The sequence below is a fragment of the Dendropsophus ebraccatus genome, chromosome 10 (assembly GCF_027789765.1).
Source record: "Dendropsophus ebraccatus isolate aDenEbr1 chromosome 10, aDenEbr1.pat, whole genome shotgun sequence".
Classification (NCBI taxonomy): Eukaryota; Metazoa; Chordata; class Amphibia; order Anura; family Hylidae; genus Dendropsophus; species Dendropsophus ebraccatus.
Genome location: NC_091463.1, coordinates 76,677,746 through 76,804,605, shown reverse-complemented (window position 1 = coordinate 76,804,605; position 126,860 = coordinate 76,677,746). Strand labels below are relative to the sequence as shown.

Here is a 126,860-nt window from a genome sequence, read left to right as displayed (position 1 = left end):
ACCGCGATTTAACCAGCACACTGTGGTGACCGGCTGCTGGCAGAAAGGGGACATTAGGTGTTGCATACACACCCCTAAGAAGTGTTCAGTGTACTCCTTCGATTTTGAGGCTGGTGGTCCTGGTGTACTGCACTGTATTGCTGGGATTTGTAGTGCATCCTGCATAGAACTTCACTGCTCATTGTATTGGGGTGACAAAGCGTGTGTACAGTTGTTGCCCATACCAGATAGCACCACCTATCTAGTGTGTATTGCACTGTATAGCTGGGAGTTGTAGTGCATAGAACTTACTTCACTGCTCATTGTATTGGGGGTGACAAAGTGTATACAGTTGTTGCCCATACCAGATAGCACCGTCAAGCCCCCCCTAAACTAGTATGTACTGCACTGTATAGCTGGGATATGTAGTGCATCCTGCATAGAACTTTCTTCACTGCTCATTGTATTGGGGTGACAAAATGTGTACAGTTGTTGCCCATACCAGATAGCATCGTCAAGCCCCCCCTAAACTAGTATGTACTGCACTGTATAGCTGGCATATGTAGTGCACCCTGCATAGAACTTACTTTACTGCGCATTGTATTGGGGTGACAAAGTGTGTACAGTTGTTGCCCATACCAGATAGCACCGTCAAGCCCCACCCTAAACTGGGCCTCAACTGGCACCCATGTAGCCCACTGGTGTGCCTGCCCTTGCCTCATTGTTGCTGGGCCTTAACTGGCACTCCTGTAGCCTACTGGTGTGCCTGCCCTTGCCTCGTTGTTGCTGGGCCTTAACTGGCACCCATGTAGCCTACTGGTGTGCCTGCCCTTGCCTCGTTGTTGCTGGGCCTTAACTGGCACCCATGTAGACTACTGGTGTGCCTGCCCTTGCCGGTAATGGCTACTTTATGTTTTTTTATTTTCTAACCTTCAATTTAAATTTTAAAATCAAATTGACTTCAATTCAAGTGCAATTTTCACTGTTCAAAGGAACAGACAGTGATAATGGTGGATCCTAATTTAGCATCCTTGTGTTATCCATTTCAAACCATATGACCTGTGGATGTGAACTTGCGGGGGTTCTCTGCTGTCCTTTCATTTTTTAGCTTGGGGCCTCTTAAGAAGACTGTATTGTTATTCTTCGTCCCTACCTCCAAAGAGATGCCTATCACACACAACTGCATGAGGGTGTGAGGCTAAATCTAGCCACAATACGGCTACTTTAGTTTTAGGCGCAGCAGCACTTCCGTGGGTAAGCGCCAACAGGCGGTGCTCAAACTGCTGAACCTTCTACCTTCCTTAAATGTTTTAGCCGTTTTGAAGGCAGGATTGACCAGGCCTTTTACCAGTAGCTTCTTTCCTTCCTTGGATGTTGTAGTAGCCTTTTTGAAGGCAGGATTGACCAGGTCTTTTTAATACACAGGCTACCGCACTTGCCATCTCTTAGAGACTCTTTAAAGGATTGAAAGTGTATTTGATTAAATTCCGTGGCCTCTTAAGCAGACTGTATTGTTCTTTGTGTCCTCACTGCCATGCTCTGACGTCACACTACGCCTGCGGAGGAGCGGGACTGGTTGCCGGGGGCCCGCTTATCGCGCCTCGCCAACCAGCCAGCTGTTTTATTTTCGTTTTTTTGGTCTAGCTGTGATCAGGGCCTCACAACCCCCGGTCGAGAGGCATCAGGTGCACCCTTGATGGTCACTGACAGCTGGCCTAGCCAGTTAGCTGTCAGCACCCGGGTTCGTGTGTAATTAGCAGTGAGCTTGGTTGCGTGTGACAAGGGGCGGAACCTGGTGGTGGCTCTGCAACTCAGCAGCCTCACACATGTACCATGTCTGGCCCACGTCTTCAACCTTATGTTGCTGCGGTTCCTTAAAGCTTACCCCAATGTGGCTGACTTGCTCAACAAGGTGCTCCGCATGTGTGCGCATTTCCGCAAGTCAACTGGCATCCATGTTGACTATTGGTGTGCCTGCCCTTGCATCCTTGTTGCTGGGCCTTAACTGGCATCCATTTTGACTACTGCTGGGCCTTAACTGGCATCCATGTGGACTACTACTGGGCCTTAACTGGCATCCATGTTGACTACTGGTGTGCCTGCCCTTGCAACCTTGTTTCTGGTCCTTAACTGGCATCCATGTAGACTACTGCTGGGCCTTAACTGGCATCCATGTGGACTACTGCTGGGCCTGCCCTTGCATCCTTGTTGCTGGTCCTTAACTGGTATCCATGTGGACTATTGCTGGGCCTTAACTGGCATCCATGTTGACTACTGCTGGGCCTGCCCTTGCATCCTTGTTGCTGGTCCTTAACTGGCATCCATGTGGACTACTGCTGGGCCTTAACTGTCATCCATGTTGACTACTGGTGTGCCTGCCCTTGCATCATTGTTGCTGGTCCTTAACTGGCATCCATGTAGACTACTGCTGGTCCTTAACTGGCATCCATGTTGACTACTGGTTTTGGACAACACAGATTACTGGGTGTTCACTCTCCTGGACCCTTGGTAGAAACCGAACTTTTGCACTGTCATTCCTGCCAAGGAACGCAGTATGAGAGTGAATCAATATCAACAGGCCCTGGTGCAGAAGCTAAAAATGTACTTCCCATCTGACACCACTAGCGCCAGAGGACGAAGTGCTGTGGGCCAAAAAACGGGGGAGAGGAGCGGTTGAGCAGGCAGCTTGTCAAGGGGCAGGGGAACACTGTCCAAGGCCTTTGACAGTTTCATGGCACCCCAGCAAGACTATGTCAACCGTCCCCAGTCTAGACAGAGTAGGGGGGAAGCCTTCAGGAAGATCGTGAGGGAATACCTTGCTGACCATACCACCGTCCTTCCCGATCACCCTGCTACCTACAACAACTGGGTTTAAAAGCTGGATACGTGGCCCCAACTGGCCTTGAAGGTGCTGGCCTGCCCTGCCGCTAGCGTGTTGTCAGAGCGGGTCTTCAGTGCAGCTCGTGCCATCATCACTGATAAGCGCACCCGCATGTCCACTGACAGCGCTGACAGGCTGACGTTTATAAAAATGAACAAAGCCTGGATTTCACCTGAATCCAACTGTCCACCCGGGGAAAGCAGCTGAACATGAAGATTCTTGGTATCTCCTCTCCTCCTCCTCCTCTTCCTACAATTGTCAGCCAACTGACAAGTCTTCTTCCGCCATGCAGGGTCTGGCCTAATTATTGGGAGGCTCAATTGCTTCCTCACTCCTAATGGTTCTCTGTGTCCTCACTGCCATGCTCTGACGTCACACTACGTCTGGGGAGGAGCGGGACTAGTTGACAGGGGCCCGCCGATCGCCAACCAGCCTGCTGTTTTATTTTTATTTTTTTGTGTAGCCGTGGCCGGGGCCTCACCACCCCCGGTCGAGAGGAGTCAAGTGTACCCTCGATGGTGAGTGCTGACTGACAACTGGCCTAGCCAGTTAGCTGTCAGCACCCGGGTTCATGACCACTACATATCCCAGCCCCTGGACTCACTCCAATTTTTGGGTGGACTCACTTGTAATGGCTCTCTTTGTCTGGCATGCTTTGTCTGACCTAGTTTTGGGGAGCCTCACTAGCTTCCTCACTCACTTGAAATGGCTCTCTGTGTGTTTAAGGCCCTGCAGTGTCTGGCCTAGTTTTAGGGAGCCTCACTAGGTGTGCCTGCCCTTGCCTCCTTAACTGGCATCCATGTTGACTACTGCTGGGCCTTTGCTGGCATCCATGTTGACTACTGCTGGGCCTGCCCTTGCCTCCTTTTTGCTGGGCCTTAACTGGCATCCATGTTGACTATTGCTGGGCCTTAACTGGCATCCATGTTGACTGCTGCTGGGCCTTAACTGGCATCCATGTTGACTACTGCTCTGCCTGCCCTTGTTTTTTTGTTTTGTTTTTTTTTTAATTATTTGCACACAGATTCCGCAGCGATTCACCTATCTGTATGTTTTTGGGTTTTGGAGGAAACCGGAGTACCCGGAGGAAACCCACGCAAACACAGAGAACATACAAATTTTTTGCAGATGTTGTCCTTGGTCATCTTTGAACCCAGGACTCCAGCGCTGCAAGGCCACAGTGCTAACCACTGAGCCACCGTGCTGCCCTTGCCTCCATGTTGGCTACTGCTGGGCCTTTACTGGCATCCATGTTGACTACTGCTGACTACTGTGGTGCCTACCCTTGCCTCCATGTTGGCTACTGCTGGGCCTTAACTGGCATCCATGTTGACTACTACTGACTACTGGTGTGCCTGCCCTTGCCTCCATGTTGGCTACTGCTGGGCCTTAACTGGCATCCATGTAGACTACTGCTGGGCCTTTACTGGCATCCATGTTGACTACTGCTGACTACTGTGGTGCCTGCCCTTGCCTCCATGTTGGCTACCGCTGGGTCTTAACTGGCATCCATGTTGACTACTGCTGACTTCTGATGTGCCTGCCCTTGCCTCCATGTTGGCTAATGCTGGGCCTTAACTGGCATCCATGTAGACTACTGCTGGGCCTTTACTGGCATCCATGTTGACTACTGCTGACTACTGAGGTGCCTGCCCTTGCCTCCATGTTGGCTACTGCTGGGCCTTAAAGGGGTAGTGCGGCGCTCAGCAATTATTCACAGAATAACACACATTACAAAGTTATACAACTTTGTAATGTATGTTATGTCTGTGAATCGCCCCCTTCCCGTGCCCCCCCCCCCCCGCACGTGTACCAGGAAGTGTGGTGCGCTATACATACCTGATCAGTGTCCGTCCGCCATCTTCTTCAAAGACGTCATCTTCGGGAGGCCAGCCGACCTGCTCCTGCCGGCCCCCCTCTGCCGCGCCACAACTGTGCTCAGCCGCCATTGGCTAAGTACAGTTATTCTCAGCCAATCGCGGCTGAGCAGCTGATGACGCGACAAGTGTCATCAGCTGCTCGGCTGCGATTGGCTGAGCACAGTTATGCTCAGCCAATCGCGGCTGAGCAGCTGATGACGCTGCAGAGGGGGGCTGGCATGCGGGACGGCTGCAGCGAGTCAGACGGCCTCCCGAAGATTGCATCGACAGAAGACGGGGGTCGACACGCGTCAGGTATGTATATCGCACCACACTTTCGGGTACACTTGCGGGGGGGGGGGGGAGATCACGGTAAGGGGGCGATTCACTAACATAACATACATTACAAAGTTGTATAACTTTGTAATGTGTGTTATTCTGTGAATAATTGCTGAGCGCTGCACTACCCCTTTAACTGGCATCCATGTTGACTACTGGTGTGCCTGCCCTTGCCTCCATGTTGGCTACTGCTGATCCTGCCTGGCCTCCATGCCATGCAGTGTTTGGCCTAATTTTGGGGAGGCTCACTTTCTTCCTCACTCACTTTTAATGGTTCTCTGTGAGCTCACTGCCATGCTAGGTCTGGTATAATTTTTGGAAGGCTGACTGGCTACCGCTTCTACCTTGTTCACTCTGTCCTCACCGGTATGCTGTGTCAGGCTGAATTTTTGGGTGGTTCATGATAAGCTAGCTCTGTTTTAATGGTTCTCTTTGTTCTCAATGTCATGCTGTGTCAGGCTGAGTTTTTAGGTGGTCCCTATGCCTACCTCTGTTTTAACCAGGCTGTTGCACAGAATTAGGCATAATGGTGCCATTAGGCAGCCTCAGAGGCATGCATACATGCTGCCCCTGCTGTTTCCTTTCCATTTTTTGTTGTGTTTCCATCAATTTCTGAGGTTGACAGATTTTCACACGACCTTCTCTACCAAACTTGAGTCCCCTCAAAAAATGCTCAAGTCACCCATTGACTTCAATGGGGTTCGTTACTCGAAACGAGCACTCGAGTATCGGGAAATACTCGGCTCGAGTAACAAGCACCCGAGCATTTTAGTACTCACTCATCACTAATCAGGATGTTAACCCTGAAGTGACCAGGCATCCTCTGTGAGAAAAAAACTTAAGAACTCAACAGTTCTTTTTAGGGCTAATTCATATTCGCCCATAACTATGCACGAGGTATACAGTACTTATCCCATTCTGTTAAACAATCTATCATGACTAGTGATGAGCGAGCATGCTCGTCCGAGCTTGGTACTTGATTGAGTATTAGGGTACTCGTTACTCGGACGAGCATCTCGCGATACTCGAGAAAATCTCATCATCCGTTTCCTGTAAGTTTGGGCGCTATTTCTCAGCCAATAAACATGCAGGAGACTCTTTGGTACATCCTGCGATCACGTGGGACTAGAGATGAGGGAACCTGGAGCATGCTTGAGTCGGTCCGAACCCGAACTTTCGGCATTTGATTAGCGGTGGCTGCTGAACTTGGATAAAGCCCTAAGGCTATGTGGAAATCATGGATATAGTCATTGGCTGTATCCATGTTTTCCAGACAACCTTAGAGCTTTATCCAAGTTCAGCAGCCACGGCTAATCAAATAACGAACGTTCGGGTTCGGATCGACTCGAACCCGAACCTGGTTCGCTCATCTCTACGTGAGACCCATACATGTCAATAGCAGCGATTGGTTGGCCAGATCAGATGACCCTGCCATATAAAACACGCAGCCGGCAGTGCTCGCTTCAGACGCATGCTGTGAGAGATTAGGGACAGAGCTGCTACTTTTCAGGGAGAGTGTCAGTGTAGGATTTAGCAATCCAGTAGGCAGGGTATATACTAGCAATACAAACAAACAGCCCTTTTTAGGGCTTAAAAGCGTTTTTTAATAGTAGTACTACAGACTGCTGGCTGGGAGTTGCAGTGCTACTACCACGATTTCAGCAGCACACTGTGGTGATCGGCTGCTGGCAGAAAGGGGGCATTATGTGTTGCATACAGACTCCTAAAAAGTGCTCAGTGTACTCTTTTTTGATTTGGGGGCTGGTGGTGCTGCTGTACTACATTGGATTGCTGGGATTTGTAGTACACCTGCATAGAACTTCACTGCTCATTGGACGGGGGTGTCAGAGAGTGTGTATCTAGGTTCAGCCACTACCAGATTGTATCGTACAGCCCCCACCTAAACTAGTGGGTACTACACTGTATTGCTGGGATTTGTAGTACACCTTTATAAAACTTCACTGCTCATTGTGAGGGGGTGTCACAGTGTGTATCTGGGTCCAGCCACTACCAGATAGTACCGTACAGCCCCCCCTAAACTAGTGCGTACTACAATGTAATGCTGGGATTTGTAGTACACCTTTATAAAACTTCACTGCTCATTGTGAGGGGGTGTCAGAAAGTGTGTATCTAGGTCCAGCCACTACCAGATTGTACCATACAGCCCCCCGTAAACTAGTGGGTACTACACTGTATTGCTGGGATTGGTAGTACACCTTTATAAAACTTCACTGCTCATTGTAAGGGAGTATCACAGTGTGTATCTAGGTCCAGCCACTACCAGATTGTACCGTACAGCCCCCCCCAAAAAAGTATTTTTCCTGATTTCTGTATTTCATACGCAAGGCCTATCTAAGTTCCATACTGAGCAGTGTCCATAAAATGGTGAACCCCAGGAGGCCGTGGTTCAGGGCAGGGTGAGGAGGTAGCAGTGGCACACCGCAGACGTCCACTCCCTAGCTTCTTTGCCCAACTTACGGGGTCTCATGGTAGACCAATATTGAAACCGCAGCAGTGTGAACAGGTGATCACGTGGATAGTGGATAATGTGTCCAGTAACTTATCCACCACCCAGTCTTCCACGCAGTCCGCCCACGCTACCCAAGGGACTGGAACCCTTGCTCCATTATCTCAGCCTCCTTCCCCACAGCCTGGCCCCTCCAGGGAAAGAAGGGATCCACCACCACCACCACCACCATGCTCCCAGGAACTCTTTTCTGGACCCTTCCCTGAGTCTGAGCAACCAGAGCAGTCGATCTGCCCTGATGCCCAAACTATGCAGCTCACGCAGTCATTGGGTGATGAGAGTGGGGACTTCCAAGCGGGGTTGGAAGAGGTGTCTGATGATGACGATGAGACCCGGTTGTCAGACAGTGAGGTTGTTGTCATGGATGTAACTCAAAGTAAGGAGGAGAGTGAGGAAATGGAGTTGACAAAAATGACGTTTAGGATATACACCGCCAAAGTTAATAGTTTGTTAATGCTGTTTGTGCCTTAAAGAGGAGGGTAACTATCACTTCATAGAACGATTGGCGTGACTATAACTTTCATATTGACATGTCAGCCTCCTTACACCCAACAGTTGCCAAAATAGGGCAGAGGTGGTCAGGTCGTCACCTTTTTGTTTCTGTTTGTCTATCCGGGAAGTGATCATCAGAAAGGAACAGATGCCGCACTCTGCTGAGGGCCCTCTGCCCCTTCCATTAAGCAAGTAGGGTTAGGGTCAGCACTTGGACCCTAACAAGTTTGGTGACATGTCAGAAATTTGGAAATGATGGTTACCCTTCAGATTAATTTGTTGAGACATATACATATTGTAAGTTTGCACAGTAATGAGAGAGAAATCTATCTAGCTACGCTCATGCTTGTTTGTTAGCACTTAAACCAGTTGGCACTTAGAATTGTCACATTAGTCAACTAGGGAATGGGATGTCACTATTGATGGGTTTATAGTTCACATTGTAAAAGTTTAAAGTTCTGCACTTATCTCACTTTTCATTGGTTGTTGTTGTTTGATTGCACAGTATGTGTTCACTTTTACCACTTTGATAGTTTAGAAGGATGTGTGCTTTCCCCCCCCAAACATTTGCACTTTAATGTACCACACCACCCCTTACTAAGACACCATGTATCGATATATTGTACTTTTTTCTTAATTTAATATTTTCTTATTTTTTCTTAAAGGGGAACTCCGGATCGAGGCAAGAAAAAAAGAAACTTCTGCAGAAGCAAATACCATTATTTATTACCTATCTATCCCAGTTTTGAAACTACCAAAAATCCATTTGTTTTGTGTTTTTTTGTTCTGTTATGTGTTTCTGTATTTCCTGGTTGAGCAGATGTACTCAGTACTACAGGTTCCAGAATGCATTGCTGTCCCTCTGTCCAGGCTGTTGCCCAGAATTAGGCATAATGGTGCCATTAGGCAGCCTCAAAATGCTCAAGTCACCCATTGACTTCAATGGGGTTCGTTACTCGAAACGAGCACTTGAGATATTCGTTTTGAGTAATGAGCACCCGAGCATTTTAGTACTTGCTCATTACTTATCATTACTGTTGTATGCAGTGAAATATGCCAACTTATTTGTATATGGGAAACATTAGCTAATGTAACCCTGACATGCTGAATTCTTTGCAAACAACAGTAACAATTCCTTCATCTTGGCAGAACATTCTGTTTGTTTTGGAGAGCTTTTTCTCTTAAGTAGTCTGTGGTAAAATGAAAAGCTTGAACTGATTATATACAGAGCGCTGGTCTTTTGGAAGGGAGGTCTTCTCAAAAAAGTTGGCAATATAGAATGATGAAACGGAAAACCCTACACAGGAAACCACATCTGTGTAAAGGGTTGGTCTCCTGATAGAGATGGTCTTTTAAAGAAGTTTTAGTGTATATTGACCATACCCTAATCTTTAATTACATTGAAATTAGGGATGGCCCGAACCCGCCGAGGTTCGGGTTCGGCTGAACCCGAACGCTCGGCTTTGAATTCCCGCTGTCTGCCCGCTCCATGCAGCGGGCGGATACAGCGGGAGGACCGCCTGGAAAACTGGGATACAGCCTATGGCTATGACTGTATCCCAGTTTTCCAGGCGTTCCTCCCGCTGGATCCACCCGCTGCACGGAGCGGGCAGACAGTGGTAATCATTGCAGATGGTTCGGGTTCGTCCGAACCCCGTCCGAACCAGGTTCGGACCATCCCTAATTGGGATCTTTACTGTTCTCCCAGAACATATGAAAAAGATCTAATGGATTAACGACGCAAAGCATTTAGTTAGCTCAGCAATCGACTTAACAGTCGACTGTCTTTGAAGTCTGTGCCGCTGCGCTCTGGGTGACTGGGAAGGCTGGATCCAGTCAGTTATTTATCCCATAAGAAATAGTCCACAAGGGACTGGCTCCAGAAGCACCTCTGAATGCAATTATCTCCTATAGATATTTGGGCTTTTTTATTATATTTTTATCTGCTTGAACTTATAGTTATTGTTGTTATCTTTGCACCCAATAAGATCTAACTAGTTGTTTGTGACTCCATAAGGCAAAGACCCTAGGGGTACTCATTTGGCTCCTAAGTCACCTCCACAAAAAAAGAAGAAAATCTTGTAGATACAGCATGCATGCCTAGAATCTTTAGAGTTATATCATTGAGGTTGTAGAGCAAAAATCTCACTCATCTGAGGCACGATGTGTGATGTCTCTGGAGTTCAGGCGCAGAGCGGCTTTGCCATGGGTTGTAGTCCGATGGATGGAAGGAGTCATAGTGTAAAAATTATATACACCATTATTGGAATGACGTAAAAACAATACGTTTTGAGGCATGTCAGATATTTATGTCAGAGGGTGTGGAAACACCCAGATTGGAATTTTCCAGGAACAGTTGTCATTGAGTGCATAATCAGCAGTGCTTGGTATCTCTTTTTCTCATTAAACTATCAGAACCAATTGTTCTATATCCGTATATTACAACATTAATGCAGTATCACTAAGATCTTGTTGAATTGAAATGATAAAATGATATGAAATGCGTCCATAGTTACATTTTATTTTAATGTTTTTTCTTTACAGAAGCTATATCAAGGTCAATTCCCAACCTACTTATGTAGAAAGTGCCTATGGCCCAACCAGTAGGTGCTTTTTTTTAAACAATTATACTTGGAATTGTTAAAATTATTATTTTTTTATAAATACATTCTTGTGACACTCTCTATTGGGAGGGGAATAGTGGTAAAAGTGTAATAACAATGGTATTATGGTATTACTCCTAAAAAATGTGATGGGACAATAAAATTGGAATTAAAATGTACACTAATTGTATTGTAAAAATAAAAGTAAAGAAATAAAAATAGTTTAAGATTCACAATTACAAACTGCACATCATATCTCTCCCTTGGGAACTACTTCTCAGTCAATTTCCTCTTGGTAAAACAGAGCAAGGCTGTAGTGCAAAGGTAAGTATACAACCCATAATCTGTGTCACATGGGTTCAAGTCCTACCTAATACCAAACCGATCTTTAATGAAAACCTTTACCATATTCTGAATGTAGGTGTAGCTTCTGCCCTGTGTGAATTCATAGTGCATAGTTGACTCTATTAGATGTCAATTCATAGAAAGTACTGCTGATTATGCACTCAATGACAGCTGTTCCCGGGAAATTCCAATCTGGGTGTTTCCACACCCTCTGACATAAATATCTGACATGCCTCGAAACGTATCGTTTTTTTACGTCATTCCAATAACGGTGTATATAATTTTTACACTATGACTCCTTCCATCCATCGGACTACAACCCATGGCAAAGCCGCTCTGCGCCTGAACTCCGGAGACATCACACATCGTGCCTCAGATGAGTGAGATTTTTGCTCTATTTTCTCCACCGAATTCTTCGGACCTCCGGACGGGCAGCGGGCAAATAGTTGTAAAAATCAAGCTTCAGGCGGTGTCGTGCTCGCAGCGCGGCCGCAAAAGATGAGCAACACCGAATCTTAGCTACTTTATTATACAATCTGCTGCAGCATTACGCTATGAGCGCCGGGGCGCTGTCTCTTTCTTCTTCTATAATTGAGGTTATGAAATTTTCAATGAACTACAACTATTTTTGTTTTTTTTCTAGAACAACATGGTGCAATGTTCACAGCGTATGGAATTGGGAAGTTGATTTTTCTCTCAACTCAATTGCATGTAACTGTCAGGCTATATGGGAGCAATAAGGCAAAGGACAGGTGCAGCCCTAACACTGGCACCTGCCCTGCTGTCCCTGCCTAATTGCCACAAGAGTCCTAAATGACAGCGGACAACTGGTTGACGGTCCTTATTCTATATAGTGTGAACACGAAACAAAACAAGACAGACACAACACAATAAATCTAAATCAGGGTTCCGAGTCAATAACAAGAGGGCGGCACAGTACAGAAATCAAATCCGAGAGAGTAGTCAAAGTCCAGAAAGACAAAAGTCAGATTACCAGATATACAATGCAGAAAACGCTAGGTCAAAATACTCAATTGCAGGCAAGGAGGGAGGAGACTGGACAGGCTTATATAGGAGGTGAAGTCCCAGCCCCAGAACTGACTCCGGAATCTGACAAAAGCTAACTGGCAGGTGCACATGCCAGTTAGCATAACCAGGATTCCTCTCAGCTTAGCGCCTGCCCGGGAAGTGGTGCGGCCCCAGTTGTGGTGCAGAGCTAAGGACGCTGCTGACACGTCCTTAGCAATGTATTTTCAAGAGACTGTTCAATAAAGCTGTTTTATTTTTCTATCACCGGGACTCAGTGATCCTTTCCTCAGCACCCGCACCTTTACACACTAGCCACACACCTTGGGTTAATTTTCCCCATTCTGTGGGTGGCGGTAACGATAGTCCGGGTGGGTCAATTGCCCCTCAGGACTACCGTGATAACAGCCCAAGGGACCCATCACAACCCAGAAGGTCTCCAACCATTTTGGGGAACAGTACAAACTGGCCATACACAAAGCAGGTGCCAACATCACAGCTGTGCGCTGGACTAGCGTTACAACAACCACCATCACTGGCCGTGTACTACTACCGATTCACCACATGAGAACTGAACATTACACATATAGCTTGTGAACTCTGCTAAAAATACCATATATAAGACATGTAATTTCAGATATAGTGCTGCTCCTCATGTACACATAAATGGCAGCTAAAGATGAGCGAACCGAACTTCCCGAACTGAGATTCATTCCTAACTTTTTGTGAAGTGTGGAACAGGTTTGGAAAGGTGGAAAAATAATGGCTGCACATCTATAAAAAAAAAGTGTTTGTCCACGCTCCCCTAATGTCCTCCTTTTGGTCACCGATGCTACAGCACCCTCCCCTCTCATATCTCAGTCAGCCAGTGATTGACTGAGTGGCCTGTGACTCTCCCACTCAGTCAATCACTGACTGACAGGACAGGCTACTCAGCCAATCAGTGGCCACTGCACTATCCCATCTCAGTCAGTGATTGGCAAAACATAATTTTGGTGGCTGTGAGGGTGTGAGGGACACTGGGCACTGGAGAAGAAGGACACTGGGGAAGCAAGGACAGGTAAGTATACATAGGCAATTTTTTTGAACCACAATAAAACAGCTAAATGCCTGCAATCGTTTAACTATTTTAGTGCGGTTCGCTTAAGTCTTGGTTCAGATAAACCCAAACTTTACATTAAAATTCAACAAACCTGCCAAACCAAACTTTTGAAAACTTTGCAAATCTCTAATGGCAGCTTATCTCGATGGAAAAGTCACCTGAAATTACAGGTACACTTCAAGTTAAAATATAAAAAACGAAATAATGTTGGATTGATTTTATACTACACTCGCTGACCTGATAATTTGTTAATTGGAATTTTATATCCCTGCAGAAGATCACAGGTCCTGCTGGAGTGTATGGTTACATATTTTTGGCTTATTATTACAACAGAGCGTGATCCCAGCAAAGAATCCTGTAATACTGTTTGTGCCAGTCCAACTTTGGGATCATTTACTTACTTCACCTGTATAACTTTCCCTCGTTAAGCAGTGAGTCTTCTTTCTTTATTGTGATATCATTAAGTTCTTTAATGTGATATAATAAGAATTTGAGAGCGAATCACTCAGAAATTTATTTCATGAAGTTTGTGAATATTTGCGAATCACATAGAAACTAATTTTTAATATAAAACAGGCAAACTGTAGTAGCTACAATAGTGGGACTATTACAGAATAGCAATTTTCACAATTGGAAAATGTAAATTTTTGAAAATGTCAATCAGCCTGTCAATCATCCAATTTCCTCCATGGACAGTAGTGGTTGGTGGATCAGTGGCGTAATATCTATTTTCTCCCAGAACAGCAGTGGACATTGGTAAACGGCCTCCCAGTAAGTTATTAAGATGGACACTGTGTTCACTGTGACTTCCTATAATGAACAACAGTCACCCAGTTACTTGGTATACTGGACAATGGCTTCACTGGTCTTACATAAAAAACCACCCACAATCCACCCTCTTCTCCTCTCCGCCTCCAGGAAGCCAATCACCTTATATAGAGGGGGAGGTGCTGACATCACAGTGGGGTTTGCAGCTTATTGGACGGAGCGCACGGGATTGTGGATAATCCCTTGCTGACACCAAAAGACAGTTCTGTAAGCTAACATATGTGGCTGCCATTGCAGCTGGCATGTTTAGTGAATTTGCAAAGTGAATCTGGCGAATTTGCCAATTGATACAAAGCAAATTTAATGCCCAATTTGCGGCAAATCAGAATTCGTCAGATTCGCTTCGCTCATCTCTAATTGTAATGTATATTATAAGGCTATGTTCACACTACGTTAAATAACGGCCGTTGTTTTTACCGGGCGGACTTTTTCTAGCAAAACTGCGGCCGTAGAATTACGATCGTACAGGCTAGTCGTGAAACAACGGCCGTTGTTTAATTTTGATTCCTAGCATGTTTATAAACGGGATGAAAGAGGTCATTTACTTTAAATACTGCACCCAGCCCGAGAAACCATTCAGAATTTTTTTTTACATCAAAATCAAGTTTAATTTGACAGATATAAGTTTTACGTTCACGGCCGCATTGAAATCCACAGCCGTTGTTGCAGTATTACCGGACGGAAATAATTGACATGTTCATTTTTCGCGGGGCCGTATAAACAACGGCCGTTATCTGATACGTAGTGTGAATTTAAAGGCCATAGTTACATTGCATTGCAGTCATTATAGGGAACCTCAAAACAACGGCCGTAGTTTTGCGGCGCGGACAACGGCCGTTATTTTACGTAGTGTGAACATAGCCCAAATATAAAATGTAACCATCATTACTTCATATAATTTATTTCTTTAACTTGATTGATACCTGAAAGCTAAACTCCAAGCAGAGTCAGAAATGGGAGGGGGAGCAAGGAGGTGTTCCAGCTTGCTGCATTTATGAGCTTGAGAATGCCTCTTTGACCTCTCAACACATAAAAATTTTTTATTTGCTTATTTTTTTTCTCATATGCAAATTTCCATTTAGGACTACAGGCCCTGAAAACCATATATATAGTTATGGTATACATACATCAGTCTGACCAAAGCATTTAGAGCAAAGTGGTGGTCGGTAAGACAAAGAGCTGTAAACAATGGGAGCAAAAAAAAAGAGCGGCATATAAGGAGAAGAAGGCAAATTTGCTAAATCAGGGGTGGGGAACCTCCGGCCCGCGGGCCGCATCCGGCCCCTGAGACCTCCCGATGCGGCCCGCGGCCCGCGGCTCCCCTGTGACACGCGCTGCTTTGGAGGAGGAAGGAGCCGGCGCACACAGCATCCTCTGTGACAGCTGCCGTGCTGTCTGTGTCGGCTCCTTCCTCCTCCAAAGCGGCGCGTGTCTTCAGTCTCCTGCGGGCCGTGCGCGATGACGTCATTTCATCGCGCGCCGCCTGCAGGAGAAGACCGGCACATAGGACCTGGGAGAGAAGAGGACCTGGACAGCGTGGGAACGGAGGAAAGGTGAGAGGGATGTTTATTTTTTTTATTTGGGGGTTAAATAGGCTACCAGGGACATGCCTGATGGGGGGGGATAACTAGGCTACCAGGGACATGACTGATGTGGGGGGGGATAACTAGGCTACCAGGGACATGACTGATGGGGGGGGGGGGAATAACTAGGCTACCAGGGACATGACTGATGGGGGGGGATAACTAGGCTACCAGGGACATGACTGATGGGGGGGGGGATAACTAGGCAACCAGGGACATGACTGATGGGGGGGGGGATAACTAGGCTACTAGGGACATGACTGATGGGGGGGGGGGATAACTAGGCTACTAGGGACAAGACTGTTGGGGGTTAACTGGTCCACCAGGGACATGACTGTTGGGGGTTAACTGGTCCACCAGGCATATGACTGTTGGGGGTTAACTGGTCCACCAGGGACATGACTGTTGGGGGTTAACTAGGCTACCAGGGACATGACTGTTGGGGGTTAACTAGGCTACCAGGGACATGACTGTTGGGGGTTAACTAGGCCACCAGGGACATGACTGTTGGGGGTTAACTAGGCCACCAGGGACATGACTAATGGGGGTTAACTAGGCCACCAGGGACAGGCCTGATGGGGGGTTAACTAGGCTACCAGGGACATGCCTGATGGGGGGTTAACTAGGCTACCAGGGACATGACTGAGGGATTAACTAGGCTACCAGGGACATGACTGATGTGGGTTAACTAGGCTATCAGGGATATGCCTGATGGGGGTTAAATAGGCCACCAGGGACATGCCTGATGAGGGTTAACTAGGCTACCAGGGACATGACTGATGTGGGTTAACTAGGCTACCAGGGACATGCCTGATGGGGGTTAACTGGTCCACCAGGGACAGGCCTGATGGGGGTTAGCTAGGCCACCAGGGACATGACTGTTGGGGGTTAACTAGGCCACCAGGGACATGACTAATGGGGGTTAACTAGGCTACCAGGGACAGGCCTGATGGGGGGTTAACTAGGCTACCAGGGACATGACTGATGTGGGTTAATTAGGCTACCAGGGACATGCCTGATGGGGGTTAACTAGGCCACCAGGGACATGCCTGATGGGGGTTAACTAGGCTACCAGGGACATGCCTGATGGGGGGTAACTAGGCTACCAGGGACAAGACTGATGGGGGTTTACTAGGCTACCAGGGACATGACTGATGGGGGTTAACTAGTCCACCAGGGACATGACTGATGGGGGTTAACTAGGCTACCAGGGGCATGACTGATGGGGGTTAACTAGGCTACCAGGGACATGCCTGATGGGGGTTAACTAGGCTACCAGGGACATGCCTGATGGGGGTTAACTAGGCTACCAGGGACATGGCTGGGGGGGTTAACTAGGCTACCAGGGACATGGCTGGGGGTTAACTACAATAGCAGGGGCACTAGGCGAACAATACCTTGCCTTGCCCTGGGTGCTGCAAACCCACGCTACTAACTGCCGCGCACGGTATGCGGCCCTCGAATGATTTTATAAATGCCCGACTGGCCCTCGACATGGAAAAGGTTCCCCACCCCTGTGCTAAATGAACATATTTACTAAAATATTTAACTTGAAGAGTCCTAAGAATATAACTATATTAGTTTCAATGGGAATACCTCTTTAAAGAAAGAATAGCAAATTAGCAATGCATGTAAACTTTGTTCTGTAGTTCACTAGAATCGTAGACAGATGGCGCTGCTGCTCTTATACTGGGTCTCAACTCCAAAGGTTTGATTTTACTACACGGAATGACGAAATACTAAAGGCAGAAATGCTTTTTTTATTTATTTATTGGGGAGGGGTATAATGAAAATGTTAGATTTTTGTCTGTATTTTTTACATCTTAACCCCTTCAAGACAGAGCCGTTTTGATGCACAAAAGTCCGGGTCAAATTAATGCAATGTTCCTCCCCGCCTTCTAAGAGCCATTGCACTTTTATTCTTCCACCTACAGGGCTGGTTGGGGTGTCATTTTTTGCGCCAAGATCTCTAGTTTTTATTAATATCATATTGGTGTAACAGAAAACATTTTGATTCGTTTTTCATTAATTTTTTGTGATATATAATTTAATAAAATCAGCAATCCTGGTGCGTTTTTTTTTTAAAGATCGGACAATTCCTCAGGCTACGATATGTAATATGTTTATTTATTTTTATTTTTATAATGAGCAAGGGGGTCTCTAAAACTTTTATTGGGGGGGGGGGTATAAGGGTTTTTTAAATACTTTTATAAAAAACAATTTATTACACTTTTTTTTTTTTACACTTTTCTTTACTGTAAAAGATGCAATCATTAGATTGCATATACTGATGTATGCTATGCCATAGCATAGCATAGATCAGTGTTATCGGCGATCTATGTATAGCGCCTGCCTGAGAGAAGACTCTACACATAGATCGCGAATCCGACAGGACGCAGGTAAGGAGCCTACCCCTGCCTGTCGGCACATGCGATCAGGACCCCCGCAACTGCGGCACCTTAAACGCTGCGATCGTTGTAGATCACGGCGTTTAAGGGGTTAATGAGAGTTAGCTGCGGGATCACAGCTGACTCTCATTACCTGCGGCCCCGGACACTGATGTGAGTGGGATCACTCTCACTGCAGCGCTCCCGCTCAAATCAGAAACCCCATCAGTACAGGGAAAGTATATATACATTCCTACTGCATGGGGTATGTGCAGTAGGAATGTATATATACATGTTACTGAAGGGAAGGGGTTAAATATACACTTTTTACCATGTAACATTATACTTTTATTCTCTGGTTCAGTACAATTACAGCGATATAAAATGTATGTAGTCTTTTTTAAGTTTTTCTAGTTTGACACAATGGAAACTTTTTTTTTTAATTAAACTTGTAACTTTATTTAAAAAAAAAATCTCTTTATGGAGCTGGGTGGGGACTTGCTTTTCACATAAAACAGTACAAAATATAGTACAAAATATAAATATTATTCTTCAATGTCCATTAACTCCCTTAACGACCCATGACGTATCTCATACGTCATGGCGCTGTTAGGGGAGTTCAGAGAGGGGCCGTGCCGTGACCACCCCCCCCCCCCCCGAACTGCCATGAACCCGGGTGCTTTCTGAAGCCCGGGACCGCGGCTAATAAGAGCATTTAAATGGGAGATCAGTACTGTGTATATACAATGGTTTGCAATAAATTTGAATATCAACAAAAAGGTTTTTTTTTTTCAGCAATTCAATTCAAAAAGTGACCTCATATATTTTATAGAGTCATTACATACAGAGTAAACTTTTTCAAGCGTTTATTTCTGTTAAAGTTAATGATTATGGATTACAGCCAAGAAAACCCCAAAAGTCAGTATTTCAGAAAATTACAATATTATATAAAACCTACTGGAAAAAAAAAGTTTTTAACACAGAAATGTCGACCAAATGAAAAGTCTGTACAGTAAACGCCCTCAATACTTGGTCAGGGCCCCTTTTGCATGAATAAGGGCATCAATGCGGCAATGTGGCATGGAGGCGATCAGCTGATGGCATTGCAGAGGGGTTATTGAAGCCCAGGTTGCTTTGATAGCGGCCTTCAGCTCGTCTGCATTGTTGGCTCTGGTGTCTTTCATCTTCCTCTTGACAATACCCCATAAATTCTCTTTGGGGTTAAGGTCTGGCAAGTTTGCTGGCCAATCAAGCTCAGTGATGCTGTGGTTAGTAAACCAGGTATTGGTACTTTTGACCGTGTGGACAGGTGCCAAATCCTGCTGGAAGATGAAAATTCCATCTCCAAAAATCTTTTCAGCACAGGGAAGCATAAATTTCCTGGTAGACGGCAACGTTGACTTTGGTGTTGATGAAAACTAACCTACATCAGCAGAACCTACACCTACACCTACCTCCACCAGCAGATGACATGGCTCCCCAAACCATCACTGATTGTGGAAACTTCCCACTAGACCTCAAGCAGCTTATATTGTGTACAGCTTCTCCACTCTTCTTCCAGACTCTGGGACCTTGATTTCCAAATGAAATGCAAAATTTACATTTTAATCGGAAATCAGCACCTTGGACCACTGATCAACAGTCCAGTTCTTCTTTTCCTTGGCCCAGATAAGACGCTTGTGGCGTTGTTTTTTGGTCAGGAGTAGAGATGAGTGAACCGGCCGAGGTTTGGGTTCGTATGAACCTGAACTCTTGGCTTCTGATTCCAGTCCTTGGCCGGTTCGCTCATCTCTAGTCAGGAGTGGCTTGACACATGGAATGCAATACTTGTAGCCCATGTCCTGCAGACGTCTGGATGTGGTGGCTTTTGAAGCACTGACTCCAGCAGCAGTCCACTCTTTGTGAATCTCTCCCAAATGTTTGAATGGCATTTTTTTTACAATCCTGTTAAGACTGCGGTTTTCCCGCTTGCTTGTGCACCTTTTTCTACCACACTTTTTTCCTTCCACTCAACTTTCCATTAATATGCTTTGATACAGCCAGCTTCTTTAGCAATGAACTTTTGTGGCTTACCCTCCTTGCGGAGTGTGTGAATGACTGCCTTCTGGACATCTGTCAAGTCAGCAGTCTTCCCCATGATTGTGTTGCATATTGAACCAGACTAAGGGACCTTTTATAAAGCTTAGGTAGCCACTGCAGGTGTTTTGGGTTAATTATTCTAATTTTCTGAAATACTGACTTTTGGGTTTTTCTGGCTATAATCCATTATCATCAAATTTAACAGAAATAAATGGTTGAAAAAGTTCACTCCGTATGTAATGACTGTAGAATACTGTATATGAGGTCACTTTTTGAATTAAATTACTAGGAAAAAAAATTACTTTTTGTTGACATTCTAATTTATTGCAAATCACTGTAGGAGTCCCCCAGGGGGCTTCTAATTAATGTGAATGTTTTTAAAAAAGTGTTTTGATAAAAAAAAATCCCCTCCCCTAATAAAAGTCCAAAACACCCCCCTTTTCCCATTTAATAAATAAAAATAAATAAACATATTTGGTATCGCCGCGGCCGTAATCTCCTGAAATAGTAAACTATCACATTCCTGATCTTGCACGGTAAACGGCGTAAGGGCAAAAACCCACCAAAGTGCAAAATTGTGGATTCTTGGTCGCTTAAAATCTAGGAAAATTGTAATAAAAAGTGATCAAAAAATCGCATATAAGCAATCAAGGTACCGATAGAAAATACAGATCATGGCGCAAAAAATGACACCTCACACAGCCCCATACACCAAAGGATAAAAGCGCTATAAGGATGGTAATAGAGCAATTTTTAAGGAACATTTAATTTTTTTTAAAAGACATTAATTTTTTAAAAGCTGTCAAATAAAATAAAAGTTATTAAAGTTACATATCATTGTAATCATACTGACATGAGGAACATATATAACGTGTCAGTTTTACCCTAGGGCAAATGGCGTAAACACAACCCCCCCCCCTCCCCAATCTAATAAAATTGTGTTTTATTTTCATTTTCACCACACATATAAATTTTTTCTGGTTTTGCAGCATATTTTATGCAACAATTAAGTCTGTCATTGCAAAGTACAATTAGTGACGCCAAACATAACGGCCCATGTGGGTCTGTAGGTGAAAAAATAAAAGCGCTATGGCCTTTTAAACACGAGGAGGAAAAAAACGAAAGTGCAAAAATGAAAATTGGCTCAGACCTTAAAGGGTTAAACACTATTTTGTTTACTTTAAAAAAGTTAAAAATTCTATGATGACTTTTTTCTTAGTATATTTTGGCAGCTGTTCTGTTTAAGAGTTAGGAGTCTCCCTCGGCCACCTCTAGAGAAAGCCAAGGAGCTTACTGAATACTGTTTATTCATTAATTACAATGCTCTTAAGCTCCCCCTAGTGGTGGCTGTAGGCAGACATCAATTTCTCATTCTTTGTCTATGCAGGGGATTTAGAGCTACGCACCGGGTAAACAAAGCTCTATCTACTATAAAGATTTATCAAGAAATAAATCAGGGCAAATTTTTGTGCTAAACTGTGAAGATTCACTATAAATTAAAGGGAAACTGTCAGCTGGAAAACGCATCTCAAACTGTTTACATAGTTAACTAGCTCTGCAAGCACAGTAGCAAATAAGACTTTCCAAAGTGTCATAGAGGCGTGGCCAGGGACCTTTAGTACTACATAACCATGTGAGGTGTTTGAGGTGTCTTTTAGCCAACAGTTTCCCAATAATGATCCCATTTAATATTGTGGAAATGCATAAGAAGCTTGTATATTGGTAGTATATTGGTGTTACCGTCATATTGGTAGTATATCGGTGCCGTAGTTTTAAAACTTTCCTTCTCTGATTCCAGTCTTCCTTTCCCAGAGCTGGCACAATGAAGTAGCTTAAGAACCTTTTGTTTTACACACCACTTGTGTTTGCAAAGCTTCTTATTGATGTGTATAGATGAAAGAATACATGAGGCCCTGTACTGGGGATCTATGGGAGTGTTCCTCTCAGCTTTTAAAGATTCCAAGAATTCCAAACTAAATAAGATATAGGAAATTGTGGTTAGAATATTAAAGTGGTGGTGTTACTACAGCATAATGTGTGACTGAGGCACACTGACTGCAGGGTAAAGGCCCTATTCCACGGAACGATTATCGTCCGTATTCGGCCGGTATCGGCCGCTACGGATGATAATCGTCCCGTGGAATAGAGTGCAACGATCAGCCGACATTGTTCATGTTGGCTGATCGTTGCAGTCGCTTGTTTTTCAACATGTTGAAAAACAAGCGACTGATATAGCAGCGATCTGCTGGCGTCGCTCCGTTGAATAGAAGCGTCGGCTGCAGACGCTGCTATATCCTATGGGCTGCCCGGACGATCAGCGATCACCCGGGCAGCCCCCCCGCAGGTCCACGCCGCCCCCTCCCGCACTCACCCGCTCGCTGCGGCCGCGTTGAATAGCGGCGGCAGCAAGCGGGGAACGAGGAGCAAAAGAGCGCTGAGAGCGCTCGTTTGCTCCTCTGACGACCCGTGTAATAGGCCCTTAAATGCCTACAGGCGGCACTAGAGAGGCACGTTTCCTACTTCCAGAGGGAAAATAGAAAAAGATATATCATTCTACGGGGAATCATTGTCATCAAAGTGCTTGTTCCATTGGAAACATACTTTATACAAGATTAAAGGGGTACTCCAGCGCTGATAAAAAAAACAAACAACCCCCCCCCCCCCCCAATCAATCATAAACATAGTTTTCCTACTTATCATCCCTCCTGAGTCTGTCTCCATTTGAATTTCCCGCTGTTTGCAGGTCCCTGAAGCTTCAGTTGGTGTCTTCATTTTTTCTTTATTTCCTGGTTTGGGATTTCTCATGATGCACTTTGTCTCCTGTGATGTCTAACTGACTCTGTAAAACTGTTAGATCTCACATCTTGCTCAGCCAATCAGAGCTGAGCAACCTGTGTCATCTGACAAAGTGAGTCGGGCTTAGACCCGCCTCGCTCTTGATTATGTCATTGTCACAAAATGGCTGCCACAGAGCAGCCTGGGGACAACAGTCATAAGGTAAGAATGAGTTTACTTCACTTCCTGGTGGGGGGTTGAGGGGGAAAAGATCGGGAAGGGGGGCAGATAGGTGATTGAAGCATATTACAAAGTTATATAACTTTGTAATGTGTTTCAATTACTGGGAAAAAGCTTTTCGCTGGAGCACCTCTTTAAGGCTGCATTCACACATGTAGTGTTTTTCCAGGTCCGCGAATGCAGTCCACTAGCTATCTCCTTAATCCATGCAAAACCGTTCGCGTTTACATTCGATTTGCATCCACAACTTCACGGAACGTGTAAATGCACTGGCTAATCTTTTGCATATAAACACACACACACACACACAGGAGGAAGAGTTATCAAACTGGTGTAAAGTAGAATTGTCTCAGTTGCCCCTAGCAACTAATCAGATTCTTTCCTCACAAACTCTTTGGAAAATGAAAGGTAACATCTTATTCGTTGCTAGGGGCAACTGAGCCAGTTCTACTTTACGCCAGTTTGTTAAATCTCCGCCATAGGTTTTTATTGTGCCTCTTCAATTTATTACTCAAAATCTCTTCAACTCTCATTTTTTATTTCCTTTTTACAAAAACAAAATGACTATTTGTGGTATATGTACAGTATATCAATATATTTCCGCCAAAATTTTTGTATAAAAAAACAACATATTTTCTCCCTTATTGCTTGCCAGGCGGGTGAGCGCCAACAAGTATAGTTGAGGAGGATGCCGATTTTCCTTGGCACAATGAAGCCTATCATTCTTTGAGGTTCAGGCGTCCTGAACTCAGGTGGGATCAGGGCAACATCTGTATTGAGCAGGGGCGTAGCTAGGATTCATGGGGCCCCATAGCAAAAAACTGTACGGAGCCCCATGAATCCTGTACGCTCCCCTAACCCCCCCCCCCCGCCAAACACAGACAATGACGCACATATATATATATACACACACACACACTGAGGCACCATTAACATATATACAGATACGCCACTGACATACACACATATATACGCTGTAATGTGATTACACTAGTGCTGATGTATACTCCATGAGTAGACTGTACACAGGGAAATCATCTCAGTGTAATAAGAAATACTCAACCAGAAATAAAAGAAAATGCAGCAGATATTAGTGGTGGGTTCTTTTATTAGAGCCCAGCATTAATAGAAGCTGCCGCAGAACATCTTTGGGAGCAAACCTGTCAATAACTTGAGACACTACTGACATACACACAGACACACATATACACCAGTGTTACAGACTATATATATATATATATATATATATATATATATATATATATATATAGCCACAGATACATACACATACTAACATATACATATATACCCATAGATACACACACTCACTGACACACATACACAGCACTTACAGCTCCCAGGCTTCCCCCCTCCTCCTCCTGTAGTCCGGGCTGATCTTCACATAGAAGTGTTGAGGACCTTTGTGTCATGTGATCATAAGGTCCTTTGTCCCTCTTCTGTGCCATGCAGGACCTGGCAGGTCCTGCTCTTCTGTTCCTCTCCTTTTGATGTTCAGCCCGCTCACCCGGCACTACAGTGAGGGGGCTGAACAGTGCAGTGGCGGGTCCCTCTTCCTCTCTGAACCCCTGGGAGAATGGGGTACAGTGGTTGGCTGTCAGTGGCATACAGTACCTACCATGAAGGCAGAGCAGGCTTCCTCGGGCCCCCTTCCTGCAGGGGCCCCATAGCAGTCGCTTTCCCTGCCTTCATAGTAGCTACGCCACTGGTATTGAGGTTTTATGTTCTCCCTGTGTTTGTGTCGGGTACCTCTGTGTACTCTTGTTTGCGCCACCACTTACTGAGGATAGACTGTGACACCTCCCAATGGAGGAAAGGGACCAACGTGATGACCTCTATACAGTGCTGTGGAATATGTCAGTGCTATATAAATGAACAAAACAATCATTTAATCTTACTATAACAGTTGACTTGGACAAGTGACAATGTAAGAGAGAAAACAGTCAGAACATTTAATTTGTTTTAAAGCCGGTATAAATTATGTTTCCAGCCAAGCTAGACGACTCTGAGGAAACATTTTCTAAGGACAAAATTGGAACCAGATATTATTAGTACATAGCAGGAATATTCAACCCTCTGTTCCCAAGTAAAATAAACCAGTCCCAATATGAAAAAAAAAAGCCACCTTACCATTATAACAAAGTGCCCTTATACTAGAGCCAGACTACAACACATCTAATAGGCTTAACAGGCTAATATCAGGAGACACGAATCCAAGTGAAATGGGGAAATCCAGCACTCCAGGAAAAACAGTTTTCAGCTAAAACGATACTTTATTTTCCATATTGGTTAAAAACTTTTTCTCTCCCAAGGAGAGACCCTTCACCAACCGGTTTCACGCTCGTGGCGCTTAATCATGGTATGTCCGGAAAATATGTGTGTCATTTTACTTTGTTTACATCCTAGAATCATGTGACCAGCGTCCACCCAGGATGTGATGTCACTGACCTCAGGTGGTAATCAATATGGTAATTCATGTGGTTTTAAATGGGGTAGATCTACTCGTCCGGACATACCATGATTAAGCGCCACGAGCGTGAAACCGGTTGGTGAAGGGTCTCTCCTTGGGAGAGAAAAAGTTTTTAACCAATATGGAAAATAAAGTATCGTTTTAGCTGAAAACTGTTTTTCCTGGAGTGCTGGATTTCCCCATTTCACTTGGATTCGTGTTACCTACCTGAACGGCTGGCCGCCGTTGAATCTTCCGTGCACCCTCCCATATCCATTGCGGGATCACAAGTCATCTAGTACCAAGTGGAGGTGAGCTGACCACATATTTTTTCACTTCATTGTGTTTTGCTATACATTGGCCATTTTTTTGTGGACGTGTCTCCCTCAAATTAATAAGGATATGCACTCAGACCAAATAGGAATGTGACATATATGCACATGAATGTGAAAGGACTTTAAAAATATATATACATATACAAAAAATGTTTTTTCCAAACGGATGTTCGTTCACATTGAGATGCATCTCCACCTTTTAAACCAGCGACTTGTACCCATGAATAAAATTCTACTAATAGGAAAAAGTGTAGGAATACTTTCCGGTTTTACTATTTACTTTTTTCTTTCTTCAACATAATACTAAAACGTTCCTCCAAAATACCAAGAATTCCTTGATAAAATCTTGTTTTTTACCTGACACACAGATATCGCCACAATGTCTCAGTTAACAGCCAACACACAGGAAACTACCCCGAACCAGGATCCAATTTGTAATTTTGACTTGAGTGACACACAAGAGGAAAGAAGATCTAAACTAACACACGTGTTTGAAACAGTGCTGAATGAAAATCCGGAGTGTAGAACGTTGTTCACACAATGGGAAAAGTTGCGCTCACAGGAACTGCGTTTATGGTGGGATTCTAATACTTTATCCACGTATTTGGAAAAAAGCATGATCCCACGCGGACTCCGTATATACAAAAACCCTTCAACAGTGTTATCTGATGAATTTGAAGCTGAATGGGAACAAGCCCTCACGGATTTTTCCTTCAAACTCATTAATCTAATCATTAAACATGAAAAAATAAAATTGGAGAAAATAAAACAGGAGTTAGAAGAAACCAAAAATTCCCTACAAGCTTATAACAACACACCGGAGTATAGTGAGTTGAGCAATAAAACACAACAAAAAATAAATGAATTAGAACAGCACATTATTTCTGTTAAAACCTCGAAGTTCAAAAGGGACAATACGGACTATTCTTTGGACCAAGTGTATACCTGGAAATATTCCCGACCTCGCACACCTCGCTCCATTCTAAAAAAAGACAAAACCGGCAAACGTAAGGACAAAAATCATGTCAGTTTCTCGGTGGTGGAAACTACAGATTCCTCAGAAGGAGAAGGAACTTCCACAAATTCACAACAAACTAAAGTATATAATAATAATAAAAAAACACAAAATAGAGGAAAAACCAACAAACAGGAGGGTGCACATGAAGAGGATACGGATCTAGACACGGATAATGAGTTACAACATAACACAACAACAACAAAAAACGCATCAGGCGTGCGGGGAAAAAGCACCAAAAACGCAACAAAACGCAACCCCGCACGCAACAAAATGTGAATACATCCAAAGATAACAAGAAAAACGCCTCAGAACAAAAGGAAACAGGAGAAGAAGGGTTAAACAACATCATAAATCTATCCTCTACTATACTCACGAAGGACCAAATTAGTGTATTATCAAGGGGCCTCACGTTTGTACCAACAGAACAATTTGATCTCTTTCAGACGCTTATGGACGTGAACCGATTCTCCAGGTTGTTAACCCTTAAGAGACATTTCTTTCACCAAAAAAGTAAACAACATGACATTGTGTCTTTCAATAGACAGGATAGCGATTTATATAATGAATTCAGTGAATTACTTTTTAGTGAACAAACTGACCTACTACAGATCATGGAGTTGGAATATGAAGGAAGCTCGTGCACAAGGGAAGATATACATTGCACGAATATTAACACTAAAAATGCTGCATACTATCCCTTAAAATCACGCGTTGAAGCCTTGGACAACTTCCAGTTCACCATGGAGAGGGAACTTATAAAATTGTACGAAACAACAAAACAACAAAACAAGAAACCCAACATCTCCTGGAAGGAAAAAATAGCCATACAAGAACTAAAAAACAATAAAAAAATTAATATACGGATGGCGGACAAGGGAGGTAAAATTGTCATATTAGATAGTAATGTCTATGAAGAAGGCATATTAAACATCTTGCACGATGCTAACACCTATAAAAAATTACAGGGAGATCCGACAGGAGCACTTAGGGGTAAATTAGGAGATCTGGTAAATGAAGGGGTGCATTTAGGTATTATTAAAGAGTCACAAGCAGACTATTTGGTACCAGCTTCTCCAACCACCCCCATAATATATGGTCTCCCGAAGATCCACAAGGGGGTATTTCCTCCCCCTCTACGCCCTATCATATCAGGCGTGGCCTCCCTAAACGAGAGGATGTGCCAGTGGTTAGACGAACTATTACAACCACTGGCCAAAAGGGTACCGGGATATCTGAAGGATAGCAGCAGTGTCCTTAGCGCATTCAACAACTTCCAATGGGTGAACACGTATAAATGGTTGAGTTGTGATGTCACTGCACTGTACCCCTCCATACCACATGACCAGGCCATAACAGCTTTAGCACATCACCTGTACAAATACAGTACATACAGTTGTGAATTAAGGGAATATATATTGCAAGTGACCGACTATTTATTAAAACACAATTTTTTTCTATTTAAGAATGAATATTATTTACAGGTCAAAGGAGCCCCGATGGGCGCGAAGTTCTCCCCCACCCTGGCAGGATTGTATATGTCATGGTGGGAGGAGAACTTCATTTTTTCAGTATCCAACCCTTTTCGACAATGTATTATTTGGTACGGAAGATTTATTGACGACTTGTTATTGGTTTGGAGTGGTAATTCAGAGGAAGCACAGAGATTTGTTACATACATTAATGACAACACCAACAATTTACGTTTTACATATAATTTGCAGCAAAGTCATATCTCATTCTTGGACATCTCACTGATTGGGTCTCAAGAGAGGGGCACAGTGCAGACATCTCTGTACAGGAAACCGACGGATGGTAATTCTATCCTACACGCAAACAGTGAGCACCCGGCTCATACTATTAGAGCCATACCAGTGGGGGAATTCACTAGAATAAAAAGACTATGTTCGGAAGCACATGATTATGACACACAAATTAACATAGCCATGGAAAGATTACAGACAAGAGGCTATGACAATAAAGTTCTTAAAAGAGCAAAAAAGATAGTACAAAAGAAAAAAAGAGAGGACTATTTGAGCCCACAAAATACAAGGAGTAAAGAAAATAAAAATAAAAATAAAAAAGGAGAGGAAAAATCCACAGTAAATGTAACTTTCTCCACCAAATACTCACCCCAATTCTCACAAATAACCAAAATTCTGGACAAACACTTACCTATTTTGCGCCAAGACGCCATCTTGTCAGAGATACTGGACGAAGGCTATAGGTGCGTGCCAAGGAGAGGAAAATCTTTGCGTGACATTTTGTCCCCCAGCATGATCAAACATGTAGCAGATGACAATTTGGAGAAAACTGTAGGAAATTACAGATGTGGACACTCGAGGTGCAGCACATGCAAATATACAATGAAAACACAATACTACATGGATAGCCAAAAGACAAAAACGTATAAAATCACAGATTACATAAATTGCAACAGCCAATATGTAGTATATATCATTGAATGCATAGAATGCCAACTACTGTACGTAGGCTGCACGAAAAGAAAATTACGAACTCGCATAAAGGAACACATGTGCGACGCCAAAAAATTTGGTAATACAGGATCTGGCGCAGCCAAACATTTCTTGGAGGCACATGGAGGAGACATATCCTCCTTTCGCTATTTTGGAATAAGAAGGATCCCAAAACCAATCCGAGGCGGAGACTGGCGAAGCAAGTTACTACACGCCGAGGCAGAAAGCATCTTCAAACTCAACACTCGGCGACCGTTAGGACTTAATTTTAAAAACGATCTCTTATATCATTATTTACAATGAAGGGGAGTTGTACTGTTATTGACGTTTACGGGACTAGTGTTTGAAAATATGTGTGTCATTTTACTTTGTTTACATCCTAGAATCATGTGACCAGCGTCCACCCAGGATGTGATGTCACTGACCTCAGGTGGTAATCAATATGGTAATTCATGTGGTTTTAAATGGGGTAGATCTACTCGTCCAGACATACCATGATTAAGCGCCACGAGCGTGAAACCGGTTGGTGAAGGGTCTCTCCTTGGGAGAGAAAAAGTTTTTAACCAATATGGAAAATAAAGTATCGTTTTAGCTGAAAACTGTTTTTCCTGGAGTGCTGGATTTCCCCATTTCACTTGGATTCGTGTTACCTACCTGAACGGCTGGCCGCCGTTGAATCTTCCGTGCACCCTCCCATATCCATTGCGGGATCACAAGTCATCTAGTACCAAGTGGAGGTGAGCTGACCACATATTTTTTCACTTCATTGTGTTTTAATATCAGGAGACATTGCTACATTGATTGAGCATACATTTTTTATTGTGTATAAAACTTATATCCATTAACACATTAACGCATACGGATTTGTTATCTTTAACCTTTTCGATCAACATACAGTATCTTGAAATGAATAGTACAAGATTATCAACCAGGGGGGGGGGTTCGGTGGGGTGGGGGTGATAGTAGGATACTCTTATTGTTTATGCTGTATGTGTCTATGCTGTAATGTGAAATGCAACTTATTGAAGGTTTTGTTAATATGTGGTGATTATATATTGAGTTCGAGAAATTGTCCTTATCCGCTGATGTACCGCTCCCACAGGCAATGGTCGCTCAGCATAGTGGGAGGCACAGTATATATTATAGTGTGCAGCTATTTCCTGTGGAAGCAGCACATCACTGGATGTTGTCAAAACAATGCCAGTTGCAGACATCGGGAGACCCAGGAACCAGGAGCTGTGGCGGAGTGGAACATATAAGTATACCGCAGTCTTGTGTCCCCTGCAACCCCGGCAGAGTAGTAGATTTTCAGTTTATTCTGGACAACCTCTTTAAAGGCAACCTGTCATGGCGGGCAGGATGACTGAGTCCCAGTGATACAAAAACACAACAGCTTTACTGTGCAGTCTCTTGATTGTACAATACTCTTTTGCAGCAAACAGATAAATCTTTACACAGACTTTAGTGCTGGAACTCATTTGTGCTGAGAAGATGCTTGAAGAAGTAGAGTAAAGTAGATGTAGTTGTAGCAGTGCTTGAACAATTGAAAGTAGAGTAGAGTAGCGTAAAGGAGAGGAGTTTGTCAAGGGTGTCCCTGTAGCAGTGTACTCTGACAGAACTTGAGAGACTACTTGTAGAGTGAGGAGTTTACTTGTACCCATGTATAGACTTTAGTCTGACCACATTTTGCCCTACAGTGTCGAGTGACTTGTCCTCCTAGGGTGATAGAAGCCCCAGTCGTGGTTACCTAAGTGAAGCTTAGTGTCCGGGGCTGTCTCAGTTACCTGCACTGCGAGATAGGATACGTAGACCTCCTGGTAGCTTTGTCCTATCCAGGCTAGTTCCTCTTTTGTATCAGGATACTGCCCTGCACTTTTTAGACTGATTCTTGGCATGGGCTAGGATGTTCCCAGACTCTTCTCTCTTGTGGTGTTTAGCACTGCATAATAGATATAGTAGGAGTACTGAAAGAACTGGTTGTCTCTAGCCGCATCTAACCACACGTGTCTTAGACCAGACTGAACTGAACTCAGGGCAGAACCAGGCCCTGGCTTGGCTACAGCAGATACGTTTGCTCTGTTTTCTTCTCCCACGAAAATCTGGGTCAGAACTGATGCTACACCTCCTCCCACCAAGTGACTTCCTGCAGGGGCTAAGTAATGTACTCTGTGAGTGATGGAAATTAATGTGTGCAGAAAGAAAGAAAGAGATAGGCTATAAGTAGAGAGCATTTCCTATAGGTCAGTAAAAGCACATGGTACACATAAAACAGTAGCCCATTGCTAACTTCAGCTGTGCAATACATAGTAATGTGTAATACTGACATCTAGCGGTGAAACCTCAAAGTGCACTTCCTCACTACTTAACCTGAAGTAAGCTGCTTTTTTGAGAGGTGCAAACGAGAGACAAAGAACACCCGTGGTGGGATACCACAATCAATACGCAAATGAACGGAGATGAGTCCAATGGCCATAGGAAACCAATGCAGCAGTGGGGCACAACCACAAATCTCCATGTAGCCCTAACCTAAGATCTAACCTATTCTCTATAAACATCTGCATCGAGGGTTTATTGATCACCACTTTTCCAGGACCAGAAGAGTTTCCTCTGTTCATTCTTTCATCCCTCCTATACATAGCCAGGCAGGTGGAAGTTTATATTTAAATAGTGTTTTCCTATCATACAGAATATTGCTAGGAAAGCAATCACTTTTTGGTTGATGGGGATATATGTTCCAGGACGTCCAAGAATCCTATGACTGTTGTTATATCCCTGTACAATGGCGCTCCATGCCACTTGTGCATTACAGGTAGCTGCAAAAAATGTACCATACATTAAGTGCAGCCCATTCTATGAGCAAGACCCCTGGGGCTCGACTGATTTCCAGGGATGACTGTTTTGAGATATCTTTGTGTGACAACCCCCTTAATAGAAGATATAATATTGTGCAAAAAATTCTAGAGACTATGTATACGCAAAAAATCCAGGTCTTTAATGTTTTTTAGGTTGTTGGTCTTTGACAGTCATCATATAACAGAAAGCATTACAAAATATCACGCGATTATATAAGTTGGGCACTAACTCATAATAACTAATAATTAGAGATGAGCGAACATTCGGCATTTGATTAGCTGTGGCTGCTGAACTTGGATAAAGCTCTAAGGTTGTCTGGAAAACATGGATACAGCCAATGACTATATCCATGATTTCCACATATCCTTAGGGCTTTATCCAACTTCAGCAGCCACCACTAATCAAATGCCGAACGTTCGGGTTCGGATGGACTCGAACATGCTCCAGGTTCACTCATCTCTACTAATAATATCAAATCAAATCCTTAGGGTGCCTTCACACCTACCGTATCGCAGCAGAAAATCCGCTGCGGATCCGCAGCAGATTTAACTAAATGAATGAACACAGCATCAAATCCGCACTTACAAATCCGCAGCGGATTTGACAGTGCATATTTAATGCTGTGTTCATTCATTTAGTTAAATCTGCTGCGGATCTGCTGCGGATCCGCAGCGGATTTTCTGCTGCAATACGGTAGGTGTGAAGGCGTTTTTCCAGGAAAAAACAAACAAACAGCTGTTCATTGCCTTGAACACATTGAGAATAGGGCCAGGAGGGTTTGGTTCTGTACTCTGTGTAGTGGCGGCACCAGGTCCTGAGGCCTTAGCCCTTATTGTGGGAAAGAGGAGCGGAGGCTGCACTAATTCAGAAATTATTGTCAGTTAGTATTCATGCCACACAGCTGGTAAGTGGGGGTCCCGGGGGACGGCACCTCAATGATAAACTTTGATAGCCTATCTGGTGGACAGCTTATTAATAGTGTTATCCTGGAAATCTTCTATAAGACACTTAATATTAGAATCTAAAAGCTCCTTTTACTCTCGAGGAATGAAGATAACTTGGTGAGATGGCGGGATGCTTTCTATGCCACATTCAGTTGGAGAGATATTAAGATCCTTTGGGTCTACAACTGACTTCAGTTTGAACTTTTGCAGGATAGTGGCGAAAAAGATAAAAAGTTCCATGCGGACCAGACCTTCACCGACACATGCTCTTTTTCCTGGTAAAAAAAAAAAAAAAAGAACAATTAAATAAAATAAAATAAAAACATATGTCGTTTCTTGCAAGTGTGTATGTTAAACTAGAACTGGGTGCCTAAGTTTGATTTAGAACCCTGACAAACATTTTTAGGGGATTGATTGTTTTTGCAAGTCTTAATACCTGATGAGAAAATCCACAATGCCATAAAAGCCAAATACTACTATTATGATGCATTTTACCTGCTGCAAATGGCATAAAACCATTATTTTTCTTAAACTTTCCGCTGTCGTCCAAGAAGTGCTTGATGTTAAATTCGTTGGGTGTTTCAAATTGTGTTGGATCTCGTAAGACGGTGGTCAGCACTGGCAAGACATCCATACCCTGATAACATAAAAGAGAACCATGCTTTGTTTATTTTCAAGTATACTTAAAAAAGTTAAGGGGTTGTCCAAAATCAGAAAATACATTGCGGCTTTCTTCAAAAACATCAGACCTGTCTTCAGGTTGAATGTACTATTACATCACAGCTGTATTTAAAGCGCTACAGAAACATGGCCACTTTCTTTCAGAAACAGCAATACTCTTGTCTCCAGTAAGGGTATGTTCACACAAGTTAAATCAGGCTGAATTTTGCAGCGTATCTTTCCGCTGCAGAATCCCGCCTGTCTCAGTGTGACACTGCATAGCCTGTCTATGGAAGAGCGTGCACTCCTCCGCTGCCGCCGCTCTCCGCTCAGGGAAGTGACATGTCACTTCTTTGGGCGGAGAGTGGCGTCAGCGGAAGCGGAGGATCGCTGGCTCTCCCATAGACAAGCTATGGCACACTGAGACAGGCCTGATTTACTCAGTGGGAACATACCCTTAAGGTGTGGTTTGCAATTAAGCTCCATTCACTTCAATGGAACTGAGGTGCAAAGCCTGCACTAAAACTGGAGACAAAAGTGGGTTGTCGCTACAGAAAGTAGCCATGTTTTTTGTAGCGCTGGATAACCCCTTTAAGTGCATTGAGATGGGCTGCAATCTAACACAAAACAAGTGTGGTGCTCTTTTTTAAAGATAATTATAAATCCTGGACAACTCCTTAGGCAAACTGCTATGGCTCCTGCATATGTGCTGTTGCATAACACAGATCTACTGTATGTTGTCTGAGTTTCGGAACTCCCGGCATCATAATGATACATGATGCCAGGAGTTCTGATAATCTGTTTCAATGCATACCATCTGTATACACGAAGTGTGCACGGAACATGGGAATACGACTTAAGGTTGAAACTAATGACATGATACTTTGCAGTTAAAATTTGGTAAAAGTTGGCATATTGTCTACCTTAGGGATTTTGTATCCACGAAGTGTCACATCTTGGGTAGCAGAACGGATACAACCCAGAGGGAGGGTATCACTGATTCTCTGAACCTCATGGATCATAGCATTCATGTATGGCATCTGGTTTCTGTCCTCCAATTTTGGTTCCCGTGTCTTTCCAATCACCTGATCAATTTCCTCATGAAGTTTGTCTGAATTAAAACATGAAAATTTACATATACTGGGATAAGTCGCTGTACTGTATGTATCTGAACTTGGCAACAAGTTAAGAATTTTCAGATCAACATAGTAGAGCTCGTGAATAAATTAAGGTGTCTATAATGGTAGGTTCCCCTGAAGTATCTTACCTTGGATCTCTGGATACTTGATGAAATACAAAATACCAAAATTGAGCGTCACTGAGGTAGTCTCAGCTCCCCCAAGGAACATGTCAAATACTGTTGCAACCAAGTTTGTTTTATCGAAACAGGTTTTGGAATCTAAATTTTCCTGTGAAGAAAAAAATTAGTTGGTGACCTCTTGTTGTATTTCCAGTCTTAACATTTCATGGAGCTGCTGCATGTCCTGCACAAAGTTGACTTTTTTTTTTCAGTCTGACACAGTGCTCTCTGCTGCCACCTCTGTCCATGATAGGAACTGTCCAGAGCAGAAGTAAATCCCCACAGATAACCTCTCCTGCTCTGGACAGTTTATGTAACGGACAGAGGTGGCAGCGGAGAGCACTGTGTCAGACTGGAAAGAATACACACCACTTCCTTCCAGAACATAGAATAATTTACAAATCTATATAACTTTCTGGTACCAGTTGATTAAAAAAAAATAATTACTGGCATACTACTTTAACCAATAGGTATTATTGCTGGCGACATTGTACGGCTATCGAGAAGGAAATAGGGTATCGTTTCAACCATGTTCGGGAAGCATTCTGAAATCATATGTAGAAGGACCATCCAATATATTTATGTACTCCTCAGTTCTAATCACTAGTCCAATAGGGTTTGAGGAAACAATGCTAGAAACCATAATTGACTCAAAAACAGCCCAAAATACTAAGTTTGAAAGTTTGCCCATGGTGGTGATGGGAGTTGTGGCACATAAGAATGATATGTGACATACAGTAGACAGGGCATTCTGAATATATGGTAGATACATATAATAGACACTTATAACCCTTTACCTGTTTCATTCTGATGAGGAAACAGTCAATGTAATCTCGAGGACAGGAAGGGTCCAGGGTGCCCTCATGAATTTTTACATTTTCCTTCACAAGTTCTTTTAGTTCTTTCAGAAGGTCAAACATTTTTCTGTGTGGTCCAGGTACATACTGCATGAACTTTGGAAACATGTCATACATCTACAGAAGATACAAGCATACATAAATGGTGGGATGATCTGAGCAGGTGATTACAGCACTAATACAGGACAACTTTTTGTTTGCAGCCAGATGGAGTCTATCAGTGTCATAAGCCGGCCAGCTCCCCGCATTACCGGAGCGTGCTGGCCCTTTGCCGACGACATCCCTGGCAACCGGGTTGCTAGGGGCGCATTCGCCGATTGGCTCAGGTGTGGCTTATATGTTTGAACTGACTGGCAGCTGACACCGCCATTCAGGTCAGAATAGTGTTTGAGGTTGGAGTCTCAGCCTCCAATTACAGACTGGGGCTAGGACACCATTCTCCATAAATACACTCCTATGTCAGTCATTACTTGTCTGCGATAGAGCCTTGTACCCCGAGTGTATCTTGGCCTAGCGTTCCTTCCTGATTGTTGTTCTGATACCCTTAACTTCTGGCTTTGTCTTTTGACTACTCTTTGGATTTCGTTTTTGTGCCGGGCAGACTGCTAGTTTCCGACCTGCATTCCTGACCTTGTTATTTTTGTGTTTGGTTAGTGTGTCCATGTTCTGTATCACACCTAAATAGGCTAGGGACTGTCGAACAGGTGTCCGCTGCCGCCTAGGGCAGTCGAGGCAATTAGGCAGTGACAGCAGGGCTGGTGTCAGTGCCAGGGCATCACCTGTCTTGTGTCGTCCAGTTCCCTAACAATCAGATTCAATGCTTTACCCTTTGCCTACATATGTCCTAGTATCTGTGTCCAGTACTCAGCTGGTACATTGATGCCCCATTTAGCAGAGACGTTACTACTCCCACCCCAAACCCTGGCTGATCATGTCAGGAGTTAATTTAAATAAAAAAAAAAAAAACTTTAGAGAGTCATAAAATGAGTTATCATTATAATATATAATCACCTGGCCCCAGGGAGAGGAAATTATTTCAAACGACTCCCGCATGTCTTGAAGGATTTTCATCCACTTTTCATCAGTGTATTCATAACGCAATCCCACCAGGATAGAAGCAATGATATTAGAAGAAGCACAGCTTAGGGTAGTGGTGGGGTTGATAGGTTGTTCTGAGAAGAAGTAATATCATCGTCTCAAAGGCAACAATGCATGGCTACCTCTACAATGTTGTAGATTTCTCCATAGGTTTTAGCCTATGCCAATAAGACTTATATATATGTATAAGCATGGGCTACAATACAAACACCACTAATATACATGAAATTGTGTTGCTTTCTGCAATACTTACGGTCAGATCTTCTGAAATAATCCACAAGGTGTTGGGCTTCTACCTGGATCGGTTCTTCCAAACTCTTTTTACCCATTCCAAAATCCTTGAGGGTCAGGAGAGAAAACTGCCTCATTTGCCTCCAGTTGTCTCCATTAAGAAGGGTCAACCCTTACAGTACAAATATGGGTTAGAGTAAAAAATATAATTTTCAAGGTTTTAAGAGCATGAGGAATGGCTGATATACATCGCTTCAATAAAAAATATATAAAAACATAGTAAAAAAAAAAGTTGCCTGTAAAAATTCCATGAACTCATTTACAGAAATGTTTTCTGCCATGCTCTCCGTGTAGTACTGTTGGGTCGTGACATCACCATGTTATCCAGGAAGTGACATCACCATGTTATTCAGGAAGTGACATCACCATGTTATCCAGGAAGTGACATCACCATTTTATCCAGGAAGTGAAGCCTTGGTGCAGTAGTAAGTGCAGGGAAAAAAGCACTTTATGTGCATTTCTCGTAATAAGTGTATATTGGCGATTTGTATAACTTTTGGGGGGCAATACAATACCTTAAAAAACATTTTCGCCTGACTGATCCTTTAAGCCATTTAAGATATTATGCTGCCAGTTGAGTCTGTTTTATTTTTTTGCTTCTTCGTTAAATTCACTAATGTGACGCACGCCCTTGTTAGATTTTGAAGGTTTTATTTACAGGACAAAACTAAAACCCGACTATCTAACAATACTAGAAGTGGCTGGTTTTTAGAACAGAAAACCGTCAAAAAATGGCAATTTGGTGAATAAATCTGATGGTTGTGTTGGGTTTTAAAGGACACACCCATGACACATCAATGACGTGCCCAATTGGCAGGTTTTTGGACAAAAATGACAGGTTTGCAGATTTTTGGAAAAATTGTGTCGCACACCGAACCAACAGGGAAATTGGGTCAAGGGGACCTTCAAAATTGGTAGTGATAGACCGTAGTCAAGGCACTGTATGCAAGTGACTTGTGCAACCCTTTAAACAGCTCTGAAAATACTGTGTAAGTGACTAATACTGAATAGAGGGCCTAAATATGGAAGCAGATGTTGGAATAAATACTGGAATATGTGAATGAAGGATGGACAATGGTATAATTGAAAGCCTGCGTGAAGGATAGAAGTGGTTAACTGGTCATACGTTCTGGATCCCTACTTACCACAGTTGTTATAAAACCGCTCAAACACAGGAATGCTTCCTCTTCCTAGGAAAATGTCTCCAAGATCTACCAGCACTTCTTTAGCAGCTTGATATCCAACAACAATGACTGTAGGCCTGGAGCCAAAGTGTATTGTGTAAACCGGGCCATATTTTTCGGCCAACTATGGGATTACAAAACACATGGGTTTTAGTCTACACTTTCATCCACCATAATGTACCATAAAAAGTTTTGTTATTGTCTAAAAAGCATCAGTATTCACCCCAAATATTACTGCAGTGTCATTTATATTATCCCAGCTCAGTTGTATCCATCACTCTTCATTTTTGCAGCTGGGTCGATAGGTAGATGTAACGACTGCTGAGACCCCCAGAATATTACATGCTTACATGCTACGGCACTTGCTGCACGATAATCGAGTCATGTAATAGGCTCTGTAAACGAGTGCTGATCTAGCAGATTGGCACTCGCTTATATTACTAATCGGGTCGTGTTATACGGCTCTTAGTTTGGCACTCTACCAAGTTAAACTCTGTGTTGGATGGGTAAACTCCATTATATTTATGCTAATGCTATACTGAGCATAATGACAGAACAATGGACGACATTAGGCTTGCCAGACACCACTAGTGATGGATCGATCACAGCTTTAATTCTGTTTTTTGTTAATATTACAGAACAGAAAAAAAGGAATTCAAAACACAGCCGTAAACTCAGCCTTATTACATTCACTATTAACGCACAAATGTGCAGAGATTGTAGCTTTCCCTCTATGGAGAACTATTAGAACCCTGAAGTGCAACATTTCCAAAGCCTAGGCAACATATGAGTTCACCATAAAAAACTCACCATAGGAGCTTTATGCATCAGGAATGGCAAGCATTTAGTGAAGTTCAACTTAAAGAGGTTAACCAGCAAAATTTCTTTTTCCTTCAAATCAACTGGGTTTGGAAAGTTATATTGATTTGTAATTTACTGATATTTAAAAATTTTAAGTCTTCCAGTACTTATCAGCTGCTGTATGTCCTGCATGAACTGTTTTCTTTTTAGTCTGACACAGTGCTCTCTGCTAACATTTCTGCCTGAGGGTGGGTTCATACTGAGGAATTCTCGCGGATGATATCCGCGGAATTCCGCTGTCTGTCCGCGTGAACATGTCACTTCTTTCGGCCGATAGCAGAATACGCCGCCCCATAGAATGGTGTCTATGGAGCCGGCGGAAAGGCGTGCGGAATTCCCCGGATATCATCCGCGAGAATTCCTCAGTATGAACCCTCAGTATGGGATTTTTAAATAAAAGTAAAATGCAAATCTATATAACTTTCTGAAACCAGTTGATTAAAAGAATTTTTTTTTTTTTTTTTACTGGATAACCCCTTTATTAGCTGCAACTAAAACAATAAAATATAACCACGGCCATATAATTTCCGGGCCAGAAATGGATGCAATAGAGATGTCACCACTTACCTTTTTTAAGCTTGGCAATAATCCATTAGACATAAGGTGTGGAGCGTTCCCTAAAACAGGCATTGGGAATGGTCCAGGGGGTAACGTCTTCCTCTTCCATATTAATTTTGCATAAGAAAAAACTATAATAAGTGTGGCGAAGCCCACCAGGCCAGCAGTGATGGAGTTTAGCTCAGTCATGTCTCTCTCATTCCCTGGAGCTGCTTCGCATCTGTGTAAGCAACTTTCTATACATTAAATAGGAAAGGAGAGGGGGTGGGGTGAAAAGTTGATAGAAAACTTGGCACTAGTTTCTATTTGTTCAGAGTATACAGTACATTCTTTCTGCTCTCCATAGGATTCCCATACACCAGATTCCTCCAGCGCAAAGTCTACAATTCTCGGCTGGGGTCTTAAATAAAGCTGTAAATAACTGAGCATGTGGCATTGTTGTATTTTAAATGCTGAATATATATTATCTTTATGGTTTCAAAATAACAAAAACATTAAAAATATAATTTTATATGTATATATATATATATTTTTTATTTTTTTACTTTAGAATTCTCTTTAAAAGTGATGTACACTCATGTAATATTTTTTAGTTAGGAGTCTAAAATAAAAACTTTGTAAAAAAAAAAAAATGTAAAAAATAAATAAAACCCTTCAATAAGAATATTCTATTGTTTTGTACTTACAGCTCCTATGAAGAGCTATGTATCTCCTTGGCAACAGACTGCTAACAAACCTTGTTGACATAGCGTAAGTTCCGCAGTAATCAGATTAGTGCGGTACTTACATTGTGCTGCAGGCTGAGGAAATCCTGGCCAGAGAGTATACACATGGAATACACTCCGGCCGGGATCCCTAGCAGCGCCGTAGTAAACTGACATGTCAGTTTTCTGCGCCCACTATTCATTGAACAGCGGCCGCAGAAAACCCTGTGAGCGCACACGATGGAGCGAGCGGCTCCGGCCGCATGGTTCATAGTGTGCAGTGGGGAGTTTTGATGCGTGTGCACACGAATGCGCCCGCATGAGAACTCAGCGGCGCTAAAGATCATCCGGCTGGTGCTGCAGAACAGGTCGGGATAATCTTTTCTGAGAGCGGCCGTTCCCTGACAAGTGTTGATCGAACTGTTAAAAAAAAGTTAGGTTTGAGTCGAACATCTCGATTTTCTCGAACTCAAACCGAACGGACCTTTTTACTGTTCGTTCGAGTTAGTGTTCGAGTTCAAGTTCGAGTGCCTTTTTGCCAGCCAATCACTGCAGAGCACATAGAAGTGTCAGAGACGTCATTGCTGAGGTGTAGGGGTCTCATTGGCTGCTAAAATCACATGACCATCTGATATATACTTCACTGTGATGTGTTCTGGGCGCCAATTTCTGCTCACTCACTTTGCTGTATAGACTGCTCTCTGTCTGTCTGTCTGCTTGCATGCTGCTATTTAGATTTGTTAGTTACTTTGTCGGGTGTTTAGCGAGATCAGGGACTTAGGGACGAGATCGGGGACTTAGGGACGAGATCGGGGACTTAGGGACGAGATCGGGGACTTAGGGACGAGATCGGGGACTTAGGGACGAGATCGGGGACTTAGGGACGAGATCGGGGACTTAGGGACGAGATCGGGGACTTAGGGACGAGATCGGGGACTTAGGGAGAAGTGTAGACTTAGATGGCATTTAACTCTCCATAGACAGCAATACTTGGGTTTGGTAAAGCTTGGTGACCTCCATTATTTTTTTCTTATTCACACTCAGTGCCCAAAAGTCAATTTTTATCAGTTTTTATGGCTGAATAATCATATTAAAAAACATCTTCAAAATCATCTATTATACGCATCTATCAATCATACATGGGAGTTGTTTAGTTCATTTTTGTCAGTTTTGGGGGTGAAATACCGTTTAATATACTGTGTTTATATATATATATATATATATATATATATATAGATACCATTTGCTTTTGTTTGTCATAGATAGATAGATAGACAAGGCCGGTTTTAGGCCAAGTGTGGCCCTGAGCAAAGTGGGGCCCCAAGTGCTCTTATATTGCACCACAACATGGTCATAGTTAAATCAGAGGGTGGTCTGACGGTAGCTTTGCTAGGGTCTTAATAGATTAGCTGCACAAGTCCCTACACTCGCACACACATTATTTCTATGAATTGACACCAAACAATGCTGCTGGGTGGAACCACACTAGGCGTACAAACAATGCTAAAACTGGCAAAATAGGGAAATATCAAACGTCATTCCCACATAAAACATCAGAAAAACACCAGAAACACTGGGACAAGGGGGAAACCTCATGATACCTAGCATGTATTGTATCCGTGTCCTGTTTTATTTATATGGGTATTCTAGGTTACAGAATTTTTAAATTTTACTGGGAAAGACAATGAAAATAAAAAAATAACTCATACTCACCTACCTCAGGGCTCCTCCTGCAATGTCTTATGGTCCCCTATTTAACGCTCTGGCTGCTACTTCCAAGACAGACTGGTATCAGCAGTGACAGGGAGCAGGACTATAGGGAGTGCAGGAGACGGGGAGCAGGGCTATAGGGAGTGCAGGAGACAGGGAGCAGGGCTATAGGGAGTGCAGGAGACGGGGAGCAGGGCTATAGGGAGTGCAGGAGACGGGGAGCAGGGCTATAGGGAGTGCAGGAGACGGGGAGCAGGGCTATAGGGAGTGCAGGAGACGGGGAGCAGGGCTATAGGGAGTGCAGGAGACGGGGAGCAGGGCTATAGGGAGTGCAGGAGACGGGAAGCAGGGCTATAGGGAGTGCAGGAGACGGGTAGCAGGGCTATAGGGAGTGCAGGAGACGGGGAGCAGGGCTATAGGGAGTGCAGGAGACGGGGAGCAGGGCTATAGGGAGTGCAGGAGACGGGGAGCAGGTCTATTGGGAGTGCAGGAGACAGGGAGCAGGGTTATTGGGGGTCTAGGGGGGACAAAGGAGGCAGGGAGCAGGTCTTCAGGGGATGCAGGAGGCACAGAGCTCCACTATGTCTGCACACATCACCTGTCCTCCCTTACCATCCCGACATCAGGGCCGTTTCTAGCACCGTGCAGGCCGGGCCACTGCACGGGGCGCTGACAGCTAGGGGGCACCCTCCCCCTCCTCACTCAGCAGCAGTTACATTGTGCACAGGCAGGCCCGCTCCTGCCATGAGGCAGACTGAGGCTTCAGCCTCAGGCGGCAGCTCCTGTGATCCTGCAGGGGGCGGCACAATCTTCCCTGACACTGTCATTTTAGTGAAGAGTAACTTCACTAAAATGACAGCAGCCCCGATCTCCTAGCAGTGCTCAGTCCCTGGCCGGCCCCCTGCCGCCCTCCCCAGGAACTGCCGGGCTACGTCTCTGTTATGTGTGACGTCACCCGGCAGTCTTCCTGAGGATTGGGTACATGCCTGCTCGGCCGGCCACAGCGGCTCCACATGCTGATCCCTCCTCCTCCCCAGTACTAGTAAGTATGTATAACAGGGCTGAGGGGGGAGGCTGATGGCTGAGGGTGATAATTGTTTGGGGGTCAGGGGCGGGGTCAGGTCTCAGAGCCCGTGAGGGAGCCAGGAGGTGGTAGCCGGAGCAAGGTCTGTAGTCACTGTGCCAGAGCCCATACAGGCAGTGCAGTGTGCTTCTAGGAGAGTGTGCACACCGGAGAGCACATCATCCGTCTTTGTAACAGCTGCAGACTGATAACAGCAGCAGACATAAGAGCAAACTCCTCCAGCACCAGAGCCATGTTGTATCCTGTCAGTCTGTGCTGCTCCTCCTGCCTGTGCTGGACTCCAGCCCCCTCCTCCACTACTATACCCCAGTTTATACCATAGTCTCTGGGATATAGTGGAGGTGGTGATATATAGCAGCACATGTGGATATATGTATACTGGGGCATGGTGGAGGTGGTGGTATATAGCAGCACATGTGGATATATGTATACTGGGATATAGTGGAGGAGGTATATAGCAGCACATGTGGATATATATGTATACTGGGGCATGGTGGAGGAGGAGGTATATAGCAGCACATGTGGATATATGTATACTGGGATATAGTGGAGGAGGTATATAGCAGCACATGTGGATATATATGTATACTGGGGCATGGTGGAGGAGGTGGTGGTATATAGCAGCACATGTGGATATATGTATACTGGGGCATGGTGGAGGAGGTGGTGGTATATAGCAGCACATGTGGATATATGTATACTGGGATATAGTGGAGGAGGTATATAGCAGCACATGTGGATATATATGTATACTGGTGTATAGTGGAGGTGGTGGTATATAGCAGCACATGTGGATATATGTATACTGGTGTATAGTGGAGGTGGTGGTATATAGCAGCACATGTGGATATATGTATACTGGGGCATAGTGGAGGAGGTGGTATATAGCAGCACATGTGGATATATGTATACTGGTGTATAGTGGAGGTGGTGGTATATAGCAGCACATGTGGATATATGTATACTGGGGCATAGTGGGGGAGGTGGTATATAGCAGCACATGTGGATATATATATACTGAGGCATAGTGGAGGAGGTGGTATATAGCAGCACATGTGGATATATGCATACTGGGGTATAGTGGAGGAAGTGGTGGTATATAGCAGCACATGTGGATATATGTATACTGGGGCATAGTGGAGGAGGTGGTGGTATATAGCAGCACATGTGGATATATGTATACTGGGGTATAGTGGAGGAAGTGGTGGTATATAGCAGCACATGTGGATATATGTATACTGGGGCATAGTGGAGGAGGTGGTGGTATATAGCAGCACATGTGGATATATGTATACTGGGGTATAGTGGAGGAAGTGGTATATAGCAGCACATGTGGATATATATATACTGGGGCATAGTGGAGGAGGTGGTGGTATATAGCAGCACATGTGGATATATGTATACTGAGGTATAGTGGAGGAAGTGGTGGTATATAGCAGCACATGTGGATATATGTATACTGGGGCATAGTGGAGGAGGTGGTGGTATATAGCAGCACATGTGGATATATGTATACTGGGGTATAGTGGAGGAGGTGGTGGTATATAGCAGCACATGTGGATATATGTATAGTGGAGGAGGTGGTATATAGCAGCACATGTGGATATTTGTATACTGGGGCATAGTGGAAGAGGTGGTATATAGCAGCACATGTGGATATATATATACTGGGGCATGGTGGAGAAGGTGGTATATAGCAGCACATGTGGATATATGTATACTGGGGCATAGTGGAGGAGGTGGTGGTATATAGCAGCACATGTGGATATATTTATACTGGGGCATAGCGGAGGGGTGGTATATAGCAGCACATGTGAAATAGTTGCTACACAATTGATTCTAGAATGGGGGGGGGCGCCATTTTAATTTTCGCCTCAGGCAGCAGAAAAGCTAGAATCGGCCCTGTGCACAGGGAAGCAGGCCCGGACTTCAGAGCGCCCCCACACACAGTACCTGGCTCCTGGGGGCTCCTTTGTGGCCTGTGACTAAAGGGAAGAGGATATAGGAGGCAGCAAGGACTCCTCCACGTTCCCCCTGCGGCTCTACACAGCATCCAGCACAGTCAGCAGCTCCTGTGTGAGGCGTCTCCTCCCCCGACCCGGCCTGCACACAGCTGAGGAGAAGCTTCCTGTAAGTGCTGCTGTCTGTAAGGAGGGGGGGGGGGGGGGTGGTCACTGTGGGGAATCAGCAGTACAGTGTTGGGGTTGTATGTGATTGTGGGGGAGCAGGGTGATGGGCAGCTTCATACCTCAGTCTGTACTTGATCTATCTTCCTTCTAACTTCCTTTCCCCTTAGCTGACAAGGCTCTGCAGCTTCAGTCAGGAGGAGGGGGTGGGGAGGGTTATTAGCATAGGACCTCTGCCTGGTGATTTAACCCTTCCTAGACTGCACCCAGCTACAAAAAGTTACTCCACTATATTTGTGTGTAAGGGTACAAACCCACACACCGTATACGCAGCAGATACGCAACAAATACGCAGCAGATTTAATGGTTTAGATTTGATGCTGTGTTCAATAATTTAGATCTAATCTGCTGCGTATTTGTTGCGTATTTGCTGCGTATCGCAGCAGTAAATACGCTGCGTATACGGTGTGTGGGTTTATACCCTTAAGAGTCCACTGTGCTGTGTATGTGTGATATCCTATGGTATGTATAGTGTGCTGTGTATGTGTGATATCCTATGGTATGTATAGTGTGCTGTGTATGTGTGATATCCTATGTTATGTATAGTGTGCTGTGTATGTGTGATATCCTATGGTATGTATAGTGTGCTGTGTATGTGTGATATCCTATGGTATGTATAGTGTGCTGTGTATGTGTGATGAGCTATGGTATGTATAGTGTGCTGTGTATGTGTGATATCCTATGGTATGTATAGTGTGCTGTGTATGTGTGATATCCTATGGTATGTATAGTGTACTGTGTATGTGTGATATCCTATGGTATGTATAGTGTGCTGTGTATGTGTGATATCCTATGGTATGTATAGTGTGCTGTGTATGTGTGATATCCTATGGTATGTATAGTGTGCTGTGTATGTGTGATATCCTATGTTATGTATAGTGTGCTGTGTATGTGTGATATCCTATGGTATGTATAGTGTGCTGTGTATGTGTGATATCCTATGTTATGTATAGTGTGCTGTGTATGTGTGATATCCTATGGTATGTATAGTGTGCTGTGTATGTGTGATATCCTATGGTATGTATAGTGTACTGTGTATGTGTGATATCCTATGGAATGTATAGTGTACTGTGTATGTGTGATATCCTATGGAATGTATAGTGTGCTGTGTATGTGTGATATCCTATGGTATGTATAGTGTGCTGTGTATGTGTTATATCCTATGGTATGTATAGTGTGCTGCTATGCTCTATATACTGCCTCCCAGAGGGTCACACAATAATATATACCGCCTCCCAGAGGGTCACACAGTAATATATACCGCGTCACAGAGGGTCACACAGTAATATATACTGCCTCCCAGAGGGTCACACAACAGTATAAACAGCCTCACAGAGGGTCACACAATAATATATACCGCCTCACAGAGGGTCACACAATAATATATATTGCCTCACAGAGGGTCACACAGTAATATATACCGCCTCACAGAGTCACACAATAGTATATACTGCCTCACAGAGGGTCACACAGTAATATATACAGCCTCACAGAGGGTCACACAGTAATATATATCGCCTCACAGAGTCACACAATAGTATATACTGCCTCACAGAGGGTCACACAATAATATATATCGCCTCACAGAGGGTCACACAGTAATATATACCGCCTCACAGAGGGTCACACAATAATATACAAGATATACACGGGGGGGGGCTATATTTCAGAGTCGCCCTGTTGCCAAAATGGCCTAGAAACTGCCCTGCCCGACATGCTGCAAACCCCGAAGCTGGAGGAGGATTGTCCAAGCAGGGGAGAGGGAAGGGAGGATTTCTTAAGGGAGCTTCTTAGGCTACGTTCACACAGAGCAAAAGGAGCGGATTACGCAAGGAAATATTTCCGCCTGAAATCAACTGACGCTGAATTCCGAGCAGAATATAAGCAGAATGTAAGCAGAATCCCTGCGTATTCTGCTAGGAAAGTGTTCAGCTCGTAATCAGCTCTTGACAAATTCAGCGCTGAATACTCGAGGAATCCGCGCTGAATCCGCATGCATTCAGCGCTGAAATTCAGCGAGTATTTGGCGAGTAAACTAGACTATACCAGAACATATACTAGAATCCTCCTCCCCCCCCTTTTCCCCATTTCCGCGCTGATTCAGCGAGTAATTTCCGCTTGTATTACGCTTGTATTCCGCGCTGAATCCGCGCTGAATCCGCGCTGAAACAGAAAATCAGAGCCCCATTGATTTGTATAGGCTTCCGCTAGCGGAAGAATGAACATGTTCATTCTTCTGGCGGAAAGCGGATTAGTTCAGTGCGGAAATTCCACTGTGTGAACTGCAGAGCAGAATTTCCATTCAACACAATGGAAATTAGCTCTGCACCTATTTTAACGGCTGAAATTTCAGCGCTGATTCAGCGCAGAAATTCAGCTGCTTTTGCTCAGTGGGAACGAGCCCTTAAGGTGGAACAGGCACTGTGTGTCTCCGCTAGCAGCAAGGTTTACTGTGACAGCTGCAGTAAACCTACTGCAGCTTTTTGGCATCACAGCAGCTACAGGGGGCCCCCTTGGGATGGGGGCCCTGCGCAATTGCCCTGTTTGCCTGCCCCCCCTAACGCCGGCCCTGGATATAGATATATATACCGTGTGTTATTGTCATACAGATATATATCTAGGAAATAGAGTTCTCTCTGTTGCTAAATCTTTGTCAATGGCCAAAAGTGTAATTTTCCCAGGGGTATTCCCCCAAAAATCATTTTTTGCATTAATAAATAACCCACCCATGGCTTTCCATCTTTCCAATATTCCAAGCTGGGTGACGTCCATTATACTGACTACTATACAAGATGCTGGGAAAGCTGGGTGACCTCTTTATACTGACTACTATACAAGATGCTAGGAAAGCTGGGTGACCTCCATATACTGACTACTATACAAGATGCTGGGAAAGCTGGGTGACCTCCATATACTGACTACTATACAAGATGCTAGGAAAGCTGGGTCACCTCCATTGTACTGCCTACTATACAAGATGGTAGGAAAGCTGGGTGACCGCTATTATACTGACTACTATACAGGATGCTAGGAAATATAGGTGACCACCAGTGGCGTCGCTAGGCACAATCATACGGGGCCTTAGCCCTGAACGAATTTTGCCTAGGCCCGAAAGTTATTTGCTACTGCCGCCACCAGCCTGCGCCAAATTTTGCAGCAGCCTCGACTTCTGACCCCTGGCCTGACGCGCACCTCGGATTGGCCGCCCTCAGGTACCGCTCAGTTTCTCCTCTTTTCAAATCCATTCCTGGCTTTGGCAACCAAAATCTGTCAGATAAATCTTCCTGTGTAAACGCACTATAAGATGTTTGTCTGGCAGGTTCTGAAGAGATGAATTGCAGCTGGAAGAAATCATCATGGTGGTCTATGCCGGATGGAGAGGAAAAGGGAAAGAAAACAACTCAGATCAAAGAAGACGTCACCAGTGAGTCACTGAATGAGGTTTTTTGCATTTTGTAGAACGTTATCTGGTAGGAGTTCCTGAGGTAGAAAAGGTTGGGGAACACTGGCCTAGAGGATAGGAGCTAGGGCAGACCTCCCAGAGGCTGTGTGTACAGGGGGAGCTGTGAAGGAGCTGCCTGGACAGTGGTATGCACCATTACCGATGACAGTGACCCTGAAAGGAGCCCAGGGCGGGTGGCTGCCTGTGTCTGCTTAGCAGCAGTTATGAGTGGAGGAGACAGAGCTGGGCTAATAGAGCGGTCATTGGGGTTACTAGCCTCTGCACTGGGCTCCTTCGCTAACCGCTTATGAAGGAACTCAGAGGGACCGTGCCCTGGATGTTTTAGGACCCTAGCAATGCCCCTGGTGACCACCATTATACTGCGTACCATACAAGATGCTAGGAAAGCTTGGTGACGGCCATTATACTGCATACTACACAAGATGCTAGGAAAGCTTGGTGACCGCCATTATACTGCCTACAATACAAGATGCTAGGGAAGCTGGGTGACCACCATTGTACTGCCCACTATACAAGATGCTTGCAAAGCTGGGTGACCGCCATTATATTGACTACTATACAAGATGCTGGGAAAGCTGGGTGACCTCTATTATACAAGATGCTGGGAAAGCTGAGAGACCTCCATTATACTGACTACTATACATGCTAGGAAAGCTGAGTGACCTACAACTGGCCTACAACTGGCCGCCTCAACTCTGCTACGTCACTACTGCCTCAATGCTGCTATGTCACTACCTTACTACCTCAACTCTGCTATGCCACTGCCGCCTCAACTCTGCTACGTCATGCCACCTCAACTCTGCTACATCACTACCTTACTACCTCAACTCTGCTATGTCCATACCTTACTACCTCATCTGTGCTACGTCACTGCTGCCTCAACTCTGCTAGATCATTATCGACTCACTTTGTTACATCACTACCTTACTACGTCAACTCTATGTCAATCTCTCAACTCTGCTACCTCAGTTATCCATTAAAAGGAATTAAGTATTTTACCTTCTTAAATTTTTTTTCTGTCATTCTTAGAGCCAAATTGTCTTCACTAAGTTGTTCCATGTATCCAGTTTACTCTTCTGGATTGTAATTCCAGCTTTTCCTCACCTGTATAGGTATAAAAATTAACCCAAACATCTCCCATTGACTTTAATGGAGTTTGAGTTTGAGTCAAAACCCGAACCGAACACCACTACTGTTCAAAGGTTTGACTCCAACTCAAACATTTTACTGTTCGATTATCACTACCCGGGTCAAGGAATGGCCGGTCTCTTACAAGGTCAGAACATGGCCTAATTCTGCAAGCATGTTTTACTCTTGCCATCTGCTCCCTCTTTACCATCTGAATGTTATCAGTTATCAATTTGTTTGCAGTCTGTTACTATGGAGACATATAGGTTTGTAAAGATTTTTCCTTACTTAAACAATTGCTTCATATTTTTCATATTGGTTGGAACAATAAAAATGGGTTACATTTGCTTTAAAGTGGTGATCCTGGGCTACAAAAACATGTCCACTTTCTTCCAGAGAGAAGAAACAGGGAGGTACGGACACAACAAGACAGTGGGCCCTGAGTCTGAACCCAGCCACTGTCCCTACCTGCTTGCCTCAGTCGGCCCGAGGTGGCCGTGGACAACCACGAAGGCGTTCCCCACGCTGTATACGTGGAACACTCAACAGGACAGACAAACAAAACACAATAAGGATAGTCAATGAGCCAAGTCAGAACCAAACGGACAACACAGTACAAAATCAGCAACCAATCGGATAGTCAGAAAGTCAGACGGGAGGTCGGATAACAAGTCGAGCAAACAGAGGGATTAGGAAAGGGGATCGCAGGAGTAGACAGGGAAGCTGGGACCAGGGAGTTAACCTATTAGCCAGCGATCAGTAAATGACCGCTGGCTCTTTAAATACAGGACCAGGAGCCCGGACCAGATCATCATTGGTCTGGACTCCTGAGCCTTCATTATGTGCAGCTGTAACACTGCAGAGTGTCAAACACCGCACAGCTGAGCGGCCGAGTAAATGGAGCCCGCGGCGTCCCTGGTTACTAGGGACGCCGTCGGGTATCCGTGACGTCACTAGGGAGGACGTCGGGAGGCGGCACCAAGAGGACAGAGCTGGATCCCGGTCAGGTAAGTTCCTGACACATAGTTAACCAAATAAATATCTTCCTCTGAAGGCAAGTGCATGACTTGTAGTCTTCAATATTTAACATTCTGACCCTTACCCCCTTGTCTGCTGTTTTAGGACCCTTTTAGATGGCCCAAGCCCATCTGTAAATCAGCGTGATTTTGGTGATTGGTACTTGTTTACAGTGCCTTTACAAGGTTCAATCAGTCATGGTCACCCAAACAGACTTATACTTTCAGTGGAGTATTGTCCCTGGCTACAGTTTTGCCATGATTAGCAAAACATGTATGCTTTTTTACCACAATTTTGCAAAAATCAGGGCAGCTTGACATTATCTATCCTGTACTACAAACACCATGCTAGTGCTACCATATGTACAGTAGGGTAGGGGGGTCCAGGATTAGTGAACAGCCCGGGGCCAGTGGCGTAGCCACCGTGGTCGCGGGGGTCGCCGCCGCGACCGGGCCCGCCACAAAGGGGGGCCCGCGGGGCCCTCCCTTTTAATCACTCTTGTGACCGCAAGCATTGTTTTGCTTGCGGTCACAAGAGTCCGACTCTGTCTTCCCCCGGCTGCTGCGCAGCTGCCGGGGATGTCGCGTCTTATCCCCGGCAGCGCACGCATCCCAGAGCTCCCTGCGCGCCTTGGGCCCTGACTTCCGGTTCCGGCGCGCAGGGAGCTCTGGGATGCGCGCGCTGCCGGGGATAAGACGCGACACCCCCGGCAGCCGCACAGCAGCCGGGGACAAACCGAAGGAGTGAGGATCAACGTGGGAGCGCGTTGTCAGGTGAGTTAAGTTTTGTTTTTTATCAGCCTGTACGGGTGGGGGGAAAGAGGGGACAATCTATGAGGGTGGGGGGAAAGGGGACCATCTATAAGGGAGGAGGGGGGGGGGTGAAGGGGACCATCTATAAGGGAGGAGGGGGGGGGTGAAGGGGACCATCTATAAGGGAGGAGGGGGGGGGTGAAGGGGACCATCTATAAGGGAGGAGGGGGGGGGGTGAAGGGGACCATCTATAAGGGAGGAGGGGGGGTGAAGGGGACCATCTATAAGGGAGGAGGGGGGGGTGAAGGGGACCATCTATAAGGGAGGAGGGGGGGGGTGAAGGGGACCATCTATAAGGGAGGAGGGGGGGGGGGGGTGAAGGGGACCATCTATAAGGGAGGGGGGGTGAAGGGGACCATCTATAAGGGAGGAGGGGGGGGTGAAGGGGACCATCTATAAGGGAGGAGGGGGGGTGAAGGGGACCATCTATAAGGGAGGAGGGGGGTGAAGGGGACCATCTATAAGGGAGGAGGGGGGGTGAAGGGGACCATCTATAAGGGAGGAGGGGGGGTGAAGGGGACCATCTATAAGGGAGGAGGGGGGGTGAAGGGGACCATCTATAAGGGAGGAGGGGGGGTGAAGGGGACCATCTATAAGGGAGGAGGGGGGGGGGTGAAGGGGACCATCTATAAGGGAGGAGGGGGGGTGAAGGGGACCATCTATAAGGGAGGAGGGGGGGTGAAGGGGACCATCTATAAGGGAGGAGGGGGGGGGGGGGTGAAGGGGACCATCTATAAGGGAGGAGGGGGGGTGAAGGGGACCATCTATAAGGGAGGAGGGGGGGGGTGAAGGGGACCATCTATAAGGGAGGAGGGGGGGTGTGAAGGGGACCATCTATAAGGGAGGGGGGGGTGAAGGGGACCATCTATAAGGGAGGAGGGGGGGTGAAGGGGACCATCTATAAGGGGGGGGGTGAAGGGGACCATCTATAAGGGAGGGGGGGGTGAAGGGGGCCATCTATAAGGGAGGGGGGTGAAGGGGACCATCTATAAGGGAGGGGGGGTGAAGGGGACCATCTATAAGGGAGGGGGGGGGGTGAAGGGGACCATCTATAAGGGAGGGGGGGTGAAGGGGACCATCTATAAGGGAGGGGGGGTGAAGGGGACCATCTATAAGGGAGGGGGGTGAAGGGGACCATCTATAAGGGAGGGGGGGTGAAGGGGACCATTTATAAGGGAGGGGGGGTGAAGGGGACCATCTATAAGGAAGGGGGGGAAGGGGACCATCTATAAGGGAGGGGGGTGAAGGGGACCATCTATAAGGGAGGGGGGAGAGGGGGCCATCTATAAGGGAGGGTGGGGGGAGAGGGGCCATCCATAAGGGAGGGTGAGGAGAGAGGGGGCCATCTATAAGGGAGGGGGTAAAGGGGGCCATCTATATGGAGGGGGGAGAGGAGGCCATCTATAAGGAGGGGGTACAGGGGGCAATCTATAAGGAGGGGGAGAGGAGGCCATCTATAAGGGAGGGGGTAGAGGGGGCCATCTATATGGAGGGGGGAGAGGAGGCCATCTATAAGGGAGGGTGGGGGGAGAGGGGGCCATCTATAAGGAGGGCAACATGGGGGGAGAGGGGCCATCTATTTGGGGGGGGGCAACATAGGAGGAGAGGGAATACACAGAGGGGGGCATATATTATTAGGGGGTCACATAGAGTCAGGGCTACCCACTAAAGGAGTGTGTAAAGGGGACAATACAGATGTGCAGTGTGTATATAGATGAGGATGGTGCCAGAGTGAGGAGACTAATATGTCTGTCTGGCAGATTCTGTGGATTTGTGGCTCGGAGAAGTTCTCATAACGGCCCAGGGCAAATGGAGAAGAAGATGAAAAGGGAAGAACTCCGATCAGAGAAGACGTCCCCCTGTGAGTCACCTGATATATCTGCACTGTAATGTATATGGTGTATAGAGCCTGTGTAGAGCTGGGGCCACCTCTATATGACTGGATGAGGTGATTTAGTGTACTGGATTTGGTCAGTAACAATATGGTGGTGATGGTAGTGGTTGTGGTGTGGCAGTAATGTTTCCATCCTATATACTGGTATTACTGGTAATATAGGTCTCAGTATACAGGATTTGGTCGGTAACAGTATGGCAGTAATATGTATGGTGATAATACTTTCTCTTCCAATATGCTGGTGTTAGTGGTAATATCTGTCTTGGTGTGTATATATATATATATATATATATATATATATATATATATATATACACACCAATAGCATCACTTGGACGTGAAAGGAGGGGGGGGGGGGCCAAGTTGGCCTCTCGCACCAGGGCCCAGGAGACATTAGCTACGCCCCTGCCCGGGGCCTATGGTAAAGTTAATCGCCCCTGATTCATGGAGCCCTTTCCTGCAAGACAGATGTGCGGCTGATGGCTGCTGACGTTTAGCAGGTCAAAATGGCCCAAGTGTTTGCTCATTCGCTGTCTGATCACTAGTGATGAGCGAACATGTTTGTAAATGTTTGTTCATATGAACATGGCGCTAATTGTTCCTGTTCGCCGGTCACAAACAAATCTCTGAATACTCTGTGTGTGCACCACAGTTTGCCAATAACCTATCACACAAATTGACTTTCCTCATGAGGGAATTGCTCAAACTGCAGTTTACTCTGGCTGAGGTCCATGTTATGCAAAGATCTACTGAAAGTATTTGAAAAGAATGAGGCTTGTAGAGGGGTGTCTGTCTACCCTCTCAAACTGAAACGCATTACATATCTCTTTTATTAGTGGAGTGCATATTCAAACAATTACAAAAGTGTATTGCGTTTAGATTTAAGTGTTTGCTCTTTGCTTAGATTTACGTAATTGCAATTGTTTAGATTTAAGTTATGCTCTTTTGTTCATGATACTCACCTCACCTAACTCCTGCTGTATTAGACAGTTACACCCTTCCTTACCAGTTCTGGTGGCTTTGGATATCTGGGGCAAGTGGTACCCACTGATGAGTCCTGGCCTCTGTTTCTGTGCATTGTGACTCTTATCGCGATTAACCCCACTTTTCACCTCTGCCCTTTTTCCTGGTTATCTATTCTGCTTCATTCTTTAGGTTGTTCACCTGGTCCTTGTTGCTCTACCCTTGGCTTTAGACCTTGGCTCCATTCCTAGCTACAATCCTGTCTCACCCTATGCCCTTCTGGTGATGACTCCTGGTTCCATTTTCGCCCATTCTATTCAACGGGGGGGGGGGGGGGGGAATCATTTCAGGGGGTTGGGTAACCATAATAAAGAAGGTATAGTTACCTGTCCCAGTGCCTCTGCAGCACGGTGACACGCTCCTGGACCCACTGAAAGTCTGCATATCTCCCCTGCTGCTACATCACGACCCGGTTGACAGATGCCCTGATCAACACAGCTCTGCAGTCACTGATTGTCTTTGCGGCCTAAATCCCACTTTTGATGACGTTTTAGCCAGGTCGTGACGTACCCTGAAGCTGGGAGAAAGCGACAGCGGTGTTAGGGAGCTCAGTGATGCGGGCAGTGTAGGCACAATGTCTGATAAGCATACTTTCTTTAAAGGAGAAGTCAGGTGGGGGAGAGGGGAGCAAAAATTTATTACGGGCAGGGATGGGGGTGGGGGGCAATAATAAAGCTAATATGCTTGCCTCTTCCAAAGCCTGCACTGTGCCGCATCACAAAGCCCTGGCTATGTCGGATGTCATCTCCTCCCAGGTTCCAGGTACATCTTAAGCTGGGCTCAATGTCACAGGGTTTGAATTTAGCTCGCTCAGTGGGACATCTGTCAGCCGGGTCGTGACGTATCAGGAGGAGAGCTCAGAAGACAGCCAGTGAGGTCCAGGAGTGGGACGCAGCTCTGCGTAGGTGCCATGACAGGTAACTATAACTTCTTTTTTATGTAATGAATTTTCGCCCACCCTAATAGACTTCCCCTTTAATATAGTAAAATAGTAACATAGTTAATAAGGTTGAAAGAAGACAAGAGTCCAACAGGTTCAACCTAGGAAAACCCTACTGTGTTGATCCAGGGGAAGGCAAAAACCCCTATGAGGCAGATGACAATTGCCCCATCACAGGGAGAATATTCCTTCCCGACTCCAATGGCGATCATAATAATAATCATAATAATAATAATAATAATATGTCCCACTCCCACCCCCTTCCTGAAACAATTTTTCCCCCCGCACTGGACGTTAAGAATATAAAAATGGGACAGATTCCTTAGGCTCTGCTTTGTAATCTAATCAGTGCTGAACCAACTGTAATTTAGAGAATCCATACACTATCTCTATTAAATTTCATGTTTAAATTTTTTTCAGTAGCAACAAGTGAATGTAAAACTTAAAAAAAAAACAGCCTATGTCTCTCTCCTACAGAAAGTCACAGATTAAGGAGCTCAGTTATAAAAGATTTTTTTTTTTTTTTACAATGCTTGCAACATTTAGTCTTTATTTCTTTACATACATAAAGTTCTTGTTACAGATTGTCCAACCACTGCACATCCTGCCAAACAATAAGTAAAATAAAAGCTGATATAATCTCTTTCCTAAGATTGTCTTCTTCCTCATCCCTACTGTTATGTTTCTCTTTGCACAGCACAGCATGGATCAAAGCATGGGAAACAGCAGTCATAATAGGAGACAAACTTGCACTCTAATGGGGTATTTTGTTTAGCAGTCAAGTTTCTATATGTATAGAAAGCAGTAATATAACATGTGTAGAAAGCAGTAATATAAGAATGTGATGTAGAGCCAAGACCACCCAGAATGCAATGTGAAAGGAAGCCTAACTAATGTGCAAGAATAGTATACTGGTCCTATAGTTCTGCAGAGAACAGCCTTAAAGGGACTCTGTACCCACAATCTGCCCCTCCTAACCGCTTTTACTGTCGGAAAGCTGCTTTTAATCCAAGAATAGAGATGAGCGAACCTGGAGCATGCTGGAGTCCATCCGAACCCGAACTTTCTGCATTTAATTAGTGGTGGCTGCTGAAGTTGGATAAAGCCCTAAGGCTATGTGGAAAACATGGATATAGTCATTGGCTGTATCCATGTTTTCCAGACAACCTTAGAGCTTTATCCAAGTTCAGCAGCCCCAGCTAATCAAATACCGAATGTTTTGGTTCAAGAACTGTCCTGAGGTCCATTTGGCAGGTGATGCAGTTATTGTCCTAAAAAACAACTTTTAAACTTGCAGCCCTGTGTCAAACTGGTGTGGCCTAGAGTGTCTGTGCACTAGACCTGCACCACTTCCCTGTTCCACCTCACCACTCTCCTCATCATTGAGGACCCTGGGACAGATCTTGGATTAAAAGCAGGCATGAATTGGTGATTGGTTCTGAAGGACACTGGTTACCTGAATAACTGACAAAGCCAGGACCCACCAAAAGACCTCTCTTTAAATCTACTGATCTAAATTACAGATAAAATTGTTGAAACCCCAATGATCACACAATGATGATCTTTCTTAAAGGAGAAGTCTGAGCAAACCACTAGGAAAGGGGAGGATAACATAAATAACATGCTCTTACTTCTCCGGCTCCAAGGCTGGTGGCCATATATCACCGCTCTAGTCCCCGTGTCAGGTCTGCTGACACATCACGTCCTGAGTCTCCACTCAGACCTGGAAGCGGCCAGAGACTCAGGAACTGGATCAGCGGTATGCGGCCACCAGCGCTGGAGACGGGGAGGTGAGAGCATGTTATTTCTTTTATCCCCCCTCCCCGGCACTTGTGAAAAAAAGAGGTCTGCCTGAACTTCTCCTTTAAGGATATGCCATTAATATCTTTTTCGATAAAACCCCTTTAACCCCCATATCATGAGGCCATAAGGGGTGCATGGCTTGGGCTTGGCAGCTGAGTTTACTGTAATGACTTACACAATACTCTGCTATAACTCTTTATTGCAGTGTACTGCACTGTAATCATGATCCTAACATGTACTAACATGACCAGAATGATTATGTTACTGGAGGTGCAGTTTAGTGACAGAGGTGGCCTCTCCCTAATAGTATGACCACCATTGACTGGAGTCATCTAAAAGGTTAAATGGTCAGTATATTACATAACATAAATGGAGGTTCATATAAACCCGTTCCCCAACTTTCCTAATCACGAACAATGAATCGAATCTTAAGGGTTGGAGGAAGCTTTTCCAAACCACTTTCCGTAGGAGAGATGTCGAAATCCTTGGGGTCCCCAGTAGGCTTCAAAGTGAATTTTTGCAGGATAAGGGTGAAGAAAATAAAGAGTTGCAGGCGCACCAAACTTTCGGCGATGCATGCCCTTTTCCCTGCAATGATGAGAGTGTACAATACAGTAAATGATGATATAAACTACTATACTTAAAGGGAACCAATCGGGCTAATATGGTTCCCTGAACCGGAGCGCGCTGACAAGCTGAGCGCGGTGACTAGATACGGGCGGGGAGCCGCCCAGATGACTACTTCCCCGCGGCTGCCTGTCACGCGCCCGGGGGATTAAAGTGCTTTGCTGCAGCCAAGTGCCTCGGCTACTGCAGGAGCTGTATACAGCAGTTCAGGGAACCATATCAGCCCGATTGGGCTGATTGGTTCCCTTTAAACCTATGGGAGTATACGGGTGAATGACTCAGTAGTCAGGCCAGGGCCGTCTTACCCATTGGGCAGGGTAGGCGGCTGCCCGGGGGCCCTTGCGTCCTAGGGGGCCCCTGCCCTCTGTGACATACCTGTATTTTTTGCTTTATAAGACGCACTTATAAAACTAAGTGCGTCCTATAAAGCAAAGACGGCTTCCAAGCAGTGCTGAGCACCGCAAGGAAGCCGTCCCGCCCGCCCCTTGTATGGCCGCTCACTAAGCATATGCATAGTGAGCGGCCCTGAGCCACCCCCTCCGCCCGCCCCTTCTATCACTTCTCAGCTGAGCCGATCAGAAGCCCAGGAAAGTGCAATGAGCAGCACTTTCCTGGGCTTCTGATCGGCTCAGCTAAGTGGCGATAGAAGGGGCGGGCAGTCCAGGAACTCACCCGTTTGCCGGCCCCAGCAGCTGATGTCTCCCGGCAGCGCGCACTCCCGTCATCCTCCAGGAACAGGCAGCGGGGTACAGAGACGCTGCCTGTGTCCTGGATGTGTTGTGCAGCTGGACACTTCTGGCACAGGCAGTCTCTCTGTACCCCGCTGCCTGTGCCGGAGGTGCCTGTGCCGGAGCTGCTGGGGCCGCCGGACAGGTGAGTAACTGGTTTGTTGTTTTGGGGGACACTGGCTACTATGGGGGGCACTGGCTACTATGGGGGGCACTGGCTACTATGGGGGCACTGGCTACTATGGGGGGCACTGGCTACTATGGGGGGCACTATATGGGGGGATTGGCTACTATGGGGGGCACTATATGCAATGATGTGGGGGATTTGATGGGGGCGGTTTGGGGGGGGGCCCAATTCGCACCTCTGCCCAGGGGCCCATAATGTTGTTAAGACGGCCCTGAGTCGGGCACTAATATATTGTAGTTTTAGTATAGAAATAGCCAATGAATTTTAATAATAACACACAGGGCTATGAGGGGGTTAAAAAAAAACTCCAGTCATAGCCTTGAGTGTCCATAAACAAACTGAAGACTGGTATTGACACAGCCTATGCCATAGAACAGCCTATAGTTTGCTCATGGGCTGATAAGGAGGTCAATGATATTCTCTGGCAGCCTTGTATACTATATTCAGATTGCTGCTACATTACAGAATTGTACTACATTACAGAATTGTACATTGCATTCAGAGCTTTGGTTACATGCATTACTTATAGGTGCAATGATTAGAGCAGCATGGTGGCTCAGCATTTAGCATTGTTAAAGGGGTTGTTCACCAAACATTTTCCCTTCAAATCAACTGGTACTAGAAAGTTATACAGATTTGTAATTTACTTTACTTTCAGTACTTGTCAGCTGCTGTATGTCCTACAGGAAGTGGTGTATTATTTCCAGTCTGAAACAGTTTTCTATGCTGCCACCTCTGTCCATGTCAGGAACTGTCCAGAGCAGCAGCAAATCCCTATAGAAAACCTTTCCTGCTCTGGACAGTTCCTGACATGGACAGAGGTGGCAGGAGAGAGCACTGTGTCAGACTGGAAAGAATACATCACGCTCCTGCAGGACATACAGCAGCTGGTAAGTACTGGAAGACTTGAGATTTTTAATAGACGTAAATTACAAATGATAAATGACATCTACACTGCAAGAACATACTCACAAGTAAATTAAAGGGGTAGTGCAGCGCTCAGCAATTATTCACAGAATAACACACATTACAAAGTTATACAACTTTGTAATGTATGTTATGTCTGTGAATCGCCTCCTTCCCGTGTCCCCCCACCCCTGAACGTGTACCCGGAAGTGTGGTGCTCTATACATACATGATCCGTGTCGACCAACCCCGTCCGCCATCTTCTTCAAAGACGTCATCTTCGGGAGGCCGGCCGACCCGCTCCTGCCGGCCCCCCTCTGCCGTGTCATAACTGTGCTCAGCCGCGATTGGCTGAGCACAGTTATTCTCAGCCAATCGCGGCTGAGCAGCGGATGACGCTGCAGAGGGGGGCCGGCATGCGGGACGGCTGCAGCGAGTCGGCCGGCCTCCCGAAGATTGCATCGACAGAAGACGGGGGTCGACACGCGTCAGGTATGTATATCGCACCACACTTCCGGGTACACGTGCGGGGGTGGGGGGACACGGGAAGGGGGCGATTCACAGACATAACATACATTACAAAGTTGTGTAACTTTGTAATGTGTGTTATTCTGTGAATAATTGCTGAGCGCAGCACTACCCCTTTAATGTTCTATGAAAATTGAGAACCTCATTGGAAAAAGAGGCTGATGTTAAAAGTATAAAAAGTATTTAAAAAACAAAAAAGCATTGATCTATAAACTTATCTAGCTCAATATATACAGTATATACACTATATTTCTATAAATCTACATTATAGATAATCTAACTATACTAGATGAGGTGGTAGTACCCCTTTATATAGAAGGGTAGGTGAAAAATATTCCAACCTGCTGCAAATGGCATAAATCCATCATTTTTCTTAAACTTGTTGTTTTCATCCAAAAAGTGATTGATGTTAAACTCTTCCGGTTTTTCAAAGTGTGACGGATCTCGCATCACTGTGGTCAGCAAGGTGATGATATTCATGCCCTGAGGGGGAAATCAGAGTGAATATATTTTAGGCATCTGCATCTGTGTGTGTGCAGGGCTGTTTCTAGCGGGGCCAAAGCAGGGGGCATTATTACTATATGGAGGCAAAGCAGGGGGCATTATTACTATATGGAGGCAAAGCAAGGGGCATTATTACTATATGGAGGCAAAGCAGGGGGCATTATTACTATATGGAGGCAAAGCTGGGGGCATTTTAACTATAAAGGGGCAAAGTAGGAGGCATTATTACTATATGGGGGTACAGAAGGGGTCATTATTACTATATGGGGGAAAATCAGGGGGCATTATTACTATATGTAGGTACAGCAGGGGGCATTTTCACTATATGGGGGCGAAGCAGGTGAAATTATTACCAGATGGGGGCACAGCAGGGGGCATTATTACTGTATGGGGCGAAGCAGGAGGCATTATTACTATATGGGGGTAAAGCAGGTGGCATTATTACTATATGGGGGTACAGCAGGGGATCCTACATACAGGGGGCAACCCACATAACTACTGACTTTACTTCACAAGACACAAAGAAGTGGAAGTTGTTGTAAAAGTGCGGAGCCTGAGATGTTTGTCTGGCAGGTTCAGAAGAGATAAATTGTTGCTGCAAGAAATCATTATGGTGGTCCGCGGCAGAAGTGGGGGGGGGAGTGACACCTCAGATCAAAGAAGACGTCACCTGTAAGTCACTGCAAAAAGTTTTAATAACACTGCTTTATGCCATAATACACACACTGCTTCTCCATAGTAACGTGGGGGGGGGGGGGCTCTTTTAGCAAGATTCGCGCTGTAGTCAAAATAACCTAGAAATGGCCCTGTGAGTGTGTGAGTGTGTGTGTGTGTGAGTGTGTGGTCTATTCACAGAATATAAGCTGCTTCAAAGCTAAAATCTTTTGCGGACAGGCTTCACTTATGGAAGAGCATGGCACATTTTAGAATACATTTGCTTATTTGAGGGAATCTGTCAGATGCATTTCACATGCTAAGGCCATGTTCACACAACGTACGACACTGGCTGTTCTGTGAGCCGGCCGTGTCACATGTCATGACATACTGTATAACATAGAAAACATAAATTAAAAAAAACAAAACAAAACAAAGTAAATTGCAAAGATATAGTATATCCCCTCCCCTGCTGATTTAACATTATTTAAATATAATGACAGTGTCCATTTATTAGCTGCAAACAGGGGTGGATTAAGGGCCGTTTCTAGCACGGGGAGCTGACAGCTAGGGGGCGCCCTCTCCCACCTCACTCAGCAGCAGTGGCAGACATATTGTCTGTACAAGAGGGGTTCAGTCTCCAGTGCGCCCCCACACACAGCACCCGGCTCCTGGGTGGCCCTTTTGTGTCCTGGGAGCTGGCTGGATAATCCTGTATCCAGTATCCTGTGAAGAGGAGAGTGGAGCAGAGCAAGGACATTCCCTGGTGGCTCTGCACATGACACTGCACACAGCCAGCAGCCTGGAAGAGAGAGTCTCCTCCCCTGACCTGGCCACAGCATGACAGCCCCTGTGTCAGTTCTGCTCTCTCATTCCTTTATATACATACAGCTGATCTGGGCAAGGGGAATCACTAGGAAGACAGCAGAGGGAGGGGGACGGGGAGTGGGAAGCTTCTTTAGTTTCTCCTTATTATCACTTGTATTTTATTGCTGAATGTTTAAAGGGGTAAAAAATTATTCCCTTACGTCCCATTGGCATCACAACATATGGGGTAAATTCGCCCCTGCGAGCCCCTGGGACGAAGGAATATTTAATGAAAAAATAACAATTAAATTTTAATCCCCTCCTCCATGAGCACTGCGGCGTCGGCGTCATGTCACTTCCGGGGGCCGGCAGCGGCGCGCGCTCTCTGCATGCCGGATTAGCTGTGTGTCCAAGGCAGAGGGTAAGCTGTTGCTACCTCTAGGTCTGGCTGTCTTCCTCTGGAAGGATTTTCTGTGGCTCATTTGGATCTAATAGAAAACATCTGAGTGCAAAGTGCTGTGATCTCTCTTCTATATACTTAAAAGTAAGTGTTGCTGCCACCTAGTGTCTCTTTCCGATATCACTCTAGCCAGGCTAGTGGTTTATATGTATTGTAATACATTGATTATTTGCAGATGTCTGAAATGGAGACCAGTCCTGCTGCTGGCAAAAGACCTTCTAAGGAAGCACTTCATGTACCGAGTGTGAGACTCCACTACCTGACGGCTATGGATACCGTAGGAGGATGATTTTTTCCAGATAAGATTCATCCTTTCTTTCATAAAAATATTTATGAATGCCTAAAAATATTTATAATGCCTAAGTACGCTGTCCTTCATGTAGACCTAAACCTATGAGGAGCCTGATGTTCAGGATGTAGTTGTATGGGTCAAGGACTATGTGCAAAAGACTTTAGCGGCTAATGAGAATCGCCGCCCGTGTCCTAAGTTAAAGACCAAATGGAGTATTTCTCTCTCTACTCCCAGCCTCTGAGTATATTATTTTATGGCTGTAAGATTATGGTCATTTTCAGTTTTACTGTGATTGATGAAGTTAACTCATCATCTTCTTCTGAAACCTCTTCTACTTCTGAAGATGAGAAAGAATTATTCAGGGGGTATTTCACAGCTGATAGAATTCACAAGCTCTGCTAAGCTGTGCAAACTGAAATACACCCTGAGGAAATAGAAGAGGATAGGATTGGTCCTCCTCAAAAAAACTGTCAAAATGTACTGTGCTGCCTGCGGAGGACGGATCCAATCTTAAGGATCCGATGGATAGAAGGGTGGAGGTAGCCCTCAAGAGATCATATACGGCAGCGGCAGCCCAAGGGGCAGTCTCCATTTCTTCTTTTGAGGTTTCTAGAAGCCTAAGAAGATGGCTGACCAAGGTCCAGGAAAATTGGAAGGTAGAGCTAGCAGGGACAAGGTCCTTCGCTCCTTAAAAAAGGTCATTATGGCCATTGACTTCCTCTGCGATGATGCATCTCAGGGAACCAGGTTAGCGTAAAAAAACTAGTACGCTCTCAACCGCTGCCGAAGGGCGCTATGGTTAAAACCCTGGGTTGGAGATGCTAACTCCAAAATTCAGCTCTGTAATATGGAGTTCCAGCAAGGTAGGCTGTTTGGCTCTGAGCTGGATAAATTAATGGAGGAATTGTCTGACAAGGAGGGGAAGTCCCTACCATTGTCCTATAAGAGCGGTGATTCCTTTCGCAGAGCAAAATCTCCTCAGCGAGGCAAAGGGAGATACCAGTACAGAGGTCGAGGAAGAAACTATTCCAGAAGAGGTTCCGGGAAGCAGCAGAATAAGGACACCAACAAGAAACCAGACTTCTGACGCAGAAGCTGTCCAGTGGGAACACGTCTGAGTTTGTTTCTCCCTGCCTGGGAAGAATTAAGAAAAGATCACTGGGTGTTAAATATTATTCAAAATGGTTATGTCCTTCATTTATCATCTCTTCCTCCTCCAAGATTTCTTCTGTCAAGAAATCTTAAGCCAGAAAGACACTTAGTCCTAGAGACAGAAATTCTTCGCCTCCTTTCCATTGAGGCTCTAGAGGATGTTCCTCTATCTGAGATCGGTCAGGGAGTTTACTCCCCAGTGTTACTAGTGCTGAAGCCATCCGGAAATTGGAGGCTTATTATAGATTTGCGATATCTCAACAGATGCATCGTAAAGAAGACTTTCCACATGGAGAACATAAGATCGGTAAAATCTATCCTCCAGGAGGGAGATTTTATGGTCACCATAGATCTACCGGATGCATATCTTCATGTACCGATTCTGAAGGCTCACAGGAGAGCCTTCGCCATCCAAATCCAGGGGAAGGTAAGACACTTACAATTCAAAGTCCTTCCACCCGGAATACCTCCGCACCCTTTGTTTTCACAAAGGTAGTGTCACCATGATGGTTCGCTTCCGTTTACAGGGGATAAAGTTATCCCTTACCTGGATGATTGGTTGATTATGACTCAGACTCAGGATCTTCTGAGAGTTCAGTTGTGTCCAGGACATACTTCAACAATTAGGTTGGCTTATCAACATAGAGAAATCAGACTTAATTCCTAATTCCTCCTCGTCAGGTATCCATAAGAACATAAATGCGCTTTCTAGGGCTCCTTGCCTCAGCTGCGGACGCGGTGCCATGGGCGTTATGGCACATGAGATTTCTTCAGAGAGAAGCACTAACAGTATGGAACCGAAGACTGAAGGACTTGGATGCGATGCATGTTCTATCGACTCAAACAAGACATTCTCTAATGTGGTGGAGACAAGTCAAACATGGAGTTTATTTTCAGAACCACACTGGATAACCATCACGACAGATGCTTCAGGAACAGGTTGGGGAGCTCATCTGACAGTCATCACGACTGCAGGATCTTGGAGTCAACAGGAATCCGCTCTGCCCTCCAACGTGAGGGAGCTTAGAGCGATTTACCCAGCTCTTCTTCATTTTTCTCCTCCTATTTTACAGAGAGCAGTCAGAATCCGGATGAACGACAGGACCTGTGTGGCGTACCTAAACAGGGAGGTACCAGATCCCCTTCTCTCCTCAGGGAAGTAGAGAAGATTTTTCTGTTGGGCAGAAACCAGAATAACCAGACTCTCTGCGATTCATATCAGGGGTGTCGACAATATATTGGCGGATTGACTGAGTCGAGGCCTGACATTACCGGGGGAATGGTCTCTCTCAAGGAGAGTGTTCATTCAGTTAACCCAGAGGTGGGGGCTTCCTCAGAGAGACCTCATGGCATCAGCAAGCAATGCCAAACTGAGGAATTTCTGTTCCCTTTACAGGGCAGACAATCCCACGGTAGTGGACTCAATGACAATACCACGGACATACCAGCTGGCGTATATCTTTCCTCCCATAGCCATGATTCCCAGAGTTTGATGAAGATCAGTTGTCAGTGATAATAATAACTTCCTTCTGGCCGAAGAGGGCATGGTTCACCCTGCCCATGAATATGAGCAGAGGGGAATTTTGGAGATTACCTCTGCATCCGGATCTAATATTCCAGGGTCAACATCTGTGCAGGAATCTTTCCAGCCTCAGCTTGACAGCTCGGAGACTGAGAGGACCGTATTGGACTCTAGTTTTTCTGAGAAGGTATAGTATACCCTTTCTCACACTCGTAGTTGCACTACAAATAAATCTTATGCACGGATTTGGAAGATTTTCAAGATTGGTGTGTAAGCAGGAGTATTGATGGACTTAAACCTTCTACTCCACAGTCATTGGAGTTTTTACAGGAAGGCTTCTATAAAGGATTAAAACCTAGTTCCATCAAGGTGCAGATAGCAGCCCTCTCTGCACACCTAAACTCATCTTTTTTTCAGATCTTGGAGGTAAAGAATTTTGTTAAGGCTAGACTAGGCCTAACCTGGTAAAGCAGGTAGACCCATGGGACTTATCCTTTGTGTTGAGACGCCTGTGTCTTCCTCCCTTTAAGCCTTGGGAGGAAGTAGACTTCAAGTTAACATTGAAAGTTTCTCTTTTACTAGCCATTACCTCTGCTAAGAGAGTTGGAGAACTTCAAGCCCTTGGCTCTGCACCTCCATACGTGATTTTTTTTCCCAAGACAAAGTTATCCTTAGGTTCCTTCCAGGATTCCTGCCTAAGGTGGCTTCATTTGCCAACATCAACCAGCCAATAGTATTGCCTGTATTTTCTCCTACTGGATCATCTAAAGAAGACTTGGATCTTTCTTTATTGGACGTATCCAGAGCTATCAAGATCTATCTACATAGAGTAGGTGATTTTCGTAAAGACGAGAATTTCTTTATCCCTTTCGCAGGAAAGAACAAGGGGAGAAAGGCTTCAAAACCTTTAATATCCAGATGGATCTGTGACTCCATTGCCTTATGTTACTCCTCTGCTGATCTGGATCCACCAGAATTTACCAGGGCTAACTCTACTAGAGCTGTGGCCTCCACTTGGGCAGAGCGTGCCGCTGTGCCACTTGAGGACATATGCCAGGCAGCTACCTGGTCGTCTTTGACAACCTTTGTGAGATATTTCAGGCTGGATACTTCTTTCTTGTCAAGAACAACCTTTGCAAGATCTGTTCTTAATGCGGACGTAATAAATAACCCGCCCATTGGGGATAATGCTTGCTAATTCCCCATATGTTGTGATGCCAATGGGACGTAAGGGAAGCTAAAATTATTATGTTAATTTGTTTTCCCTAAGACCCATTGGCATCACAAGACTCCCTCCCTGTGTTTTATGTTTCTTTATAATTAGACTGAGGTCTAGGGGGAGGTGGAGCCTATTTATACCTCATGGAGGAGGGGATTAAAATTTAATTGTTATTTTTTCATTAAATATTCCTTCGTCCCAGGGGCTCGCAGGGGCGAATTTACCCCATATGTTGTGATGCCAATGGGTCTTAGGGAAAACAAATTAACATAATAATTTTAGCTTCACAGACTAACACACATTACAAAGTTATACAACTTTGTAATGTATGTTATGTCTGTGAATGGCCCCGTACCCCGTGTCCCACCACCCCCACCCGTGTACCCGGAAGTGTGGTGCGCTATACATACCTGTCACGTGCCGACACCAGTCTTCCATCTTCATTCAGCGACGTCTTCTTCGGGCGGACGGCAAACAGCTCCGACTGTTCCGAATGCCAGCCGCCCGCTGCAGCGTCATCCGATGCTCAGCCGCGATTGGCTGAGCATAACTGTGCTGAGCACAGTTGTGACGCGGCGGAGGGGGGACGGGCGGCAGCGACTCGGCCGTCCGTCCGAAGATGACGTTTGGCACAAGATGGCGGACGGCCCTCGACACGGATCAGGTAATGTATAATGCACCACACTTCCGGGTACACGGGTGGGGGTGGGGGGACACGGGGAACGGGGCGATTCACAGACATAACATACATTACAAAGTTGTATAACTTTGTAATGTGTGTTATTCTGTGAATAATTTCTGAGCGCCGCACTACCCCTTTAACACTTACACTAGCTTCCCATGGGAATGTGCATGGTGTGAATTATAGGAGTGTGCATAGTGTGGGTGATGGGAGTGTGCATGGTGACATGGTGTGGATGATGGGAGTGTGCATGGTGTGGATGATGGGAGTGTGCATGGTGTGGATGATGGGAGTGTGAATGGTGACATGGTGTGAATGATAGGAATGTGCATGGTGTGGATGATGGGAGTGTGCATGGTCTGGATGATGGGAGTGAGCATTGTGTGGATGATGGGAGTGTGCATGGTGTCATGGTGTGAATGATAGGAGTGTGCATGGTGTGGATGATGGGAGTGAGCATTGTGTGCATGATAGTTCCACACAATGCTCACTCTCATCATCCACACCATGCACACTCTCATCATCCACACCATGCACACTCCCATCATCCACACCATGCACACTCCCATCATCCACACCATGCACACTCCCATCATACACACCATGCACACTCCCATCATCAGCACCATGCACACTCCCATCATCCACACCATGCACACTCCCATCATCCACACCATGCACACTCCCATCATCCACACCATGCACACTCCCATCATCAGCACCATGCACACTTTCATCATCCACACCATGCACACTCCCATCATCCACACCATGCACACTCCCATCATCAGCACTTTTTCAGATTCGCCCTGTAGCCAAAATGGTCTAGAAACTGCCCTGGGCCTAATTTTAGCATAGCCCTTGGGCTGTTTACCAAGCTTGGGACCACCCCACTGTACCTATAGCAGCCCTAGTGTGGTGCTCATAGATACGGGATAGATTTTTTTGCAAGTCATATCAAAACTGTAGCCAGGAAACAATACACCACTGAAAGTATAAGCCTGTTTGGGTGGTCATGGGCCCCCCAGGAGCTCAAGGTCCCCAGGCTACCACCCCAAACGGACCTATTATAATCCGCTACTGGCTGGAGAAGATTACCTTGGGGAGGTGATAACCATGAAAGGTCACATTTCTTGTGGTGGATCGAGTAAATCCCAATGGAAAGACATCACTATATCTTTGTATCTCATGTAATAAAGCATTTGTGTAGGGCATAAGGCTCCTGTCATCTGCCCTGGGTTCTCTTTCTCGTCCAATCACTTGGTCAATCTCCTTGTGAACTTTATCTGCAGATGAATAAACAAAACCAGATTGTCTGGAAAAATATATGGTGGTGGTGGGGTTACACACTATAGGGGCTGATGACTAGTTTCCTGTAAATAAATACATGGAGGAGTCACACATCAGGATGTACTGTATGAAACACTTCATACATTGTAAATGGCACAAGCATTTACCTTGTATCTCTGGATACTTTACAAGAATCAAGAAACCAAAATTTACTGTAACTGAAGAACTCTCCGAGCCTCCAAGGAACATGTCAAATACGGTGGCTATAAGACATGGTACGTTAAAAACCGTCTTGCTGTTCTTCTCTTCCTTTGAAGAAAAATTAAGTAAAATTGAAGTATGGTTTGACTATAGAATATATTTGGGGGGTTGAAATGTTCGTGAAGGTAAGGCTAACCTAAAAGAGCACATGTAATAATGTAACTTTTCAACAGGTGATATGACAATGTAAGTACTGGTATCTTAGTCAAGCCTGAAGCCCCTCTGTCAACTATGAAGACAACTGTACAGTATATGGCTGGGTTCACACTACGTATATTTCAGTCAGTATTGTGGTCCTCATATTCCAACCAAAACCAGGAGTGGATTGAAAACACAGAAAGGATCTGATCACACAATGGTGAAATTGAGTGGATGGCCGCCATTTAATGGCAAATATTTGCTGTTATTTTAAAACAACAGCTGTTATATTGAAATAATGGCCGTTATTTACTGTTATATGACGGCCATCCACTCAATTTCACCATTGTTTGGACAGAGCCTTTCTGTGTTTTTAATCCACTCCTGGTTTTGGTTGCAATATGAGGACCACAATACTGACTGAAATATACGTAGTGTGAACATAGCCTATAAATGGCACATAATAGGTTGAGGCTCTGTAAAAACTGTCAAGTGTTAACCTTCTCCTCCCCATTTGTCAGGAAACTATAAGTAGCTACCACCTATGACGCCTGCCCATGCTGTCCAACAACTGTTATGGACAACAGTAATGGCCAGGACTAGGATCTCCAGCTCCAGGCCCCACTCTCTTGCTGCACTGAGGTGGAATGGATTTAGACATAAGTCTGCAGTTGCCCACTAATTTAGCCTGAGACAGCTGGAGTGTGGAGCTAGATACCACTTGACTCAACCAAGTGTATGGCTGGAAACAAACGTGGCAGTGTGTGTTTCCAGCCTTTATGTGTTTGGAAAGAAAGAAGGGAAAAACTGATGCCAGACACTTTTGGCACAAGCTTATCTCTCCATGAACAAAAGGTTTATCTATCTATCTATCTATCTATCTATCTATCTATCTATCTATCTATCTATCTATCTATCAATCAATCAATCTATCTCTGTTTTGGAGATAGCACATCTAAAAAACAACAGATGGGGGTTCAAGCTGAGAATTTGCACCCATGAATCTTTAGCAGTGCTCCAGGTCCCCTTTCAATGCGATCACTAAACCATTTAAAGGGAATTTGACTGCACCCAGGCCCTACCCAAGGTGCTGTAGTGGGTAGTCCCCTTGTGAGCATGTTACCTTTTTAAAATTTGTCCATGTGCAATCTTGGATCTCCTACTGTAATGAAGAGTCCAAGAGGAGTTGTTCACTGCTTCCTCATCCCTCTTCTTCATGAATAATCTCTGCTGCCCGACCTCCTTCTCCCTCAGCTGTCAGTTTGTATGTCTGTTTGCAGATCAGGCCTCTATAAGTAGTTTATGTCTGAATGAAACACTAAGAAATAGATAAATCGAGAGTAAATCATCTGTGTAGAGACTAACAACAGATTTTTTTTCCTTGGTTCTATTCCTCTGATAGAAATTAAATATAGTTACATAGTTTTTCTTTTTTTTTCTCACTATTGTATTATTTTTAAAAGTGCTAAGAATTCTCATTCACATCCAAATTAATTTTAAAATTCAGTTTTTATACAATAATGAGAAAAAATAAATAAATAGCTGTATAAAAAAACTGTTGTTGGTCTCTACACTGGTGATTTACCCCTAGACCACAGCTCCAATGCATTACAGCTAGGAGATTCAATTATATCTGAGTGTTTCTTTCAGACATAAAGTGCCTACAGAGGACTGGAGGACTGATCTGCAATTAGAAACACTGGCTGACTGCTGAGTAGGAGGCCAGGAAGCAGAGATTATCCATGAAGAAAAGGGAGGAGGAAGGAGTGGTGAGGCGTGCCAGAGTGCAGCACAAAAACTGAGCTACAATTCCTCTTTGACTCTTCATTACAGTAGGATATCCGAGATAATCCACTCCCCTGACAAATTACCAAAAGGTACCTTTTTACTTGGGAACTGTCAACTACAGCACACTGTCAGCTCCTCCCTTTAATGGCTCTTACAATAGGATATATCATTGTGGTTCACAGAACTATGTTTGGTCAGATATGTCTCACTATGTATCCTCTGGCCAACCTTTTAGGCTGCGTTCACACTACGTATATTTCAGTCAGTATTGTGGTCCTCATATTGCAACCAACACCAGGATTGGATTAAAAACACAGAAAGGATCTGTTCACACAATGGTGAAATTGAGTGGTTGGCCGCCATATAACAGTAAATAACGGCCATTATTTCAATATAACAGCCGTTGTTCTAAAATAACAGCAAATATTTGCCATTAAATGGCGGCCATCCACTTAATTTCAACATTGTGTGAACAGAGCCTTTCTGTGTTTTCAATCCACTCCTGGTTTTGGTTGCAATATGAGGACCAAAATACTGACTGAAATATACGTAGTGTGAATCCAGCCTTATAGTTGTTTCTTCTTCCCAACCCGTTCAAAAATTAAATTGAGTCAGACTATTCACTGACTTGTTTCACACGGAGGAGAAAATAATCAGTATAATCTCGAGGGCAGGCCGGATCCAGTGTCTTCTGGTGGCTTTCAACTGATTCTTTCACAACATCTTCAAGTGGTTTGAGAAGAGTAAATATTTTTCTGTGTGGTCCAGGTAAATATCGCATGATCCCAGGAAAGGCATCATACAGCTAAAAGGGGAAAAATAGTGGTTCATTCACATGAACTTGACATGAGTAGGAAAGAGTATGTAAGGCATAGATAGTTCTGAATAGACTAATAACTGTATTATGCTGGTTTCATACATGGCATTTTTTTTTTAGAAACTGCCAATGGAGTTTTTGTGCCAAAGCCAAAAGTGAATTCAAATAGGATGGAAAATATAAAGGGAAGACTTGTACTTCTCTTTCCTGTTGGATCCACTTCTGATTTTGGAACATGAACTTTCATGGCGTACAAAGTATGACAGAGTCCCAGGGATGTAAAAATAGAACAGCTTTACTGTCAAACTCTTCAATAGTACAATACACTTTTGTAGAATAGATACATCTTGGACACAGACTTTAGTGCTTGAACTTGTTGTGCTTTAAGGAGGTGCTTGAGAAGTAGAATAGAAGAGAGGTAGTTGTAGTGGTGCTTGAAGAGTAGAGTAGAGGAGTTTGTCGAAGAAGCCCCAAACCGATATAGCTGTGTATTCTGACGAAACTTGAAGAGATATACTTTATAGTGAGAATTTTACTTGTAGTTGTGTTTAGACTGTGTCTGACCACCTTGTGCCCTACAGTGTCGAGCTACCCATCCTGTTAGGGTACTACAAGCCCCAGTCGAAACTAAGTATACGGGGGTGTCCCACTTACCTGCACTGCGAAATAGGACACATAGACCTTTTTTATAGTAGCTTTGTCCTACCAGGCTAGTTACTCTAGACTCCTCTCTCTTAAAAGTCCTAAGCATTGCATACTAAACGTAGTGGTAGTAGAGAAAGAACTGGTTGCCTCTATCTGCATCTATACACGTGAGTGTCTAGAATAGACTGCATTTGGAATTGGCCACTGGAATTAGCCAGGCCCTGGATTAACTACTGCAGGAACAACAGTTTTTGCATCTCCCCTCTCTGAGAATCTGGTTAGAATTCCCTATGCACTTCCTCCACCAGTGTCTCCTCCTACAAAGGCCTAAAGTGAACTTTCTTGTGAGTGGTGGAGATGACTGTGTGCATAAGAAATGTGAAAAGAGATAAGTCAGAAGTAGAGAGCACATCCTATTGGTCAACAACAACAACACATGGTACACATAAAACATTAACCCATGATCTTCCTCAGCTTTGCAATACATAGACATATAGATTACTGACACCTAGTGGCGAAACTGTAAAATACCTCATTACCACTTAATCTGGTGTGAAAATTTAGCAACAGGTGCATAAGGCACTCAATAGTGGGCCACCACACAGACATTGCTAGCGATGCTAGGTGCTTTAATCAGCCATCGGCCGCACATCTCCTTTTTTATGGAGAAATGTGTGGCAATGTATTCCACAGTTCTCAATTAAATTATTGGGCTTTGCTTGTAGTGCATGTACATGTCAGATCATCCATGTGCAACGCCTTGTATGAATTTATAGATTTCAAAGTCCTCACCTGACCCCAGCTTGATGAGACAATCAGAAAAGCATCACGTGAGTTTTGGAGAATTTTCATCCATTTTTTGTCATCATAGTTATAGCGGGTTCCCAGCAATAAATTTGAAGTAATATTAGAAGTTGCGCACATCAGAGTTGTGCTGGGGTCAAATGGCTCTCCTAAAGGAAGAAATTACTAGTGTTCAGATTTATCTTCTGCTTATACAATAATTTTGCACATTGAATAACAATACATCATGTGCAACTCTATAATGTTAAAACGTTAACGTTAAAGAGCCATCATCCGGTAAAAGTATTGTTTTTGGAACTATATCTCTGTAATATAGCATCTGGTTAAAATAAAAAAGGGAAAACAATCGAAGGCATACAGTACAAACATAATGCAAAGCCCCAAACACCTTCAAGGTTCTGCATTACATCTGGAAAACCCAAAGCTTATATGCAGTTATAATACAGCTGTTTGCATGATGTCATTACAATTAAAGGCCGGGTTCACAATATGTAAGACACCGGCTGTTTTGGGACATGAATGGCTGGTGTCAGTGGAATTCATCCCAGCCAGTACTGCAGTACTGATGCCAGATAAACTCAATTTCTTTAGAATTGGGATGTGGGCGCATTCATAGTTACATAGTTAATATGGTTGAAAAAAGACACATGTCCATCAAGTTCAACCAAGGAGGGAATGGATACAGGGAAGGGGGATATACAAGGAGGGGATGGATACAGGGAAGGGGGAGGGGTGATAGGTTCTATACATATGCATTTATATTATTTTGGTCTAAGAACTTGTCTAGGCCGGTTTTGAAGCCCTCTACTGTTGTTGCTGTGACCAGATCCTGTGGTAGACTGTTCCACAGATTCACAGTTCTCATGGTAAAGAAGGCTTGTCGCCTCCGGAGATTGAACCTTTTTTTCTCCAGGCGGAGGCAGTGCCCTCTTGTCCTTTGAGGGGGTTTTACCTGGAACATCTCTTCCCCATATTTCCTGTAGGGGCCATTTATATATTTAAATAAATTAATCATATCTCCCCTTAAACGTCTCTTCTCCAGACTAAACAAATGTAATTCTTTTAATCTCTCCTCATAACTAAGATGCTCCATTCCCCTTATTAGTTTAGTTGCCCGTCTTTGTACCCTCTCCAGCTCTAGAACATCCTTTTTATAAATCGGGTTCCAAAACTGGACGGCATACTCCAGATGAGGCCGCACCAAAGCTTTATAGAGCGGTAATATTATATCCCTGTCCCGTGAGTCCATGCCTGTAATGCATGTGTCAGGATTGTGCTGAAACCTGGTGTGAACTGAACCTGCTTTTGCTTCTGTGTGCCACACCCGCTTGCTTCTCTGCTACCTGGCAATGCGGGAGTTAATCTGATTTCCTAGGAGACTTAATCTTTCCAGCTGAGTAGGTCTTTAGACTGACAGGAATCTCTGCCTATCTGGAACCTGGATATCTGAGCGCCGGTCCAATGGGGGATTCGAACTGGGCTCTGGTTCAGTATAAATAGGAAGCTAAGACAGAGTTCCAGTGCTGGTTATTAGCTTAATACCCTGATCCCAGCTTCCCTTGTCTACTCCTGCGATCCCCACTCCTAATCCCTCTGTTTTGCTCGACTTGATCCCTGACCTCCTGCCTGACTTTTTGACTACCCGTTTGCTTGCTGATTTTGTACTGCTTTGCCTGTTTGGATTTTGGACCCGGCTTGTTTGACCATTCTTTTGTGTTGTTTGTCCGTCTTGTTCCGTGTGCACGTATTTAGCGCAGGGAACGTCAACGTGGTTGTCCACGGCCGCCTAGGGCCGACTGAGGCAAGTAGGCAGGTGACAGTGGGTGGGTTCAGATCTAGGGCCCACTGTCTCTTGTCTTGTCTACGCCTGCCAGTCCTGACAGAATAACCAGCCAAAAATTGCCTTGGGGTCATGGACGCCCTGACAACGATAGTGGACCGTATGCAGCAGCTCAATACCCTCAGTCCAGGAGCTTGCTGAACGGGTCCAGGTACAAGAGACGGTTCCCCGACAAATTACCATGACCTCCCCGGTACCTCCTGAGCCTCCCGTCCAGCTCCCAGAGAAATTTCAGGGGGACAGGAGAAGCTTTCAAGCCTTCCGGGAAGGTTGTAAACTATTTTTTAGACTGCGTCCTCGCTCCTCAGGTAACGAGGCTCAGAGAGTGGGTATTGTTATGTCCCTTCTCCTGGGGCCCCCTCAGGAGTGGGCTTTTTCTTTGTCACCTGACTGCCCTGACTTGCAGACAGTTGACCGGTTCTTCTCTGCATTGGGACTGCTTTATGATGACCCGGACAGTGCAGCCAATGCTGAGCGATGCCTGACTATGCTACGGCAAGGTGACCGACCGGTTGAGGACTACTGCTCTGAGTTCAGGCAGTGGAGCGGTCCTTCCATGTGGAACGACTCTGCCCTCCGGTTCCAATTCCGGGCCGGGTTGAGCGACCGACTTAAAGACATGTTAGTGGCCTACCCGACGCCTGGCACCCTTGAGGAAAGCATGACCCTGGCCATTAGGGTAGACCGACGATTGAGGGACCGACAGCAGGAAAGGGGTACTTTAGACCATACCAGATCCTCCTTCCCTAAACCTTTCCCACCTGTGATACCCACTCTGGGAGAAACCATGGAAGCAGACGCCAAGACCAGACGAGCTCACCGTCTTCTGAGCAACCTCTGCCTATACTGTGGCAAGGCTGGACATCGTGTAAGAGGATGTCCTTCCAGGCCAGTGCCACCACCAGAAAACTCCAGGCGCCTGAGTGACTATCGAGGGGGTCACTCAGGCGCACAGGTAACCTTCACCAAAAAGAACAAGCTCTTATTGCCTATTTCTCTGATGTTGGGGGGAAGATGTATTTCTGGGTATGCCCAGGTCGATTCTGGGTCTTCTGCAAATTTTATTAACCCCATTTTCTGGTCAGGTTTAGAGGTATGTCCCCTGCTGCTCAAGTGTCCAGTAAATGTCACTGGAGCAGACTCTGCCCCGTTTGCTCAAGGGAATGTACAGTATGTTACCCCCTGCCTTGAAGTTAAGGTGGGGTCTGTTCATGTTGAAACCCTGGATTTTCTTCTCATGCAAAATCTTTCTTCTGATGTGATTTTAGGTTTACCCTGGCTGGAAGCACATAATCCTGTATTCGATTGGTCCAGCAGGGAACTTGTTCGATGGGGACCTAAGTGTGCCTCCCATTGCGTTGCTGTGTCTCTTGCAGAATGTTCCCCTGGGAAGGGAGATATTCCTGAGTTCTTGTCTGATTATGTGGATGTGTTTGATGAAAGTGCAGTGGACGGATTGCCTCCTCACAGACCATATGACTGTTCGATTGATTTAATTCCCGATGCCAAATATCCCAAGGGTCGTATCTTCAATCTGTCTTGTCCTGAGAGGGAGGCCATGCGGGAGTATATTAAGGATAGTCTCCGTAAGGGCCACATTCGCCCATCCTCCTCTCCTCTGGGGGCGGGGTTCTTTTTTGTGGGTAAAAAGGATGGTGGGCTTCGGCCCTGTATAGACTACCGGGAGTTGAACAAGATCACTGTTAAGAACCAACACCCGCTACCCCTAATTCCTGACTTGTTCAACCAGATAGTGGGTGCTAAATGGTTCTCCAAGATTGACTTGCGGGGAGCATACAACTTGATAAGGATCAAGGAGGGTGATGAATGGAAGACTGCTTTCAATACCCCTGAAGGGCATTTCGAATACCTTGTTATGCCTTTCGGCTTATGCAATGCCCCAGCAGTCTTCCAGCATTTCGTAAATGATGTATTCCGAGAGTATCTGGGTCGTTTTTTAGTTGTGTATCTTGATGATATTTTAATTTTTTCTCCCAATTGGTCCTCACACATCCTGCATGTCCGTACAGTCATGGAGCTTCTGAGAGCCAATAACCTTTGTGCAAAGCTGTCAAAATGCCAGTTTGGTATACAGGAAGTCTCATTTCTGGGGTACAAAATAACTTCAAACTCGTTTGGTATGGACCCCCTTAAGGTCATAGCCATCGAAAACTGGGAGCGTCCCAATAACCTGAAGGCTCTGCAGAGGTTTTTGGGGTTCGCCAATTATTATAGAAAATTCATTAAGGGGTTTTCGCTTATAGCCAAACCCCTCACGGATTTAACCAGGAAGGGATCAGATCTGGTAAACTGGACCCCAGACGCTATCAGGGCATTCAACAAACTAAGACAATGTTTCTCAGAGGCTCCAGTACTGGCACAACCGGACTTTGAGCGTCCTTTTATTGTGGAGGTGGACGCATCTGAGGTGGGGGTAGGAACGGTCCTGTCTCAAGGGTCAGCTACTCTTACCAACCTCCGGCCCATTGCTTTCTTCTCTAGGAAGTTCTCTAAGGCAGAGTGTAACTATGATATTGGGAACAGAGAGTTACTAGCTATAAAAATGGCGTTCGACGAATGGAGACACTTCCTAGAGGGGGCAAAACATAAGGTGGTTGTGCTTACTGATCACAAAAATCTTGTATACTTAGATAAAGCTAAACGTCTCACACCAAGGCAGGCCAGATGGGCCCTGTTTTTTACTCGCTTCAACTTCGAGATCACCTATCGGCCTGGCTCCAAAAATGTCAAAGCTGATGCTTTGTCTCGCAGCTTTGACCTCGAGAGCACTCATAGAGACCAGCCCGATACTATTCTGAACCCTGGTGTAGTAGTGGCCGTCTTACAACCTGACCTGGTGACTTTGATTGCAGAGTCTCAGTCCCTTGCACCCCAGAATACTCCAGAAACTCTATTGTTTGTACCCCCCAACCTTCGTCTCCGGGTCTTGGAGGAGATTCATGGTTCGGTGTTGGCTGGTCACCCGGGGGTGGCAGGAACTAAGTATTTGCTCGCGCGTCATTACTGGTGGCCTTCCTGGGCCCGAGACGTAAAGTCTTTTGTTGACGCTTGTGAGACCTGTGCTCGGTCTAAGGTTCCCCGTAGGCCACCTGAGGGTCTCTTACGTCCTCTGCCGGTGCCTACGAGACCTTGGACACACATTTCAATGGACTTTATCACTGACCTGCCGCTGTCTAAGGGAAAAACTGTAATTTGGGTTGTTGTGGATAGATTTTCTAAGATGTGCCATCTCATCCCTCTGTGTAAACTGCCTAATGCTCGCACCTTAGCTACATTGTTTGTTAATCACATTTTGCGCCTTCATGGTATCCCTGAAAATATTGTGTCTGACCGGGGCGTTCAGTTTGTAGCGAAATTTTGGAGAGAGTTCTGTGGACGGTTGGGAATCTCCTTGTCCTTCTCGTCAGCCTTCCACCCGCAGACGAATGGGCAGACCGAGAGAATCAACCAGTCTCTAGAGCAATTTCTAAGATGTTTCGTGGCTGATGCCCAAGACAAATGGAGGGACTTTATCTCTTTGGCAGAGTTTGCCTTAAACAATCAAGAACAACGTTCAATTAAAATGTCGCCATTCTATTGCAATTACGGTTTTAACCCTAGGTACTCTTCTACTCACTCCGCAGATTCAGTTAACCCTTCGGCTGAAGCCTTGTTCACGAAACTGTGCACAGTTTGGGCCCAAGCTCATCAGAGCTTGGTTAAAGCCCAAGAGTTATATCAAAAACATGCTAATAAAAAACGCATACCTGGCCATCAATACGTAGTGGGGGAAAAGGTCTGGCTCTCTACCAGGAATTTAAGGTTAAGAGTACAGTCTGCTAAACTAGCACCCAAATATATCGGTCCGTATACCATTGTGGAAGTTATTAATCCTGTGACTTTTAGATTAAAACTGCCTGCATCACTTCGTATTCACAATGTGTTTCATAAGGCTCTCCTAAAAAAGTATGTTCCTCCGGTGTCTCCGTCATCTCCCCCTGCTCCACTCATCATCCAGGGTGAGTTGGAGTATGAGGTGGAGAAGATTCTGAATTCTCGTTGGGTACAAGGTTCACTGCAATATCTAGTCCACTGGAAGGGCTTTGGGCCAGAGGAACGAACGTGGGTTTCTGTCAAAGACATGCATGCTCCTCGCTTGGTTCGACGATACCACGTACTAAACCCTTCCAAGCCTGGTCCATTGGATAAGGGTCCTGAGGCCCCTCGTAAGAGGGGGGGTACTGTCAGGATTGTGCTGAAACCTGGTGTGAACTGAACCTGCTTTTGCTTCTGTGTGCCACACCCGCTTGCTTCTCTGCTACCTGGCAATGCGGGAGTTAATCTGATTTCCTAGGAGACTTAATCTTTCCAGCTGAGTAGGTCTTTAGACTGACAGGAATCTCTGCCTATCTGGAACCTGGATATCTGAGCGCCGGTCCAATGGGGGATTCGAACTGGGCTCTGGTTCAGTATAAATAGGAAGCTAAGACAGAGTTCCAGTGCTGGTTATTAGCTTAATACCCTGATCCCAGCTTCCCTTGTCTACTCCTGCGATCCCCACTCCTAATCCCTCTGTTTTGCTCGACTTGATCCCTGACCTCCTGCCTGACTTTTTGACTACCCGTTTGCTTGCTGATTTTGTACTGCTTTGCCTGTTTGGATTTTGGACCCGGCTTGTTTGACCATTCTTTTGTGTTGTTTGTCCGTCTTGTTCCGTGTGCACGTATTTAGCGCAGGGAACGTCAACGTGGTTGTCCACGGCCGCCTAGGGCCGACTGAGGCAAGTAGGCAGGTGACAGTGGGTGGGTTCAGATCTAGGGCCCACTGTCTCTTGTCTTGTCTACGCCTGCCAGTCCTGACAGCATGACAATAGCCTGATGGCTTTAGAAGCAGCTGACTGACATTGTGTGCTGTTCTGTAGTCTATTATCTACAAGTACACCCAGATCCTTCTCCATCAGTGACTCTCCCAGTGTAACTCCCCCCAGGACATATGATGCATGTGGGTTATTAGTACCCAGGTGCATAACTTTACATTTATCCACATTGAACCTCATTTGCCAAGTGGACGCCCAAACACTCAGTGTGTCTAAGTCATCCTGTAACATCTGCACATCCTCCATAGACTGTACTGTACTACAAAGCTTGGTGTCATCTGCAAAGATAGAAACATTGCTGTTAATTCCATTCTCAATATCATTAATAAACAAGTTAAACAGAAGAGGGCCCAGTACTGACCCTTGGGGTACACCACTTATTACCGGGGATTATTCGGAGTAGGAATCATTGACCACCACTCTCTGGGTGCGATTATTAAGCCAGTTTTCAATCCAGTTACACATTAAATTTTCCAAACCGATAGACTTTAACTTACCCATCAGACGTCCATGAGGAACTGTGTCAAACGCTTTTGCAAAATCCAGGTACACGATATCCACAGCTGCGCCCCCATTAAGGCTTCTACTTACCTCTTCATAGAAACATATTAGGTTGGTTTGACAGCTTCTGTCCTTAGTAAAACCATGCTGGTTATCACTTATAATACTATTAGCCACTACATATTCCTGGATGTAGTCCCTTATAAGCCCCTCAAATAGTTTCCCGACAATGGACGTTAAGCTTACAGGTCTATAGTTACCTGGGGAAGTTCGAGAGCCCTTTTTGAAGATCGGCATTACATTTGCCTTACGCCAGTCCCTCGGCACAATACCAGTAAGCAAAGAATCACAGAACATTTCATACAAGGGTAGAGAAATTACAGAACTGAGTTCCCTAAGAACTCTGGGGTGTAATCCATCAGGCCCTGGAGCTTTGGTTACATTGAGTTTGTTTAATTTATCTTGAACCATATCTATAGTAAACCAGTTCAGTACATTACATGTGTTAGCAGCACTGGCCCCACCCACCTCAGTACTGACCCCACCCACAACAGCTCCATCCTCTTCTTTTGTATATACAGAACTGAAGAAGACATTAAGTAACTCAGCTTTCTCCTGATCCCCAGTTATTAATTCCCCTTCACCATTATTTAGGGGTCCTACATGCTCTGACCTTGGTTTTTTTGCATTAATATATTTGAAGAATTTTTGGGGGTTTCTTTTGCTATCTATAGCTACCTGCCTTTCATTGTGAATTTTTGCTGCTTTTATTACATTTTTACAGGTTTTGTTGACTTCTTTGTAATGTTTAAATGCTACAGCTGACCCCTCTGATTTATATTTTTTGAATGCCCCTTTTTTCTCATTTATAGCCCCTCTAACCTCGGTTGTAAGCCATGTGGGATTGGATTTTAACCGTTTATATTTGTTACCCATAGGAATATATTTGGCAGTACAGTTATTTAATGTGGATTTGAAGATTTCCCATTTATTAGCTGTATCCGTATGTGACAGCAGCCGCTCCCAGTCTATGCCCTGAAGTTCAGCCCTTAACCCAGGAAAATTGGCCCTTTTAAAATTAAGAGTTTTTGCCCTCCCAACATGTTTTTCTTTTCTACACTTTAAGCTAAAAGTCACTATATTGTGGTCACTATTCCCCAGGTGTTCATGGACAGTGACATCCCCAACCAGCTCAGCGTTGTTAGAAATAACCAGATCCAACAAGGCATCACTTCTAGTTGGCTCCTCCACAAACTGGTCCAGAAAATTATCCTGCAGGAGGTTAAGAAATTCCCTCCCCTTTGTGGTTTTAGCTGAACCGTGACCCCAATCTATATCTGGGTAGTTGAGGTCCCCCAATAATTTTTTCGCTCTTTACCTCCTTCTGTAGTTCTACCCACAATGCTTCCACATCATCACAGTCATCACCCACTATTGCATCTTTTACACTCACTTTAATATAATTTTCGACATACAGACCTACTCCTCCTCCCCTTCTACCCACCCGGTCCCTTCTGAACAACGCAAATCCCTGAATATTGACAGCCCAGTCATGTGAGGAGTCCAGCCATGTCTCAGTCACACCAACCACATCAATGGACTCCTCCAGAACCAAGGCCTCTAGCTCCCCCATCTTGCTGGCTAGACATCTGACTTCATGTGCGCCTGTATCCCAATTAGCTGTACCCCTACCAATTATCCATACCCAGAGCCGCACTCTACATTGTGTGGACTGTCAGTGTTGTGTGGCGACTATTCAGTGAATAGTGGCAGCACAAAACTGACATGTCAGTTTGCCCTAGGCTGCTTGGAATCCTGTCTGGAGTGTAAACTATGGGGAAGATACTATGGGGGAGCCCCTAGCAACCAATCAGATTCCACTTTTCATTCCTTACTGACTCTTTGGAAAATAAAAGGTGGAATCTGTCAGTTTCACTTTACACCATGTTTGATAAATCTCCCCCTATGTGTACACTAACTTCAGTGTAATGTAAATTTTCAATTAATTATGGCTGGTGTTGCAATTTGCAACAATGGGTGTAATTAATTTAAAATTTACGGTTGTGTGAAAATAGCCAAAAAGTGAAGAAAAATTATAAAAGAAAACAATGGCGATATGATACTGTATATAATCTGAGAATGTTTTTCTGGACAAAGGATAGTGATAGGCTAAAAGAGAAGAGTATCTCTATAAGATAATAAAAGTACATAATTAATAAGAAACAGTAACCCTTTGCTGTGCAATAGATAGGAGCATACATAGAAAATACTGACCTCTAGTGGCAAAATAATAAACTACCTTCATCACCACTTAGCTTTGAGTAAAGGGCTTTTGCGACAGGTGTGACTTAAGAAACACCCGTGGTGGGATACCACACTATATAGATCCTATTACCTGAAAAGGTGTATTTCTTATGGAATTTCCCAGTTTGGACCTGGCTTGTCTGAATTAACCATACCCATATGGCTCATACTCACCATTTAAATTTTTAAAGTGGTTGACAAGGTGTCTGGCTTCTTCCAGTAGAGGTTCTTCTAAACTTTTCTTACCCATTCCAAGCTCTTTGAGGGTCATGAGAGAAAATTGTCTTAGTTGAGTCCACATTTCATCATTGATTAAAGCTAATCCTGGAAAGAAAATGAAAAATACACAGTATGTAGCTCAATTTGGCAAAAAAAGCTTCCTTTGATACCCCCTAGTTAATGTTACTTTGTATTTCTTACATAAGAAACTAGTATGATAGCATTACCATTTCCAATAGATCCATTACGGCCCATAATCTTACCTCCATGCTTGTAAAGATGTTCAAAAACTGGGATATTCCCCCGATTCATAAATACATCTCCCAGTTCAACCAGTGCCTCCTTTATGGTCTGGTATCCAGACAGAACCACTGTAGGTCTTGCACCAATATATATAGTGTAAATGGGGCCAAACTTCTCCGCCAACTGTAAAAGTACCATATAGATCTTTTTAGAGGACAGAGCATCTTACAAGTGCATTGGATTTTGTGTTTATCCATCTCATAGCCCTATAGAGATATCACTTATTTAACTTTGGTTATTTCAGAGTAAAGTGAGTATCAATAAGGCGTCTCCCTGCTAGGTAGGTATGCTATACACTTCTTCATATTATGTAGTTTTGCTTACAGCTGGCGCTACACACTGAGCCTGGCAGCTGTGACTGTATGTTAAGGCTGATACTATCAGTCAGAGACCAGCTGAACTGAACTTTGGCTTTACTAATTTTCCACATCTAGGATATATGGAATCCCTTGGCCTCCATATTCAAAGGAGTACTCTGGAGGAAAAAAAATTCTAATTAACTGGGAGCAGAAAGTTATAAAGACTTGTACATTTCTTTTATTTAAAAAATCTTGTCTTCCTGTACCTATCAGCTGCTGTATGTCCTGCAGGAAGTGGTTTATTCTTTCCAGTCTGACATAATGCCGTCTGCCAGCGCCATTTTAACAGAATTATGGGCTCCTGGGCAGAGCTGTGAACTGCGCCCCCCCTCCCCTCAATCCAACATCAAGCCCCCCAACCACGCCAATGACCAAACCCCCTAACCTTGTGCTGTGCAGCCCCATGTGAACAAAAGAAAACCATATTCACCTCACACATCGCTCTACAGCATAGTCTTCCTCCTCCAGGAACTCTGGTCCCCAGTATGTCTCCTGTGTTCTCTTCTCCTGGATCCTCAGTGTCGTGGCCAGGAAGTGACATTAGCCGCTGGAAGTGACATTTTCAATGGCCACCGCGCAGTCGCCTACCCTGCCCAATCGGTAAGACAGCTCCGCTCTCTGCTGCCACCTCTGTGCATGTCGGGAACTGTCCACAGCTGTAAAAAATAGAAAAGCTCTCCTGCTCTGGACAGTTCCCGACATGTACAGAGGGGCAGCAGAGAACACTGGGTCAGACTGGAAAGAAAACACCACGTCCTGCACGGCATACAGCAGCTAACTTGCATTTTTAAACAGGAGTCATTTACAAATCTGTTTAACTTTCTGAAACCAGTTGGTTTGACTTTTATTATCTTCTTCTTCTTCTTCTTCTTCTTCTTCTTCTTATTATTATTATTATTATTATTATTATTATTATTATTATTATTATTTCTCTGGAGTACCCCTATTACCAATTCCAACATGGAAATGCTGCCATATAGTGACCAAATAGAAACTGCATACACAAAGCAATATAATATTGTTGTTATACAATTAAAATTTGAGCTTGTCACAGGCCTGAGGTACCATGGCATCTGTTGCACCCTGTTCAGCCTGATGTACCCTTCACACAGATGGCATAACTCGCATAAGGTCAGCCATGGTTCAATTCCACTGCTGTGTTAGTATACAATCATGATAAGGCTGAATTCAATCAGTATGTAGTAGTACAACTCAATTATGGTGTGGCGGCATTAGTTGGTACGTTTCTGGGGATATTAGCTGATCTATGGGTACAGTGGTGCATTGTATTTTCTAATATAGTCGACATTACTGAACACCAGGCAATGTTCACTGCCTCTCTGCTAAGAGGAAAAGTAAAAAAAAAAATATGCTTTGTAACTCTGGTACACCACTGTCTTGTGCACAATTGTTTTTTCTTTTACATCATTTTTACTGAATGGGCGGAGCTTGCCATAAAGTGGGTGTGGCAGGAAGCGTATCCCCCTGCAACACTGGATAAACTAGATAAAGTGTAGCTAAAATATAAAATGCCAATGTTAATAATTTTCCCCTTAATTTCAGTAAGGTAAGTAATTCTAATTCATACATGTATGTCATCCTAAGTAAATATATTCAGTGCAGTTATTTTATACTTGAAGTATATATGGATACATGCATTCACTCTCCATGCCTAGGGCAGCACTAAACATGATCCAGTATTTTATGGTGTTAACAAGCAGGACATTTTAAGCTTGTTGGCATTCTACATCCTAGTTTGTTGTGTAACCCAATAATCCAATGCAAATAATTTTGATATCCACACCCAAAACTAACACAACCAACAAACATCTAACAATAGGGACATACTATTAAGGACAAGCGTACCTTTGTTAAACATTGCAACGATCCCTTAGAATGGATCTGGAGGAAGTTACCCAAAATCGGCAATGGGAACGGTCCAGGGGGCATCTTTCTTCGCTCCCACACATGTTTCCAGTAAAACAAAGTCAGCAAAAAAGTAACGACACCAACCAAGATGACTATGGCATTATCCTGGTCAGTCATGGCTCTGGCATTCCCTGCAACTATTTGCTCTTTCTCGTTTTCTTGTGTGGACTGGTATGGTGGATATTGGGAGGTGTCATTTGATCGTTCTCAGATGCTGTGGAAAGTTTTCTCGGAGCCGTCTTCTGCTGTTGGCTCAGATTCAGAACATTATGTTACTCGATATAAGATTATGCAACACAGCATAAAACGCAAAACAGGCAGAAACATGATAGTTTAGAATTCTTTATGCTTTGTTACCAGATTTTTCTCATATTTCGGGAGTGGAAGTCATTAAAAAAGACTCTCATTCCTTTGAGTTTGGCAAGGTCAGGGATGGGGAACCATTGGCCCTCCAGCTGTTGATAACTACCCTGGACTACCCTGGGTGGTAAAGATAGTGTAGTATTATACAGGTACACTGTGTCTCCTATGAACGCTGCCTTCATGGGTGAAAGACAAAAAAAATTGTCTACTCCATTAAAGGGAATGAGCAATTTGGTGTGTGTGATTCTGTGTTGGAAACATTCTTCATGAGTCTTAAAGGCACACTCCAAACTTCAAAAGCACATCAACTGTAACCGGTTTATGTGCTTTTAAAGTTTGTATTGTCCTGACATCCCCCCATGTGTGGATGTACAACTGTGGAGCTGTGGTTTTTATCCATGCTTCACTCTACTCATATATATGTGCTGAATTGGTTGTGGCTATATACAACCTGATCAGGTGAGCCTTCAATCAGGGTCACATTATTGCCTTACCGTGGTCCTGAGCGTACTACCCGATCAGGCGCTCTACCTGTTTTTTTGTTTTGTTTTCTGTTAGTCACGTTAAAAGTTTTTATTTGTCAGGTTCTGACAAAGGCATTTCTCTTACCTTCCTCCTCAGCACCGGTCCCGCGCTGTTAGTCAGTCGAGGTAAACTCCACTGCGGAGCACCCTTAGGAGCACTGCTGAGTCATCCGGCCTTCCCTCTCCATTAGAATAGAACGGGCCAGATGACTCAGCAGTGCTCCTAAGGGAGCTCTGGAGCAGAGTTTACACCAACTAACAGCACTGGACCGGCGCTGAGGAGTAAGGTAAGACACATACCTTCCTCCTCAGCATCCCAAGCACTATAGGGGGCTGTCAGCAGGCTAGATTCATCTTACCTGCTGTTAGTTCCCCTTTAAGAAGAATTAATTTATTCTTATTTTGATGTTGATTTCCAGAATTGTTGAAGATTATTATTTGTATAATTCATGCATACAGTAATTACATTTAGCAACAGCAGTAAACAGGTGTGAACTTGTTCTTGAATTCACCTATAAACCTACTGTTTTTTTTTATAAAAGGCAAAATGTATCCAGCTTGTCCTCATATCAACCATACATGATGTTTAGCTCTTTTTATACTGTTAAACGTGATAATCAGCTTGTCGTACAGTAGACATGCACCTTCAGCAAATTCTGGAGGGATTGTTATGTCCGACCCATGTCAGACCTCAGTGCATTCCCTTGCCTGCAAAGTACGCCTCTTTTGGCCATGATTCAGTGTGCATGTTCTTACCAGTCTAAACTTTGTCTTATTCCAGCACCTGCTGTATGGTTATTGACAGGTTTCCACCACACTCGTCTGTTTTTTTTCTGCTAGTCCTAACTGGGCTGCAGATGGTTTAGACTGAGTAATGATGGACTGCACTTCTCCTTTCCCTGACAGTCTATGTTCTGCTTGGAGAAGGATTAGAGCCGCACTCCGTGTAAGCTGATGGTGCACGAGGAAAGGAGCGGAGTCCCAGGACAGTATATCAAATAGAATTCCCGACACTCACCATATTCATCATCTCATAATTTTATTCGGTTCCATAACCATAACAGTGTGAACAGCAGAACGCGTTTCGGCCATATGCCTTTGTCAACTGCCTTTGGCGAATAAAATTATGAGATGATGAATATGGTGAGTGCCGGGAATTCTATTTGATATAAGTTCTGCCTGGTCTGGATGTCAGAGGGCTGGTCCAATCTCTCTTTGGACCAGGACTCTAGCATCTTATAAGAAGTCCACTTGTGCTCTGGGACCATGCTTGCGAGTGTCTTTTAGCTTGACCTGACATTTTGCATTGGATTGCTTAGTATTCTGATCTCTTTGCCTGTCCTTCTTACCTCTGTTTTTGCCTGTTGTTCTTGTACCATTTTGCCATCTCTGGTTTGGATCTGTATCTGCCTGACTATTCTTCATTGTCTTTGTCCATCTTGCCTTGTTCTGTGTTTCACTTACCCACCATAGAGACCGTCGCCTAGTTGTCGCCGTCTGCCTATTGCCGGGCTGGCAAGTAGGCAGGGACAGTCTTGGGGGGCTCTAGGGCTGGGGCTCACACTATCTGCCCCTGTATTGCTACAGGGGTAACACACAGCAGATTATAGAGGGTTATGCTGTGTTTACATGGAACGATTATCGTTCGAATTTTCGCAATAACGATCGATACGAACGATCAAATGACGAGCGAGAAATTGGTCATCTTGTTTGTTCGCTAAAAATTTGCAGATCGCTTTGTGTAAACAGTCTTTCACCAATTCACCCTATGTAAAAGATGGGCTTAAGCGATCTTAAAAACGATCGCAATAATGATTTTTCTTACAAATTTTCTAACGATTTATTCGCCTAAACACTAATCGTTATAAAAACCAAATCGTTGCTTCAAAATCGTTAAACAATTAATTGGGCAAATTATCGCTTCGTGTAAACCTAAAGCATTCTTTATCTAGGTTGAAGACTGTTTAAGAGTTGCACATTTTTTGCCCTGGCTTACACAAAAGTATGTGACTTTCCAATGGTCTGCGCCCCGCTTCAGACTCTATTACAGTTTCAAAATGTGTTCTATTTAATGTTTCGCAACTTATATCAGACTAATTGTTCATTGAGCTGTGCCTTTAGACTCACAAACACTAAAAAGATGTGTAGCATATTATATCAACCACACTCATATCCAAAGTTCATGCTATTTACGCCATTTTTTTAAATCATTTCCAAAGTCAAAGGCAAGATTCAGATGCAAATGTTAATTGATGTCACATGCGACACAGACAACACAAGTGGGACAACACTAAGCCAAAGCATCTTCTCCATTCTCTTCTTCTCTACCACCAATAGAGTACCAAGTTAAGGTCCATGTGAGATTAGTGTACCTCTTAGTAAATCCGACATGGGACAAGGGGGTGGGGCTTTATGTAAGACCGGCGTACGGGTATGCCTATCCTGATAAATTCCACTCATTGAGTGTGAACAGGCCCTAAGTCTGAAAACATTCCTATTAGATGCTTCTTTACACTTGCCAGTGACATTTGTTGCACCTTGCTTGCTGCCTAGCAGCCAGGCCCTGGTGTTCAATGCTGACCACATGTGCAAGAGGCTTAATAAATGGTATGGTGGTCTACATTAGTTTAGCAGGTTTGTTTCTTCAATTCAAATGTCATTAATTGCAAATGTATCCTATATAACCATGTATTCTCCTCCTATGCTGTCAGTGTGCAACTCTGATATAAATGTCTTCTTCTTGTCCACAGCCCTGCACTATATAACATATATAATATAATACCAATCTCATACACATCCCCCTTGCTTATTTATTGGGAGGTGCCCATCTCTCTCATTCCGACAATTTTCTTTATCACAAGTTAAATTTTTTCGGTCCCCACCCCCACCCTTTAGATTGGAATTTGACCCCCCTCCCTCCATCACCTCCCTCACTTCTCCTATCTGCTCTTGTAAGAACTATCAGTGGATAGCAGCCAGCTAGGTTGGATTCTGGCCTCTTGGCTCCCTTCCATGTAAACACCGAGGCTGCAGCTCCGCTAACAGTTTTCTGCGGGTCTAACACTAACAGCCATGGAGCCAGGATGTGGCACAGTTCTGTTCTCGGTTGTCTTAGGTGTTATAATATTTTATTTGCTTTGGACTCATCTATATAAGAGGCACAGGCTTCCCCCGGGTCCGACCCCATTCCCACTAATAGGAAACTTGCTGGAAGTCAGAAATGGACAAATGGCAAAGACATTAATGGAGGTCAGTGCTAATTTTCTTAAGATCTGTATTGAACACTCTTTGGCACTAAGGAAAGATTATCATTTGAAAAATTGTTATATTGTTTGAATTTAAGCGATAATCTTTCCATGTGTACGCAAACAATGGTCAAACGACTAATGAAAATTTGCTCTTATGTCGTTGATCGCATCTTTTAAGCTGATGTTAATCATTTGCAAAACTTACGGTGTATGTGCACATCGTTCACTCGTTATTACAATCCTTCTTATACGCGATTATAATCACGATCGTAATTGTCACTAACGGTTATCGTTCCATGTATTATGGTGAATGGTTTCAGGTTGTTCTCAAAAGGGCTCGTTTGCAATAGTTTATCGTTAATCGGAGAAAACAAAAGTCATGAAAGTCATATTCAGGCTATGTTCACACAACGTCAAAAATAGAGAAGAGGCGGCCACTTTTGCTATTTAAGTCAATGAATTCATTGAAGTCAATGGAAAGACGGACGTCCAATGCACACAACGTGTTGAATAACGGACGTTATCGCCGCGGACGCCAAAATAATGATCATGACAATTATTTTCGTACGTCTTTTGTAAACAGCGGACACTTTTTTATTAGTTTTTCACACACAGTTTTTCTTTTGTCACCGTTCTTTCTCCATTTTTACTATTAAATTTAATGGACTTTTCAATTAAGCCCCACGGATGTCATTTTAAAATGAGCTGAAAAACGTGTGAACATAGCCTTAAGAGGGAATCTGCATAAGTAGAGCAGGGGTTTATGTTGTTAAAAATGGGAGGAATAGAACAATCAAATATATAAGATACCAGTGTAAATACATAACACCATATGGATATAAAGACCCTCGGAATATAATCAGAAAAAAGACAAATACAAATAGGGCTATGCGTAATGAAAATATTTATTGGCTGCTGTTAGTTAACATTCACAAGCATTCAGCAAAAATAATCAGTCTCCATTAGAGCTATATACAAATATATACAATGAGACAATGGGTTGTTTTAGTAAATAACAACCAGTATCTGTTTGTACAGTTCGTCTCTGTAAATAACAACTGAGGTCGCAGTGATCCGTGTAACGTCCAGTCACCTTAGTCACAACAACTTGTGTCAGTTCAGAGTTAATCGACAACCTGTATCGATCCAAGGTAGGTAAGTACGTATTGACCGCTGTCGGTCACTTGAGCCTCCAGCGGCTTATATAAGTTAGGACCCCTGTCGGTCACCACAGCCTCAAACGGTTAAAATCATATGCAAATTGCTGCCACAACTGCAGAAGAACGGAGCGCAAACGTCTCCCTACGTTGGACGAAACCGGCACACCACCGGACTCTAAGACAGACATATTACTCACATTGCAGGGGACAATTGAGGGACCTAGATCGGTGTTGGCCACTGCTAAACCGTATCTAGATGTCATGGGATAGTCAGTACCGCCACCGGAACCCCGTGTCCACAATATAAATTGCCTTATTTTTGTTGCATATTTTCCACCTGAGTCCGGTGGTGTGCCGTTTTTTTTCTAATCCCTATCAGATTTTTAAAGCAACTAGTCTGTGTAGGAAAAGCCATGCTTTCCTGGATTACACATCAGAAAAGAAAATCCTTCCTAGAGAGAACACAACAGAATTTGAACCATGCCCCAATACAAAGCACCTCCTTATAATCTGAGAGAAGATATGTATTATAGGGATACATGAAACTGGTAAAGGCTACTCAAGCATTGCTAAAACCTAGATGCATATGAATTCACACTTTAGACAAATCGTGGGAGATTTATCAATCTGGTGAAAAGTAGAACTGGCTCAGTTGCCCCTAGCAACCAATCAGATTCCACTTTTCATTCCTCACAGAGTCTTCAGAAAATGAAAGGTGGAATCTGATTGGTTGCTAGGGGCAACTGAGCCAATTCTACTTGACACTAGTTTGATAAATATCCCCCAATGTCTTCAAATTCTAGGCTAGGCAGGGCCACCATGCTAAGATCACTTCAAGGGCATAACAGAAAGAGGTATGAAAAACGCTTTGCAAAAGGATTTTGCATGGGGTTGGTCACTTTATGCTAAAATTAAGTGCGCTATATTAATAAACTTGACTACCACTTGTTCCCGCTGTGCCCTTGTTGCAGAAATATAAGAAGCCCTGTCCCCTTAAAAGGGTTATCCAGCGCTACAAAAACATGGCCCCCAACTGTTGTCTCCAGTTTGGATGGGGTTTTGAAACTCAGTTCCATTGAAGTAAATGGAGCTTAATTGAAAACCACACCTGAACTGGAGACAACAGTAGGGGGAAAAGTGGCCATGTTTTTGTAGCGCTTGATAACCCCTTTAATGCAGGGATAGGGAACCTTTGGCCCTCCAGCTGTTGCAAAACTACAATTCCCATCCTGCCTGGACAGCCAAAGCTAAAGCTTTGGCTCTCTAGGCATGATGAGAGTAGTAGTTTTGCAACAGCTGGAGGGCTGAAGGTTCCCTATCCCTGCCTTAGGGCCCTATTCCACGGGACGATTATCGTTCAGATTATCGTTAAATCGTTCGAATCTGAACGATAATCGTTCGGTTGAAATGCAGTTAACGATTAACGACCGAACGAGAAATCGTTGATCGTTTAATAAGACCTGGACCTATTTTTATCGTTGCTCGTTCGCAAATCGTTCGCATTGAATAAGACATCGTTCGGTCGTTCTCAATAGATACGAACGCAATAGCGAATAAATAGCGAAGAGAAACGATCGCAATTACGATCATAAGTAACGATTATCGTTCCATGGAAATAAGTGAACGTTTTCAGGTCTTTCGCAATAGCGGTCGTTTGAGATCGTTAATCGTTAACGATTATCCAAACGATAATCGTCCCGTGGAATAGGGCCCTTAATGTGTCGTCTTTCTTGGCAACCCCCTCAACTGGCTGATGAACAGGATGGTGTCTGTGCACCCCCTTACACTTGCACAGTGACTTCTATATATGTCATGCTGCATATCTATAATAATAATAATAATAATAATAATAATCTATAATCATGTGGAAGAATTATTGAGTTCCTTGTATGGTATTGTTATGGTGCCTATGGTATGTAGCAACATTATTCAGTCACAGTATGGTGATATAATTTAGTACCTGTATGGAAACATTATGGTGTACATGTGGGGCAGTATTATCCATATGGTATAAAATTTATAAAAGTTATTGAATCCAGCCTACTTAATAGATGGGAATACAAAATGGTAACAGCACACACATATTCATGGAAAATGTTTGGGGATGAAACTACATATTGCATACAAAGCGATACTGTATCCAACCCCCACCCCACCTCAAACTGCTGGTACCATCTTTTTAATGAGAGGAAGAGCTTTAATACACTGAGCGATAATCTGGCCAATTGGGCAGGTTATCACTCCAGGTAATAAAGACAACAATAAGCCAATATATGGTTTTTGGACCTAGAATCATTGGCCGATCGGAATAGCGATGTGAGACCGACGGCTGATGAATCTGTAAAGAAAATAGAAAACTGTTTATGTTACTTCTCCACACTCTCCGGTGTCTTCCTGGCTTCTCCAAGCTCCCCGCAGCCATCGGTACAACTTCAGAGCTGATCTCTGGCCAGGACGAGACTTCTGCAGCCAGTGATTGGCTGAGCAGCCTGTCACTTCAGAGACTGGCTATGAGATTGTATTGGCGGCTGCGGAGTGCGTCGAGAAGCCAGGAAGACACTTGGGAGAGTGGAGAGGTAACGTACAGTTTATTATTTACTATATACACACCAAGGGCTGCACAGACATCGCTTGCTGCAGTATAATTGAGCCATGTAATAGGCTCAGTAAACGAGCTCAGATTGGCTCTCGTTTCCTAAAGTGATCGGGCCATGTAATACGGCCCTAAGTCCTTCCTGTTCATATCTTTTTTACCCTTTGAATCTACAGCCAATGAGGTGTGGCACAGTTTAAACAAGGGATGAATAGGAGAAATCCCTGAGGGCCTTCCTGATGACAATGAGGGTGGGGAGAAAGAAAGGAGAAGCATTGCAGCCCTAGGGCACAGACACTCTAGGCCATGCCTCATTGACTTAGCTGCTGCAGATTAAAAGATCATTTTTTTAATTCTAACTAGAGATGAGCGAACCTCGAGCATGCTCGAGTCTATCCGAACCCGAGCATTCGGCATAGCGGGGGCTGCTGAACTTGGATAAAGCCCTAAGGCTATGTGGAAAACATATCCATGTATTAATGTTTTCCAGACAGCTTAAGAGCTTTATCCAACTTCAGCAGCCCCCGCTATGCCGAATGCTCGGGTTCGGATAGACTCGAGCATGCTCGAGGTTCGCTCATCTCTAATCCTATTCCTAACCAAGGCACTGGGCACATTTTTTAAAAGACATGTTCTGAAAATACTTACTTTCATCAAACTGATGGTACCAGCGGTTTGAGGGTGGGTGGGTTGGTGAATACAGTATGGTTTTAAAGGACTGTATACAATATTTACTGATAAAATGCAACATTCTGAATCTCTAATATTGTCACTCTACTTCGCAGCTGGGTAAGAAGTATGGCTCCGTATATACATTTCACTTTGGGCCTCGCCCTGTGGTTGTCTTCTGCGGCTATGAAGCTGTCAAAGAGGCTTTGGTGGATCACGGAGAAGATTTTATAGGTCGTGGTAGACAGCCCACAGTGGACAGAGTCTTCCAAGGATATGGTAAAAAAACGACTTCATCTAAGTATATAATAAAAATTGTGAAATGTAAATGAAGACATGATTCACACATTCAGAAAATAGCTGATCACAGAACTGCCTTGCTAATCAGTTAATCTATTGGCAACAGTTGAAAGCAATAATATGTATGTTGCTGTCCGAGTTACCAGTGAGATTTCTCTGCTACCATTATTAATAAGGGCACTATTTATGGTGGGCACTATGATGCCCCTATTAATGGAGTTACTCTGAAAGCTATAGGAATACTCTGCTGGCACATAAATGGGGTCAGGAACAGCAAATCTTCATAATAATTGTAATACTTACACATTGTATAGCGATGTTGTGTATGGAGCTTTTATTTAGTCAGTATTTGTCAAATTTGTGTTATTTGATGAGTGTATAGTGATATGTACCTACACATGGTGTGATACGGCTACTAAAGCACTGTAATGAACATGAAAACATGAGCATGGGTAAATACTAGTATAAAAATGCAAACAGAACAATGGAAACCTTCCAGCTGCTGTGGCCCAGCCTTGCCTTCCTACTAAAGAAGGGCATTAGACACCAGTGTATAGACAGAATACTGCAGAGATAAGACTGGGAAAAGTCTTCATGGTATTCTGGGTCAGATAAGGAAAAAAAGGTAAGTAAATGACCCTGATCAGTGAAGATGTCAGCTGTAGTCACTGGCTGTAACTGCACTATAGTCATATTTACAGTAAACAGAGCCTTTGTAGGGATTATGCTCACTCAGTTGGATGGCCACTCAGGCCTTAATAACATTCTTTTCTATGGAAGCAATTCAAGGATGACAACCAATTTGACTGCAATAAAAAATACCACATAATAACCAAAACATACTATGGCTCTAGCTCCTTATTTTATAGTATATGGTAATTGTATGATGCCCAATGTTTCCCCACTGATGTTAAAGAGGTTGTCCAGGCAAAATTAACTTGTCCCTTATCTATAGGATGGGGACAAGAGAACGCAGGGGGTCTGACCTCTGTACCCCCCGTTGATCTCTGTACTTGTCTGTTTTCGGTGGCTCCATAGAAATGAATAGAGCCAGGGACTACATGCTGTACCTGCGGCTGTATTTATAACAAAGGAGCTGGGGCAGATACAGCGATCAGCAGGGGGTATGGAGGTCAGACCCCCCGCAATCTCTTACTTGTCCCCTATCCTGTGGTTCCATGATGAGGCTCAGAAGAAGAAGCAAATCTGGCAATATCACATCTATTTGCTCAGAGATCAGTAACTTAAAGGGGTACTCTGGCCCGGCCATATTTTTCAGATATGGCCAGGGAGGGGGTGGTAATGGATGCCAGCGGTCACTTACCTCCCCGGTTCCAGCTTCGGGTCCCGGATCGTGGCACCCCGTACCCTCGTCCCACGGCCGCTTCCTGGTCTGGGCTACCGCACAAGACGTGACATCTCCAGGCAGCTCAGCCATTCAGCAACCAAGGCAGGACTCCGCTACAGCCGTCAAATGGCTGAGCTGCCTGGAGACATCACGTCTCGTGCGGCAGCTCAGACCAGGAAGCGGATGGGGGGATGGGGCGCTGCGATCCGGGAGGTAAGTGACCTCCGGCATCCATAACCACCCCCTCCCTGGCCATATCTAAAAAATACGGCCTAGCCGGAGTACCCCTTTAAAGGAGAAGTTGTGAAACTAACCATTAACAGGCAGGGGGTGCGGGAAAGTAATAAACGATCTATACTTACCAGTTCCCAGGCAATCCATCAACTGGGTATGTGACTATGCAGCTCGAGGAGCTGCAGGAAGACGGCGGCTGTTGGTTATTGGTAAGGAAGCGCTACGGGGGCACTAGGAAAACTCAACATTACTGTTCTCAGGTCTGATCCCAAGTGAAGGAGATCGGTGGCGGCAGCTGAAGCGCTTCACCCTCACCACACTGAGAAATTTTGGAGTGGGTAAGAGGACTATCGAGGACAGGATTAAGGAAGAATGCAGCTTTCTACTGGAGGAGCTCAAATCATACAAAGGTTAATGTGCTTTATTATGTCCTATGCATTTCTCTGTTGACACATAGGGGGACATTTATTAAGTCCGGCGTTTTTTACGCCAGACTTATAAATGTCCCCGCAGCTCCGTGCGCTCTGGTGTGCACCGCCGAAAACCTACGCCAGCTGAGGACTGGAGTAGGTTTTCGGCGTATCTTTTTGCGGAACGGATGGTGAATCGCACGGACTCTGAGTCCGCGCCCTCCGTTCCATCCCCTTCACACCCCCTCCCCGCCCCCCGATGTACCTGGCGGAAATCGGCAACTTCCGCCGAAAACCCCCGGAACGCCAGATGATAGATGTCCCCAAAGTGTATGGTAGAAGGTATTGAATGGAAGTGCATCAATTAAATTGTACTCAATTGGCTAAAAGTTATGCCAGCATAACTGGTCTATCCATGAAGCAAAACCAGAAACAAGTGCAAGAGCAGTTTTTTAGGAGTACTATTATCCCACTGGTCATACATAGAACTTTCTAGACTTATCCAAAGAGTCATACCAAAGTACAAATTCTACTTTTTTTTTTTTTTTATTCAGGCCGTCAGTTTGACCCAGCCATAATAATCTCCAAGGCTGTATCCAATGTCATCAGCTCGGTTGTATTTGGGAGCCGCTTCCAATATGATGATGCTAGGTTCCATAGAATGTTGGATATTTTCTATGAAACGTTTGAGCTCATGAGCTCCATCTGGGGGCAGGTACAACAACAGACAATCCTGATCATGTATTTCTAGCTATTTGATTAATTTACCATATACAAAAATCATCAAATACTGACATTAGATATATATTTTAAATTATTTAACCAAACATAAAAACAAAACCTTTCGTGTGAGAGTATAGTGGGCATGCTTTGTAATGTGCAGTAGTCACACAGGGAGGGGGGGGGGGTGAGTTGCTCCCATCATGTATTGTACATTCTTGCTTCTGTGCTTCTTACTTAAAAATCTTGTTAACTACATTGGAGTCCTACCCTCTTTAGGCCCCCATACACATTAGAAAAAAAATTGTCAAACACACAAATTTAGGGATGGAAGGGCATCTGTCTAGTGTGTGTGTGTGTGTGTGTGTGTGTGTGTGTGTGTTTTAGGCTTCCCAATTCTTCCTCCCACAGATTATGTTGGATTTTCACTGCCTTATCCTTTTGTTCTCAGATCAAGAGCAAAGCTACATGCACTGGGATGTACATAGCTGGGCTTTTGCTTCTAGTGGGAACACCCCCTGGGCTTTTGGAGCTCATTTCCTAAATTATAAAAAATATACCTATTTCAGCACTGGAGAGCTCAATCTGCATGCATTAAATTAGACTGAGAAGCCCTATACAACCATGCACTTAGTTTAACTAAAAGCTTAGTGGAAATTGTATAAAGTGTAATATTTCACAATGTTCAACATAAGAACTTAAAGGAGAAGTCCAGCGAAAATTTTTAATACAGTATTGTATTGCCCCCCCAAAAGTTATACAAATTACCAATATACACTTATTACGGGAAATGCCCTTTAAAGCGCTTTTTTTCCCTGCACTTACTACTGCATCAAGGCTTCACTTCCTGGATAACAAGGGGATGTCACTTCCTAGATAACATGGTGATGTCCAGACCCGACTCCCAGAGCTGTGCAGGCTGTGGGTGCTGGAGAGGATGATGGAAGGGGGACACTGAGGGACACAGGGCACTGGAGCGACACTGAGCATCCCTCTGCCATCATCCTCTCCAGCAGCCACAGCCTGCACAGCTCTGGGAGTCGGGTCGTGACATCACCATTTTATCCAGGAAGTGACATCACCATTTTATCCAGAATGTGAAGCCTTGATGCAGTAGTACAGGGAAAAAAGCACTTTATAAGCATTTCCTGTAATAAGTGTATATTGGTGATTTGGATAACTTTTGGGGAGCAATACAATACTTTAATAAAAATTTTCGCCGGACTTTAATAAATTTAATATAAAAAATAAGTAGTTATATAACTATGGTTTCCTTTTGAGACAAATTCTTGACATTGGTTCCATTTTGAATAGTTCAATAAATACTTGCATGTTCCAGATACAAGATATGGTCCCAATGATAATGAATCACCTCCCCGGACCCCACCAGAAAATCACCACATTACTGGAAGAGCTGAATGATTTCATTGCTGAGCGGGTGAAGCTGGACCAAGAAACGTTGGATCCACAAAATCCCAGGGATTACATTGACTGCTTCCTCATCAAAATGCAAGAGGTATCTATCACAAGCTTAATGTGATGCAAGGTTCTTGAAAGGGTATTGATTTGTCTTGTCATCTTATACAGTAGAATATGCTACTCACAGCCATCAAGTCCACATGTGACTTAAAGGGGTTATCCAGCGCTACAAATACATGGCCACTTTTCCCCCTACTGTTGGCTCCAGTTCAGGTGTGGTTTGCAATTAGGCTCCACTTACTTCAATGGAACTGAGTTTCAAAACCCCACCCAAACTGAAGACAACAGTAGGGGGAAAGTGGCCATGTTTTTGTAGTGCTGGATAACCCCTTTAAGAAATCTAATCTTCTTGTATTTTTAGGAGAAGGATAATCCAGAATCTGAATTCAACATGAGGAATCTGATTCTTACTCTTAACAATTTATTTTTTGCCGGGGGTGAGACTGTGGCCACAACTTTAAAACATGGATTTCTTGTGCTCCTCAGATATCCAGATATACAAGGTATCTGTAAAATATTTTTTTTAAAAAGCTAGAATTCTGAAAGGATTTTAAAAGTTTTCCAAGACTGCAATACTAAAGAGGGATCGTTAGGATCGGTTATCAATGCCTAATGATCAATGATAGGTTGTGGCTTTACCTGGTTCTACAGCGCACAGCAGCTCCTATTCAAGTGCAGTGACCTGTAGTACAAGGCACAACCACAACCATATATTACAATACTAGTATATAATTTTCCAGAATTGCTAAAAATGTTTTGTTTTTTAAACTATGTGAGCTTAAGGCTCTGTTCACATGAAGTAAAACTAGCAGAATTCCGGGGCGGAATGGACATGTCAATTCTTCAGCGCGGAGAGAGGAGGCGCGTGAGCCTCCCATAGACTCCTAGTATGACACAGAGGCTGGCAACATTCCGCGGCGGAATTCTAATTGACAAATGCACCAGCTTTATAGATGTGTTGACTGTGGACAACAGGTCTTAAGGAGACCAGCCAAATGATGACTCTACCGGCTGCTAGTGAAAGCACTCGATGCAGTGAAATTCTAGGTGCATTGCAACCTGGGAAACATAATTATGCAAAAGAAAAGCCTGTGGAGGCTCATCAAAAAGTCTCAAAACACAGGTCTAGCCAGATATCCCTCCAGGAAGGATCCAGCCAAGGCATGACTCCTGTAAGGGAAACCACCAAAACCACCATATTAAGTGGCCCTATAAGTCAATGTAATGACAAGGAAATAACCAAGACCAGGTATCCATCCACATACAGCTGTTCCAGGGTGTTGCCTCTCATCAGGACCCTTGGCTGGGTCCATCCTGGAGGGATATCTGGCTATTCCTGTGTTTTGAGACTCTTTGATGAGGCTCCACGGGGTCTTCTTTTGCATATCCATGTTTCCCAAGGGGCAATGCACCTAGGATTTCACGCCATTGAGCGCTTTCACTAGCAGCCGGCAGTGTTATCGTTTGGCTGGTCTCCCTGAGATCAGCGATCTGTTTCTCTTATGGCTCTACTAGGCATTGCTTCCACCTAGCCAGAATCCTGCTCCACACTGATGAGGGGCAACACCCCGAAACAGCTCTATGTGGATTGATACCTGGCCTTGGTTTTTCCTTTGTCATTACATTGACTTATAGGGCTACTTAATATGGTGGTTTCCTTACAGAAGCCACCCCTTGGCTGGGCCCCTCCCAGAGGGATATCCGGCTAGTGCTGTGTTTCGAAACTCTTTGATGAGGCTCCACTGGCTCTTCTTATGCATATTATGTCACCTGTCAGGCTTCTGCAGCCGCTATTCAATGAATAGAGACCGCAAAAAACTGACATGTCAGTTTTTTGTATGGCCGTTAGCGATCCCGGGCGGAATGTATACTATGTGTATACTCTCCAGCCAGGATTCCCTCTAACTGCAGTGCACATAAGTTGTGTATTAATCACGGCCATTGTTGCACATCGGCAACAACGTCCACGATTAATACACAACTTACATTGTGTGAACATGGCCTTAAATTTAATTACCCTAAATGTAACACTTAAGGAACACTTTTTTTTCACAGTTAAAATACAAAAAGAAATAGATGATGTGATTGGCCGCAATCGGCAGCCAAACACTGAAGATCGGAGCAAGATGCCGTACACAGATGCTGTCATCCATGAGATCCAGAGATTCAGTAACGTCATTCCCATGAATGCTCCACATTCTGCTACCAGGGACACAAACTTTAGAGGCTACACGATCCCTAAGGTATCAGATATAACTATGATATATAGTGACTGAGAACTAAGAGAAGGAATGAGGTGATATATGTTGCTGTTTTGCATGGGTTTCACACATATCAATGTAGCAGGGCTGAATATGTTATTTGTGACGGTGTTGCCTACCTACTATGTTAAAACCACATGTTAACACATTACAACATATTGATTTGCAAAATTGAGAATATGCAGTGTGCTCCCTATTATGAACCCTCACAAGCGTGTATGGGGAACAGGATAGATAGATGTCAGCCAAACAACAGGGGGGGGGCTAAACGTGATGGAGAATTTAGATTATCCAGGATGAGGAAAAAAACAGATACTTCTTGCAAAAACAGCACCACCCTCGTCCCCAGGATGTGTGTGGTATTACAATTCAGTGCCATTCACTTGCATGAGCTGCAAAACCCACAGCCAAACTGAGGACAAGAGTGGTGCTGTTAATGGAAGAAAGTGACCATGTTGTAAGCTTGGATAACCCCATAAGAAGTTCAATAAGTTTCGTTATTGTCATCCTCTAGGGAACTGGCGTTTGCGCCTTGCTGTGCTCTGTACTGGAGGATCCTACGTATTTTTCTACCCCAGACAAATTTAATCCTAATCATTTCTTGGATTCTGAGGGAAATTTCAAGAGAAATGATGCATTTGTACCATTTTCTTTAGGTAAGATCTATATATTCTAAGAAAACTGTCAACTAAAGGCCCTATTCCACGGGACGACTGACAGGAGCAAACCAGCACTATTAGCGCTCGTTTGCTCCTCTTTCCCCACACGCTGCTGCCGCTATTCCATGCGCGGGGAGCTGCAGGGGGGGGGGGGGTTGGTTGCCCGGGGGATCGCTCATCGTCCGGGAAGCCCATAGCATACAGCAGCTCCTCTTCCACGTGGCGATGGCAGCAGATCATTCATTTGTCTTTCAACATGTTTAAAAAACACAAACAGCGCAACGATCAGCCGACATGAACGATGTCGGCTGATCGTTGCTGTCAATTCCACAGGACGATTATCAGCCGTAACGGTAATCGTTCCTTGGAATAGGGCCTTAACTTAGTTCGATTGAAGTGAATTGTGCTGTGGTGCTGTTTTTGAAAATATAAAATAAAATAAAATAAAAAAGTAGTAGTGTTTTTCTAATCCTGGAGGACCCCTTTAAGTTGAGTTTTGATTTCTGGCTCTAACATATTTATACTTTTTGGAAACCTTTTCACTAACTTGACAAAAGGAAATAAATGTAGCTTAATGTTATATGAAGTGTGATGATGTTGCAGCACAATTTTAGTGCAAAATATTGGCTTAAAGTAAAGAACAGGTTTTCATTCCCTTTTTCTAGGTGAGTAGTAACAAGAAGTAATATCCAGAAATAATCCAAGTTCAATAGACAAGTATAATCCACAACTTGATCAGCTAGAGAAACGGTTAAACCCTGAGATCACATGCTCTTCTTAGCCACAAGGTTGCCCAGGGCCTCAAAATTACTCTTCTAAACAATCCCCCTTCCCAATACCACCCTTTGTCTAATATACATGTATAACCTTGCAATCTTGCATCCTTTCCCTGTTTTTTTCTCATTCTTATCCGCTCTGGATGCGTAAAATTCTCTACTCTGGATCCACTCTGACCACGCTTAACTCCCTCTTTCCCCTCCTTTTGCAGTCACAGAGCATGTGATCGCTTCCCTGGGGGCCGGGTTAGCTGTCTATTGTCTTGGTAACCCGACCACAGGAGACATTATCTGCATCATCTCCATGCACCTGTGCTGCTTCCATAGACTGACATGTGTCCCTGAGCCTAGGTTTCTGTAATATGCAAAGTTATAATTCTAGCTCTGCTTGCTGTCAGTGAATACAGGCATATGTACCTGTCTTCGTGTTACTGCTCTGCATATTGTAAATAATTTAGATGTTCTTAGAGTCTGGATGGAACTAGAAAGGATTTATTCACAGTCAGAAAGCAGAGAACTAAATCTACACTAAACCCCCTTACCACGATAAACAGATGCCCATTATACAGATATCCCCTATGCACATAGCTACACCATACACGCATAAGCTCTGCTATTTCATCAGCTAGTATGGAATACATGACAGCAGTGGGCAGGAAAGACAGGTAAGGGGACAAGTGGACCAATCTAGGAAATGCAAATTGCAACAACTGCCAGGATTAATTCAAAAAAATAAGTTGTGTGAACTTAGTCTTAATACTTAAAAAGTTTCCTCTTTCTTCTGTACAGGAAAGCGATTATGCCTTGGAGAAGGTTTGGCCCGTATGGAACTCTTCCTGTTTTTCACATCCGTCCTACAGAATTTCAAGCTGACGTCAAAGACACAGTTTACAGACTCTGATATTTATCCTAGAATGACTGGTTTTGCCAATGTTCCCATCCCTTACCAGATGTCATTTGTATCACGTTGACTTTGGGATTCCTTGGTCCTGGTCATGTGATGATTAGAAATGGGCGATCAGGCTGCATCCATCTTCTCCAGGCTGTGGGATTCATATGGCAAGTGGACGGGTTCACGTGAACCCAAACTTAAAACCACATTCACACGTCAGTATGTTTTCAAGGATCAAATTTGTGATCCGCAAATTTTTACCTGCAATCCACAAAAAAATCATCGGCGGTGCATCCATAGTGTGCTCCGTATTTTGCGGATCCGCCAATTAAAGGTGTAGTTGTAAAAAAAAAAAAGGGAAGGCAAAATGACCTTGGTCACAAGAATGCGGATCCACAATTACGGATGGTTTTGAAGATTGCAATGTTCTCCCCGTAAATTTGGCACTTTCCCATAGACTTCTATTGCAGTGTCCACACCACAATTGCGCACCCCATTACAACCTGTCCTGTTCTTTTTGCGTTGTGGATTGCGGATCCGCAAATATACAGGATGTATGAATAGCACCATAGAAATCAATGGGCTGCAAAGGGTTCAGTATTTTGTACTCAGCAAATACTGATGAAAAATAGTGATGTGTAAATGAGGCCTCACTGTAAGTTCTCTCATCTCCAGTGATGATCCTACAAGTAGATGGCTAATTACTAGAGATGAGCGAACCTCAAGCATGCTCGAGTCCATCCGAACCTGATCGTTCGGCATTTGATTAGCTGGGGTTGCTGAACTTGGATAAAGCCCTAAGGTTGTCTGGAAAACATGGATACAGCCAATGACTATATCCATGTTTTCCACATAGCCTTAGGGCTTTATCCAAGTTCAGCAGCCACCGCTAATCAAATGCCGAAAGATCGGGTTCGGATGGACTCGAGCATGCTGGAGGTTCACTCATCTCTACTAGTTACAGTTATCATACCAGTGTCTTGTAATGAGCCATGAACTTGTGTGTCTATAACATGATCAGTGTAGAAAATTGTGAATCCTTGTTTTCGTCCTCTGTTTGCGGACAAAATCAGCAGGTTTGGTGAACATTTACTTAATGCATTCGGCATTAGCCAGTGTATCCTGATGATATACTCCTTTTAATTGTCTTTTTTTTGCCATTGTATAACCATGAACATTGATATCTATGTAACTGTAACCAAGCTTTGTTACTATTTTTCAAGAGCTGACCAGCTTGTACCCATTGTGTACTGTAACCAGTAAGCACTGTGCCTCCTGTTGAAGTAAAGTTACATTCTATTACTATTGTTTGCCTCTTCATTGTGTCATCTGTGGGAAAAGTTTCATAATCGGGTCAAGGATTACATCCAGAGCTGACACTCTTAACATGACACCTTACAGATGGACTCTTCTAGATCACCAAAAATTCTCATAAATGGAAGCGTCTTGCGCCTAATAGTCAAGCATGGAATATTACCCAACAGTGGGAAACAAGGGTAGCACAAAAATATCAATTAATCAATATGCGTTCATAAATTACCAGATCTTCTTGCCCTTTGGTACTTCTGATAAGCTTAGGTTTATTTCAAACCACATTATTTTTTAAATAAACTGGTATCAAATAGTGATATACAATGGTTGGCAATAAATTAGAATATCAACAAAAAGTTATTTCTTTTCCAGTAATTTAATTCAAAAAGTCACCTCATATATTCTATAGAGTCATTACATACAGAGTGAACTTTTTCAAGCGTTTATTTCTGTTAAAGTTGATTATTATGGATTAGAGCAAGGAAAAACCCAAAAGTCAGTATTTCATAAAATTAGAATAATTAACCCAAAACACCTGCAGTGGCTTCCTAAGTGTTATAAAAGGTCCCTTAGTCTGGTTCAGACTAAAAGTATATAGACCCCCTTTGCTCTCCCCCATAGTATTTAGCCCCCCCGTGCTCTCCCCCATAGTATATAGACCCCCTGTGCTCTCCTAAATAGTATATAGCCCCCCTGTGCTCTCCCCCATAGTATATAGCCCCCCTGTGCTCTGCTCCATAGTATATAGCCCCCCGTGCTCTCCCCCATAGTATATAGCCCCCGTGCTCTCCCCCATAGTATATAGACCCCCCCCCCCGTGCACTCCCCCTCCCACATAACATTAAAAAAAAAAAACTATACTCACCTGGGTCCACGCGTTCCTCTTCTCTTCCCTCTTGTGGCCGCACTACAGCAGTCACAAGAGGCAGCACAAGAGGCGCCAGAGGGAGAGTGCTGCCTCTTGTGACTGCAGGAAGTGCGGCCACAAGAGTCACTGACTGGGAGGGAGCCAATGGCGCTCTCTCTCTGTCAGTACTGCCGCTGCTGAAGCGCAGCTGCGGAAGGGGGGGGGGCCCTGCAGGGGGCACCATGGATGGGTAAGTAGATCATCCATCCATGGCACTCCACCCTGACAGGCTGGTGGCCGGAGCCCTGTGCGACCGCACTGGTCACACATAGCAACGGCCGGCCTGCTCGGGGGGGCCCTTTAACCAGTGGGCCCGGTGCACGTGCACCATGTGCCCTCTGGTTAGAGCGGCCCTGTGTGTGACAGTATGTAACCTATCCTCTGCTGCCAATTACACTGGTATCAGAATACACACAGCATTTTACATTGATTAATACTATTACGTGACGTAAATACCACACAGACAGTAGACGGGTACCATCCTAATGTTTGCTATGAGTTTTCTGGCTCTGTACAGCGTCTGAGCCACAGTGGTTTGGAGGTCATCTACATTGCCCAGAATGCACAGAGGGAAGGGACAATAGAGATTTGGTAGACAGAATTAAGAAAATCCAACACAGTTTGCCAGAACGGAGTTAACTCAGGAGAGAACCACATCATATGCCTGAGATCTGCCATCTATACCTTGTATCTGTTGCACAATGCGTCATGATGTCCTGGGGCCAAAAAGGCCCTGTAGCCCAAGCTGCAGCTTTACATCATGGTAACATGGCTAGACAAGTATCATTTTGAGAATTCTCTTTGGCCTCCCACATCTACAATCTTGTGGGGCTACAATATTTCTACAACTCCTATTAAAGTCAATGGGAGTTACGCAAATTGTGTAACTTGCTGGATTAGGCTGTTTTTAGCTGCAAACAGGTCAATGTGAAAACGGGTGCGGGTCTCAGAGGTAGTACCTGCATTTAGGGGACTCTAATATAGCCTGTGAATATGTCATAGGTGTCTTAGATGAGTATAACCTTTGAAAGGGGTAGTGCGGCGGTCAGCAATTATTCACTAAATAACACACATTACAAAGTTATACAACTTTGTAATGTATGTTATGTTAGTGAATGGCCCCCTTCCCCGTGTTTCCCCCCACCCACGTTGGACCCGGAAGTGTAGTGCTCTATACTCACCTGATCCGTGCCGACCCCCGTCCGCCATCTTGTGACAATGATGTAATCTTCGGGCGGCCGGCCGAACCGCTCCGACAGTCCCTCGTGCCGGCCGCCCTCTGCGGCGTGATCAGCTGCTCAGCCGCGATTGGCTGAGCATAACTGTGCTTTAGTTATTTAGTGAATAACTGTTTAGCGCCGCACTACCCCTTTAAGTTCCCATAAGATTTTTGGAGGAGGATGTTTCCATAGAACTCTATTGTAATGTTACTCTGTTATTCCTCTTAGATAAATATGAATAACGCCTGGATTATGGGGAGACTTAGCATAGTGATAGCTGAAGAACATGGACATATACAGACATAAATACAATCATGTGGACTGCAGCTTTCACTCCAGGTAATATTGGTTACATGGTAGAGAAAGTTTCTGTAAAGATTAGAACTAAGACAAGTGGAATGGTAACACCGAGTCATCTTTTTATTCATACATATCGAAGAAAAATTAAAGAGGAATGGCCACTTTATAGCACACTTCCTTGTGTACCCCATGGAGCTAAAATCAGATTTCCCTCCTCCAGGCTGTGCTGCCCTGCTCTGTGGTGAGTCTTTCCATAAGGCCTTATTCACACGTCAGTTTGTTTTCCTGGATGAAAATCTGGATCCTCTATTTTTCATTCGCAATCCGCAAAAAATCATCCATTTTGCATCCGCATTGTGTTCCGTATTTTTATCTGTTTTTGCAGATCCGCAAAAAAAAAAAAGGTGTAGTGAAGAAAAAATGATATCAGAAGCTGTCCCAACCCCCCAAGAAAGGTCACCTGGTCATCTGGGGGTCATTTTACAGTCATTTCTATCAGGCAGAATATTTCTGGCAAAAGGAGCTTGGTGATGTCCCAAAAAAAAACGGATCCGTGGTTTTGCGGATTGCAATGTACTCTCCGCAAATTTTGTGCTCTCCATACACTTCTATTGGGGTGTCCGTTCTGTAATCACGGATTGTATTACAACATGTCTGTTTTTTTTTTTTTCACGGATTGCGGATCCGCAAAATAAAATGGATGTATGAATAGCGCCATTGAAAATAATGGGTTGTAATGGATTCCGTTTTTCCTGGTCGGGTGAAAAATACTGATGTGTGACCATGCCCCACCCCCAGTGTTCTCCATAGGCATATACAGGCTCAGTGGTGGACACTGGGGGCAGGACATGGTCACATGCTTCTCCATGTCGACCATCTTATGGACAGACTCACCACAGAGCAGGACAGCACAGCCTGGAGGAGGGGAGTCTGATTGTAGCTCTATGAGGTACACAGGGAGCTGCTGTCAGTATATACAGTGAGTACACTTACTAATACTGTGCACTGAACTATTTTACTATAAAGTGGCCAACCGCTTTAAAGAGGAATGGCACCATGAGTTCTCAGAAAAGATGGGGGTGCTGTATAGCTCCCCTGCATAGAGCGCCAAAATACCTAGTCTCGGCCCTGGCTTGAGGTCTTAATCTGGGGTCTATAATATACTGCAGGACTAATACTAAGGCCATGTTCACACAACGTATGTTTTGTGTAAATCACGGCCGTTGTTAAAATTTGCCACAATAGCCATGTTTTTAACAAAACATGCGTTGTTTTGTGAATGAATGGAATCCCGGCTGCAGCGTACACACATAGTACACACTCTGGCCGGGATTATCTCCGTTCTGTATCGTCCTAACTGTGCGGTCCTCACAATGAGGCCAGTATATGGGAAAAAATAATCTACCTGGTGACAGGCCACACCCCACAAACCACAGCCACAATAAATCAGACCCCACAACCCCAACGCCACAATAAGTTTGGGGAACAATGCAATTGTTTTTCAGCCATTTTATAACATTTAAGACTTGAGATGAGGAAGAACCATTGTTTTTCTAGTGTCCGCCTTTTTGTACCCACTGGTGATCTTCCATGTTACCAGATTTCATATCCCCATTTAATATGAGCACGACTGACAGCACAGGAGCGCCCCCTATATGCATATATACTCTTATTTACATTTTGGTTAGTGGGACAATCTGGGACTGTTGCCTAGTGACTGTGACTGTTGCCTAGTAACTGACTGTTGGCCAGTACTGAGCAGCAGTTGGATGCAATTGTGAGTAAAATTTTATATACTATGGGGGAGATTTATCAAACATGGTGTAAAGTGAAACTGGCTCAGTTGCCCCCTAGCAACCAATCAGATCCCAACTTTCATTTTCCAAAGAGTCTGTAAGGAATGGAAAGTGGAATCTGGTTGCTAGGGGCAACTGAGCCAGTTTCACTTTACACCATGTTTAATAAATCTCCCCCTATGTGTGGTGACCTATACAAATAAGTGGGCGCTGAGGGGGATGAGGACCGGTCTGATACTTACAATTATAGTTTGAGCTGCTTATATGTGAGGGAAAATATCTCGCTAAGGTAATTCCCTGATGAGGTCTGCTCTGATGGTTACATACAATTGTGGTCAATCGTACAATTGTTTATATGATTTAAGGGGACTAGTTAAGCGAAATACTATATATAATATATAAATAATATAGCACCTTATTGTAGGTATTGAGGTAATAACACCCATATTTTTGCTATGCACACAATCTTATACGTATTGGAGGGCCTAGTGAATACTTTTGTTTTTTATGTAAAATTAAAATTAAAAATATATTTTTTTTATTGGAATCATGTTATTATGTAATCATGAATAAATAAGACTGATTATTTGAGTATGCAATTTTCTTTTCTGTGTTAAAAAAAAATTGAGTAAATGTTGTGATGTCAATAAAGGTCAATGGAAAAAAGCTTGACTAGACCAGGCATGTCTAGACATGCCCATGTGACATCACAGCCTTTGATGACATCACAATGACATATATGCTTAGAAGGAATCTCACACTGCTAGGGCAGCTCATTTGCCGTTTTCTGTTGATCCTACAGTCCATCCTCCTCATACTCTTCAGCCCAGCTCCTTATTTCTACAAGATGAGAGTCTCTCCCCCCCCCCATCTATTTTTCTAGCTTGTATTTTCCAACAGTTACTACTGGTAAAGCCTGAAAAAGGAAGTACAGAAGACCACCTGCATATACATACAAGGTGAGAGTGTCTCCCCCCCCTCCTTTTTTCCTTTTGCTTCCCTTTCTCAGCATTTGAAGTTGGTAAAGCCTGAAAGAGCAGCCAAAGAAGATCATCTGCATTTACCGTACAAGGTTAGAGTCCCGTCCCCCACCCCTTTTTTTGCCTAATTTTTTTCAGCATTTGGAGTTGGTAAAGTCCTGAAGGGGAGCTAAAGAAGACCGCCTGCGTATACATACAAGGTGAGACTCTCCACCCCCCCTCCTTTGTCTTTTTTTTCATCCCTTTTCTAGCATTTGAGACTGATGAAGCCTGGAAGACGAGCCGAAAAGTAACTAAAGAAGACCGCTTATGTAAATGTATAAGGTTAGAGTCTCTCCCCCCTTGTTTTTGCTTTTATTACTCAGCATTTACAGCTCGTGAAGCCTGGAAGAGGAAATGCACAAGACCACCTGTATATACATGTAAGGTGTGTGCCTGCCCCTCCCCCCTTTTTTTTTGCTTCCCTTTCTCAGCATTAAAGCTGGTGATGCCTGGAAGAGAAGCCGAAAAGTAGCTGAAGAAGACCCATTGTGTAACCATACAAGGTGAGAGTCTCTCCCTCCCTTTTTTTGCTTCTATTTTTCAGCTCATAAAGCCTGAATGAAGAACTGCACAGAAGACTGCCGACATATTCCTGCAAGGTTAGAGTCCCCCCCCCTTTTTTTTGCTTCTCTTTTTCAGCATTTTAAGCCGGTAAAGCGTGGAAGAGAAACTAAAGAAGCTTCCTGCATAAACATACAAGGTGAGAGTCTCTTCTCCCCCTTTCCCTCTTTTTTCTTCTCTCTCTCAGCATTTGAAGTTGGTAAAGCCTGGAAGAGGAGCTGAAGAAGACTACCAGTGGAAGGAAGACCGCCTCAGTGAGAAAGATTGTCTACATCAGGAAGACCACCTGACGGCGTGTCCCTTAGAATTTCCCATAAATAGGTCGCGTTCAGCAGCCCTAGGCAGATGATAGTCGTGATCCAGGGACACATCCGATCGCCACTTGTGGGGTCAGGAAGGAATTATTTTTTCCCCAGAGACTGAGATCTCTGGGGTTTTTCTTCGCCTTCCTCTGGATCACTCGGCGGTGACTCTTCAGGTTCACACTCCACTGTAGCCAGAAGAGCCGCCAGCCGTATTATGTAATAGAATATACGACCTCTGCCTATCGCTGGGGGCTCTTAGAGGGGTGTTAGAGGCCATAGTTTACACTTGTGATTTTCAGCTGGATTTGTCACTGTTATACGGTCCAAGTCCAGGTGCAATGCAGCTTACACCCCTGTAAGACTCCCCAATAAAATACTAACAAATATCTTTAATAAAGGAAGCATTGCTTCTTCTTCTAAACAAAAACATCTCTGGTGTCATTTTTTATAGAATTATTTTCTTACTGTTTGACTACAATCCACTGCTGGGGGGTTTGATACTGGGGTCTACAATCTGCTGAGGTCTAAAAGTGGGGTCTATAATATGCTAGGTTCTGATGGTGGGGTGTGTAATATGCTGGAGGCCTTATATTGGGATCTATAATATGCTGGGGTTCTTATACTGGGGTCAATAATATCCTGGGGGCCTTATACTGGGGTCTATAACATGCTGGGGACCTTTTACTGGGGTTTATAATATGCAAAAGGCTTATACTGGGGTCTGTAATACGCTGGGGGCCTTATACTGTGGTCCATAAAATGCTAAGGGATTATACTGGGGTCTATAATACGGTGGGATCTTATACTGGGATGTATATTATGCTTAAGCAGATGTGTAATATCTTGTGGGCCTTAGTGGGATAGTGGGGTATGATTCTGGGGTCTGCATTATGCAACTTTCTGCTTCAGATTATTATTATTATTTTTATTTCTGAGATATATAAAGATAATGAGTTTGAGTTGCATTACTTCTACCCCTATCACACTGCAAAGAGGAAGAAAATCTATGGGTATAAAAGTATAAATATAGGGGGAAATTTATCAGCAACTGCACAGCTGCACAAAGTTTTGCATCTTTCCCTTGACATACTCTAAAAGTAGGCATGATTTATCATGTGTGACTCCACGCTAGAGGTGGTGTATTTCACCACATAACGTGGAGTAGGTTCGCTCTGTGCGCCCGGTCCACAGAGTGAAAAAGGTTAAGTTGTGATGCAATAGCATCACTACTTACCCTCTGGGGTAAGTACGCCCCTGTACGCCCCTGTACACCCCTGCTTAGAAGATGAGAAAACATGAGTGTAAAATCATTGGGAAGAGGTTAAACTATGCGTCCTCTAAAATACTGCTGCTGGGAATCTTAGATGGATGTAATTAGGGAGCTGGTCCAGTGGTTGGGACAGCATGAAGCAGATGACGTGTTCCCTTGAAGAAGTATTAGTTCTATTTTTACTACCAAGGGCCATTTGTATTATCATGCTGTTGAGAAGATACGTTCATCAGTGTAGACAACTTTTAGACAGCCTCACATAGATTACAACCCCCATCATACAATTAAAGACCATGCTGCATGATGAGGGCTGTGGTCCATGTGAGGCGGTACATTACTACCTTTAAGACAGTCTGACATGGCCTACAACCCCCAACATGCTGTATTAAATTTATACATGATAGGGGTTGCAATGATATACAGATATATTTAGCCAAATACAGCGGTGACTTGGATTATGTTACTAAGTAGAACATTTACTCTTATACATAAGTCGTTTACATGTACATTTAACCTCTAGCACTCAAAGGGGTAGTGAGGCGCTAAGAAATTATTCACAGAATAACACACATTACAAGGTTATACAACCTTGTAATGTATGTTATGTCTGTGAATCGCCCCCTTCCCGTGTCCCACCACCCCCGCACGTGTACCCGGAAGTGTGTGGTGCATTATACATAACCTGATCCGTGTTGCGCCCGTCCGCCATCTTGTGCTAAACGTCATCTTCGGACCGACGTCCCTCCTCTGCCGCGTCATAACTGTGCTCAGCCGCGATTGGCTGAGCACAGTTATGCTCAGCCAATCGCGGCTGAGCGGCTGATTACGCAGCAGAGGAGGGACTGCGGCAGCGATTCGTGCGTCCGTCCGAAGATGATGTTTGGCACACTTCCGGGTACACGTGCGGGTTTGGTTGGACACGGGAAGGGGGCGATTCACATACATAACATACATTACAAAGTTGTATAACTTTGTAATGTGTGTTATTCTGTGAATAATTTCTTAGCGCCGCACTACCTTTTTAATAGCTTGTATTTATCTTTACCATCATGTGTGCATGTGTAAGGCCCCGTTCACAAAGAGCAAGAGGGCGTAATGCCGTTAGCCTCCGTGTCATAATGACACTCTATGGGAGGCGCGCGCCGCATCGCTCAGCGTCTCTCAGCGCTGAAGAATGAACATTTTCCCATAGAGTGTCATTATGACATGGACAGCAAAAAACAAGAAAAAAATGGTACTAAATACAGCGCTGTCCCAAAAGGAATCCAAATGTGCACCATGAAAAACTTTAAATATATATATAATTTATTAACAAAGCACATCCCGTCCTCGGTATTTTCGGCTTTGCAGTCCCGGATCCTAGCCACCTGCCTATCGCTATATCCTCACGGATTTACAGATACCCCAAAGGGGTGATATGCCTACAGCCCAAGGGGCACAAAGGTGAGTGGAATCACCCACTCCCCCCAGGGGCGGATTAACTTTACCATAGGCCTCGGTCTGTTCACCAAGCCTGAACCCCCCCCCCCCCACTGTAACTATGGAAGCACTAGCCTGGCGTTCATAGTACAGTATAGATAACGTCATGATGTCCTGATTTGTGCAAAATTGCCATAAAAAAACTGTGATTTTTTTTTTGCAAATCATGGCGGAAGTGTAGCTAGGAGACAGTACAGCACTGAAAGTATAAGTCTTTTTGGGTGGTTATGGGCCCCCCAGGAGCTCAGGGCCCCGGGCTGCCGCCCGGAACGCCCCTATTATAGTCCACAACTGACTCCCCCTAGTCAAGTGTCATCTCGGTAAGACACAAGGCACTGGTGCCCTTGTTTTTTTCTTTTTCTGTTTGCAGATTATGACACAGAGGCTATCGGCATTCCGCCCCTCTTGCTCTGTGTGAACGGGGCCTTATGATGTGTGCGTGTATAGCCATGGTGAAATATTTTTGCTCTATATGCTGGCCTGAGACTATCTGTAGCAGAAGCAGATCGTGACAAGGGACGTGTTGGATAATTTTTACTTAATATTGTTGACGAAAAATATAAGAACCGCAAAATCTATTTACATATAAGATGACTGGATGCATAAGACAACCCCAACTTTTCCAGTTAAACATAGAGTTTGGGATATACTCGCCATATAAGACTACCCTCCTTCCAACACACACCAAATAAAAATTGATTAAAAAAAAACATCAGACAGCAGTGAGATCTGAGAGGCAGAGAAGGAGGTACAGTAATACTGGTGGGATATAAGGGCGGCCAGACGGGTGATAGAGGTGTGTTTTACTTGGCACAGCGCCACTCTACCAAATCTCTTTTTTCCATACCCCAGACGCCTGCAGCTTGCTCTGCCCTTCATACAGTCGCCTTATATGGGAGGATGTGGAAGTTTTTGAGTTCCCCCCACTGTATGTGGCAACTGAAGATTCTTGAAGTTTTTCAGCACCCGCCCTATAAGACGACACTCAGTGTATAAGACGACCCCTGCCTTTTGAGAAGATTTTGCCCTCATCATTTGAGCACATGTGGTGTACCCCTGGTGTGATGTTATATCGGAGGAGCGGCGGGTCACTTGCTAGGTGTTGTAGTGTGACTCCACTTCTTTGATCGATGGCCGAGATACAGCCAGACCCTAGGTTGTTGTCACGTGACACCAGTGTCTGGTGGGCACACAGGTGTGATGGCATGGCTGCTTTTATTTTATCAGGTCGGCTGTACCGTTTTCCCCTGTGGTCAGTGTCCTGCCGGGTTGCTACCGGGTCTCTTGGGATGATGTAGTCACAGATGATGTAGTCACGGAAGGCCAAAATGGTATGGTGACCCTCCCGGATAGTAGGACCCACCACCCACAGAAACGGGAGAATGTGCCAAGGTTGCAGTGTGTGCTGTCTCGGTGGTGGTGAATAATCACAGACTCTTGAAATAAAGTTGAGTTGGTTTACTACTTATAAATGTGCAGCAGGTAATACAGGTTCCACAATATAAGGGTTTTTTTAGACAAAGTCTCTGAAACACACTTGACAAAGTTCCAATAAACACTTGATAAATAGAATCAGATCTGTAGTATAAGTGCAGTGCAGGATATAGTCGTGTTGTTTGAGTTGTGACAAGAAGAAGAGTAGCAGAGAGCAGGATGCCGTGAGAGTCTCAACTCATGTAGTACTGTGATCTGCCGGGATGTTGGAGGATGAGGTAGAATACTTGTAATAAGAATAAGAATATGAAGAACACCTGTGCCCGTGTATTGAACTTTGACTTCAGTCTTCACACCACCTTATGCCCACTAGACTCGTCTGAACCTTCCTAATGGGTGACACAGGCCCCAGACCTTGTTACCTGGAATGAGCGGAGTGCTGAGGGTTCCCTGCTGACACCCGCGCTACGAGACAGAGTTTCTAGGCTTATCGCAACTTCGCTCTGTCCGGATCATTTCCTGGCTCTGTGGCACTGTATGGATACTGTCCTGGTCTTTGACTTCTCCTTGTCCTCGGCTTGGGTTGAGGTTATCTCTGGCTTGTCCTCTCTAAGAGGACTTTATCAGTGCACAGTGCTTTGGAGTGTAACTAGTGAAGAAGTTGTTAGCAGTGTGCTGCCTTGCATCCTTCCCATGCAGGGTACTGACTAAGACTGGCTTTGGGTACGGGGACCTGGCAGAGGGCCAGGGCCCAGATCGGACCGCTGTGGAGAGCTATCTGTCTTGTGTCCTTTCTCTACAACGTCCAGAACGTAAGACTCCTGCTCCTCCCCCAACCATGGGACTAACTTCCTCTACAGAGTGTATGGTACGCTTTGATTGGGTGAAAGGGTGCAACAGGAGAGGGAAGGAGGAATATGATAGGAGAGAAGAAAACAGATTCTACTGGTCTACAGATTCTGGTAACACACAAACACAATAACCCTTTGCGATCCTTCAGCTGTGCAGTCCTAATATTCATATACATAATACAGCAACATCTAGTGGCTAACTTTTAGTACTACTTTTACTACAATAAGAATACAAAAAGTACAGACTTTTGCTAAGGGTGTATATAACTGCAACACTCCTAATGGGATACCACACATATAATAATCCCTATATTTTGCATTTTCTAATCTTTGGTGCTGTTGCGCATGTGCTGCTTCTCCAAGATGGAGTCAACCTAAACTTTGAGACGTTATTTAACATTGTGACGCTTTGCTAACTGTACATATCAATGCACAGAATTCTGTCTCCATCATACTGTGTACCTTTTCAATATATAGCAGTTGCTATTTTTCTGTGGCCTGTTTATTTGTACCTCTAGTGCCAGTCTTTCCACGCCACAACGTAAGCGCCGCATCTTTAATATGGCGCTGATGTGTGCCTTGAGACGCTACATAATATCATGTTGTTATGCCAACCAGGTATAGCAGCGTATAGAACTTTGTCTCCATTGTATGGTGTTTCATTGAACACATAGTCGTCGCCATTTTATTGTGGCCTACACATTTTTACCTCTAGCTTCAATATTTTGCCACTTCTGCGCATGCGCCGTATTTTCAAGATAGTGCAGATTATCACTCTGAGAGGCCGTATTCCTTTGTACATGGTACGCTAATTATACTAATTTGGGGTCTGTACCAATATGTAAAGTTTATATATTATGATGTTATGCTAAACATATATGGCAGTGTATAGAACCTTGTTTCCATTATATGGTGTATTATACATAGCGACCCCCATTTTACTTTGGCCTGTACACTTTTATCTCTAGTTCTAGCACTTCAGCGCTACTGCACATGCACTGTATTTTCAAGATGGCGCCAACCATAGTTCTGAGATGCTGTTTTCTCCTGCACATGGCATGTTAATGACATCAATTTGTGGACTGTCCCTACATGTAAGGTTCATCTATAAGTATGCTTCATACCTCTACTCAGGGCCGGCCTTAGGGGTGTGCGACCAGTGCCACTGCACAGGGCGCCTCACTTCAGTAAACAAAGGAGGGCGCTGGGGCCGGCTGCTGTGCTGACCCTGTTAACTAGAAGCATGAGGAAAAGCTAGATCCATGTAGGCAAAGCTGGTCTGCCTCCATGGATCTGGCTTTGATAGCAGGGCAGTATAAGCAGTAGGGCTGTCAGGGCGCTGCTGCCTTTCACAGTTCATTAATATTCATTAACCCATAGCTGCGATCACCGCATCCATCCCGGGCCGGGGTTTTGGCGGGGTAATGGCGCTGATCCCGGCTCGGCATTCTATTGCTTTCGGCTGCAGCAACCGAAAGCAATAGAACACTGATCTCATGGATTCATGCAGTATACTGCTATACTATGCTATACTGCATGTATCTCTATGAGATCAGAGTGCATATACTAGAAGTCCCCCAGGGCCCCATGCGTAATCGCCCAAACTATTAATTTGTCACATTACTGATCTCACACGGTAAATGGCGTAAAAAAATTCCAAAGTGCAAAATTGCGCATTTTTGGTCGCATCAAATCCAGAATAATTGTAATAAAAAGCGATCAAAAAGTCATATATGCGCAATCAAGGTACCAATAGAAAGAACACATCATGGCGCAAAAAATAACACCTCATACAGTCCCATAGACCAAAGGATAAAAGCGCTATAAGCCTGGGAATAGAGCAATTTTAAGGAACATATATTTTCTCTAAAAGGTTTTAATTTTTTACAAGCCATCAAATCAAATAAAAGTTATACATGTTACATATCGTTGTAATCGTAACAACTTAAGGAACATATATAACAAGTCAGTTTTACCCTAGGGCGAACGTAGTAAAAACACCCCCCCCCCCCCCCCCCCCCAAATTAAAAAAAAAATCTTTTTTTTTTCTATTTCACCACACATATAATTACATATATACAGCTCTGCAGTCGGTAAGGAGGGGGAGGAGCTGCACGGTCCAGGCTGGAAGAAGAGGAGACGTGAAGATCCCCTGGAGTTCCCTGTCCTGGATAAAAAGTCAGCCTGTGAGTGTGCATATCTGTGCAATGTCTGTGTGTTGGTGCATGTGTGTCATCATGTGTCTATGAGTGTTAGTACTATAGGACTATGTTCACACTGCGTATGAATCCGTCCGTAGATCGTACACCACCGTATACGTGCGGCTGAAGCTACAGGCGTGGGAAAAATAGACATGTGGCCGGATGCGTACACACCGCGAACAAACGCCCATAGTACAGTTATGCTTCCCTAGCTTGATTCGAAGCGATCTGAGGCAGGTCATTTACTTAGAAATCTTCGCCCAGCCCCATAAACCACACAGAACCTTTTGGATCAAAAAATCAAGTTCAATTTGGCTGAAATAAGTACTTTGTACGGGACCGCATGGAAATCCACGGCCGTGAGTTTCAACATTTCCGTCCTCAAACAATGGTCTTGTTCATTTTTCACGGCGCCGTATACGATCCGGCCGTAAGCTCATACGTAGTGTGCACTGTGCGGGTGTATATCGTATACTTTCAAGCGAACACCTCAACCTCAAAACTACGTGCGTATATTCGCGGTTCGTACTGCGGACGGATTCATACGCAGTGTGAACATAGCCTAGATGTGTGTATATTTATATGTAATCTGCATATGTTATATCTGTGTAATTTTTGTGTGTTTGCATACTTGTGCATCTATGTAATATGTGTGTGCACCCATCTATTGTGTATTTATGTAATGTGTCTAGTATGTTAGTATGATTGGCTGTATATACTGTATGTTAAGTCTATTGTGTGTTCATATTTGTGTGTCTCTAATATGCCTTTGTGTGGGTGTATACAATGGTGGAATATTTGTGCAGTTTCATTGTCAGCCCAGGCTTTGTGGGGGTTCGTCGGACACCTTGTTCTAGCTCACTTTGGGACTTCAGAGCTACATGCCCCAGATCCAAGCCTCCCCATGCACACACGTACTCACTTGGCCCAGGGCAGTCCTCTGGCGTTTTTTCTCTTAGCTCCCTGGCGTGAAAGCACTCCTGTGCTGGGGAGCTAGGAGAATGAAGGAACGCCGGGGGACTGTGCGGGGCCAAGTGAGTATGTGTATTGGGAGGGGGGGCCTACAAGATTTATGGGACCCCATAATTTTTATTTTTATGGGGCCCCCATGAATCCTAGCAACTTCCCTGGCTCTCTGATTAGCCTCTGGGGACCAGAGCTCAGGGAAAAGAAAGTATCTGCTGGGGAGTGTGAGTATTTTTATTTGATTTCTCTTTTTATGGGGGACACTGCATGGGTGGGTGGGATTCACTATATGGGGATGCTGCACAAGGGGGGGCTATATATGAGGATGCTGCATATGAGGGGGCTATTTATGGGGATGCTGCACATAAGGGGGCTATATTACAGAGAGTTTACAGAGTAGTCTATATTGTATAGGAGAACTAGAACAAGGAGCCTAAACTATTTCTCTGGCAGATTCTGGAGAGAGACTTTATAGCGAGGAGAAAAATTCAAGATGGCCTGGGCTGGATGGAGAGGAAAAAGAAAAAAGAAGACGTCAGGCGTGTGGCGGCATTATGTAGTGGTAATATTGGTAATGTTCAGCTGTAGTATGGAGGCAATATGTATTCACTGTGTAGTGGTAATAGTTTTGGCAACATTATTATAACTATGTATTTATTGGGAATGGGGGTACTTGAGGGGGGGTGCTGAAAGCAAATTTCGCACAGGGCGCCATCTACCCTAAGGCTGGCCCTGCCTCTACTACTCACATCCCTGAGGAAGCCGTTTGGAGGATGGAGTGCGTGGGGTGGTCTCTGATCCCATCTGACCCTCTCTTAACCTTGTTGGACTGTATATGGTGAACTTTTTCCTATTTTTTGCCCTTCATTTTATCACCATCTTTGTTGTATTGTGCCACATTGGTTTTTTGTTGGGGTAGGGCTATTTATTTATTGCCATTGCATACGCAGTCCTGGATCAGGTTGGTAGACTAGACCTGGAACGCCACCAGGATTATGGCTTACATTTTAAATGATTTTAATGTAGAGTAGTATTTGGGGTTTTGTCTCCATGATTGTACTGCCCCTGTACGTTTATATTTATATGTTATCTTTTTGTATTTATATTGGTTATTTAATAAAGATTTTTTTGTGATGTGCTATCAATATTGTGCTTATGCTTTTTTCTCTAGAGGACTCTTTACATATACAAAGCACATGTTAGGTGTAAAGTCACACACGTTACTTGCTCAGGGGATCTCCTGAAGAAGTCACGTGTGATGGAACGCACTGGGCTTTAGGGACTCCTACTCCCGGCCATCTGTCTTTTCTTGGTGATATTTTTTGCACTATTTTAGCACTTTCCTTACTACTTGAATTCATTGCACCTTGTCTTGGCTTGTACTGTCAGTGTCTGTCTAAAACACAGGAGTCAATTATTATTTATTTCCGGCCAAATTAGTATATTCTGTGTTGTAAGAGGGAGTTGTTGTTCTGTGAGTTCGGATTATTGTCCAATTACACTGGTATCAGAGAATACACAAAGCATTTTACATTGATAAATACTATTATGTGACGTAAATACCATACAGTCAGTACACTGGTACCATCCTAGGCCCAGCCGCATACACTGCCATCTGGCACACTGCAGGTATATCACTTTTTATGTTATTAGTACATCTCAGGAGGGCAGTAGTTCATCCAGCCAATGTTTGCTATGAGTTTTCTGGCTCTGTACAGCGTCTGAGCCACAATGGTTTGGAGGTCAACTACATTGCCAAGAATGCATAGAGGGAAGGGACAATAGAGATTTGGTAGACAGAATTTAGCAAATCCAACACAGTTTGCCAGAACGGAGTTAACTTAGGACAGGACCACATCATATGCCTGAGATCTGCCATCTATACCTTGTATCTGTTGCACAATGCGTCATAATGTCCTGGGGCCAAAAAGGCCCCGTAGCCCAAGCAGCAGCTTTACACCATGGTAACATGGCTAGACAAGTATCATTTGAGAATTCTATTTGGTCTCATTCCCACATCTACAATCATGTAGGGCAACTCCTATTAAAAACAATGGGAGCTACGCAAATTGTGTAACTTGCTGCATTAGGCTGTTTTCAGCTGCAAACAGGCCAATGTGAAGACGGCTGCGGGTCTCAGAGGTAGTACCTGCATCTAGCTGACTCTAATGGCATAGCCTGTAAATATGCCATAGGTGTCCCAGATGAGTATAACCTTTTTAGTCCCCATAAGATTTTTGGAGGAGGATGTTTCCATAGAACTCTATTGTAATGTTACTCTGTTATTCCTCCTAGATAAATATGAATAACGCCTGGATTATGGGGAGACTTAGCATAGTGATAGCTGCAGAACACGGACATATACAGACATGTATACAATCATGTGGACTGCAGCTTTCACTCCAGGTAATATTGGTTACTTGGTAAGGAAAGTTTCTATAAAGATTAGGACTGTGACAAGTGGAATGGTAACACCGAGTCCTCTTTTTATTCAAACATGTCCAAGAAAAATTAAAGAGGAATGGCCACTTTATAGTAAAATAGTTCAGTGTATAGTATTAGTAAGTGTGCTCACTGTATATACTGACAGCAGCTCCCTGTGTACCTCATAGAGCTAATATCAGACTCCCCTCCTCCATGCTGTGCTGTCCTGCTCTGTGGTGAGTCTTTCCATAAGATGGCCGACATGGAGGAACAAGTGATCATGCCCCACCCCGGTGTCCTCCACTGAGTCTGTATATGCCTATGGAGAACACTGGGGGGGTGGGGCATGGTCACATGCTTCTCCATGTTGGCCATCTTATGGAAAGACTCACCACAGAGCAGGACAGCACAGTCTGGAGGAGGGGAGTCTGATGTTAGCTCTATAAGTTACACAGGCAGCTGCTGTCAGTATATACAGTGAGTACACTTACTAATACTATACACTGAACTATTTTACTATAAAGTGGCCAACCCCTTTAAAGAGGAATGGCACCATGAGTTCTCAGAAAAGATGGGGGTGCTGTATAGCTCACCTGCATAGGGCGCCAAAATACCTAGTCCCGGCCCTGGCTTGAGGTCTTTTACTGGGGTCTATAATATACTGCGGGACATATACTAAGGCCATGCTCACACAACGTATGTTTTGTGTAAATCACGGTTGTTGCAATTTGCAACAATAGCCGTGATTTCCACAAAACATGCGTTGTTTTGTGAATGAATGGAATCCCAGCTGAAGCGTATACACATGGTATACGCTCCGGCCAGGATTATATTCGTTCTGTATCGTCCTAACTGTGTGGTCCTCACAATAAGGACAGAATATGGGAAAAAATAATCCACCTGGTGACAGGCCATACCCCACAAACCACAGCCACAATAAATCACACCCCACAACCCCAACGCCACAATAAGTTTAGGCAACAATGCAATTGTTTTTCAGCCATTTTATAACATTTAAGACTAGAGATGAGGAAGAACCATTGTTTTTCTAGTGTCCGCCTTTTTGTACCCACTGGTGATTTTCCATGTTACCAGATTTCATATCCCAATTTAATATGAGCACGGCTGACAGCACAGGAGTGCCCCCTATATGCATATATGCTCCGTCTTATTTACAGTTTGGTTAGTGGGACAACCCTATGAAAACGACTGTTGCCTAGTAACTGTTGCCTAGTAACTGTGACTGTTGGCCAGTACCGAGCAGCAGTTGGATGCAATTGTGAGTACATTTTCTTATATACTGTGTGTGGTGACCTATATATATAAGTGGGCGCTGAGTGAGATGAAGACCGGTCTGATGTTTACAATTATAGTTTGCATTGTTTATTTGTGAGTGAAAATGACTGGATAAGGTCGTGCCCTGATGAGGTCGGTTCTGATGGTTACATACAATTGTGGTCTAAGCGGTTTACATAGGATTTAAGGGGACTAGTTAAGAAGAATGCTTTAAACCTCATAATATATAGCACCTTATTGTAGGTATTGAGGTGATAACACCCATATTTTTGCTATGCACACAATCTTATACTTATTGGGGTGTCTATTGAATACGTTTGTCTTTTATGTAAAATTAAAAATAAAATTAAAAATATATTTTATTGGAATCATGTTATTATGTAATCATGAATAAATAAGACTTAGTATTTGAGTCTGTAATTTTCTTTTCTGTGTTAAATAAAATTGACTAACGGTTGTGATGTCAATAAAGGTCAATGGGAAGAAGCTTGAGTAGAACAGACATGTCTAGACATGCCCATGTGACATCACAGCCTTCGATGACATCACAATGACATATATACATAGAAGGAATCTCACACTGCTAGGGCGGCTCATTTGCAGTTTTCTACCGATCCTACAGTCCATCCTCCTTATACTCTTCAGTCCAGCTCCTTCAGTCTCTCCCCCCCCCCTTCTATTTTTCTAGCTTGTATTTTTCAACAGTTGCTGCTGGTAAAGGCTGAAAAAGGAACTACAGAAGACCACCTGCATATACATACTAGGTGAGATTCTCTCCCCCCCCTTTATGCTTCCATTTCTCAGCATTTCCAGCTGGTAAAACCTGAAAGCGGAGCTGAAGTAGACTGCCTGCATATATACACAAGGTGAGCACCCCCCTCCTTTTTTTTTTGTTTAATTTTTTTTCAGCACTTGAAGTTGGTAAAGCCCTGAAGGGGAGCTAAAGAAGACCGCCTGCGTATACATACAAGGTGAGAGTCTCTTACCCCCCCCCCCCTCTTTTCTTTTTTTCTTCCCTTTTCCACCATTTGAGGCTGATGAAGCCTAGAAGACGAGTCGAAAAGTAGCTAAGGAAGACCGCATGTGTATACATACAAGGTGAGAGTCTCTCCCTCCCTTGTTTTTGCTTTTTATTTCTCAGCATTTACAGCTCATAGAGCCTGGAAGAGGAACTGCAGAAGACTACCTTCATATACATGTAAGGTGAGTGCCTGCCCCCTTTTTTTTTGCTTTCCTTTCTCAGCATTGAAGCTGGTGATGCCTGGAAGAAAAGCCGAAAAGTAGCTGAAGAAGACCCATTGTGTAAACATACAAGGTGAGAGTCTCTCCCTCCCTTTTTTTGCTTCTATTTCTCAGCTCATAAAGCCTGGAAGAGGAAGTACAGAAGACTGCCGACATATTCCTACAAGGTTAGAGTCCCCCCTCCCCTTCTTTTGCTTCCCTTTCTCAACATTTGAAGCTGGTAACGCCTGGAAGAGGAGCTGAAGAAGACTGCCTGCATATACATACACGGTAGGGGCCTCCCCTCCCCTCTTTTTGCTTATTTTTTCAGCATTTTTAGCCGGTAAAGCCTGGAAGAGAAACTGAAGAAACTTCCTGCATATACATACAAGGTGAGGGTCTCTTCTCCCCCTTTCCCTCTTTTTTCTTCTCTCTCTCAGCATTCGAAGTCGGTAAAGCCTGGAAGAGGAGCTGAAGAAGACTACGAGTGGAAGGAAGACCGCCTCAGTGAGAAAGATTGTCTACATCAGGAAGACCACCTGACGGCGTGTCCCTTAGAATCCCCCATAAATAGGTTGCGTTCAGCAGCGCTAGGCAGATGATAGACGTGATCCAGGGACACATCCGATCGCCACTTGTGGGGTCAGGAAGGAATTATTTTTTCCCCAGAGACTGAGATCTCCGGGGTTTTTCTTCGCCTTCCTCTGGATCACTTGGCGGTGACTCTTCAGGTTCACACTCCACTGTAGCCAGAAGAGCCGCCAGCCGTATTATGTAATAGAATATACGACCTCTGCCTATCGCTGGGGGGCTCTTAGAGGGGTGTTAGAGGCCATAGTTTGCACTTGTGATTTTCAGCTGGATTTGTCACTGTTATACAGTCCTAGTCCAGGTGCAATGCAGCTAACACCCGTGTAAGACTCCCCAATAAAATACTAACAAATATCTTTAATAAAGGAAGCATTGCTTCTTCTAAACAAAAACGTCTCTGGTGTCATTCTTTATAGAATTATTTTCTTACTGTTTGACTACAATCCACTGCTGGGGGGTTAATTCTGGGGTCTACAATCTGCTGAGGTCTAAAAGTGGGGTCTATAATATGCTGGGGGGCTGATGGTGGGGTGTTTAATATGCTGGAGGCCTTATATTGGGGTCCATAATATGCTGGGGGCCTTATACTGGTGTCTATAATATGCTGAGGTTTAAAAGTGAGGTGAGGTCTATAATATGCTGGAGGTCTTATACTGGGATCCTCATACTGGGATCTATAATATGCTGGAGGCCTTATACTGGGATCTATAATATGCTGGAGGCCTTATACTGGGATCTGTAATATGCGGGTGGGCTTATACTGGGATCTATAATATGATAGGGGCCTTATACTGGGATCTATAATATGCTGGGGTCCTTATACTGGGATCTATAATATGCTGGAGGGCTTATACTGGGATCTGTAATATGCGGGTGGGCTTATACTGGGATCTATAATATGCTGGGGTCCTTATACTGGGATCTATAATATGCTAGAGTCCTTATACTGGGATCTATAATATGCTGGGGGCTTATACTGGGGTCTATAACATGGTGGGACTTTATACTGGGATCTATAATGGTGCGTTTACACAGAAAGATTTATCTGACAGATTTTGGAAGCCAAACCCAGGAATGGATGTGAAAAGAAGAGAAATCTCAATCTTTCCTTTATGACCTGTTCCCTGTTTATAGTCTGTTCCTGGCTTTTGCTTCAAAGATCTGACAGATAAATTTTTCTGTGTAAATGCACCATAATATGCTGGGGGCCTTATACTGGGATCTATAATATGCTGGGGGCTTATACTGGGGTCTATAATATGGTGGGACTTTATACTGGGATGTATAATATGCTTACAGTGAGATGTATAATATGTTGTAGGCCTTAGTGGTGTAGTAGGGTATGATTCTGGGGTCTGAAATTTTTTTATTTCTTTATATTATTGCTTTTATTTAGGTTTAGTTTTCCTGCCTTTCTGTGGTGTAATTCCTGAAACTGTTGCCTTCAAGACATCTTCCATGCTAACCAAAGTACGAATAAATATTCCACTATGTTAGAAAATCTGTAAAAAAGAGACATTTTACTGTACATTAAATAAAACAATAGTTTAAACAATAGTTAAAACAATAGTTCCCAACAATAGTAACAAAAAAAAAATTATATATATATATATATATATATATATATATATATATATATATCTGCTTTCACTGAGGCCCTGCACGGCTGACCAATGAGTTGGTCCCACTGTCCAAGTGTATGGGTATGTTAAAGGGGTCATCTAGCGTTATAATGCTAGATAACCCCTCTAAGTTTAAAAACCCTGACTACGAAAGGAAATGGGAGACCAGAATAAACAGGAGGAATGTTAGAGCCCCGGATACAAGAGAAAAAAGGAGACCGGAGTTAACAATTGAATTTTCTGGCTACAGAAGATAATGGGGGCTGGAGTGAACAATTAAACAATTCCACATAAAATAACATAAAATATCCATAAAAACTTTGTTTAACCCGATACAACAAACAATAATATAAAACCATCTTTAAAATGGTATGTATAATAACTGAATATCACATG

The 126,860-nt window shown here is 44.2% G+C and overlaps 2 protein-coding genes and 1 long non-coding RNA gene across 4 annotated transcripts; 1 reads left to right on the top strand and 2 right to left on the bottom strand.

Moving 5' to 3' along the window:
* Positions 1–13,778: 13,778 nt before the first annotated feature.
* Positions 13,779–24,455, bottom strand: LOC138766111 (uncharacterized). The gene is made up of 3 exons (XR_011358677.1): positions 24,398–24,455; positions 21,771–22,003; positions 13,779–13,963 (listed from the first exon to the last, which is right to left on the bottom strand). It is a non-coding gene; the product is annotated as an uncharacterized lncRNA (long non-coding RNA).
* An 8,424-nt stretch (positions 24,456–32,879) lies between these two features.
* LOC138766103 (cytochrome P450 2C4-like) lies at positions 32,880–86,274 on the bottom strand. Its single transcript, XM_069943449.1, has 17 exons — positions 85,989–86,274; positions 83,724–83,886; positions 83,416–83,565; positions 73,709–73,869; positions 72,083–72,259; positions 69,435–69,576; positions 69,076–69,263; positions 61,027–61,168; positions 39,955–40,181; positions 38,488–38,650; positions 37,305–37,454; positions 36,965–37,125; positions 35,894–36,070; positions 35,064–35,205; positions 34,720–34,907; positions 33,632–33,773; positions 32,880–33,411 (listed from the first exon to the last, which is right to left on the bottom strand). Exons 1-17 carry the CDS (start codon positions 86,166–86,168, stop codon positions 33,227–33,229), a joined length of 2,838 nt encoding a protein of 945 aa, XP_069799550.1. The 5' UTR covers positions 86,169–86,274; the 3' UTR covers positions 32,880–33,226.
* Positions 86,275–89,945: 3,671 nt separating this feature from the next.
* Positions 89,946–104,445, top strand: LOC138766105 (cytochrome P450 2G1-like). Of its 2 annotated transcripts, XM_069943451.1 has the most exons (9): positions 89,946–90,187; positions 94,725–94,887; positions 96,751–96,900; positions 97,455–97,615; positions 98,960–99,136; positions 99,461–99,602; positions 101,155–101,342; positions 101,875–102,016; positions 103,585–104,445. In XM_069943451.1, the coding sequence occupies exons 1-9, from the start codon at positions 90,011–90,013 to the stop codon at positions 103,764–103,766; spliced, it is 1,482 nt and encodes a 493-aa protein (XP_069799552.1). In that variant the 5' UTR covers positions 89,946–90,010; the 3' UTR covers positions 103,767–104,445. The 2 variants fall into 2 exon arrangements, with proteins under 2 accessions (XP_069799552.1, XP_069799553.1); XM_069943452.1 differs by lacking the exon at positions 96,751–96,900 and having other exon boundaries at positions 89,947–90,187; positions 103,585–104,444.
* Positions 104,446–126,860: the final 22,415 nt, after the last annotated feature.

Coding starts and splice junctions, on each gene's coding strand:
- LOC138766103 (XM_069943449.1), bottom strand. CDS start 86,168: ATGACTGACCAGGATAATGCCATAGTCATCTTGGTTGGTGTCGTTACT. Junction 69,577..72,082: donor TTCTCCTCCGTGTGAAACAA/GTCAGTGAATAG, acceptor TTTTCTTCAAAG/GAAGAGAAGAACAGCAAGAC. Junction 38,651..39,954: donor TATTGCCAAGCTTAAAAAAG/GTAAGTGGTGAC, acceptor GTAATCCCATAG/TTGGCCGAAAAATATGGCCC.
- LOC138766105 (XM_069943451.1), top strand. CDS start 90,011: ATGGAGCCAGGATGTGGCACAGTTCTGTTCTCGGTTGTCTTAGGTGTT. Junction 90,188..94,724: donor TGGCAAAGACATTAATGGAG/GTCAGTGCTAAT, acceptor TCTACTTCGCAG/CTGGGTAAGAAGTATGGCTC. Junction 102,017..103,584: donor ATTTGTACCATTTTCTTTAG/GTAAGATCTATA, acceptor TCTTCTGTACAG/GAAAGCGATTATGCCTTGGA.